This window comes from Monodon monoceros, unplaced genomic scaffold (genome assembly GCF_005190385.1).
Source record: "Monodon monoceros isolate NGI ecotype Baffin Bay Population unplaced genomic scaffold, NGI_Narwhal_1 Super_Scaffold_12, whole genome shotgun sequence".
Taxonomy (NCBI): Eukaryota; Metazoa; Chordata; class Mammalia; order Artiodactyla; family Monodontidae; genus Monodon; species Monodon monoceros.
Genome location: NW_021703768.1, coordinates 125,508,023 through 125,644,416, shown reverse-complemented (window position 1 = coordinate 125,644,416; position 136,394 = coordinate 125,508,023). Strand labels below are relative to the sequence as shown.

The window sequence follows — 136,394 nt, the reverse complement described above, 5'->3', positions numbered from 1 at the left end:
TGGAGAGCTTGTAATGTAGCTTCCTGGGCCCCACTCAGGATTCCCTGTCAGTTGATGAGCGTGCAGTGCTTCAGACACCGCACTTTGAGACACGTTGCCCACAAAATGCCCTATAAATGCAGAAAAGGAGACTTCATCTAGCCCATTAAGCATCTCAAGCTGGCCCCTCTTCTGTGCCCCTTAACCTCTGACCTCTGAACTCACCTGTCCTGCCTCTTTCCAGACCCGGTTCTCTCTTAGGCAACTCAGGGTGCTCCCTGGCTGGGTCTCATTCCCACTTCCCTCTAAACACAGCTAAGGTCATCTTGCCTCACAAGAGGAGTAGGGCCTAATTGTAATGAATATCAGCCCCGTTTATCCTGCTCTTGGGTACCTGTGTACCTCACTCCTCATGACAGCCAAGTGAGGTCGGAACCAAGACCATACCTATTCTATAGAGGAGGAAGCTGAGGCTCAGAGATGGCAAGTGACTTCCCCAGGGTCACTTGTTTTGTAAGTAAAAAAGCCAGAATGGGACCCAGGCAATTGGATTGGGTTCCAGAGTCTGCTTTTGGACTCTTATGGCCTCAGGTCTTGCATAACCAAAAGTGGGGAGGTGAGGGTGCTGGGCAGGCTGGTGCTGGAGGACTGTGTCCATTCTGGGCCCCAGATGTGGCCACAGCATATGCAGAAGAGCTACGTTGCCTGCACATCTGCCGGCTGTGACCCAGGCCTCAGCTCTACCCAGCCCTGCCTCCCACCTTCCCCACTGCAAGTCCCCTGCCTTCCTCTGAGTCCCCTGGCCCCACCACTTCATCCCCGTGACTCTCTGCTGTCTTTTCTGTCCCCGTCTTTCCAAGGTCTTGAGCCCCTAGTACACTGAATTTAGAGACCAGCCCCAGCCCCAGCCCCAGCAGAGGCTGCCTCAGGGCCAGGCTCATCCTGAGGTCTCAGGGCTGTGAGCCGACCCTTCCCTTGGCCAAGCCTGCAGTCAGACACTACAGCTCCCTTCTATCACCCGAGGCTCAACCTCCCAAAGCTCCCCCGGCTCTGGGTCTGCTTGGCCCCTAAGCCTGTTGTCAAACGGCAGACTCAGCTCAGGGCCTCCTGGGGAAACTTCCCAACATTAGCTGCCCTCTCGGCTCAAACGGGGCTCAGAAGCCACATCCTGCATGGAGACCATGTTGTCTGATGGCCTCACAGTACAGATGGGAAACTGCAGCCCAGAGAGGGTAGGGCATCTGCCCAAGGCCACAGGGCCAGGTAGTGAGAGGCAGAGCTGAGGCTGGAGCCTGCGCCCCCAGCCCCCAGCCAGTGTGCCCTTTCCACGGCTGCATCCCAGCCCCGGCCTCCCTGCCTCTCTGCCTGTCTGCTGGAACCTGAGCTGACATCGCTTCTCCAACATCTTTGCTTCTTGAAACCATTATTTGAAAACAGTTTTCCTTGCCAGGAGCCCCAGGCTCTTAGAGCTGAGAAATGAAACCTCATAGACAAGGAATAAGCACTGTCTACAGCGAAGCCAGCAAGACGGGCCCAGACTCAGGTGACGCTCAGGTGGTGGGACAGTGACGCTGTCCCCTTCCGCTGCTCCCACCCCCCCATTTAACCACAGCCACAAGGAGTCCTCAAAGCCAACAGGACCACAGATCCTGCACATCGGTCAGAGCAGGATGGGCGCTTAGAGATCATCCGGTTCAGCCCCTGCACAGATGAGGAAACTGAGGCCCAGAGTGGATTAGCAGGAGAGCAAGGACCAGCCCCTTGACACAGCATCCCTCCGGGGAGGATACCACAGAGCACGCCCCCCCCCCCACCTCCGACCCCGCCATTGACTCGCAGACCCCTGTTTGCCATTGGTTCTTACCTCTCCTGGGGTCTGGTCCAAGTGTGGCTCCTTGTGGCCTGGAGACGTGGGCCAGCCCGTTTTGGGGATGGTTTCTCAACTAACTTGACTGGGCCTTTGGCACCCCTCACTGCCACTGCCACTGCCACAGGGGCACTTTTAAACAGTTGGCACTGGGCCCCCCTCCCCTTAGCCCCTTGCCCGCCGCTCCCTGGCTGCAAAGGCCCCTCTGCCTTTTACCTTATATGAGCTGAAGAGGCGAGCCTGGTGTTGGGGCGAGGCGGGTGCTGAGTCCTCTGAGGGCCCCCATTGGCCCAGGCGCCTGCCACGTGACCGCCTCGCCTTGACCTGCCCCTGGTGCCGACTGTTGCTTTTACCCCCTAAGGAAGGAGTGGTTGACAATTTTCATATTTCTTCTAAATTTGGAGATTTCAGACAATGCTGGGAGGCTTGGCTCCAGCTGCCAGAGGCCCATGTGGAAGTCATTAAGCTGAAGAAGGGGGGCCGGGGGAGAGCGGGAGGCAGGGAGAGGAGGGGGAGGAAGGGGGTAGGGGCCGGAGTTCTGAGGGTTGCCAGTTGTCAGCCTGGGAACATGAGCAAACTCCCTGGGAGCAAGCTGTGTGTGAGAATTTCCTCCCTCTTCCCTGGCCCCTGTGTCCCAGGACGGGAGTGGGAGTTCTGAGATTTTTTTCTGGGAACCCCCAGCGGGGCAGACGCCAGTCCTGGCTCCTGGGGTCCAGAAGGTGGTGGGAATGGCAGGGGATGGGGGACCATGAAGAAGGAAATCCTCTCTCCAGAAAGCGGGGACCCTTGGATGCCAACCCCATCATTGTGCAAAGAAGGCTGGGGCCCCAGAGGGCTTGCGCCTGTCACACAGGGGGCTGCGACGGGGCAGGAGAGGGAATCCGGGGACTCGCCACTGGGGCTCCCTTTCCCCTGGAGTCCTAGTCCTGAGAAACGCCTGTCTCTTGCCCTTTCTCATTATGCTCTGGCCACGTTGGCCTCCTATAGGGTCCTTAGTGTTTTTTCATGCCTCTGGGCCTTTGCAGTTGCAGTCCTCTCCACCAGATGTGCCTTCTACCCAGAGCTTCCCATAGCAGGCTTCTCCTCCTGCTTCTGGTCTCAGCTCAAAAGTCACCTCTGGGGGCTTCCCTGGTGGCGCAGTGGTTGAGAGTCCGCCTGCCGATGCAGGGGACACGGGTTCGTGCCCCGGTCCGGGAAGATCCCACATGCCGCGGAGCGGCTAGGCCCGTGAGCCATGGCCGCTGAGCCTGGGCGTCCAGAGCCTGTGCTCCGCAACGGAAAAGGTCACAACAGTGAGAGGCCCGCGTACCACAAAAAAAATAAAGAAAAGTCACCTCTGGGAGAGGCTTACTTGGCCGCCACATTATTCTCTATTGCTGTCCCCCCTTGTTGCCCTCCAGGACTGTGCCTATATTTTACGTATCTACTGATGTAGTTGCTTGTTGTCTAGCTCATCGTGGAGAGCACAACTCCCCCTGGGGAGGGTATGAGTCCCCAGGCCTCCTGCAGTGCCTGTGAGGGATAGCCGGGAAGATGTCTGTGGACGGCGGCTGTGGGCATAGGAGTGGCCGCTGAGGCTGGAGGAGGGCTCCTCCCAGTGGCCTTGTTGCTCAGAGCTTCCCTTCTGTGGCCAGGCTGGCTGGACCCCAGCTACCTTCATTCACATTCTCATTCACAGTCCCCTGGACCCCTGGTCCACATGGGACTGCTGCCCCGTCCCTCAGGGCAGGATTCCCTCCAGCACACGGCTTCGGACCATCCTGCACGGGGCAGCTCCAGGGGTGTGGGGTGCTGAACCCTACACCGTCCCTGACCTTAAGAGGCTCCCAGTCTGGTAGGAGGAGCTTCACACCGACTTTGTTCCTTCTGAGGAAAGAATTCTCTTGTCGGGAGGCCTGTGTGTTTGTTCCTGCCTTTGCTGTTTCTTAGCTGTGAGGTCTGGGCACAGTTCTTCAACTGCTGCTCTGAGCCTCACTTTACTCCTCTGTGAAATGGGAAACATAGGGCCTGCCTTTTGGTGTTGCCACAAGGGTCAGGTGGGTTGGCCGCTGCAGTCCTAGGGGATGGGTCAACTATGGAGCCAGACTGGGCTCAGTACTGCCTCTACTGCTTCCCACGGGGAGTGGGGATGGGAACTGTGTTTAACATCTGTGAACCTCACTTTCCTCCTCTGTAAAATGGGGCCAGAAAGAGCCCCTACCTCCCAGGATTGCTGTGAAGACGAAGCGAGACCATGCTTACGAAGGGGTTAGCCCTGTGCAGCTCCAGAGTAAGGGCTCAGTAAATGCCAGGTATTTATTTTAAGGGTTATGACACCACACCTGACACACAGCAGGCTTGCCATTCATGTCATCCCCTTCCCTCCTGAACCTAGAAGATGGATACCATTCACAAGCGTACCCCTGGGTTGTAAGATCATGGCAGGGAAGGCTTGTAACCACCGCTCCCTGCTCCTGTTCAGTGTTCTGATTTGACACTCCAAAGCACCACCAGCAGATCCCAGGGTAAAGATAAAGCCAGCCCAACGGAACCATTGAAATTATGGAAAGTCCACTTTGGAGGCTGTGAAACTTGTTATGCTTCTATTACTTGTGCTACTGTAGCATCAGAGATATTACATCAAGACAGAAAAGAAAACAGAAAAGTGACCAGTATAAGTTATGGAAAGGCCCACCATTTCAATGCCCAAGAACTCTGTGCCTGGCCAAGCATGAGTTGGCCACCCCTGTGAGCCAACAGTCTCTGTTATCGTAAGGTCTGTTACCAGAGGCGAGAACAAGGAATTGAAGCAACCTGCAGGCAGATCCTGGGAGAGGAGGTGTCCTGGCACCAAAATATCTCAGAAGGCTAACTAAATGGCAGCCATATATGACTCAGTGTCCATATATCTGTCTCAAACATTTTTGAAGCCATTTCTCTTTCCTCCCATGCCCTCTCCTGGGAGTTACTAGTGCTTTACGTCTATTAACCATTGTCTGAAGTGGCTTTTCTTTTCACACTGTGGCAAGGCAGCCGTGAAATCCCTCTGCTCCCAGAGGAAACAGGTCAGTGAGACTCTGGCTTTGTATGTGTGAATAAGGCATCTTAGGAGGTGAGGGGAGCTTCTTGTTAAGGGCTGGGTATGAGAGTGTGTTTGATGGGTTCTGTGTCCTCAGAGGGTGTGTGCAGTCAGGGGCAAGGGAATCCCTAGCAGGAGGTTGAGGGTCCTGAAGACCAGGAGACTCAGGGGGCCGGGCAGAGCTGCTCCACCTCTACAGGTGATCAATGAAGAGGTTGAGCTGATACAGTTAGAACCTTCAGGAAGGTGGCGTTTAGAGCTATGCAGGAAGGACTTTTTTGAGTCAGTGGATTAACTCAAGGATGAGATGGGCTGATGGGCTGTCTTGGTAAAGTGATGAGTTCTGTGATGCTAGAGGAATGCAAACAGGCTGATGACAACTTGGCAAGTACCTTCCAGCCCTGAGGTCCTATGAGCTTTATCTCACACTTCATGATCTCACCTCCAACCTGTCCCTAACCCCCAGCCCTGACTTCATGCTAATTTGACCCAAAAGGCACAGCTCAGAGGTGATCATTCGGGAGACATGTTTTGAAAAGTGCTGTTAAAAAATCAAGCTCCAGGGCTTCCCTGGTGGCTCAGTGGTTAAGAATCCGCCTGCCAATGCAGGGGACACGGGTTCGAGCCCTGGTCCCAGAAGATCCCACATGCCACGGAGCAACTAAGCACGTGCGCCACAACTACTGAGACTGTGCTCTAGAGCCCGTGAGCCACAACTGCTGAGCCCACGTGCCACAACTACTGAAGCCCGGGCGCCTAGAGCCCGTGCTCCGCAACAAGAGAAGCCACTGCAATGAGAAGCCCGCACACCACGACGAAGAGTAGCCCCCTGTTCGCTGCAACCAGAGAAAGCCCGCGCACAGCAACGAAGACCCAAAGCAGCCAAAAATAAAAATAAATAAAATTTTTAAAGAAGAAGAATTAAAAACAAAATCAAGCTCCATATGTTTTCTTTGATGAGCATAAGACTTTTTTGTTTCATTGACAGAGTTTGATTCTGAGAGGTAAGTAAGAGACAATTAGTGAAGAAGTACTTATAATTGTCATCAAATCAATTTTTCAAAGCTTAATTGTACCCTTGAAAATAGTTAAAATGGGGGCTTCCCTGGTGGCGCAGTGGTTAAGAATCTGCCTGCCAATGCAAGGGGCACGGGTTTGAGCCCTAGCCGTGGAGCAACTATGCCTGTGCGCCACAACTACTGAGCCCGTGTGCCACAGCTACTGAAGCCTGCGTGCCTAGAGCCCGTGCTCCGCAACAAGAGAAGCCACCGCAACGAGAAGCCCGCGCACCGCAATGAAGAGTAACCCCCGCTCACCGCAGCTAGAGAAAGCCCGCGCACAGCAATGAAGACCCAACGCAGCCAAAAATAAAAACAAACAAATTAATTAATTAATTTTAAAATAGCTAAAATGTTCAGTTTTATGTTATGCATATTTTTACCATAACAAAATAAATGATGTGTCTGTGTGTAGGGGTAAGTGTGGATGTAGCAAGGTGCCCTGCTGGAGGTTAAGTTTGTGTTTTGTCTGTCCCTTAGTCCAGTGCACGGACAGATCAGGACAGAAGGTCATTATGAACTGCCTGAAGGGAGTATTTCTGGGAAAGGCAGGGAGAGGGATGTAACAAACCTTTTGTGCTGATCGCCAGGGAAAAGTGGTTGTAGGGGAGGGACAATGGTGTGGCACAGCCCTCAAAAATTCTGTGACTCCCTGGTATACAAATGTTGATAGGAAGTGGGACAGGTTCGCCCTTGTTGAAGGGCCCTGGGCGGTTAGCTTGGAGTCCTTCCCTGGCCTAGGGAGAATACTAGCTTTCACCTCTGTGGCCCCTTTGGGAGTTGTGAACATGACCCACAGTTTGGGATATGACTCACCAAGACCAGCTTCTGCTTGGACGTTCATATCCTTCTATCATGGTCAGCACATTGATATAGCACCAGATGGGACTCAACCCTGACCCCACCCCCAAGACACCTGTAAGGACTAGGGGACCCCTGGGTGCATAAGAGGAAGATGGTAAGAACCTTGGGGAGAGTGGCTACATTGCAGGTCTGACTTCCTGCCTTTACTGGCATATGGGCCTTGAACATTTGAAGTCTGAGGACCAATTGAGCTGCAGTAATCACACCATGAATGGTGCCAACGAACACCCTGTAACATGTGTGAGTGTGCGTGTGGTTGCACATGTGTGTGAAAATGCACTGTTAGCCGTTTGCAAGAATGTGGGAATTTGGGTGATTTGGACTTACTTCATTGTAGTTTTCTGGTTTTGATTTTTTCCTGATTTACATTGAGGTAATGAGCTTAACTAAAGGGGCTGAGTTATAGTCTATACTATAGTTATATATACAGTTATTGTATATAATATTACAGACTTCTATTTTTACTTCTATCTAATTTCTATTTTTTATTTGTGTTAAGGGAATATAATACATTCGTATTATAGTACTTTACAAAATTTATAAAGATTTATTTTAAAAAATAACTTACTTAAAATATGTTTATTTAAATAACCATGGAGATCAAGCCAGCTCCTATTCCATTTTTCCCCAGGGAGGGGGACACTAATCCTGACTGCTATTGCAGGGGGCTCAATTGTTCATAGAACCCAAGAGTTATGTGGTCCTTGTTTCACCTGCTTGCCACAGAGCAAATTGATGCACTGCCCAGATATGAAAGGGTTATGGTAACAGAGTGGGGTTATTGGAGATAATTTCCAAATGGGAGCAACCTGGTTGATGGGATTAGGGAAAATTAATAGCCCCCTCCAGACCTCAGCTTAAGTTGACTTTGCTCCTCCCTCTCTCCCCTTTGCTGCTGAGGTCCCCTCCCTGCTACCCACCCCCACCCCATCCGTGTCTGCCCATCTGATGCTCCTCAGCAGCCCTGAGGACGGCAGGCTGACTCCAGGCCTTCGTAAACCACCCGGCACTGTTAAACAAATCCTATAATTAGAAGCCAGGTTTCCTAAACGAAGTGAAAAATATAACATTACCCTTTGTTTGTTCACTGGATGCTCAACACATGTCCCATGACCCAGAGGAGCTGTGACTTTGGGTTTCCAAGAAGCCTTAATAAGGTAATGTTTATAAAGTTCTTAACTTTACAACTCCGTCGGAGTACAACTCTGTGAAATGAGGACAAGCCATAATTCCGAGAGATCTGCCCCCTCCTCACCCAGTGGTAGAGAATGTTATCTCCTTACGTGATGTGCAGAAAGCCCCAAGATTGGGATTAAAGGAAGTGGGCTCTGGCCCCAGCTCTGACACTGAATTGCTGTGTGACATTGTAGCAGTCCCTTTCCCTCTCTGGACTTGTGTTTCCCCATCTGTAAAAGAGAAGACATGATGAGACTTGCTTGTTCTAAATGTCTCTTCTAACTCTGACATTCTACAGTTTGATTTCTGTGTCTCTCTACCATAGGGTTGTATCTCAAGCCAGGATTCTTCTCCAGATTTGACTTCCCTTCCCTGGACTCCTCAGAAGGACTTGGTAATGTATCTTGAACTGGATAAATTGCTTGGGGTTGGCAAGACACATGGATGTATCCTTTTGTGCCTCAGCTCTGAACGCTTAGGGCCTCTCTCATGAGATAAAATGCGTAAAAATAATGTGAAAATGACTTGCAGAAAAAAAAAGAACTCTTTGAAGGAATTCAAACTGGTCAACATGAGGAACAGTGGAAAGGAGCACTGTTCTGTCTGGAGATGGTAGGCATTATTAAGTTAACATAATACTATATTAACATTATACATAATAACTGAATTTATTGAATTCTTTCTATGAACCAGACTCTGGGCTAAGGGTTTACATTCATCCTTTTAGTTAACCTCACAGCAAATCTGTGAGGTAGGTACTTTGTCATGATCCTCACTTTATAGATAAAAAAACTGACAATGTTTTTAGATGAAAGAATTTGCCTGAAGGAAATAAGTGGTTGGAGCTAAGACGCCAGAACCCATGATTGACTGCTGTAAATCCACTGCCTACATACCTCTGATTCCATTATGGTGCTTGTGGAAGAAAGTATCATGATAAAGCTTCTGTCATTCTGTGTCGTTGAGTGATTCTGATGAGCATAGCGTGCCCAAGCAGCCTACACAGGACTTGTAATATAGGTGAGAAAGACGCCTTTGCTGGCCTAAGCCTCCAAGAGGATTGTTTGTTAATGCAGCACAACTTGGCCCATCCTGACTGATACTACTTGTCATAGGCAAAGGGAGCAGCTTTGTTCTTTGTATTCTCAAAAGGAAATTTGTCATCAGCAGATGGAAGGAGCGGGGAGGTAGACATTTAAAACAAGTAGAGACTAGTAAGAAACTTGGGAGCATCTGATAGGAGTATCACTGAGACGCCAGCAAAATGATCTGTAGGGTCCCACTGAGCCTGTGATTCTAAGAATTGGTCTAAAAAACAAGATTTGTAAGTGATTCTGGAATGACAGAGTCAGAGCTGGCTCTGTGGTTGAGATAAGGAGGTAGAATGCAAAGGAATCCCAATATGGAAGACAAAAAATTATGGACATAGCTATGTGAGTGCTTGATTGAAGAGCCAAGCAGTTCCAGTTTTTTCCAAGAGCACACTGCTGGTGGAGAGGGAGATTGGGGTCACCCCGACCCTTGAACTCTCTCCAGAGCTGACTCAGAAAACATATCCCTTGCGCACTGAGCCCTCTCGCCAGACACATTTCCCTCTAATGTAAGTTTGTCTGTAGAGCACAGCCAGGCCATATCAGAAATGATTTGGTTGGCCTTTGGCTCTGTGTCCACTGCCTAATGACAGGGTGCCCACTTCTAACCACGGCCTACTTCCAATGCTCATTCCCTAACTGGGAAAAAGGTTAGGGTGGGGTTGAGGTCAAGAGTGGTCTCAGAGGCCCAGCCTTTCATCTCAAGCTCTGCCCCCTTTTCCTCACTATATGAATATGGGCAGGTTATTTCCCTTCCCTGGGCCTCAGTTTTGTCTTCTGTGAAAATCTGATATTCACATGGGATTGATGCGGGGAGTAAATAAAGTCACGGATATAAATGTGCTTTGTAAACTGTAGAGTGCTATGAATGTAAGAGGGATATCACTGTAAACACTAGGCAACTACTTGCAGCACCTGCCTGGGGCCTAGGGCTGGACCACCTCTGTCTCCCAGGGCCAGAAACCTTGACACTGTCTTCTGACAGTAGAACAATGATCGAGGCTTCTTTGTTGGGAACCAGACTTTGGAAATGGTCAGATTCCATGCTAGCCACTTCTTCCTCCTTCTCCACAAATATACAATATTTATGAGAACCGACCTTCCAATGGAAATTTGGCAAGATTTCACATTCTGGAGACATTGTACCTTCCTCCACATGCCCCGAGGGCTGAGGTCATGGGATTCCCAGGAAATGAGGGAGTTCCCACGGATACAGGGGGTACAGGGGACTGAGAGGAGAGGGGCCCAGCAAGAGCCCTAAGTCACAGGCTGGTCCTAAAATGTTGGTACTGTTACCTCCACCATCCTCTGTAAGAACATGAGCTCAGAAACTTTTTTTTTTTTAAATTAAAATAAAACTTTTTTTTTTTTAATTAATTTTTTGGCTGCATTGGGTCTTCGTTGCTGCACGTGGGCATTCTCTAGTTGCGGTGAGCGTGGGCTACTCTTGGTTGCGGTGCGCGAGCTTCTTGTTGCGGTGGCTCCTCCTGTTGCGGAGCACGGGCCCTAAGCGCACGGGCTTCAGTAGTTGCGGCGCGTGGGCTCAGTAGTTGCAGCATGCAGGTTCTAGGGCGTGCAGGCTTCAGTAGTTGCGGCTCGCGGGCTGTAGAGCGCAGGCTCAGTAATTGTGGCGCACGGGCTTAGTTGCTCTGTGGCATGTGGGATCTTAGTTCCCCGACCAGGGATTGAACCCATGTCCCCTGCATTGGTAGGTGGCTTTGTAACCACTGGACCACCAGGGAAGTCCCTATATTCGATAAATGAAGGGAATAAACCCTTCTCGAGACCTCCCAAGGCTCTTCATTGCCCCTGCCTTGAAGGCCACAGCTCCTAGAAACTTACAGAGCCTCTCAGACAAGATAGTTAAACCACCACCTGGGGCAGCTTCTCAATATTGTCTCCCAACAGGTTCAGGCCACAGAGACAAGCTTCTGCAGGGAGGCCTGGGTTGAGGTTCACTGTAGCTCTAAGAGCCTGTAAGTTTTTGAGGCTGTTTTCCAGTGGGGGAGGCAGGGTGGGGATGGAGGCCTTGGCTGTGGCCATAAGGGCTCCTTGCTGACATGTGAGGTGATGCATCTTGGAGTCGCTGCCTGTCCCCCAAGTGGTGGGTAGTGAGTAGCCTCAGGGTTTCTCTGTTCTCTCCGCAGGTCCTGCTCTGGTCGCAGTGGGGGCCCAGGCTCCTGAGCCAGGCGCTGAGAAGCACGTGTGAATAAGGCATGTCCGCTGCCTGCAAGAAGCTTCCACCTGGTGACTCTTCAAAAAAAAAACAGTAAAACAAAACATGCACGTGCAAGACCCCAGCCGCAAATTCGCAGTCACGCAGATATACACCAAAACCAGCTCAATAAAAACAGTGCTATCTGAGCCAATAGCTGAAGCCAATATGTAAGTCAGCCTTTGGTAAGTACCATCTGTTATTAGCTGTGTTGGGGGAGCAGGCCTTTGAACCCAAGCTGCAGTGGAAGTGTCCCCCCTCCCCCTGCCTCTCCCTCCCAGGACTCCTCTCCCATAAACAGCCAGGAGACACCACCCCCTTTTCCCCTCATCCTCCACAGCACAAGCTCTTCTTCCTCCGGGGTCTGGGCTCTGGGGGTCTGAAGAGAACATTTCTCATGTTGTACCCTTCTCCTGCTTCCGCTGGAGGACGGGGCTTCCCACCCAAAATAGATGCAGACCCACCCAGCAAGAGAGGGGCTGACAGCTTGTGGGGGAAGATCAGAACTCTGGATCTTGTAAGTTCAGACGTCCTGTAAACTCTGACCAGAGTATAAACATCCCCCAGGACTGAGGGGAGGATGTGTTGGTGGGCAGGGGGCCCGGCGCCTCCATCTGCCCTGGGGACAGGCTGTTTATTCCACATCCCTCACGGGCCCCCTTGGGCTCCTTCCTGTCTAGGTCTGGGCAAGTAGAGGCAGGCAGGACAGCCCCACATGGGGCCTGAGGCCTTGGACATGAGATTCGACCTCTCAGGGCTGGAAGGGAACTTTCAAAGCTCACCAAGCTCAACTCTCTCTTCTTTTTGCATCTCCCTCACAGCTGGTCTTCTGGCCTCTGCTAAAACACCTTGGCTAATGGGGAGCTCAGGGCAGTCCATTCTATTACTGGCACTCTGGCAACTGGAAAGTGTTCGAAAAAAGTTGTTCTAGAATTGTTCAGTGTGAGCTGATTGAGCACAGCTAAGAATAATGTGCACAACGAAATAATAGCAGGGCCATTCACTGAGCCCACACTGTGCCAGGTGCTTTATGTGCATTATCCCATTAAATTCTCCTTCCTCTCGAGGAGGACACATAGGCTCAGAAAAGTTAGGCCACCTGCCCAAGGTGACCCAGCAGTTTTGTGGAGGGGCTGGGGTTCAGTCGCTTTAGTTCAGAGTGTGTGCTTTAAATATTAGCCTATACTGGTTTTTCACAATCCAAAAGCAAAAATAGCACACGTAACACAAAAACACCATACAACAAACACAGTCACACACAAACCAACCACATTACAATAAAAGCAGCCCAAACTGGCCAAATCTTAAGTACCCTTTGTATGCCAGGCAAATCATAATTTTTATGATAAGGCCACTTTAACAACCCTAGGAGGAAACTGAGGCTCATTGAAGTGAGGAAGAATGGATGTGGCCACATTAGAAGGGGCAGAGCATGTGTCCAAGCATCATTTCTGAAGTCTGCAGTCTCCCTCTACACCATATTGCATGATAGGAGGGCACTGTCGCATAACGAAAGAGAAAACTTTTATCATTATTACTATTATGTTCAACATCGAGAGCTTTAAAAAGCGGGATGTGCATCCTCAGAGATGAATGATCTCCCTACACTGGACGTGCCTAGCAAAGATGCTTTAGAAGAGGTTCCTACACAAGATATTCCCCAGCGTCAATCCGCAACCCAGAGACACAAACTTGGTGTTTTCGAGGCTGGATGCTGGGTGGCAGGGAGGCCTCGGACACCCAGCCCCAGAGCACAAGCCCACCCATTGCAGTCCTCCTCAACTCGCATTTCCTTGACTGCTCCCCTGGGGGAGGAGGTATTGGCGCCTGGCCTGGGCAGAGGGTCATGTGGATGTGGCGGACCCTCTGCACATCCCAGTGGCCGCCCATTCACCCAGGCCTTGCCCTTTTTTGAGAACTGGGAGCTCTCTGGCTGGGTCTGTTCCCACCAACAGCGTTCCCATCCAGGGAGCTTAAAATAGTGCCTCTTGGCTGGGGCTCTGGAGTGAGCAGTGAGGGAGGCATTTGTGCAAATATGGGCCTGGGAGAAGGACTCCTACCCCAAGGGGGTGGGGGTGTGGTGGGGTGGGCAGTGCGGCAGGAGAGCCAAGACCTCCAGTGGAGGATGCACCCTCCTGGCCACAGCCCCCCTCCATCTTGCAGTAGAGGCGCCTGCTAGTCTCCTGCCTCCCTGACCTTACTGGGTCCACTTGGGCAAATCTCTACACCGAATCCCGCAGGCCTTCCTGGCCCAGCCGAGGCTCCAGGGTGGGCCCACTGGGAACAGGGACCTCTACGCTCTTCTGCTGGTTCTATCCTTGTCCCCACCTCCTACCTAGGAACACTCCAGAAGCATCCTTTTGAAGGCCCAACTCAAAAGTTATTTTTAATAATCACAGTAACAATTGCAGCTGCCACTAATTGAGGGCTTACTTTTGTCAAGCGCTCTGCTAAGTGCTTTAACATGCATTGTCTTTGGTCCCAACGACCATCCACTGAGAGCCAAGTTACCATTATCTCCTCTGTGCAGAAGAAACTAAGGCTCAGAGAAGTCAAGTAACTTTCCCAAGGTCACACAGCTCTGAATTGGCAGAGGCAGGATTAAAACTCAGGTCTGTCAACCTCTGGAGTCTGAACTCTTACCTCCTGAACTGCACCTCCTCCTCCAGGTCCCCGCTGCTCTGGGCTCCCATGCTCCATCCCAGCATTATCACCCTGTATCACATACATACGGCTGTTTTGATTCAATGCATCAAGTATTTAGTGAATGCCTACTGTGTGCCAGGAACATTGCTGGGTGCCATGCCCACACCCTGGGAGCTCTCAGATCCTCTTGAAGGACTCTAGTTTGGGCTTGGGCTCAGTGACCTCCCTGACATGCAGGATCTGGTTTGAAGATGTCAGGGTGAGGTTGAGGCAAGCACAGATCCTCCTTGATGATCAGCTGCCTCCTTCCTGGACATTCCTGCCTCCTTCCTGGCTGTGATTCTCCTCTCCTTCCCGCACAGCAGGGAACAGCACGTGCAGGAATCAGACAAACTTGCTTTGAATGCTCTGTGACTTTGGGCTCTCTGAGCCTCAGTTTCCCCATCCATAGATTCAGGATAAAATTAGGACCTCACCACAAGGTGGTTGGAAGGATTTAATAAAACAATGCACATGAAGGACTTAGCACAGTGCCTGGTGGTCAGTAAGTAGAATTATACAGCAGCTATTATTGCTAATTGTTTCTTTCTGAAAATGACGGTGTCCAGGTGCCAGATGCATAGGGCCTAGCACGTGGTAGGTGCTCCAAGTGAAGGGAATCACTGACACAGCAGACAGAAGCCCCCAACCCTCCCCACCTCTGCCCCCTCACTCTTGGCTGGTCGTGCTCTTCCTGATCTGATGTGGAAGGTGTCCCGGACACTGGTCCTCATCAACAGTAGGGTTACTTGGGCAGCCGGGGGCAGGCAAAGGACTTTTACTTACCTGGTTCCCTCGTTTTCAGCCCAGGGTCCATTCTAGGGAAAAGGGGTGGCTGGCACGGAAGTTCTGCCAGGGTTTGCCTGCTCCTTGGAGGTGTCTGGCTTTCTGGTGGCGCCACCTGGTGGTGAGTACAGAACTGCTCCTAGCTGGGCGGCAGCTAACGGACCTGGTGGCTCTGAGCACGACCATTCCCTGACACTCACTCTCCAGCCCATCCACCCCTTTCCTCATTCCCCTGTGTTGATCACCTTCTGAGAGAAAAGACCTAAGGACCCCAACTCTTCTGTGGGGCAGAGACCCCTGAAGCCCAAGTTCCCATGCCTCCCTCAGGCCTGGCTCTGACCTGAGGGGTAGGGTCTCTAAGTGGTTGGCCAGGGTTCACCTTCAGGATATCCTTCAGGGCTGATGACCTCTCAGTGGTTTCTATAAACCAAGGCTAGAAGAATGGCCCTCCTTCCTAGCCTGAGATGGCCCAGGAATGGGAAACCCAGTGATGGTCCCTGGGCCCATCCTTGACTCCCCACTGTACCTGCTTGGGTACACACAGATCCCCCTCCACATTGAGGGGGCTCTGGGACTCCCAGAGGGACTGGCCTGGCTCCTAGATTCCCTCTTAAGCAGCCAAGAGGCCTAGCCCAGCCCAGAGCTGTATGTATAAAGTTTGGAGAAAACTAGTAAGAATTAGAAGACTGAATTGTGCTCAAACCAGCCTTACCCCGCCTTGCACCGACATGCTGTGTGAGCTTGGGTAAGTAAGGCCTGTTGCTCCCTGGGCCTTGGTCTCCTTGTGGTAGAATGGCGGTAGGGCAGGGAATGAGCTAGGGGATGGGCGAGGACCCCTATAGCTCCCAGACTGGGGCCTTGTTAAGGTGCAAATTCCTGGGCCCGCCCCATCAGAACTCTGGGCCCAGGACCCTGGAATCTACGTGAAGTTGGAAGCTGAGGCGGCCAAGTCCTGTCTTCGGGAGCCGGAAGCCAGCAGTGTGTGTCGCCAGCAGGTAAGGAGAGTGTGATGCTTTCAGGGGTCCTGAGAAGCAGAGGAACCCCCTAGCAGCCCCAATCCCCATCTTTTAATTTCTCCACCGTTCTGTGGATGCAGGGATGTGTCCCCGCCAGCTGCGTGTCTGTTGGACCCCACCGGCAGCAGCAGCAGAGGGACAGCAAGGAGGCTGCACAGGTTACAGCCAGGTTGCCCCCATCCTTCGCCCCCTCGTGCTGGCTGTTTCACGTGTGAAAAGGACAGTAGTGGTGGGGCTGGGACAGCCTGGGGTGGGGCTGGGGGCCTTGTTACTTGAGGAAGTATTTTCAGAGTCCCCCTCCCTCTGGAGTTTCCAGTGGTAGAATAGAGCCCTGTCTAGTATTTGACCAAATATGGTGGTATCTCTCATGAGCTCGAGCCTCAGCCAGCTTCTCAGTTATGCTGTGGAAACCTGCCCCGGACAGATCAATCTTGTGACATTCAGGAGCGCCTTGCACCCTGCGTTCTTCCCTCGGTGATTCCTGTAAATGGCCAAGAGTGGCCCTGAGTAGGACGGTGCAGTCCTGGATGCCTGTTCACGGTGTCCCTCCCCTGTCCTCTTCACACCCCCTTCCCCCCTCTCCTCCATCCCCCGGATGCCGGGGCGGGGGGGGACTTGCTCGCTCACATTCAGCTGGGCTGCTCACTCAAGGGGAGAGATCCAGACCAGCAGGGCTGGTCCGTTCAGCCCGTGATTCCAGGATGTGTAGACCCTGGGGTCACCTGAGCTCATGAAATTGTGGCCAGAGCCTGTGAAGCCCAGAAGTCTCTCAGCCATGAGGGTGGGCCCGGGGGGTAGAAAGGAGAGTTGGCTGAGCAATGAGAACCGTGCTTTGCTCTGATGCTAACGTTCCCAGTAACAATTATACAATTATTTTATAATGATAACATTCATAATAAACAGCTGTGTTTATTGAGCACATACTACGTGGCACTGTGCCAGTTGTTTAACATGGGTTATTTCCCTTACTCCTTGTGGCAGCCCCAAGAGGTGGCTACTATGACATCCCCATCCTAGAGATGGGGGCACTGAGACTCAGAAAGATTTCAGGGAAAAATGGGCCAGGCCACTGTCGATTCCTGGGTATGACTCCCATTTTACAGAGAAGGAAACTGAGGCTGAGAGAGAATGGAAGTCACAAGCAGCCACACAGGGGCAGGCCCTTGGAGTGGAGACCTTCTCTACACGAGGGGGAGCGTTGCATCTGGAAGGCCAGGACAACCGGCCGTGAAGTCCTCACGAACCCGTGACTTGGCCTGCGTGAGAGCACACAGATTCAGAAACATGTTCATAGCAGGCCAGAATTGTGCAGAAAATATGCCAAGAAAAACAGAATGGGGTGGTGGATAAAGCCCCACATGGGGACCAGATACGAACCCCAGCTCTGTCATCTCTCACTCATTGTATAATCCTAGACAAGTCCTTTCTTCACTCTGGCCCCAGTTTCCCCTCCTGTGAACTTCCAGTGTACTGGGGCCACGGAGCTCACCTGAGGCTGGCGAGGCTGGCTGAGGCTGGAGTGCCTGAGGCTGTTTCCCTGGGAGATGGGGCCTGTGTCCCACTCCTGGCTAGCTCTCTCTGGGAACATTTGATCTCCTGACCAACGGACAGCCTGTCCCTCCTCCACCCTTGCCCCCTTGCCATCCCCCAAACTAACGAAGCCGATTGTCTCAGGCGGCCCTGTGGGTGCTGGCTGGGCGGCCGGCCGCAGGCCACAGGCGGAGGTGCCACCCGCCAGAGCCCCATCAGACACACAGGGCATTGTCCCTCAGTCAACAGCCCCTGGGCACCTCGTCCCAGCTCCTGGCCTGCCCCCACGCCCCTCACCGCCTGCCACTGCGCCAGGCCCAGCCAGCTGGGGGCCCAAGGCTCCCAGGCGATGACGAGCCCACCCACCCACTCCCCCGGCAACCCCCTGACGAGCTATAATTGCTTCGCGCCGTCCTGTTGCTGCTATTCTCCTGGCGGAGGCATCTGGGGTTCCAGGCGGGTGGCAGCTGCAGGCCGATCGCCTGGCTCGCAGGATGGACTGGCCACACAACCTGGTACGTGACGATTCACCACTCCACCCCCATCCCTTTTTAGGGCCTGAATGTTTCGTTACTTTTTCTCTATTGATTAATAGCAACCTCTGTTTGGCTTGGAATCTGCAGAGGTGAGTTCTCCCTCTGTCCTCTCCCCCAGGACACGAAGGAAACAGAGACGGGTCTCAGAGGCTGCAGCCATGGCCAGTAGCTCGGCTCCTGAGCTGCGCTCAGCCCCATGACACTGAAGCCCTTTCAGGCCAAAGGCATCTGGGGAGATCTTGGCCATCTCCGTTATCGGGGTTTTTCCAAAGAGCCTCTGGGTCCTGAGATCCAGGCTGTGTGACCCTGGGCAAGTCCTTCTGTTTCTCTGTTTCCCATCTATAAAGGGAGAGCCAGAGTTTAAGAACGCCATGTGAGAAGCTCCGATGAGAAAACCTATTGTTAGGGAGACATTTTTCTGCTGCAGAATCTAGGACCAAAATGTAAGAATTCAGCCACTTGAATCTGTCATGAATTTTGTGCCAAGAAATGGTTCTGCCGAGAGGGGCTCTGCCGGAACTTGTTTCTAAGGGTCAAGACTGGCTGGGTAGATTGGCACGGGCCGTGTGGGTGGTAGGGTGAGGGATACAGGGTAGGTGGGAGCCTGGCTAAATTCAACGAGGAGATGAAATTCCCCCTAGAGGGTCCTCCCTTCTGACCAGCCCTGGCCCTCACCCAAGTCCTGGCCCTTCTCTCCCGGCTTCCTGAGGAGTCTGTGTTCTGCTGGGCTCCCAGGTCCTCTCCCATGTGAGTGAGAGGCTTTCCTGATGCTCCCAGATGTGGATGGTCGGGTGAGGGTGGACAAGGGGTCAGGCAGGCAGAGGGTCCGGGTGTGGACGAGGGGAGCAAAGCTGTCATGGAGGCCAACAGGGATCCTTGGCCATGACCTGCCCACCTCCCCAGCTGCATCTCCCAGCCGCTTCTTTCAGCCTCCTTTCAGCAAAGCTCTTAACCAACTGAAACCTCGTTTCACACTTTCCTTCCCCCACCCCATACAATTTTTAGGCTCCCTCTGCCCATATCTGCCCCTGTCTTATCCTTCAAACCTCACCAGACACGCCCCCTCCCCAGAAAGTCTTTGCAAGACCACCCCACTGCCACAAGGCTAAGCGGGTGGCCCTGCTCTTCTCTAACCACATGCTGTGTGGTCCCATCCACACACTGCTGCTAGCAAGGCTTAGGTGCACGTTTTCTTGTTCGCCGTCTGTTTTCCTTGCCAGACTGTAAGCGACAGATGGGCAGGGATGGTGACAGGCATTCATTCACTCAGCAAATGTTTACTGAATACCTAAGTGCCCAGTACCGTGCAGACACAGGGGACGAGGCAGTGTGTGGGAATGGATATGATGCTGGCCCTCATGGAGCCTGTGCTAGGTGTGGGCCCAACATATGAAGGAATCACATGTATGCACCGTAAGACTGCAGTCACGCAAGAGGCATCAGGTGTTGAGAGCCCAAGAAGGTCCACAGAGGCCTCCCTAAGGAAGTGGCACTGGAGCCAAGACCTGAAGGGTGAGAGGCAGGACTCTGCAGGGAACAGCCTGTGCAAGTTCCTTGTGCAGAAAGGAGCATGGGGAGAGGAAGGTTTGCGAGAGGGCCCAAGGCTGAAGCACGGGTGTGAGGGGCAGCCAGGAGTGATTTGAGGGAGGAGAACTCAGCAGAGGTCTGGCCTGGGCAAGTGATGTTAATAGGTTTGCATTTCAAACACCCATCCTTGGCCAGGGTGTGGAGAATTGATTGGAAGGAGACAGGGGAGGATGTGGGGTACCAGGTAGGAGGCTGGTTGAGCTGTCCAAGAAGGGGAGACTGGTGGTACAGATAGTGAAGTGGATGGCTGGGGAGATTTTTTTTTTTTTTTTTTTTTTTTGCGGTACGTGGGCCTCTCACTGTTGTGGCCTCTCCCCTTGCGGAGCACAGGCTCCAGACGCGCAGGCTCAGTGGCCATGGCTCACAGGCCCAGCCGCTCCGCGGCATGTGGGATCTTCCCGGACCGGGGCATGAACCCATGTCCCCTGCATCGGCAGGCGGACTCTCATCCACTGCGCCACCAGGGAAGCCCTGGGGAGATTCTTAAGAGGTGCATCAGGACTTAGCGATGAGCGTGGTGCATACGTGCATCTGTACACATGTGGTGGGCTGGTGGGACCAGGCCAGGGCATGACAGGTGAGGGTGGCCCTGCTAGAGGCCTTGCCTCTTCCTTTCCCCTTCCTTGGGCCCCAAATCTTAGCCCAGAGGGAGACCTGGCTCTCCCACCTTTGACCTGTGGCCTTCCTCCTCAGCTATTCCTTCTCACCATCTCCATCTTCCTGGGGCTGGGCCAGCCCAGGAACCCCAAAGGCAAGAGGAAGGGGCAAGGGCGGCCTGGGACCCTGGCCCCTGGGCCTCACCAGGTGCCGCTGGACCTCGTGTCCCAGGCAAAGCCATATGCCCGCATGGAGGAATATGAGAGGAACCTGGGGGAGATGGTGGCCCAGCTGAGGAACAGCTCCGAGCCGGCCAGGAGGAAGTGTGAGGTCAACCTGCAGCTGTGGCTGTCCAACAAGAGGAGCCTGTCGCCCTGGGGCTACAGGTAGGCCAGGCTGGGCAGCAGTGGGTAAGCTGTGTGTTGGGGGCTGGAGGGGATGCCTCGCCCACTCTCCCTGTCATTGTAAGAGCTAAGACCTTGGATTTGGAGGCCTGGGTTTGCATCCTGGCTCTGCCTTTGACTGGCTGTGTGGCTTTGGGCAAGTTGCTTAGCCTCTCTGAGCCTCAGATTCCTCAACTATAAGTGGAGGTGATAATAATATCTACTTCATAGGCTTGTTATTAAATGAGATATCCATGCAGGGCACTGCCGTTGTGTTCTCCAAGTCTCCAGTGAAGGGCCTGCAAGGCCTTCCCCAAATGTCACGTCCTCCAGCTCCGAGTGTCTTGTACACACCTCTAGTTACAGCACTTCCAGGCAGTACTGAGTTGGCTGTGTGCACATCTGTCTCTCACGCTAGACTGGGACCATCCCAGTGCCTGCATCAGAATCATCTAAGGATTCTCATGCCCCATTCAATCAAAATCTCCAGGGATGAGGCCCAGCAAGTGGCATTATCTACATCTCCACATGGTTAGGATGCACAGCTGGGCTTGGGAATCAAGACCTGCTGCCCCTAGGGGACAGGAGCGGTGTCTTAACTTGGTTGTAGCTCCACTTCCCAGCACACCACCTGGGCACACAGAAGGGGCCATGTGTATATGTGGAGAATAAATAATGAAGAAAAGGACTGACCCTGAAGGGTCCTCACTCATGAACCCAGGCCAAAGATTTTTAGCCACACACCTTATGTCCTGAGACTCTAGAAGAGCATGTTCAATAGAGCTTTCTGTGACAGTGTAAAGTCCAATATGGTAGCCACTAGCCTCGTGTGACTACTAAGCCCTTGGAATGTGGCTAGTGTGACTGGGGAGCTAATTTTGATTATTTTAAGCTCAAACAGCCACATGTCGCTAGTGGCTCCCATACCTGGAATGTGGCAACTGGAAGGCTCCATAAAGATCCTCCGAAGCTGGGCTTCTACTTTACTGTGCCCATGACTTTCTTGGGGATCTTAAGAGTATACAGGTTCTGATTCAGGAGGTCTGGGGTAGGGAGAGATTCTGCATTTCTAACAAGCTCCCAGGTGATGCTGATGCTGCAGGTCCGCAAGCCCACTGCCTTTCCTCCAGCACGGCACGGTCTTGCTGTGCAATCAAAACCTGGGTTAGGAAAGGCAGGGGCATCGGGGGTGGGCACTAATTTGTCTTTACCACAACCATCCTTCTGCCCTGTGCTCTCTCTTGCCTTCCCGCAGCATCAACCACGACCCTAGCCGCATTCCTGCAGACCTGCCGGAGGCGCGGTGCCTATGTCTGGGCTGCGTGAACCCCTTCACCATGCAGGAGGACCGCAGCATGGTGAGCGTGCCCGTGTTCAGCCAGGTGCCTGTGCGTCGTCGCCTCTGCCCGCTGCCGCCACGCACCGGGCCCTGCCGCCAGCGCGCAGTCATGGAGACCATCGCCGTGGGCTGTACCTGCATCTTCTGAGACAGTCCTCCCTGCACCCCCGTGCCGAGCAAGGCAATGAAAAGTAAAGGCTGTCTTTTGGAAAGCAAGACTTTGGGTTTGCTCCTTGTGGCTCTGAAGCCAAAACCGGGTGGGAGGTAGATTTCGATCAATGTGAAGGAGGATTTTTCCATCACCCAGTGTTCTCCAGCACTGAGATGGGTTATTACAAAAATATTACATTTCATGTCTACCATTTAGGACAGTTACTTTCTTTAATTTGGGTTTATAAGCCTGTATTTCAGCCACGTTATTGGAGCTTGGTTGGTATAAACCTATCTAGGAATGAACAAGAGTTGATTCTCCCCAGTTAAGTCAAGGGCCATTGCAAAGAGGCCCTTTAGAAGCAGTGAGCTCCCTGTCTCTGGAAGGGTCCAGCTAAGGCTGAGCCTCTCAAGAGTATTGTGGAGCGGATTCCTCCTTTGGGTAGAGTCGATGATGTACATAGTCTCTTTCAACTCAGATTCTCTGCATGTCAGAGTTAGATCCAGAGAAGAGCCTCCAGGTTGCCAAAGAGCAGGGGTTTTTAACCTGGGCCAGCGAGCACCTGAATTTTCATGTGGGTATGTCTTTCTGGGCTGGAGACTCCTGGCTTTGAACAAACACTCAAGAGTTGAGAACATTAATGAAGATCATTCTTTCATCGAGCCTTATCCACAAGGGGATCTGGTTAGATGGTTTGCTCTCTCAGTGGTTCTCAAACTATAGCTAGCACTGGAATCCCCCGAAGGGCTTGTTTAAATACAGATTGCTGGGCCCCACACACAGCGGTTCTGAGTCAGTAGGTTGGAGGCAGGGGCTGAGACTTCGCCTTTCTAACGCAGTGGTTCCCAGGTGATGCTGACGCTGCTGGTATGGGGACCACGCTTTGAGAACTACTGGCTTATACCAAGACCCTTTGCTGATCAAAAAGGCAGCGTGGACTGACTTGCCCTAAAGCCCCTGCTGGCTCCTGACCCCTGGATGCTAATTCCAACCCCCTCTCCCATTAGCCCCTTGCAATTCAATCCTCCCCTGCCCTCCTAGCTCCTGCAGCAAATCCTAAGTCAGCTGTTCTAGGGGCTAAAAATACCTTCCCTCTCCCAAGACAGCTGAGGGGCTCAGGCTGTTTTCTGAGGGTAAGAATAGCTGGTACTTTACAGTTAATTTCAATGAGGGCCAACAGCCAGCACAGGAATACTTTGCTCGGCTGCTCTAACTTCAGTGCCTGAAGCAGCTTTAGTTCTGAATGTTTTCAGGGTCTAATTCATGAAAGGGCAGTGGTTTGGTATGTGCCTGTCTGGGCTGGCAAGTAACTTACCTTTTTTGGTATTGTTCTAGAGTGGATACTGGTTAAAATTACCCCAGAAAGCTTCGGCCTGGTTCCAGACACATGGAAAGTAGACTTCATGTGCCAGCGCCTGCGCATGCCTTCAGCAGCCACTTCTCCTCCCTGGGGGGTTGCTCTTCTCTGAAGCCCCTGCAGCCTGCTCTCCAGGCCTTAAGACTTCAGCTGAACACAAGGGACCATGGCCTCCAAGGCCTTTTTGTGGGGTAAGGGCCTGGGAGCCCCCCGGGTGCCCAGGGCATAGGGATCGGGTGGGGAAGCTCCTCATCTGGGTGGTTCTGGCTGTCCTCCTCCTACCAGAGCATCGGACACACACAGATGCTCAACAAATGCCGGTTAGTTTTATGCGGATCTTGCCTTTTCCTCTTTTCTGGGCTTCGGTTTTCTCATCTGTGAAACGAGCAGGTGGGATTTAGGGATCCCCAGGGTCTTTTCTGGTTTTATTATTCTGTAACTTAGGAGCTTGGCCTAGTGAGCTTGGGCTGGCAGCTGGCCCTTCCCAGTTCCGTGGTTTAAAGGCAGCAGCAGGGAGTTCAGGACCTTTGGAGAGGCAGGTCTACACTACCCCAGAACCTCATTTGCTCTAAGTGGATTTCATGTTTTCCACTGTCTGGTGAGAACCTCCCACTCCGTGAAAACAGAGGCCTCGTTTAACTCCTTCAGTGTTGCATGTGCAACACCTAGCAAGTGCCCGGTGCAAAATAGGGGTGCAGGGCTTGGTGAATGAATGAATGCATACATGCACAGAAGCCTCTAGAGGGAGCCCACGCTCTGCCCTTAGCTTCCCCTGTGGCTCCTTCAGAGGTGGGTCAGGAGCAAGGCATTCCTCTCTCCCTCACTATTCCTCACCCACCTCAAACTCTACCCTCCACAGCCCTCCTCCCCACAAAGTGCTGAAATTTTGCTTGGCTCACCTGCTCTAGGGGTGGAGTCTAGGGGTGAAGCGTTAAAAGTCTACTGCGTTGCACCCGGGACTACTGAGGTGGTGTGGTCTCTTTCCTGTTTTGTTTGGCAGATCATAGAGCTCTCTCTGTCTTTGCAAGTGCTCTGTCTTCTCCCAGAGAGCTGTGGGCCCTTGGGGGCTTCTTTCCTGGCCTGAGAAGGCTAGGGTGGCCCTGGTGCCAAGGCTTCCTGCTGGTTCCCATGCTCCCTTCTGATGCCTTCAGGAATCTCTGGCCTTTCCTTGTAGGCAGAGAGGCGGTGGGATCCAGCTCTCAGGTTTGGGCTTGCAGAAGCAGGCAGCGCAGGCATTTTGGCCTGCTTTTGGTCTGAGCTGTTCAGGCCTGCCTACCCAGATAAAGGAAGTTTCTGAAGGACCAGCCAGCTCCACTGCAGCCAGGCTGAGGATCAAGTGTGTCTGCCCTGGTTTGCCTCTTCTGTGCACACATCCTTAGGGATGCGAGGGATGGGTGTTATTAGGGACAGGTCTGGTACTGGCCTTGGTCCTCTGGCCCAATACCAGCGATCATCGGTTACAGCATGACAGCCCATAGCATCTTTATTTCAAACACAGGCCATGACATACTGTAAGAAGTCGTTACATACTGATTTCATTGGACCTGAGAGGAAGGGGAGGGCACAGCCCCCTCCTGAATCTGGTTGTCAGTGTACCGCTCTCCAACACCCTTTCCACCCCTCTGATCTTAGAGTTTGGGGACCACCTCTGCCCCAGGGGTGAGACTTGACTGTTCTAAGCCAATCAGTTCAATCTTCTCGCCTGTGTCCCAGGTACCGGTACAGTAGCTTAATCCTAAGCCAATCAGCATGTGGCATTCACTTGGCCCCAGGAATTGGTTCAGTAGGGGCCCACTTTGGCCCAGAGCCCAGACTTTGCTTCAGGGGCCATGGGAGAAGACCCTCTGATGGCCATCTCTGACCATGAGAGAAGTGAAGGCCACGCTGGCATTCCACAGTGCTCGATGCCTGCCCTGTGCCTGGAGTTTTATGATAACCAATAAGACCCTTTTATCGCTTAAGCTAGTTTGAATTTGGTTTTCTACTACTGCACCCAAAAGCATTCTTACTGATGTGTCAGCCTCATGTTTCCTGTGACCAATGAGTGCACACTGCTTGCACTTCAAAGGCGCCATCTCTTTTACTACCATCACTTCCGCATAGTAAACACAACTTCAGAGGTGGTTGGGGCCTCTGCCTCCTTGAAGGGTATTTTGCCCCATACGGAATTCAATTAATTTTTAAGGAGACATTCAAGATTTAAGCTCCGTTCTATGAACTCATCCAGAGACTCTGGGCAAATTCTTTCCTCACTTTGGACTTTTTATCTCCATCTCTACCAAAAGAGGGAAGTTGGCTGGATGCCTGCTGGGGCTGTTCCTGCTGGGAATTCACAATGTCAATGTCATTTGGCAGTGTCGTGTCATCCTGGGGATCTGGGCCCTCCCCTGAGCCAGATTTAGCAGGTCTGGGTGCGACTTGGGCATCCAACCTCCGAAGAACTCCATCTCAGCACCTTCTTTTTTCCCCTTCCTCTTCTGGGGTGAGTGCTTGGGGGTGAGGCAGGACTGCCCTCCACCAGCTGGGAACTTGTTTTCTTATAAGACAGATCCACGGTATTACTCCTCAACTCTTGCTTAAGGGACAGAATGGTCCCTTCTTCCAGGTGCCAAGGAAAAGCTTTCCTCTTCCTTTGGCCTGCTATGTTTCCCTTTTCCCACTGGTTACCAGGAAGCACGGAGCTATACTGCCAGCTCTGCTGGAGTAACCGTTTCTTCCTTGTATCCTACCACAGTCATCTCCTCCAGTATGCAGTGTTTTCTAGAGGCTTGGATGGTGTCTATTAAGTTCTTAACTAGGTACCTTGCATCTAGCAAGCCTACAGTAAGTAGGAGCTTTAATCCTGTCTCATGTTTTCTCATCTTCCCTCTATTTGTAACCATCTGGTTACATATGTTTCATTGTAGGTGTTGCCTCAGGTACATGTTGGGAGTAGGCAGGGGAAAACAATAAGGAAATTGGATTCAGAGTTCTCTGCCTTATATTCCCTCCCATAGTTATCACTGTCTCCTAGTTAGAAAACCAAGTCAGAAGCAGCTCAAGATGGATTTTTATTTCTTCTTAGAAAAAATAAATAAATGCATACATTGGCTTGAATGTCCTTCCCCCGCTCTTGCTCTCCCCCTTCAAAAGAAGCAACACTGTGAAAATCCTTAAGACGGAGAGGCAGAACGTTGGCCACCAGGACCCACAATGGACAGAAAAGACGCTCCACACACGAGGGGTCAGAGAAGGGCTCTGTGGGTGAGTGTGGCTTGTAAAACCTTGGCCACTGCGTGGGGTGGGATCCGTCTTGAGCGGGGGCTGGATGTTTCCAGCTCTCCCTGGAGCCCTCACAGTTCAGTCTTTACCTTGTGCATCAAATCCTTCTGGTCAATCTTGTCTAGGTCCTGGTACCAGCGGTTGAAAGCCAGCAGGGCCACGTTCTTGGCAGCCACTGCCGTCACCTCCACGGAGCTGGCCGCCCACTCCAGGGCATTGAGGAGGAAGAGCTGGTCGTGCAGCACGAACCGCGGGAGGGGGCTGCGGGGGCCGTGGACGGGGTGGGCCTGCCACTCGGCTGTCTGCACTGAGTAGTAGGAGCGAAAGAGCGTCTTCAGCTGGGAGCGAAGGAGGGGCTGGGGGGACCGGACTCGCCACACGGCGGCCTCCTGAGGCTGCTTCCGCCGGAAGCTGGCCGAGACGTTGACGGGACACATGTTGTCCAGGGCGCAGAAGAAGCTGGGGAAGTCTGTGGTGAGGATGCTGGCAAAGGGGAAAAGCTTAGGGTCGGGGAAGCCGAAGTAGGAAGAGTTGAGGTAGCCATGGACCAAGGAGATGACGGTGGGCTGGAAGGAGCCCTGGACGACATCGATGGGCGGGTCGAAGCCTTCAAAGGTGATGGTACTGCTGTTGTCCAGGTGCAGGGGGGTGGCGATAACCACTATGTCGTAGTAGTCAGAGCCTGTGCCCACCTCATTCTCGTACTTGACATGGTACAAGGGTTTCCCCTCTAGAAGGAGAGGGAAGAGAGCACAAAAGCCCGCTTCTTTCTCAGCTTCTCCCCACTTAGCTGCCATCTGGGGCCCTGCACTGAGGGGACGAGACCCTCAATGGGTGCAGCTGGGCTTTCCAGCTGCTGGGTCCCAGTCTTTCCGTGCTGGTGTGGCTGCAGGGTGAGCCCTGGACTGGAGTCAGGAAACCCGCTCTTTCTCTGGCTCTGCCTCTGACTAGCTGGGGGAACGTGAGCAAGGCTGTGGTTTAAAGTCCTCAGTGGTCAAATGAATGGGACTAGATTAATGCAAGTCTCTGCTTTCTGGCTCTGACATTTGAATCGGGGCAACAGTGCCCTCTGGTGTCACTCGGCAGTGCTGGGAACCACTCCCCAGCAGGTCATAAACCAGGGCTTTAGGGACAGAGGAGGTGGAAGTGTTCACTGTTTAGGAATGGAGTGGACATGGCCCCTGCTCTGTCTACTCACCTGTTTGCTGCAGGGTCACAGTGGTCACCGTGGCATGGATCACATTGGCCTTGGTGAGCTTCAGCAGACCGGAACAAACCAGCTTGTTGCCTCCCTCCACAGACCACAGGCTGCCTTGGGCCCCGGCTAGCGACATGGCTCCTGGGCAAAGGGGGAGGGAGGGCGGCCAGTGGGTTCTCAGAACCACTGCGCGGTGGGCTGGAGAGTCCAGCACCATCCTACCGGGGCCTCTCTCCCAGGCCAAGACTCCTCCCAACCCTGGGCGAGGAGAGACGACACACACAAATAACTGCAACAAAATTCACCATGTTGTGAAGTAAAAACATTAGGCCCAGTGCAAGAGCCACTATAGAAGACCACAGATTGTATGATTCTGCTTACACAGACTGCCCAGAATGAGCAAATCCATAGCAACACACAGTAGATTCGTGGTTGCCTAGGGCTGGAAGGCTGGGGGATGTTGGGGAACTGATGGCTATAGGTATGGGGTTTCTTTTGGGCAGTGAAAATGTTCTAAAATTGATTGTGGTGATGGAGGCACAACTCTGTGAATATACTGAAAGCCACTGAATCCTACACTTTAAATGGGTGAACTGTGTGGTATGTGAATTATATCTTGAAGGATACATACAGGATACCGGCAGAGTGAGCAAGGTAGTCTCGCTGAGGTGAAACTAGGCAGGACCTGAAGGGTGGGAAGGAGCTAGCAGTGCCAAGAGCCAGAGGAATAGTATCCTGGGCATATGGGAGGTGCTTGTTAACTATAAACCTTTTCATTCATTTATTCAGCAAAAATGGGCTGAGTGCCTATGATGGTCGGCACTATTGTAAGGATACGTCAGTAAACGAAGGAGACAGAGGTTCCCATTGGAAAGCCTGCCTTCTAGTGGGAGGAGATCAAATAAGTCGATCAAGCAGTCTGCTAGAAGATGATACCTGCAGGGCAGGAGGGGTAGGGGCAGCTTCAATGAAAAGGCAACATCTTCACAAAGACATGGGAGAGCGAGAGTTTACCATGATTGTGTCTCAGGGAAGAATGCTCCACGCACAGGGCTGGCCACACAAAAACCTCAAGGTGTGGGTGCGCCTGGGACGTTGGAGACACGGCAGGGAGGCCAGAGTGGCTGGTTTGGGGTGAGGGAGTGGTGAGGTGGTGAGGCCTAGACCATGTAGGGCCCTGCAGGCCACTAGAAGGACTTTGGGTTTTCCTTGAAGGTAAGTGGGAGCCATTACAGTTTTACATGCAGGCCTGTCAGGATCTGTCTTTTGTTTTAAAAGGATCATCTGGCTGATGCATTGAGCTTGGGGGGCCAAGGGGTGGAGGACATGGTAGGAGAGCTGCAGTAATCCTGCTGAGGGATGTTGGTGGCTTAGACCAAGGACGAGGCGGTAGTAGGAAGCTGTCAGATTCTCGGTATACGTGGAAGGTAGAGCAGATGGGATTTCCTGACATATGACATAAAGGATATGAGAGAAAGAAATGATTCAAGGTTTTGGCTGGAGCAATGGAAAGGAGTAATTACCAGCCAAGCTGGGCAGACGCTGGGAGGGGCAGGGGCTCGAGGGGAAAGATCAGAAGCTCAGGTTTGGACGTGCTGAGTCTGAGACGCCCATTAGCCCTTCCAGTGCAGACACAAGGGTGGCAGCTGACACATGAGCCTGCATTTTTGGAGAGAGGTCTGGGCTGGAGGTCATATTTGGGAGTCAGGTGGGTGGAATTTAAAGTCTTGAAACTGGCTGAGCTCACCAAGGGAGGCTAAGTAGTTGAGAGCAGAAGAGGACAAAGGACCGAGCCTGGGCCTTCCATGTTAGGAGGGGGAGAGGAGGACACAGCCAAGCAGGCCACTGAGTGCCCGTGTAGCTCCTCAGCCTTGATTGCCCCTCTCTGCCCCTCCACCACCCCAGCAAAATCCTACAGCATCTTTCAAGGCCCAGAATGGTCATCATGCCTTGGGGAAGACATGCCCTGACGACTCTCGGGCAGATCTGTGGCCTGTGCTGGAGGATGGTGGGTGGTACATGTGCCCACCTGCCCCAGTAATAAGCTGGGAAGATGCGGTGCTCTAACAGATAAATACCCAGGGGCCCAGAGGCCTCAACGGGACAGCTCCTGAAACCGATCCAAACAGGAGTGGTAAAAACACACAGGACCTGAGAGCTGAGCCTCCCTTTCACCGTCTGTGAAGTGGGATGAATACCATCTCCCGACAGCTTGGAGGATAGATGCCAGAATCAGAGGGGGCAGTGTTGGTTAGGCAACTGTACTGAGCCGGGTAAATGTGAGGTTATTACAGGGAGAGCCAGGGAAGGGCAGGTGGGCAGGCCGAGGGCTGGAGGCTCACCGGCAAAGGCGGGCATCGCTGCTGACTGGCCATAGCTGGCCCGCAGGACAGCGGAGACGACATCGTCGATAAAGCGCTGTGTGACGCCCACCTGGAGCAGGGACTCGGCCACGGAGCGCTGGGTCATGTTGACAAAGGCGGATTCCCCCAGCGAGTAGAGCAGTTCCTCCACACCCGAGAAGGCATAACCGTGAGCCTGGTACTTATAGATCCTGGGAGACAAGTGGAGCCAGAGCCCTTGTGCAGAAAGGCCTTTCAGCTGACCACCTGCTGCTGGGTCACTGCACCTGGGGGGGCCCAGCAGGGACCCGCGCCTCCTCTCCATGCAGTGGGTGGGAGAGGAGGCTGGTAATGGTACCTTTGGCCTATTTGCTGGTTGTGGTCGGCCTGTCTCACTTAGAGGGACAGCCCAGAGGGAAGGGCAAATACTCTGGAATCCCACCAGACCTGGCTTCACATCGTGGCTCTGCTGAATGACAAACATGTCACCTCTCAAGCCACTCCCTGCCTGAGGTCACAGCCCTCTTCTCACTCAGCTGGGACTGCCAAGCAGTGGGCTATGCCCGCCCCCACTGACACATCCCCTCTCCAGCAACTTCGGCTCTGCCCGAAGTGGCTTCTAGGACCACATCGGACCCAATGGCAACTGCCTTATGTCAAAGCTGTCCGGCTCGGTCCAGCAGGCCTCCCACTCACCCCCTCGATAATGGCTTGTTCTCCCACAACTCCCCCCATCTCAGGGGCTGGCATTTGCCTGGAACAATCTGCTGATGGACTTTCGGACGGCTGGCCTTTGAAAAAGTTGCCTCTGCTTGGGCTGCTCTGTAAACCTGTTGAGTTTGGTTATGGACATGACACCCAGATGGGGGTGTCCACAAAGCAGTTAGAAACTGATTAGTTAGTGGGTCTGGAACTTAAGGGGAAACTGGGGGCCGACAGGTAGAGGCTGTCTCCCACAAAAAGGAGAACTTGGCCCTGGGGGTTTAGATGAAATTGACAAGGGAGAAAAATATAAGAAAGAGGAAAGAGGAGTGAAGACATGACTTCGGGGACACCCGGAGAATATAAGGAAGAAGTGCCGTGAAAAGCATAGTTACAGGAGTGGGAAGGGCAGAGAAGTGCCAGCAACCAGGAAGGAGGCCTAGAGACCACGACTGAGTGTCTGACGCTGCAGCCTCTGCATCTGGGCCAGGAAACAGGGAGAACCTTCAGGAAGGACTGTGGGGGACAGCTGGGTACCCGCCTGGTGGGTGAGTGGATTACGAGAGGTGGACAGGGTGACAACAGCCCACTTGTCCTCGTTATTTGGAGTTGACGGAGAGGGGTCCAGGACCCAAGGAGGAGACAGGTGGTAAAGAAAGCTGTTTGTTCATGGTGGGACTGGGGGACAGAAGAGTTTGTAAATGGTGGCCCACAGGCTGCCTGTGGCTGACAGATATGTTTCATTTGCCTTATAAGATGAATTGGTTGTGCACACTGAAAAACTGGGAGATTTCACATATAACTGGATTTCCAGCTTCTTCTGAAACACTGGAAGATGGCATTCCCCCATGGCCACCAGTGGCTCGAGCAGAGAGTGGCCGCCCCTTCAGAGGGGGGCCTGGCTCTTTAGGGCCCCTCACTCCCTAGCCTTCCCTTCCACCCAACTGCTTCACTTATTCATACCCCAGGTGGGCCCTTGAAGGTGGCTGAGTTTGCAACCCATGTTTTTATTTACCAGTTTAGCTGAGGGAAAGAGGATGCCAGTGTGACAACGCGAGAGACCAACTACTGCTGCACCAAGCAAGCACCTTGCCGACGCCGGGCGTGCTCGGAGCCTGGGCGGAATTCTCACACCCAGCAAGTACCTTTTCCTTTTGGACAGTGTACAGTCACGTTGGTTCCTTCGGCACCTCTATTCCTCTCTCCTTCTAGAATGCCCTCCCCACGCCCCACCCAGCCCTACCTCATGAACTTCTCCATGACCTCCTCCACCCACATCTGCAGTCTCAGGAAGCTGATGCCGTAGTGCCACCAGAGGCGGAAGAGGTTCAGCAGGTACCAGTCAGTCTCCTCCAGCACAAAGTCCTCCCCGTTGAAGATGGCACTCCTCCCTCCCACTTCGCGCCGGTGCCGCAGCCCTGAGGAGACAAGGAGGAGGCCCTCAGGTCCCCTTCGGAGGACCCCCCCGCCCCAGGGGAACCTAGCGATTCCTGAGGCTTAAATTCAGGGGCCGTCCTGAAGGATGCACATGGATCGGCTCCATTAAAGGGAATATGAACACTATGGTTTGTGCATCTGTGCTGCTTGTTTAAGAACAGTACACAAAACACTGGGGAGATATCTGGCCTGGCTAGTCAACAAAGAAATGAAAATTAAACTAATGTACCATTTTATATTTTTTTCCAACAGGGATCCACTCAGCCACGAGTGAGGGAAATTCAGACGTCATCCTGGACCGTCCAGGGGCTGACAGCCAACAGGGCCTGCTCTGAGATGGCAGCCCTGGGCACCAAGGCCACATGGAAGGAATCACAGCTCCTGGCAACTGCCTGCTCTCTACAACTTACAGAGCACTGGGTCTTCGTATCTCACTTCATCTTCTCACAGCCTCGGGAGAGGCAGAACAGGTGTTAGCAACCCCAGGTAAAGATGTGGAAAGTGAGGCTGAGCGATTATAGGACCTGCCCTAAGTCACGGGTTTTTATTTCTTTCCCTCCTATTCCTGTCCCAAAGCCACCAAGTTCCCCTACCCGGAGGCAACCAGTAAGTATATTCCTGCAGCATCCTTCTAGAGATATTTTGTGCAAACACTTATAAATGTGTACATATCTCTGAGTTATCCCTCCCCTCACCCCCACGTACTATATACACTGGTCTGCACCTTATTGACATATGTATCTTGGAGACTGTTCTATACGTGGGCCTACAGGACTTCCTCACTCTGGCTGCTGAACAGTCGGCTGTGTACTTAAACAATACTTTGTTTAATCTCAGATCCCAGCGGGTGGGCGGGTGGGATATTTTCAACTTTTTGCTATTACAATGCTGTAATGAACAACCTTGTGTGCCTGCCACTCTGAACATCTGCGGGTACACCTACAGGATCACTTCTGAGAAATGGAATTTCTGCATCCAACCATATATGTATTGGGTTTTTTTTTTTTTAACTTAATTAATTAATTTAGTTTTGGCTGAGTTGGGTCTTCGTTGCTGTGCGTGGGCCTTCTCTAGTTGCGGCGCGTGGGCTTTTCTCTAGTTGCAGCGAGTGGAGGCTACTCTTCGTTGCGGTGTGCGGGCTTCTCATTGCGGCGGCTTCTCTTGTGGCAGAGCACGGGCTCTAGGCATGCAGGCTCCACTAGTTGTGGCTCGTGGGCTCTAGAGCGCAGGCTCAGTAGTTGTGGCGCACGGGCTTAGTTGCTCCGCGGCATGTGGGATCTTCCCGGACCAGGGATCGAACCCGTGTCCCCTGCATTGGCAGGTGGATTCTTAACCACTGCGCCACCAGGGAAGTCCCGTATTTGTGGTTTTGATAGATGCTGCTGCGGCTGAATCTCAGTTCTCTCACTTATTAGCTGCAAGAGACTTAGCCGAGGTGTATATGCTTTCTGAGCCTCAGTTTCCTTGGGAGGAGATACAATACCCATCTTGCAGGCTGGTAGGGAGGATTGGAGGTAATGCCTATGTATCACCTAGAAGGATGCCAGGTACTTGGCAAGCATACACCATGTGGAAGCCATTACGATTATGATTATTGAGAAGCAGCAAATTGAAAGGGAAAGAAACTGGCCTGGGGGAGAGGTCAAACCTGAGTTCTAATCCCGGCTCTGCAACTAACTCACTGTGTAACCTCAGGCAAGTTCCTTCCCCTCTCTGGTCTCAGCTGCTCCATCTGTAAAACGAGGAGATTGGGCTATATGACCTTCCGGCCTTGACCATCAGGGTAATCTGGGAAGGGCCCGAGGGCTGCCGCCAGCCCCAGGACGGCACACTCACCCAGCTGCTTGACGAAGCCCTGCATGTGGAGGCTCAGGGAGTGGAAGGAGGCGGCGCCGCTCTCGTAGTGCTGCTTGTTGACCGAGATGGTGGCCAGGCGGCCGCCCACGGTCCCCTTCTCAAACACGTCGATCTGCACCCGGGGGCCGAAGTGCTGTTGGAGGAAATGGGCCACGGCAGAGCCCCCAATTCCGGCTCCAACCACGGCTGTCAGCAGGCCCGGGAGGCAGGCGTGGGGAGAGACAGAGCATGGGCGTGAGACTGCGGGTCACGCCTTCTCAGCCTCCTGGGCCGGTGGTTCCCAGGTATTTGCATCTCATAGGCTTTTAACATCTCAAAAAGGAAATCTGCAGCCTCCTGCCTTCCTGTTAGTTGCAAACTTGGTTCATATACCATCAATAGTCTCATCCAAGTCACTGAGAAAAGCGTTTCATTGGACAGGGCTCTGAGGTGCTGCTAGGAACCACTGACCAAACAGATAGTAATCATTCCATAGCACTGAGAGGACAGTAAAGCAGCTATGAAACTACTGAAATGGATGGCCATGCTGCCCACAATTTTTGCCCACCACATATCTAAGACACAACTTTTGTCTCATCTGACAGTCTTGTAACCTACTCAAAGAGAATGAGATAAAGCTGGTGTGATTTGTCCTTACTAGACCCATGTTGGTCCCTAAGACCACAGGCTCCTGTCAAGAAGGCAAAAATACACGGTTCTTTGTGATCTGGGCTCCACTTATTTATTCCATTCCCTGCTTCACCCTTGCAACACTCCACCTTCTTGTCTGTCTTGACTTCTTTTGCTGTGGAGCATGGGACTTTGCTCTCTCATGTCTGTGCCTTTGCCCTCACTGCTTCCTTTGTCAGAAATGCTCTGTCACCCTTTGCCTCACTGACCTCTGTGGCCCTTATATGTAGTTTTTAGCTGGCTTGCCTGACCCGCCTCAGACAAGTGTCCCTCCTGCATGGTCCCACAGCACTCTCCTTACCCTGGCCTAGTCCATGGCACACTATACTCAAATGATCTGTTAAGGTCTGAGGGCAGGTCCCTATGTCCCCAGATCCTGGCAGGCAGTAGAGCTCACTATTTGTTGCATCTTGAAAGAACAAACTACTTCCTTCTTCTCAGTGTTTACAAAGCCACTTCCAAGAATGCCCTTAACGTTTTAAACCAATGTGCTCCTACCACTTCCATTTTCGACCAAGCCCCAAATTACCCTTTCCCCCCCCAAGAGAAACTGCTATCACAAGGCCTGGAAGCTGCCCAAGGACTACAGGGAAGCAGAAGACCTCACCTCATTGAGAGTCAGCTCATTGAACACCCACAAACTGACACCCACTCTCTGGTCTATGGTAAGATGTGCTGGACATAGGATGAATCAAACAGGGAGAGCTCCTGTCCCCCTGAGCATAGGCGGAGAGAGGGTGGACAGACTCATGCACTATTAGCAATGACAACGTGTGACCAAGTGCAACAGCAGGATTCCAGAGAATCCTGAGGAAGCAGTGAATTCTGCCTGAGGGTGTGGGCCCCAGGCTTCACAGGGAAGCAACGACCCTGGAGGACAATAGGCTTTGCCAGTGAGCAGAAACACATTCTCTGCAGAGAGAACAGCATGGTCACATGTGGAACTATGGGGGAGTTTAAAGGGTCCAATGTGGGCTTCCCTGGTGGCGCCGTGGTTAAGAATCCGCCCGCCAATGCAGGGGACACGGGTTCGAGTCCTGGTCCAGGAAGATCCCACATGCCGCGGAGCACCTAAGCCTGTGCGCCACAACTACTGAGCCTGTGCTCTAGAGCCCATGTGCCACAACTACTGAAGCCCACGAGCCACAACTGCTGAAGCCCGCACGCCTAGAGCCTGTGCTCCACAACGAGAAGCCACAGAAATGAGAAGCCCGCGCACGGCAACGAAGAGTAGCCCCCGCTCGCTGCAACTAGAGAAAGCCCGTGCACAGCAATGAAGACCCAACACAGCCAAAAATAAATAAATAAAATTAAAAGAAAAAGGGTCCAGTGCCACACCGAGGTGTTTAGGATTTGATCATGCAGCAGCCTGAGGGTTAAGCCATCTTAACAGGAAGCTCCTCGTTCCCATTGTGGGTAGAGTCCAAACCACCACGGACAGACAGAGGCTCTTGTCAGAGGGCTGAGGACAATCAGGAAAGCTACAGGACAGCATGGCATTGCCAGGTAGCCTGCCTTGATGATGCCTGAGGTGAGGTGGGTAGGGCTGGCTGGAATGAGGAAGGCAGCAAGTTCTGCGTTGCCAGAAATGGTAGAGCTGTGAGGAGGCCCTGCCCCTTCTTCACTGTTCAGTGAGAAATGTCCTGCTCTGCTGCCCTTTCCCAAGAGATGGGGGAGGCCCTGCATCTCAAGACATTGCCTGCCTAATTCTTCTGGCTCCAAATCCACCTCCTCCATTAGGCCTTCTCTGGCCACTCCAGCTCTCAGGATTCTCTTTCCTCTGAAAACCCTAAATGTTCAGTCCCAAACTGATTTCTGGCACGCTTCAGCCTGTCTTAACCCGTTATGGCCTGAGCTGTGGTTTGGTAATCCAAACCTTAGCACTGCACTGGCCCTATTAAGTCCGTGGTGCTCCCATGGGGCATCCCTCCCTGCCACCTAGAGCGCACAGAGGGCAGCCTAGTGGATTAGGGACTCCTTCTCCTTCACACCAGAAGCCCAGCATCTCTTCCTATGGGAATTTTATATACGAGGGACTTGAAAAACTTTGATTCATGTAGAGTTAAAATGACAAATGTTAAGAGGTAAAAAGTGTAAACAAATATGGAATTCTAGTCAATTGTATACATGATGAAGTATTTAGCAAAATGTCATGATGTCTGCAGTTTATTTTGAAATGCATTAAAATGTAAGATGGATTAATGCACATGTGATAGGTATGTGATAAAGCAAATATAGTAGCATTTTCTTAACGGCAGAATCTAGGTGCTGGGTATACAGGTGATCACTGTACAATTCTTTCAACTTTGGTCTATGTTTGAAAATTTCAAAAGAAAGCAAATAAGTAAGAAGACTGCTGTTGAAAATTCCCCACTTCGTCATTCAGCAAATCTATCCCCAGAGGACTTACCATGGGTTCTGTCTCCCCTAGAACTGCCTCCTACCCTCCATGAGGTTTTGGCTTAGATGCTACTTCTAGGAAGACCTCCCAGAGCCCACAAAGACTGGGGTGAAGTGCCCCTCCTCTGAATTCACAGTGCTTTCTCAGCCTTAGCACTAACTTCTTTGCATTGTGCAGTCTCTTCTCCACACAGAACTGTGGAGCACTGTGCCTGCTACATAGACCACCCTCAATAAACCTGTGTGAATGACGTCAACCAGAGAGGCCAGAATCTCTGTCCTGGGGGCACCTGGCAAAGAGCCCTGGACCTGCCGGTAAGATCGGTGACCAGTCCTGCCCCAAGCCTCTTTTCCGCCCCAGGTAGCCCTGGACACAAGCCCACGCCATCAGCACCTCGCCTACTGCGGTCCCCTTCCTCGCCCAGTCGCAGTGCCTCGGCTCTTCTCCACCCAGCTCCTCTCCCGAGGACCCCTCCCTCGCCCAGCTGCCTTCCCCTTCCCCCATCCAGAGGCTCCCGGCTCACAACCCTTTTCCCTCGCAGCCCTCCCCAGATCAGCACCCCACCCGGTCCTTCCCGCACCGATTTTGCTGGGCCGGGCATCGCCTGTAGCGGCAGCGGCGAGGAGGGCGGCCAGCGAGGCGAAGAGCCGGGCAGCGCGGGCCATGGCGGGCAGAGACTGGGGCAGCACGCCGGGACTCGGGCAGTCGCGGGTTGGCGCTGGGCTCTCCGCCCCAGCCCGGCGCCTCACTGGCTGTTCCGCCTTCCAGCCTCGCTGGTCGCAGCCTCTCATTGGACAATCAGCCTTCCCTCTCCGGCAGGAGGCCCTCATTAGCCGCATCTCTCTGGGGGTAGGCTCTGTCATTGGCAGCTTCTCCGTCCCGCCTCCTGGATGCGGTTTCCTCATTGGCTGGCTCGTCCTGCTCCGGCGCAGGTGTGCGCGCTTCGAGTGCTCGGCTTCAGGACCAGGGCCCAGCTCCGGGGGCATTGACGGCAGGGAAAGAATTGAAGCTTTGACGATCTCGGTTCCAATCCAACCTCTGAGCGTTAGTGGCTCTGTAGCGTGCCTTGTCTGTGTCTCGTTCTGTTTCCCTGCTCTGCCTTTCTAGGTGGTTGTGGCAATCACGTAAGATAGAGGATGTGAAATCACTTGGCAGTGTCTGCAAGTGCTGGAAATTGCTGACCAGTCATGCAGTCGGGATGGCTAGACGCTACTTGTTTCAGCGTATGCTGAAACAAGGCCAGATGCTTTGAAGACTGCTGTTAGTTACTACGTGTATTTGCAGTTCTGACATACAGTTTATGTCTCTGCCTTCTACTTAAAAACAAAAGGTAAGAGTTTCATCCACTCTTCTTTCATAGGGGAGGAAAGGTAGGAAGGAAGGGATACGCTCCCATTTTCACCCTTTCAGAAAACAAGAGCAGCTCACTGTGGCTAGTTTACCACACTATGAAGGACAGATTTCCTCTAGCAGAAAATAAAATTGGGGATGAGTTTCAGGATAAAATAAGGAAAATTCATGTTTATTCAGTCAGATTATGGCTGAGAAGAAATGGAAGGGACTCGGAGAATAGTAAAAGGGCATAGATCTGAGTTTCCAACCAGCTCTGTGAGTCTTAACAGGGCCAATCTAGATTACTAGTAAAGCAGTAGATGAATAAACATGCATTTCTCATATTAAAAAGAAAAACTTTTTGGCAATATTTGTGTTAGAATGGAAAACCTTTTAAGTTCATTTCCAGACTCAAGATATTCCCTTAAATTATCTTTTAAAACAAGCATTCACCATCACTTTGTGCCATGTTCTCTTATGTGCCAACAATATAATTCTTGCAGTATTTTAATTGGGTAAAATCGTATTAACTTTAAAACTCAACTTGACTCTACTTTGCTTTTAATTTTAGGGTCTTCGGTAACTCTAGATTCTAGAGCTGTATTTTCTTCTGTTAGGAAGTTCTTCCAATCCTACAACACATCGATGATGTGTATCAAAGTTGCAGGACAAGTTCAAAAAGGCTGTTTAAGAGGAAAAGCAAGGAGGCATAATTCTGGTGGCCGAGGTGCAAAACTAGTAGTTTGACTGGGAGTGAGGTTGGGTGACTCAATCAGTTATTTATTGCTGCATAACAAACCACCCCAAAACTTAGTGGTTAAAAGTAACAATCATTTATTTAGCCCATAAATCTGCACTTTGGGCAGGGATCAGTGAGATCAGCTCATCTGTGTTCCATGTTATGTCAGGTGGGGCTGCTCCACTGGGGACTGGAGAGTCCACTTTCAAAGTGGCTCACTGAGGTGGCTGGCAGGATGCTGCTGGCTGTCAGTTGAAAGCTCAGCCATGGCCCTCAGTTCCACTCCACAGGCTACTTGAGCTCACTCTTTGGTTTGATGGCTGTATCAAGAGTGAGCATCCAGAGACAGGAAGGTTTGGGTCAGAAACCAGCAGTGTCACTTCCCTATATTCTATTGGTCCAGATTCAAGGAGATTTTGGAGTCGTGTTTTAAAACCTCCAGTGAATTTGAGAATGTGGGCAAAGTCTGAGTGCACAGGAATAAGAATATACTTACAAGCTAGCACTGGGAGTAGGAGGAACAATGGATTATGGAGCCAGGGTATGCAGACAAGACTGGAAGAATGATGAAAATGCGAGGCCAAAACTACAGGAAAGGCTGGTTCCAAAGAGGGGCACTTAGCCAGGAGGCTGGGTATGTGGAAGCCAGTGGAGAAGCAGAGGTAAAGGAAAGGCCAGGCAAAGGTTGGGAAGGGCTTATGGAAGCAGTAAGCCGCATGCCAGTAATCTGGTTGAGAGGATGGTCAGAATTCCTGCAGTTCAAGTGAAAATGATTAAAGCAGGTAAGACAATTAGAACCAAGAAGCGAGCACAAGAAAAGGCAGTGCCAGAGAGGAAGGCAGAAACAGGAGTCCAGATCTAAGAAATACATAGAAATCAGAAGGAAGCAAGTCAGGGAGGCGGAAGAACAGACAAGACTTCAACACCAAGGCAAGGTGTGGAATGCATACACTGCATCCACTTGGCTGGGCTGCTGGTACCTCCACTGAGTGTCAATAAGGTGGGTCAGCAATTAGTGAAGTGACCATGTCAATACACAATATGAATCTGGCAAACAAAGACACTAAACACGTGAAACACAGTTATTTCAATTAAGGTTTTATTAAAGTTGTTTCTGAAGATTATATTTCATCCTTAGCCTTCCTTATCTGATTTTGCTTTAGTGTTTAAGAACCCTTCTTCACTTATTAAATCCTTTGCCATGAAAGAGCACCACAAGCTTACATCCGTATCAAACTGAATAATTCCTTTATGGCAGTGAGGAAAATCCACAAAAGATTCGTAAAATCCAAGTACTAAAGCATCAAGATCCCTCTTCAAATGAGTCAAACCTTCCTTACACATATCATCGGCAAGCCAATGATGTCTTTTTACTTTACCATCAAGATGAAAATAATTAAGGGCACTGAAACAATTTTATTTCTCCAGTCTAAAAATGTAGATTTCCTTGTTATGGCTAAAACAGACAAACACAAAAAACAGAAGCGAAAAGGAAAATAAGTTCACTGTGATTGATTAGCTTACCATTTTTTTTTATAGTCAAGCACCACTTAACCAGTCTTTCCCTTCCGCTAGACTTTAGGCAACTATAAAAACATACGAAAAACAATGTGTATAATAAAAGGCAATAAAAATAAATATTTGAGGGCCTACTGTAATAGGCAATTTGCACCTTTCGCTTAATCCTCCCAATATTTTGAGAATTATAACCATTTTACAAACGTGGAAGCAGGCTCAGAAGAGTGAAGTGACTAGGCTGGGAATTATGTTCAAGTTGATGCCTACTAAGCCTACTATGCTCTATTATGCTGCACTGGCTCATGAAAGCCCTTCAGCATTTTGAGATTCTCACTGTTATAGCTCCATCTTCTAAATTTATACTTTTAAGTCTGCAAAACTACTGAATAGTAGAAGAATCTAAAATTATTCTCAGTCTACTTGCTAAAACAGGAGGTTGCAAGGAATAAAAACTCTTCAAGTAATCAGAACATTCCACACCTAAAATTATGGTTATTCTAATTCACTGGTAATGATAGCTAGTGATCCAAGAACACAAAGGAAATCATAATTGGCTCATTTTCTTGTCGTCACTATTTGTTAATCTCAAAGGAATGAAGGCAAAAAAAGACAAATTCCTATTGTGAAATCTGACTGCTCATTATATTTACAGTATGTACTTAGTGGAATGACAAAAGAGGTTCTGGTTTTAAAATCTCACCAACAGTCTTTTGCTTGCATCTTAGAAGCATGTATTTGTTTTTTTTAAGTGTCTAAATCTGGTGGAGGTGGTAGGACCCATTGGGGGATGCTTTGTTGATACATGCTTGTGTAGTATGCTAGAACTATCTATGATGTCTAAGAGGATAACTTTCACCACCCCACAGAATGGGGTCATAGAGTTCTAGTAGGAATGGATTTATTTTATGGGTAAGTAACTTAAACCTAAACCTGGGCAATCTGGACACCTAACAACATTTAATTCTCTGCTGGGGACATATTTGCATGTTTGTTATAGAACTGTTGAATCTTAAATGACTGAAGTTAATATCTAGTTGTTTCTTACTTAAGTTCTCACTAAAATTTAGTTTACTAGTTTTAGAGATTTTTTTTTTCTTTGAGTCTAGTCCTAAAAGGACTATGTTTTCATACTTCAGAAGAAGCTGAAGGGGTGAGATTAGATCACCATGAAGGCTGCTTCTAACACTAAAATAACCATATGACCTCCTTTCTAATGTCCAATTGATATATATATATATAGATATAGATATATATCTATATATATATATCTCATTCTTTCACTAACTCATTTATTGAATAAATTTTTTATAGAACACTATCTATAAGCAAGACTGAAATAAAAAATATACACATAGGCTCATTAACTCTAGGAGGTCAATACATAAAAGGGGAGCTAGATGTTTACACATGTGACATAAGACAGACACAAAAACTAGGAAATAATGCTTGTCAATGTAAGAGAGGTAGTGAATTGTGAGTACCCCACCCCCCCAAAAAAAACCACCCCAAACCTAGCATAACTAATGAGGAATCATGGGAACCTAACATTTTTTTGTCCTGACCACCTCGCCACGTAATCTAATAAAGGATCATAAGGTAAATCTGACAAAGTGGCAGAGGATTTAAGGGCTGGTGGAAAGAGAAGTTGTGGGTAAATTATCTATATAGACCAATTTAGGTCTTTAGCTGTTGGTGCTGCCTCAATTTCCCTGAAATGATTATATACCTAGGGAGGAGGCTGAAAATAAATTGAAGATAACTCAACAAAGAAAGCACAAGGTTTCTTGGCCATACTTGCTTGAAAGGGACCTGGTATCTTGATTTCTTGCCAGTCTCTGCCTTCCAAGTCTTGCCTGGGCCATTAGCCTTGTAAATGGGATTTGAAAAGGGACAATGAGTGTGAATATGAAGTCTATCTGGCAGGAACTACAAAGACAAAAGATGGCTAAAAGAAAAATAAAATAAAAACGGGAAGTCCTGAAAATCTACGTGCATAAAAATCAACCGAAATGATTTAAATTCATACAACTATAAAGCTTTATCATTTAAGTACCCAAATGTTAAACCAATCCCTACCATCTCCTTTTCCCACAAATACAAGATTCTATATAATTCCTTTTATAGGGACCATTAGTAAGGAACATTTAGTTGAAAATACATAAACATATACTCATTTCCACCTTTAAAAAAATTTTGGATTGAAAGTCATCAGAGTACCAATTTAAAAATAATTTTCTTAAACGTATTTTTTTTTTTTTTGCGATACGTGGGCCCCTCACTGCTGCGGCCTCTCCCGTTGCGGAGCACAGGCTCCGGACGCGCAGGCTCAGCGGCCATGGCTCACGGGCCCAGCCGCTCTGTGGCAATGTGGGATCCTCCCAGACCGGGGCACGAACCCGCGTCCCCTGCATCGGCAGGCGGACTCTCAACCACTGCGCCACCAGGGAAGCCCTTGAACGTATTTTGATAAGGCCACAGGAACACTTGTCACATTGTTCAAATGCCCAATGGCAAGACTTCTGATGAGACCAAACAGGTCACATTAAATCAAAAGAGTATCTTAGAAATAAAGCCAATATGACTAAATCCAAAACAGATCACATGAAGTACCTCATGTACAATACGAACCTAGTTTAATAAATAAAGGAATCACAGGTGACTGCACTCCGGGAGAACATTCATTTCCTCTGGGCCCATTCATAGTCTTCTCTGAGACTCCACTGCCACTTCCACCTGGGCAAGTCTAATGGTGCGGCCATGAAGCTTGTAGCCATCCTGCCTTACTAATGCTACAGTGCCAGGCTGCACCCCAACACCAGCCGGCACATGACAGATGAGTTCATGCTCATGAGGGTCATATTTGTCACCAATGGGTGTCATCTTCTCCAGGCCATGTTTGGCAAACACGCTTTTCAGCTTTGTTTCTAAAAGTGACAAGCCTCGGAAGATCTTCTCCAGAGTGAGCTTCTGGTCTCCAGGCTCTGTTTCTTCAGAAATACACTCTGTAGTCTTCTCCAAAATGTCTGCCACCTCCACCAAATCCTTACAGAAACTCTGAATTCCTACAGAGAAACCAAATACTCTTACTGTTTGTGAGGAAACCACTCTGCTCTTGAGGGTGCAGTTTGGGGAAGGCTCAGAGAGCTGGCTGGTATACTGGGTACCCCAGGAAATGAAAAGATTGCCACAAAGGATTCAGGGGTCATCACCAATGATTACCCCTGAAACCCAACTGACGAGCCAGCATTTCTCTTGGAAGGCATATGACTAGGAAGTATTCTGGGAAATGGGGAAGATGGTTAGAACCCAAGAACTAGGTGAGACTATATACAAAAGGTTCAGAAACCTGTCCTTTAAAAAGTTGACTTACATGCTTCTTGCATCTTTGTTGCTATTCACCTTTAGTACTAAGTTATGAATATTTTGAAAATTCCCGCCTGTCTCATTTGTGGAAAGGCATACATTCTCAACAGAAACAAGACACTAGTATTTCATTGATGGGGGAATAATAAAAGAATAGTAGACAAGACTGTGCTAAGGAGGAGTCAAAGAGTGGTTTATTCTTGAGGATTAGCTAAATAGGAACAGGAAAAAAATATACTCCACAGATGAGGTAAGTCTCTTAATGCCTACTATGAAGTTATATACACTTGCTGAAGACAGGCCACCAAGCTTGTCTAATCTTTTTAGAGTCACATAAACTTTATAAAAGTGAACTCAGTTGTTGAGAAATCTCATTACTCCTAATGCTGCATTCTTCATTCTTCTTACAGAAATGATAAGGAACATCATCATCACAGATACCTATGGTAACACAAATGCCCCGGTAGGAGCTGGTGAGGGGCGAAGGACTTTGTTGATCTAGCTTTGGTCCAGTGACAGGTTTAAGGCCCTGTGTCAAAGCAGGCAGCCAATAAAAGAGATGATGACAGAGGAGAGACTTCCCAGGTATGTACTGCCTGGATGGGAAGGAATGACTGACAGAGAGGCAAAAATTCTATCTTTAACTTCTGGGTAATAGAAATCCATTATAGCTTCTTGAGCAAAACAAGTGGAAGAGGAGTCAAATTGTCTAGTAACATACACAATTTATGTGGGGTGCTGGGGGCATCACAGATGGGTGAGAAGAAAAGAGATATCATAAGAAATGGAAGAGGGCCAACTGAAGTAATCTTGGTATAATATGGCCTGGAGTAGAAGAGGAGGCAATGGAGAGGAAAGAGTGAAAGCAGCAGGCCTTTTCAGAGAACTAGACTTGGTGAGTTCTACAAGATACCTCTCCCATCACTATGAGGGATGGGAGCCATATATATTAATGGCTGTTAATGACATCAGCTGAAAAGGTAGAAGAGATTAGCTAAAGCCTTGAAAAGTATACTGATAAAATTTGGAATTCCATCCAAGAGGAAAGACTGTCTGATAAAGATCAATCAGGGACATCAAAGGCTTTCCCTGGCTATACAAAGGAAGACAAATACTCAAGTTGAATTTGAAAGCTGTAAGCTGCTGCACTGATTTGTACACTGCCATGGTACAAAAAGTCCTGGCTTCTAGTCAGTAAAACTGTATGAATCTGGGTAAACAGAAGCCTAGGTTCTCTTGTCTGTACAGTGAGGGGTTCAGTCTCTGATCCTATTCCTATTACTGTGTTACTTCAATAGATGGTTGGTGTCCGCAACATTTCTTAGAGGGCAAAAAGGGATCTCTGTGACCTGTTTAAGAGAAAATGCGTTACTGAGACAAGACTGTCCCTGGAAGGAGGATAGTCATCATGCTATACTGTATGTTAATTTAATGACAATGAAAGCTTTCTTCTTTTTTTTCTACTTCCATGCTCACTGAGCAGTCTTCATGTTTTGCTTGACACATTTTTCTCTATAAATTAACAAATTAGATTACCAAATTCTTTTGAGTTTATATAATATGTATTTGTTCCTGAGAACCTTATTAATTCTTGAGGAAACTGACATAATAAGCCAGTTCCTAAAGCATCGAAGCTTGACTTGTGGTAAGCCAACTCACCCTGTTCCCCGCAAGCAGGCAGGAAGTCTTCCCCTTATCACAATTGTTCTATTTGCTACAATTCCCTGTGGTTAGAGGTCAGCAGACTTTTTCTCTAAAGGGCCATATAGTACGTATTTTACGTTTTGTGGGACAAGAGGCAAAATCAAGCATCTTATGTAGGTGATTATTTAACAAAAGAGAAAATAAATTTCCACAAATTTTTTCTGATGAAATTCAGAACTGTATTTATGGACTAACAGGTGGCAGGCGTGGCCACTGAGCCCTGTTAGCTGGAAATATGAGACTAAAACTTGGATGAAATATCAGGAACACAATTGGGGGGTCAGTATTTAGCTATTCAGGAATACAATTTGGGGGTTAGAATTTACTCAAAGTCTTGAAACATGATATCTACAGCACTGAACGAAAAGCAGAAGGCTAAGCCAAAGGACTAGGGTTGGACAGGACAGGAATGAAGTGAATCCCCTGTACAAATAACGGATAAAATCCAGAGAACAGGAAGGAGTGTGATATAAGGGAAAGAATAATAGATTAGGGATCAGGAATCAATGGATTCATATCTACACCTGTTGTCAAATAACTTTTTCTAGCTTGCCTATAAGAGGAGACTGGACTAGATAGAACCCAAGGGCCCCTCAAGCACTCCATTCTATGTGTAGTCAAAGTATAATGCTCCATATTAAATTGTGAGTACAGCAAGTAATCACAGATTTGCCCTTTACTCTTGAATCCCTGTTATTCAATTAACATTTTCGTGAACAGATTTGGAACAAGAAGTGGTGCATTTAGGAAAAAATTTCTGAACGACTTTGAAATGGACCAAAAAGATTATTCAATGCCATCAGTGAAAAAATAGATTCAATCTAGCACAGCTTTCAGGGTTATCTGATTCCATGTGGTCTGAACCTTCGAGTTATAACTCAGCAAGCTGTAGAACACTGACAGTAATGCAAATGATTTTTGTCTATAGTTGTGAAAACTGTCTGGTGGAGATACAGTTGATTATTGCACTATGGTTATGGACCAATTTTGCTTATGTGAAGCAAATCTCAGCATTTATGATTGCCTATGTGTCTGCTCTTTGGATTCTCTTCTGAACATCTTAATGATTCACTTGTTCATTAATGAGTTAAACCGAATTGCCTGTATAGGCACTAGAATGTTAACTGTACATGCTTGAAAAATAAAATAACAAATGTCAGGTGAAAATAAAGGCAAATATTACTTTAGCAAATGGTTCACTTGACAACATTCCCAGTAAGCAGAGCAGAAAGCCTAGGGGGATAGAGGAAGGGCAGTGTATAGATTGGTTAAGGACCCAGATGTGTCTTTTGCTAAGTTCAGTGTGCACAACTGCTAGTAAGTGCCCTTAAACTAAAAGGTATTTTCATTATTAATAAGCCTCTCACCAAATATCTTGGCATCTTCTACACATCTCTGGGTTCGCCTTCTTATATTTTCACCATCAGCTATAGCTCTCTGGTATCTCACCTGAGCATCAAAAGCAAAGTCAAAATGATAAGAAAACAAATGCCTATTTGTGGAAAAGAAACTTTTTGCTTACTTTACAAATTTCACCCTTGGTATAGATTTTTATTAAAACAACAACAACAACAACAACAACACGAGTTGTGTAGGAATCTTAGATCAGCTACTCCAAATTCCCAGTCATAGCAGGAATCTCTCTTTATAGCGGCCCTGATAGGCTGTCATTTAGGCTGCCAGTTTGAACACAGAACAACTGTTTTCAAGCTCATTATCTTGAGAAAAAGCTTTCTTTTTCACCTTCAGGCAACATTGCCACTCTTCAACTTTCTTTTGTTGAACTGAACTCTAGGATAGCCAAGAGTAAGTTTTAAAAATATGTCATCAATTTAAGCCAATTATTTAGCCTCTTTAGTCTTTTCTTCTTTCATTTTTATAATCCCTGGTTCCTTTCATTCCTCTCACAAGACACACTTTCCAAACCCCTTACCATTTTTGGGCGGTCCTGCTTTGGAATTACTCTAATTATTTCTCTTTCTCAAAGTCTGTCAGTCTAGTACTGGCACAGTAAGCCAGAGGTAGTCTGATTGGCAGAATACAATGATAAATGACCTCACTCATTCAACAAATATTAATTGAGTGTGTACTACACGCCAGGCACTGTACCTCCTTTGAAGCTACCAAAATATCAGGTATCTAAGTACTGTGACACACCAGGGAACTGAAAAGAGATGAGTATCCGTAGTCAGTAATGTTTTTGAACTAGTACAGATTATTGTGCCTAGTATATCTAGTAAGAGGGGTAAAGAGCTAATTAGAAGAAACAGTTTAAAAACTGACTTAAAAAACTTTACGTGGATATTTAAATCAGAGAAAAGATGTGAATATAGATAATATAAACAGATAATAGAAAATATGATATATGTTACAGAATATATGAACAGATAATATAAAATCTACCCACTGTTAAATCCTGGACTTCCTTCTCCAGTTTAACAGCTTTTAGCTTTAAGGCTCGTTCTGCAAGAGAGGGCCCAAGTTCATCAGGAGGGTCCTCAGAATTGCAGTCTTCACCAGCGGTTCTCTGGGTGGCAGTGCTGAAAGGATGCAGCCATCCCCTAAAGTGGGAGGGAGGTGGTGCATTATGAAGAAATGCCGTCACAAACAGCTGAAGTTATAACCAGGTTCAGAGGCTGGAATGTCTCCCAGATTGACTCTCTCTAGACAAAGTGCTTTCAGTCTCAGTAACAATACAAACACTTATAATGTGCTTGCTAAATGCCAGACAGTTGACAGGGTTTTACTTAAATCATCTTTTCATCTTACAACATGTGAGATAAATACTATCATCATCCCTATTTTATAGATGAGAAAACCGAAGCTCAGAGAGGCTTATGACTTGCTCAAGATTACACAGTTAGTATTGTTGAATCAGGATACTGAGCATCAGGCAGTAGAAATAGCTGGAAGTGGGGACACAAAAGTCAGCAAGAGAAAGCGAAATTATAATACCTAGAACCAGCAGGGCAATATCAGAAGTGAGAATTCAAAACAAAAAGCCGTACAGTTCAGGTTCAATCCCTCATTTTATAGGTGGGGAAAATTAAGCCCAGTAAAGGTACCTTATCGAATTGGAGTGAGGCCTGGAATTCTAAAGCCATCTTGATCACAAGCTCTAAGTAAAAGCAAGGCTTTTATGGAAGAGAACCTACACTAAGAGAAAATGAGTTGGGAGCTCACCTATATGTAAAATCAAGTCAATCAAAAACTTATAAAACATTTACTGTATGTTGTGGACTGTGAACTATATACAGGTGAATAAAACAGATCATATAGACATATAGTTCAGTTCACATAAAAAGTTTAGAGTAGGGGCTAGTTTGCAGATCTTGGATTGCGGCAGTTCTGAGCCCCCTGTTCAAGGAAGTTTCCATTACACCTCTTGGATCATCATAACTTAATATGAAGTAAAACCATCAAGAAATCTGTGAGCGCAAAAGGTCTTTAAAACAAATAGTTTATTTATTTAAAGTGGTATATATTGAAAAGTGGCCACTGAGGTGAAATCTAAGCAAAGGCTTAAAGGGGGTAAAGGAGTTTACTTCAAGAAAGGGAAGAGGGAACCATCAGTATAAGGGTGTGGGCAAGATTACTTTTATCTTCCAGGCCAGTCCTGAATTCAGTTATTATGATCTGATGTCAGATTACACAAGATTACACATTTTTATTTCGAAAATTGGTCACCACAGATCTGGGACACATCACACAGGGTGAAATAGATCCTTCCTCCTAAATTCCTAACAAACTACACTTATCCAATTGAAAGGAGGTCAAGATATCCTCAGGGCCAGTTGAAAGGGCACACGGCCAGGGCCCAAGTCATGAGAAAGAGGGAGTTGTGGCGCATCCATTCAATTGCTACTGTTTCAGAACTGGAGTCGGGGAAATTTTATTAGAAGGGAACATTTTCCTTCTGATCACTTCCCTACACCACAAACTGTCAAAAAGACTAGGAAAGAAAAAAAAAAAGCTTGAAACCCGGAATTCAACCTCTTACCCGAGTGCTGGGTCAGGTGTGTTGAAAAGGTGACAGTTATGCAAACTTTCTGGATTTCACCGTAATTTAATTTACTTTTCAGAGATCCAACCTGACCCATCCCCCTACTCAGCAATTTTTATTCTTTCCGATAAATAAACTGTCAACGGGGAATAGTCCCTAAGAATAAGTAACATTGGTCACTAATTTTAAAGGGCCGATTCTACAGCCCTGACTGGTTTCCGGTCTGGGTTCCACCACTTCACGCGTATTTAAGTTTGGAGACGTTACTCAACTTTTCTAAACCTCAGTTTCCTCAATTAAACGGAAGAATAAAAAGAACTACCCATAGTTCTGCAATTGGCATGATAAATGATCAGTAAAAGTCGCAACTGATGGATAAAAGTAGCAACCGGAACTTCAAACTCCCGAAGGCAGGTGGAAGGGCCGTTTGTAAAGACCAAGTCCAACGGCCTCCTTTTACCGATAGGTAAAGTGAAGCTCAGATACGATCACACAGGGTGTTGGGAGAGAATCCCAAATTACCCGCAGACACCAAAGCTGTCGAGAAGGGGATGGGAAGGGTACTTCCCCAATTCAATCGACGCTCGGGCTGAATAACAGTTCTCACCTCCGAGGGCGTGACCTCGGATCTTTCCACCCTCCTCGGCCCGGCAAGGAGGCAAGGCTGTAGACCTCAGTTTCCCTCTCCGTAAGATGGGGCCGTGAGCGCCCAGTCGTAGCGGCCGAGAGGCTTGGTAGGTCCTCTCGCCCTCCAGCCTAAAATCGCCCCTCCGGATCGCTTCTCCTGCATCGTGCTCACGTCCCGGATCCCCGGCCTGCCTCGCTTACCTGCCATCTGACGCGCCACTCGAGGCCAGGAGGGGCTGCATCCGCCGCCGGACCGCCCACAGGAACCTCACGGCCATGTTCCCCACCTCGGCTGACTGAGGCTGCGCACGCGCACTTGCCCCAAGTGACGAGCACGCTCGCTTCAAAAACCACGCTTCCCGGCAGCCTTCGCGGGAAGGCGTTCTCTCTCAGGGCCCCGGATGGGAACGCTGTTAGTCGGATTGTCCCTGCGCCGTTTCCTACCCGGTCTTCAGACGAAACGCAACCCTTCCGGCTCCCTGCGGATTCGGCGAGTAGGTTGGTTTCCTGTCACAGGGGCGTGGGCTCCGTGCTACGCGCGGAATTCGCGGCGACCAAAGGGAATAACAGCTGTACCCTCAAGGAGCTTACATGAAGTTATGCACAACAAACAATTGCTAACGCCCTATAAAGTCAAAATATGACCGGTGTTTAAAGGTGAGGGGCCTGGTGCTGCGGAAGCCTAGAGTACGATATGGCCGAGTGTGGGGCGTTTTCCCAAAGGAAATAACTTTTGAACTGAAAGCGGAATAATGAGTAGATGAAAAGAAGAGGCAGCTGGTTCAGGTACAGGGAAACAGCATCTGCAAAGTCAAGAGGGGTATTGCGAGTAAGGCACTGAAGTACTTGAGGAAGCGGGGGAGCAACACAAGACGGTGGTTAGGCAGGGCCAGAGCACTTGAGGAATTAAAAAAGTCGAAGCCTGCCTCTCATCTCCCATCACTCTTCCCTGCTTTTTTTTCTCCAGTTCCGCCTTCCCCCCCCCCCGACTTACTGTGTTTTAAAATGTGTATTTTCTCATTTCCCCTCACGTGTCAGTTGCATTAGGGCAGAGATTTTTTTTTGTCTGTTCATGCTTAATGAACAGAGTGGAACAGTGCCCTAATGTAGGTCAAGTTTTTTTTTTTTTTGTCTAATGAACTTGAGTTTTACTCTGATTGCAAGGGGAACATGTTACGATGCCTTTACGTATTTAATGGGTCACTGACTGCTGTGAGGAGATTGGGTCCAAGAGGTGGGGAGACAAGCTGTTGGGACTGGTGCGTGCACAGAAGGGTTGTATTCTGTCCTGGGGTCTTCTCACAGGAGAGACCTTTGTAACCACTTTATCTAAGGTCGCTACTGTTTTAGTTATCTCCAGCACTTCTGCTGGATTTTGTTCGTTTTCTCAACTAGGGTATGAGCTTCATGAGAGTTTCTGTGTTGTTCACAGCAGTGATTTCTGACATCGAGTACAGTAGGTGCACATAGTAGATGTTCCAGCATTTGTTGAATGAATTAATGAAGTTGGATGGTGCCAGTGGAGATAGGAAGAAGTGGATGAATTTTAGAGAGATTTAGTATGGAAAACACAGGTTGTGAGAAAGGACTGGTGATTGGGGTTGAGGGCACTTGGAGGTGCCAGACGAGTCAATGGATAGGCCCTAATGTCAAAAAAAATTTTTTTAAGGGATGGGAAGTGTGCCTTCAACATTCTGAATCTTCACCACAGGATGGCTTACTTGTACGGTAGCTATTTGGGTCATATTTTTTCTCTGCCTGTCCGTGAGTTTCATAAGGACAAAGCTAGCGTCTTCTGCATCCTTATACTCTATCCAGGGCCTAGCTCAAATGTGTTGTAACGAGCAACCTTCTGTTTCCTTTTGGCCCCAGGAAAAGAACAGCATGGTTTAAGGAGGGATTATGATCCTCTTTTACACAGGAGAAAACTAAGGCTCAGAGAGGTTGGTGAACCTGCTCAAAGACCCCCACTGAGGATCCAGTGATACTAGAAATCTGACAGTCCAAACACTTTGCAGTGTTGGGGAGGATGGAACTCCAAGTCCACTTTAGAACCATGACCCTACACTTTGAAAAAACAACCAAACCAGAACTGGCATCCATGTTTTAGCCATTTTGTTAACACTTCTCTTAGCTAAGTTACACCAAATGTGCTGCATCCACTTATTCATCTATTAAGTGTCTGTGTGCTTCTGAATACTGCAGTGCAAGAGGAGGGGGAGACATGAGTGAAATAGAGCCTTGGAACTAAGAGGAGGGGAGTTCTAGGGTCAGACTTCATGTATTCAGGTGCCAGCTCTCCCACTTCCTAATTGTGGGCTTTAGCAAGTTACCTAACCTCTCTGGGCTTCCATTTCCTGAACTATGAAAACTGGGTTAATAGAGCCTATCTCACAGGGTTTTAGTAAAGATTAAAGGGATAATACCTAGAAAAGTAATTAGTTAGCACCAGGATCGCCTACATAAAAGGCAAAAGGAAAGTGTGGAGCCCCTTGTTCGAAATTACTGAGAGAGTAACAGCAGAGCAATAAACCAGGCACAGGGCCCTGCTAGGTGTGGGGTTGACTGCACAGGTTGTATGCCTGTGTAGCCAGTCATGGCTAACAGCGTCTGATGTGCGGTGAGTGCTCAATAAATGTTAATTATTAATTTCCTAGGGTACCCCCTCTCAAAGAGCCAAGATCTATTGGTGGCAAAAGGCACTTAACCTCAAAATAACTGCACAAGAAAGAATGTGACACACACGGCGGACACAGTTGGATTGTTGGGTGCCATTCCAGGACCCACATTTTAAAAAAGAACATTGACAATTCAGATTATGTGAACTCCTTTGTTACTGAAGACACTCAGGTGGCATCTGGATGAAAGCTGTTAGTTATAGATTGGTTGCCTTTTAGCTTTTGGTGGTCGTAATAACCACATGAAAGTCATTTCTTCTTCAGTGGAAAGGACACAGGATTTTGAGTCAGGCGTTTCTTATCTAGCTAATAAGAAGAACCACTATGGCTGAACATTTCCTATTTCTTGGATGCTGTACAAGATGTTTCCTGTGTATTAACTCATTGAATTCCCTCAGTAGTCTTGGGAGGAAAGTATAGTTGTTAACCTGGTTTTCCCCCAGTATTCTTGGGAGAGGAGTACAATTGTTAACATGGTTTTCACAGGTAAGGAAAGCAATCAGAGAGGTCAAAGTCACAGCTGGTAAGTGGCAGAGGCAGGGCTCAAGCAGCCTTGTCTGGATCCAGGCTCATTAGCCCTAAGTCTTAAGTGCTGCCTCTGGCAGCCAGGTGCGTTTGGTCAGGTTATTTTACTTGCTTTGGTCTCTAGCTACCTCAGAGGGTGATAAAGTTTGGGTGAGGCTCAAGTATGTAAAGTCTTAGTTAAGAAAAGTGTGTGTAGCCTCTAGCAAAGTGTCCAGAGGTTATTCTGGGATTTCTCTTCTTTCCCCTTGAGCTAACCTCTAAGCTTATACAGTTAAATGTTTTTATCTTTATTGGAGGGAAAGGTGGTAAAGACCTATAAAGTGCCTACAGTGTTGAGAAAGTAGTGAGTGGCGCAGTTAGGAGACTGCCTGGGACTTGAGGTCCTTGCTCCCCTATAAAACTATCAAGTGTCTGTAAAAAGTTTAGCACCCCTGTGGCAGAAATGAGCCACCATCCTCTTGGTTCTCCATGATAGTTTTACTTGATAGCAGGTATGAAAGGGCAGACTGGTGGGCCTCCAAGTGCAAGGTAAGGTTAAAGACAAGGAGTGTCACCTGGATTTCTAGCCATAGCTCCCAGAGCCTGAGTGCCATGTAAATTAGGTAGGGGACTTGACTGACAGCAAATGACCCCATCCTACAATGCCTGCAACATCCTGTGGACATTAGAAATCCATGCTCTTGTCACTGAGTAGCACTGTGAGCTTAAAGTATGTCAGCTGCTGAACCCCTCTTTGCCAGATCTCTGATTTGTAAACACTCAAATCAGGGATTCTGGATTCTGCATCATGAGGATTGTATAATCATGAGGAATGATTGTAGAATTTACATGATCTCTGTAGTTTTTGTTCACTTCATGCAAGTTAAGGATAACTGTATTGATTTTTCAGCCTATCTTGCCCAGAGGTTGTCAGTAATGCCCAGTATGAATCCATTTGGCACAAGCAAGATCAGATGATCCAGTCCTGTCCCTTTATACTGTACCACCGATGCCTCAGCACTGCCTTCCTTTTTCCTAAGGACTGAGAATGGGATGCTGAGAATGGGATGGAATGGCTTATTCACATGTGCTTTCATTTCTTCTTTAGAAGGGAAGGCAAAGACATTTAACAAAACCTTTACGACTGTGCAGATTTCTGTCTCCCTCCATCCCCATTTCCACCCTCTGTAAAGTTATAAGGATGCCCTCCATTTCCCTCTTCTCTCCTCCTTCTTCCCTCCCCATGTCCCCTATAATCCTGCAGACAATAAAGGCTGGTCTTTTGGGTGCCCCAGAGAGTGTGGGCTACTTCCAGTCTTCTGATGTCTCCTTGTGAAAAAAGCATTTCTGCCTTGGATGGACAAGGTGTTATCTCCTTTGGATGAAATCCTCATCCTCTTTCTAGGTCTTCTTCATTTCCCATTCCTGAAGTACGGAAAGACAGGAAGTATCAGTTTGTTAAATATTCTAGTGTAACCTGCAGGAAAAAAACATACCACTGCACCTAATTATATAAAGATCTCCATGGCCAGATCACAGAGTCATGCATGGGTCCTAGTCCCACTCTCTTTCTTTGGCCTTGGGTAAGTCATTTCTCCATGCTGGGTCTCATCTCTAAGGGGGTTCAAACACTACAGTTTGTCTTTCTCAGACAAGGAAACTGGGGCCCAGAAGAAGTTGGGGAGTGGGGACTGCATCAGTGCTTTTCCACAGCACCTTGGTTGGGGTAGGAGGCTGATGGGAGACAGGCCAAAGCAGCTTGGTAAGGAAGGGTGAGGGCAGGCAACCCACAGGGCTCTGTTCGTTCTCCCAGGGCTGTCTAGGAGTTCACCTGAGATGAATACTGAAGTCAGGGCCAGCAGTGAATGGCTTTTTACCTATAAAAAATCCATGGCATTTCCAGCCAGCCCTGGAGGGGATGGGGTGAACCAGGGCAGAAGATGGTGGTTAGAAAATTCTTGGTGGGAGGATTCTCCATTCCCAACCTGCCCCTCTCACGTCTTCACCACCTTGACTGCAGTTGCTCAGGGCAGTGACCTAGGGGTCGTCCTTGATTTCTTTCTTTTCCTAATCCTCCACATCCTCATCAGCAAGTCCTTCTGCTCTACCTCCAAAGCCAGCTAGTCACTGTCACCTCCACTAAACCTTTCTAATCTCCCATCAAGGTTACTTCTTCTAACTGATTTTTCTTACCCCCTCATCCATTCTCAACATAGTAGTCAGAATGATCTTTTAAAAATGTAATTCATATCTAAAAATTCCTTGGTCAGAATTTGCCAGTGACTTTCCATTATGTTAGAACAAAATCCAAAGTTCTTCCAATGGCCTACAAGGATCAAGGAGAAGCAAACTATGGCTCATGGGCCAAATCTGGCTCACTATATGTTTCTGTATGACCCACCAGCTATGACTTTTCAGATTTTAAATGTTTTTTTTTTTAAAAAAAAGAATAGTTTTTTATGACACCTGAAATTTATATGAAATTCAAATCTCATTGTCCATGAACAAAGTTTTATTGGGACACAGCCATGTTAATCATTCGTTTACATATTGTCTGTGGCTACTTTCCTGCTATGATGGCAGAGGTGACTTGTGAAAGAGACCATGTGTCCACAAAGCTGCAAGTATTTACTGTCTGGCCCTTTCCAGAAAAAGTTTGCTGATGTCTGATCTAGATGATCTGGCCTTCAGCTGGTTACTTCTCTAATCTCATGTCGTAATGCTCAGGTATTTGTTTTTCAGGTCTACACTTTCTTATCTGTAATTCTGAAATCCAGAGAGCTCTGAAACCAAAACATTTTTAAAGTGTTTTGGCACAAACTCATTTAGTGGCAAAACCTGACCTGAACTGATATGAGGCTGTTTGTAACCTATTTATTCAATGTGATGTGAATATTCATGTGTCTTGCTATAGAATTATCAACGTGTTTGCTTACAGAGTACCTCCTGAGAACTTGGGGTTTTTCATCATATATAGTATATGCACCATATTACCTTTCTAAAATCCAAGATAGTACTGTGGACCAGTATCATGGAGTGAGCTATGGACTTGGAAGAGATGGATTTGCATCCCAGCTCTCTCATTGATGCCCTGCATAACCTTGGGCAAGTCCCTTCACTTAGTTTCCTCACCTACAAAATGGGACCTTTCATGTCTCAAAACATATTGTAGGCTCAGAAACCAAAGCTTGTTAGAACTATGTGTTAAGAAAGAATAAGTAGGTTCTGAAGGAGATTTGAAGGTCTTGCCCTCTGAGCAAAGTTCATGAGTTTTACTGCATGGATATATTGGCAGTTCTCTGCCTTTCTCACTAGCTGACTTTTTGGTTCTTGGTGGGGTTCCATAGAAAGGAAGCTTCCAGATCTCTGAATTTTGATTAGCTGATCTATGGCCGTACCTTGGCTTTTTGTAGCACTCTTCCTTGGTTGGAGGTTACGATGGATGGGCTCCTCTTCCGCAGCTCAGAAACACAATTGACAGGGAGAGGTTGCTCTGGGGCATTGTTTTGGGGTTTATTTGCAGTTTCCTGTTGATGACAAGAAATAGTTACACAGGTGAGGTCTAGTGCTCGCTACTTACACCCAGCCTGCCAAGAAGGCACTGTGCAAACATGTCAGCATCAAACAGGGTGAGGGGTAAAAGATACTTGAGGGCCTTGGAATAAAGATAATGACTAAAATTACTAAAATTAAAATTACTGAACCCTCACTATGGACCAGGTTAGCTCATCTAGCCTTTTCAATCCTATAAAGCAGGTACTATTATTATTTTGTCCCATTTTACAGATAAGGAAAATGAGAAGGTCAAGTCACTGCTCAAGGCCATAAGGCTGGTGAGTGAGACAGTTGGGATTCAAATCCCACAGTCCTGTCTCAACCTCTCTCCTGTATTCCTTCACATTTTCTACACTGCCTTTACTCATATTTTCCAGGTGATTGCTTAGTACCTTGCTGGATGTAGTTCCTTGAGTGTGACATACTAATGGCTGAGCCTGTAGGGAATTTAGAGAAGACTCTCTGTCTCCAAAGGCCATCACAAGGATCAAAAGTGGAGAGAAAAGCCCTGTGGAATGTGAACATCAGGGCATGCTGGTGGGAGGAAGCAGCTGGGATGAGGGAACCACTTCTACTCCTCCACCAGCCCTCTGTGACTCTGGGAAGTTGTTTTGTCCCTAGCCCCTAAGCCCTTCTTCTGTAAATGAGGTTGGAAATGCCCCTGGGAGTAGAAGTGTAGGAGTGGAAGAAACTGCTCTGGCTTTAGAGTCATGAGGTGTGGCCTGACCTAGGACAGCAATAGGAATACTGTTCCCAATGACAACTCACACTTATCAGAGCAGTTATTTCATCTCTCTGAGCCTCCATTTCCTTGTGTAAAAGCGGGTATAACATTTATTCATTTGACAAACATTTATTGCACTTCTATTTTTCAGATTCTGAAGGACTAGAGCTATAATGATAAACAAAACAGACATAGTCCAGTTCTTAATAAAAATACAATCTAGTGGGGGGAGACAGAATGTAAGGACATGAATATACTATATATACATGTATATACATATACATATATTCACACACAAATTGTGGTTAAGTGCTGTGAGGCAGAATAACAGATGGGACTGTTAGGTTAGACCAGTGGTTCCCAAATGGGGGCAGTTTTGTCCTCCCAGGGGACATTTGGCAATTTCTGGAGACATTTTTGGTCGTCATAACTGGGCATGGAGCTACTGGCATCAAGTGGGTAGAGGCTAGGGATGCTACTAAATATCCTACAATGCACATGACAGTCCTACAAAAAATTATTGGCAGTAGTGCTGAGGTTGAGACACTGATACAGACTGAGGTCCGTGAAGTTCTCCCTGAGGACATCCCATTCAAGGTGATGGTTGCTGGGAGCATTAGAGATAATGGATTCAAAGCCCTGAGTACAGGGACTGGTACACTGGGGATCCTAGGAGAGGGCGTGTGCCTGGTGGCTAAAGCAAGGCTCTGGAGTCAGACTTCCTGGGTTTGGGATCCTGTCTCCCACTTAACTGAGTGACCTTGAGCACATAATGCAACATCTGAACCTTAGTTTCCTTGTCTGTCATATGAGGTGAATACACATAGTACTACCTCATAGGACTGCTGCGAAGATTGTGTGACATCATACAGGTTAAGATGCTGTACTGGCCTATGGTACAATCGGCCAGTACAGCATCTTAACCTGTACTTGAATAAGAATAACAAACTTGAGCAATACAAGTTTGTTATTCAGTATAGTATATTATTATTATCAATAACCCCAAGGCCACTTCTAAGATCACATTCAGTATAAAAAGTCAAATAGTAGTGCTTCAGTGGAGAGAACACAGGCCAGAAAACTTGCTCCAAGAGTCTCTTTCACAGCTGTGCCACTTATGGCATGTTTCCTCTCCTCTTAGGGCCTCAGCTTTCTCATTTGTAAATAAGCATAACTCCTACCCCTAAAGAATGATCATGGAGATCTGTAGCATATGAGGGTATTGAGGAGCAGCTGCCCCTGGTGCAAAAGGGAGTAGACTCACCCTGCTCTTGTTCTTGCTGTTCACGCAGAGTCCCAGGGCTGGGCCCCCTGCCAGGGACTGCTGCAAGCGCTCCTTCACAGCCACCAGCCGCAGCTCCAGGTCGATCCGACCCTCTTCCTTCGCCCGACACTGAGCTTCCAGGGTGGCCAAGGCCTCTTCCAGAGCTTTTAACTTTGCCCCTGTGTCCAAAGACATCTATGAGAAATAGCTGAGCCTGGTTTGGCCAGAAGCATCAGGGAGTTTGGCAGGGCCTCAGGCCCTAGTCTGCCTTCCCAGAGGGCCTTTCCAGGCCTCGCTCCTTGTTAAGGGATGGACTTTGGACCTGGGGTTCCAGCCCCATGCAGGGGTGTGTGGTTTTTATCTGCCCGATACCCATTTCCCCATTCTCCTCTCATTCCCTGTAGTTTGGCTGGGGCTGACTTCACTCCTAGTTCAGGGGATTGGCACATAACTTAGACCTGGCCCATAATTATATCTCATTTTTTGGTCACAGTGGTTGGTTGAGGAATCAAAGCTGGTTCAATCAAAGTGAATCCCGAGGTGTTTATGGGGGCTATTGGGAAGAGAAGCCTCTCTGCTGGAGTGGCTGCACGGATTCGGTGATGGCTAGAGCTGTGTAGCCTTTATACCACCATGAGGGGCAGAGAATGAAACCAATGTAGGGGAAGGCAGAAGCAAGAATTAGAGAAACATGTTTCCTGGTGACATCATTTAAGTCCCTGGACCTTGCTATATCTGATCACTTAAGTTTCCAATTACATTTTTCTTTTCATTTCTAAGCCAGTTTCACTTTGGTTTCTCTTACTTGTAACCAAGAATCATAAGACAGGCTTTACATTGATCACAAGTTCCTGCTAGGATTTTGCTGCTTATTCAGTTTAAGCCAACAAACCTATATTAGGACCTTCTTTGTGCCAAGAGCTGTTTTGGATCTTATCACGTTTAAAGATTAGTTCCATTGTTTGTCCTGAGGAGGCTGCACTGGAGGGTTTTCTAGTAATGGTTGTTCTTTTCATTCATTTGTTCATTCGTTCATTCATTCATTCAGTAAATAGTTATTGAGTGCTTGCTAGGTACTGGGCACAGTTCTGTGCCCTTGGGATATATCAGTGAACAAAACAGGCAAAGATCTTTGCCCTTATTGAACTTACAATTGTGTGTGTGTGTGTGTGTGTGTGTGTGTGTGTGTGTGTGTGAGAGAGAGAGAGACACAGAGAGAGGGAGGGAGAGAAAACAATATAATAAATATAATAAATAATCTAAGATGTCAAAAACTGATATGCTATAGAAAAAAACTGAGCAGGACAAGTTTGGACAGTCAAGTTGACCTGCTCCAAACCCTATCCTGACTCTTAGAAAGTTCTTTATATTGAAACCAAACTGCCTTATTTTTTTTAAATAATTAAAAAAATTTTTATTTTATCTATTTTTGGCTGCGTTGGGTCTTCATAGCTGCGCACAGACTTTCTCTAGTTGTGACGAGTGGGGGCTACTCTTTATTGTGGTGCGCAGTCTTCTCATTGCGATGACTTCTCTTGTTGTGGAGCATGGGCTCTAGGTGCACAGGCTTCAGTAGTTGTGGCATGCGGGCTCAGTAGTTATGGCGCGCAGGCTCAGTAATCGTGGCACACGGGCTTAGTTGCTCCACGGCATGTGGGATCTTCCCAGACCAGGGCTCAAACCCATGTCCCCTGCATTGGCAGGTGGATTCTTAACCACTGAGCCACCGGGGAAGCCCAGAAACCAAACTGCCTTTATGTGCCTTCTTCCCATTGATTCTGGTTCCTAGCCACACAGAACAAGTCTTTAAGCCAGAACTTCTCAACCTGAGGCTCGTGGACTCCTAGGCAATCTATGACTCTGGGGGCACAGGAGCTCCTGATATTATTTGCAACATTGTGATCTGTGGGGGTTTTCTCTGTTAGGAAGGGGTCCATAGGTTCCATCAGATTCTCATGGGGCTATGCGACCTTGGATGTATTCTTTGTAAGGACAGGACCTCTGTTGCCTCCAGCACGTTCAGAAACCTCAGTCTGAAAGTGTTCTGAACTGCAGCTATAGCGAGAATTCAACAGAAACACAGCAGAAAGTGGGGTGCAGAGGAGCCCAGGGCATGCAGAGCCTGCAGAGGCCACGGTCCTGGATTTCAGAAGAAGATCCTGGTAAAGTGTCACCATCCATTATTCCCAGTATGTGAACCAATGTATCACACATTTGGGTGCTCAGTGCATATCTGTGAATGAATGAGTTAATGTGAGGTTCAGAATATCTCGTCCATGATTCTAAGGCACACTCTGTTTTTCACATTTTAGCATTTCTAAAATCAGAGCTCATTTTACCACTTTAAGTGTACACATTTGTACGCTTTTTCATCTTCTCACTCTAAAAGCAGTTATTAAATCAGTGGCACTTCCATTAGTCAGGAGAGATAATGATGATGAGGAGGAGGAGGGGGAGGAGGAGGGAGGAGGATGGGGAGGGGAGGGAGGAGGAGAAAGGGGAGGAGAAGCCCACCTGTTCCTGGTAAGAAACCAGGTGGCAGATGCCAGGGGAGGTGTCAAGGATGAGACCCCCTTGTGCTCAGGACCACACCCACATAGATACCTGGGCTGTTCCGAATGGCTTCCTTTAGTTCCCTCTTTTCCTGCCGCAGTGTCATCAGCTCTGTCCGGATTGTCTCTTTCTCTTTCTCCAGCTTTTCTTTTTCTACCAGGTACCTCCTGGCATCCTCCTCAGCTCGGTTCTTACCGTACTTATATTGATGGGCACCTGCAGAGATGAGGCAGGAAAAGGCCCTCAATTCTGAGCTCTGGTGAGAGTACTTGGGTGGTGTTAGCTTCTCTCTCAGCCTCAATCTGTCTGTCTATAAAATGGGAATATTTAGGTCTATACCTCTGGATATATTTAGTGTGAAGGAGAGGAAACAAGGAGCCAAAGGGAGGCAGTAGTGCACAGGGATGAGGAGTAAGGGCTTTAGAACCAGACAAATCAAGGTCTGTGTTTTCTTTTGCCCTTTACTGGTTGTGTGACATCAGGCAAAGTGAATGTGGTGTTTTTGTGCCTTCCCCCTAGGCTTTACTTTCCTCACTTGTAAATGTGGGTATCAATCAAATTTACCTCTTGGCATTGTGATAAGGTTTAAAAGAGGTAATTCAGGAAAACTACTTAGTATAGTACCTGGCAAATAGTGCTTAGTAAATGTTAGATAATAATAATAATGTAAAACAAATTTTGTGATGCATACACCCTTCAGTTTTAGAATTTTTTATTTATTTATTTATTTTTTGTGGTACACGGGCCTGTCACCGTTGTGGCCTCTCCCGTTGTGGAGCACAGGCTCCGGACGTGCAGGCTCAGCGGCCGTGGCTCACGGGCCCGGCCGCTCCGCGGCACGCGGGATCCTCCCGGACCGGGGCACGAACCCGTGTCCCCTGCATCGGCAGGCAGACTCCCAACCACTGCGGCACCAGGGAAGCCCTAGAATTTTTTTAAATAAATTTATTTTATTTATTTATTTTTGGCTGCATTGGGTCTTCGTTGCTGTGCGTGGGCTTTATTTGTGGTGAACAGGGGCTACTGTTGTTGCAGTGCTCTGGCTTCTTATCGCGGTAGCTTCTCTTGTTGCAGAGCATGGGCTCTAGGTGTGCCGGCTTCAGTAGTTGTGGCTCGTGGGCTCTAGACCGCAGGCTCAGTAGTTGTGCTGCACGGGCTTAGTTGCTCCGCAGCATGTGGGATCTTCCTGGACCAGGGCTCAAACCATGTCCCCTGCATTGGCAGGCGGATTCTTAATCACTGCGCCACCAGGGAAGTCCCACACTTTGGTTTTAAAAGGGCATTTTTATAGTTAACTCTTGGTACACATAAGATAAAGAGACAGCTACGTGTAACTCATCTACAGAGAACTGAGAACTGTGGCTAAAGTCAGGCATTGCCCATTTTATTACTGAGAAATGGGTGGGGGGAGAGAGGGACCTCATAGTCTACTGTAGGCTCTACACTATGGTGGACAGTAGCTACAAATTATTATGGCAAAAACTTATTGACCATTTACTATATACTATGCTATTTATATGCATTTGTATTTAATCCTCACAAAACTCACTATTATTAGCTCTACTTTATTGTTGGGAAACTGAGGCACAAAGAGGTTAGGTCTCACTGCTAATTATGGAAGAGCCCAGGTTTGAACTCATGTCTTTCTAACTCCAGGGTCCATGCTATACAATACTACCTTAGCTTGGGCAAGGTCATAGTCCAACCTCTCAGTGAAAGTTTTATTTATATTTTTATGCTACAGACAGCCACACATAGTCGTTTGTAGGTGGGGTGTGGAGCGATTCCCATGGTTTGCTGATAATTGGGGGTCTTGTCTTTCCAGCTCTGTAGGGATTGCAGTGGTCACCCATGACCTATGCAAAAATCAGTTCCTGCTACAACTACCCTACAGTTCAAGCCTCATTATAAATAAAGCATGGAGGACAGAGAAGGGGACGCATGGCTCCCCGTACTTCCCAGTTACACAATGGCATCCCAAGGGAGTTGGCTCTCAGACTTTTGGATTTTATAGACTGGTAAAATAAATAGGGATACCAACAAAGGGTTGTCACCATTATGTTGTATCAGATAAGGACCTTAAAACTACCAATATTATTATTCCCACTATTTTCTATTTATTTTCTGTGTTAAAATAATATTTTAGCATCCTGAGTTGGATACAAATGTACAATAAAGTAATTGTTTATACTGAATAGCATTAACTTTATGAAAAACTTTATGCACTGTGCTTATTTTTCTCATTTCATTGCAGATGAGTGAAAACTTCCTTAGGGACCAAACCAGCAAGTAGACTCAGCTTTGGGAGCCATCACCCTGGTCCACCTTGATGTGTCAGCACCACAGAGAGCAGCTTACTTCATACGCAATCCTGTAATGCTTGAGTCACTCAAATGGTGGTAAAGAGGCAAACTAGATTGTTCCTAATAGGTAAGTTTTAAGGAGCTACAATTCTGTGGGTCTTATAGTATTAGTGATAAAACAGAACTGCCCAAGCACCTTCCAGAAAAATCTGGGCCTCCATAATGAAGGAAAAAAGGAATATTTAGTGTCCAAGTTAGTAATGTACATAAATACATAATACATAAATGTTGTAGTATGTATCAGTACTTCATTCCTTTTTATTGGTGAATAATAGTCCAGGTGATGTTAGGGGCAAACCTTCCATTGTGTCTGATGAGAAGTCAGCTATTAATGTTATTGGGATCCTTTGTAAGTGATCAGTTGATTTTCTCTTCTGCTTTCAAGATTTTCTTTTTGTCTTTGGCTTTAGCATCTTGAGCATGATGTGTCTTTCTTGGATCTCTTTGCCTTTATCCTACTGGAACTTCACTGAGCTCCCTGGATATATAAATTAATGATTTCAATAAATTTGGCAACTTTTCAGCCATTATTTCTTTTAATATTTTTTATGCTCCTTTCTCTTTCTTTTCTCCTTCTAATGCTCCCTTTACGCATATGTTAGTGCACTTAATGGTGCCTCATATTTCTTTGAGGCTCTGTTCATTTTTCTTTGTTCTCTTTTCTCTCTGTTATTTGGAATGCATAATCTCTGTCGATCTATCTTCAGGTTTACTGATTCTTTTGCCAGTTCAAATGTACCCTTGAGCCATTTGATAGGACATTGTCATCTTCCTTTCCTTTCCTTTTTTTTAAACTAAAGTTCATTAGATTTACTTAGATTTTACCTAATGTCCTTTTTCTGTTGCAGAGCTACTACATTACATTTAGTCATTGTATTTCCTTAGGCTCCTCTTGGCGGTGACATTTCTCAGATGTTTTTTTCTCTCAGTTTTATTGAAATCATAATTGACATATAGCACTGTGTAAGTTAAAGGTGTACTGCATAATGATTTGACCTACATACATCATAAAATGATTATCACAGTAAGTTTAGTGAACATCCATTATCTTGTATACATGCAAAATTAAAGAAATAGAAAAAAATTTTTTCCTTGTGATAAGAACTCGTAGAATTTACTCTTTTCACTTTCATATATTATGTACAACAGTGTTAATTATATTTGTCATGTTGTGTATTGCATCCCTGGTATTTATCTTGTAACTGGAAGATTGTACCCTTTGACTACCTTCATCCAGTTTCCCTCTCTGTAGCCCCTGCCTCTGGTAACCACAAATCTGATCTCTCTTCCTATAAGTTTGTTTTTGAACTGTATTTGACCTACCATATTATATGTTAGTTCCTGGTATACCTCATAGTGATTTGATATTTCTGTACATTTAAAAATGATTGTCATGGGTTTCCCTGGTGGCGCAGTGGTTGAGACTCTGCCTGCCGATGCAGGGGACACGGGTTCGTGCCCCGGTCTGGGAAGATCCCACATGCCGCAGAGCGGCTGGGCCCATGAGCCATGGCCGCTGAGCCTGCGTGTCCGGAGCCTGTGCTCCGCAACGGGAGAGGCTACGACAGTGAGAGGCCCGCGTACCCCCAAAAAAAAAAAAAAAAAAAAAAAAAAAAAGATCGCCATGATAAGTATAGTTACTATCTGTCACCATACAAAGATATTATATAATTATTGACTGTATTTCCTGCACTCATTTCATACCCATGAGTCATTTATTTTATAGCAGGAAGTTTGTGCCTCTTAATCTCCCTCATCTTTCTCCTCTCCCCATTTTCCTCCCCTTTGACAACCACCTGTTTGTTCTCTGTATCTCTGACTCTGTTTCTGTTATGTTTGTTTGTTTTGTTTTTTATATTCCACATACAAGTGAAATCATATGTATTTGTCTTTCTCTCTCTTATTTCACTTAGCATAATACCCTCTAAGGCCATCCATGTTGTTGCAGATGGCAGATTTCATTCTTTTTAATGGCTGAGTAATATTCCACAGTATATATATATGTCATATCTTTTTATCCATTCATTTTTGTTTGTTTGTTTTTAAATTTTATTGGGGTATATTTGATTTACAATGTTGTATTAGTTTCAGGTGTATGGCAAAGTCATTCAGTTATACATATACATATATTAATTCTTTTTCAGATTCTTTTCTCATATAGATTATCACAGAATATTGAGTAGAGTTCCCTGTGCTGTACAGTAGGTCCTTGTTGGTTATCTGTCTTATATATAATAGTGTGTCTATGTTAATCCCAAGCTCCTGATTCCCCCCCACCTCGCCCACCACATTTTCCCTTTGGTAACCATAAGTTTGCTTTTTGTTATCTGTAAGTCTGTTTCTGTTTTGTAGATAAGTTCATTTGTATCATTTTTAAAAAATTAGATTCCACATATGAGTGATATCATATGATGTTTGTCTTTCTCTGTCTGACTTAATTCACCCAGTATGATAATCTCTAGATCCATCCATGTTGCTGCAAATGGCATTATTTCATTCTTTTTTATGGCCGAGTAATATTCCATTGTGTATATGTACTGCATCTTTTGTATCCATTCCTCTGTCAGTGGACATTTAGGTTGCTTCCATGTCTTGGCTGTTGTAAATAGTGCTGCACTGAACATTGGGGTGCATGTATCTTTTTTTTTTTTTTTTTTTTTTTTGCTGTACACGGGCCTCTCACTGCTATGGCTTCTCCCGTTGCGGAGCACAGGCTCCAGACGCGCAGGCTCAGCAGCCATGGCTCGTGGGCCCAGCCGCTTCGCGGCATGTGGGATCTTCCCAGACTGGGGCATGAACCCGCGTCCCCTGCATCGGCAGGCGGACTCTCAACCACTGCGCCACCAGGGAAGCCCCATGTATCTTTTTGAATTATGGTTTTCTCCAGATATATACCCAGGAGTGGGATTGCTGGATTACATGGTAGTTCTATATGTCATTTTTTAAGGAAACTCCATACTGTTCTTCATAGTGGCTGTACCAATTTACATTCCCCTCAACAGTGTACGAGGGTTCCCTTTTCTCCACACCCTCTCCAGCATTTATTGTTGGTAGACATTTTGATGATGGCCATTCTGACCGGTGTGAGGTGATACCTCATTGTAGTTTTGATTTGCATTTCTCTAATAATTAGCGAGGTTGAGCATAATTTCATGTGCCTCTTGGCCACCTGTATATCTTCTTTGGAGAAATGTCTCTTTAGGTCATTTTGCCCATTTTTTAAAAAACATTTTTATTGGAGTATAATTGATTTACATTGTTGTGTTAGTTGATGCTCTATAACAAAGTGAATCAGCTGTACATATACATATATCCCCATATCTCCTCCCTCTTGTGTCTCCCTCTCACCCTCCCTATCCCACCCTCCCTATCCCACCCCTCTAGGTGGTCACAAAGCACCGAGCTGATCTCCCTGTGCCATGTGGCTGCTTCCCACTAGCTATCTATTTTACATTTGGTAGTGTATATATGTCAATGCCACTCTCTCACTTCATCTCAGCTTACCCTTCTCCCTCCCCATGTCCTCAAGTCCATTCTCTATGTCTGCATCTTTATTCCTGTCCTGCCCCTAGGTTCTTCAGAGGCATTTTTTTTTTTTAGATTCCATATATATATGTGTTAGCATATGGTATTTTTCTCTTTCTGACTTACTTCACTCTGTATGACAGACTCTAGGTCCATCCACCTCACTATAAATAACTCAGTTTTGTTTCTTTTTATGGCTGAGTAATATTCCATTGTGTATATGTGCCACATCTTCTTTATCCATTCATATGTTGATGGACACTTAGGTTGCTTCAGTGTCCTGGCTATTGTAAATAGTGCTGCAATGAACATTGTGGTACATGACTCTTTGTGGGAGTCATGGGGGATTGCTGGATCTTATGGTAATTCCATTTTTAGTTTTTAAAGGACCCTCCATACTGTTCTCCATAGTGGCTGTATCAATTTACATTCCCACCAACAGTGCAAGAGGGTTCCCTTTTCTCCACACCCTCTCCAGCATTTATTGTTTGTAGATTTTTTGATGATGGCCATTCTGGCCACACCAGGTGACTGGTGTGAGGTGATAACTCATTGTAGTTTTGATTTGCATTTCTCTAATGATTAGTGATGTTGAGCATCCTTTCATGTGTTTGTTGGCAATCTGTATATCTTCTCTGGAGAAATGTCTATTTAGGCCTTCTGCCCATTTTTGGATAGGGTTGTTTGTTTTTTTGATATTGAGCCGCATGAGCTGTTTGTAAATTTTGGAGACTAATCCCTTGTTGGTCACATTGTTTGCAAATATTTTCTCCCACTCTGTGGGTTGTCTTTTTGTTTTGTTTATGGTTTCCTTTGCTGTGCAAAAGCTTTTAAGTTTATTTAAGTCCCATTTGTTTATTTTTGTTTTTATTTTCATTACTCTAGGAGGTGGATCCAAAAAGACATTGCTGCGATTTGTGTCATAGAGTGTTCTGCCTATGTTTTCCTCTAAGAGTTTTGTAGTATCTAGTCTTACATTTAGGTCTTTAATCCAATTTGAGTTTAATTTTGTGTGTGTTGTTAAAGAATGTTCTAATTTCATTTTTTTACATGTAGCTGTGCAGTTTTCCCAGCACCATTTATTGAAGAGACCGTCTTTCCTCCATTTTATAGTCTTGCTTCCTTTGTCATAGATTAGTTGGCCATAGATGCGTGGGATTATTTCTGGGCTTTCTACCCTGTTCGATTAATCTATATTTCTGTTTTTCTGCCAGTACCATACCGTTTTGATGACTGTAGCTTTGTAGCATACTCTGAAGTCAGGGAGTGTGAGTCCTCCAGGTCTGTTTTTCTAGCTCGGTTTTGGCTATTCGGGGTCTTTTGTGTTTCCATACTAATTAAAAAATTTTTTTCTAGTTCTGTGAAAAATGCCATTGGTAATTTGATAGGGATTGCATTGAGTCTGTAGATTGCCTTGGGTAATATAGTCATTTTGACATTATTGATTCTTTGAATCCAAGAACATGGTATATCTTTCCAACTGTTTGTGTCATCTTTGAGTTCTTTCATCAGCATCTCATAGTTTTCAGAGTATAGGTCTTTTGTCTCCTTAGGTAGGTTTATTCCTAGTTATTTTATTCTTTTTGATGTGATGGTAAATGGGATCGTTTCCTTAATTTCTCTTTCTGATCTTTCATTGTTAGTGTATAGAAACGCAAGTGATTTCTGTGTATTAATTTTGTATCCTGCAACTTTACCAAATTCACTGATGAGCTCTAGTAGTTTTCTGGTAGTGTCTTTAGGATTCTCTGTGTATAGTATCATGTCATCTGCAAACAGTGACAGCTTTACTTATTCTTTTCCAACTTGGATTCCTTTCATTTCTTTTTCTTCTCTGATTGCTGTGGCTAGGACTTCCAAAACTATGTTGAAGAAAAGTGGCGAGAGTGGACATCCTTGCCTTGTTCCTGATCTTAGAGGGAATGCTTTCAGCTTTTCACCATTGAGGGTGATGTTAGCTCTGGGCTTGTCATATATGGCCTTTATTATGTTGAGGTAAGTTCCCTCTACGCCTACTTTCTGGAGGGTGTTTATCATAAATGGGTGTTGGATTTTTGTCAAAAGCTCTTTCTGCATCTGTTGAGATGATCATATGGTTTTTATTCTTCAGTTTGTTAATGTGGTGTATCACATTGATTGACTTGTGGATATTGAAGAATGCTTGCATGCCTGCGATAAATTCCACTTGATCATGGTGTATGATCCTTTTTTTTAAAAAAATAAATTTATTTATCTTTTTATTTTTGGCTGTGTTGGGTCTTCATTGCTGCACACGGGCCCTCTCCAGTTATGGCGAGCAGGGGCTTGTGGCCTCTCTTGTTGAGGAGCACGGGCTCCAGGTGTGCAGGCTTCATTAGTTGTGGCATGTGGGCTCAGTAGTTGTGGCTCGCGGGTTCTAGAGTGTAGGCTCAGTAGTTGTGGCACATGGGCTTAGTTGCTGCACGGCATGTGGGATCTTCCCAGACCAAGGCTCAAACCCATGTCCCCTGCATTGGCAGGCGGATTCTTAACCACTGCACCACCAGGAAAGTCCAGATCATGGTGTATGATCCTTTTAATCTATTGTTGAATTCGGTTTGCCAGTTTTGTTGAGTATTTTTGCGTCTCGGTTCATCAGTGGTATTAGCCTGTAATTTTCTTTTTTTTGTGGTATCTTTGTGTGGTTTTGGTATCAGGGTGATGGTGGCCTCATAGAATGAGCTTGGGAGTGTTCCTTCCTCTGCAATTTTTGGGAATAGTTTTAGAAGGATAGGTGGTAACTCTTCTCTAAATGTTTGATAGAATTCACCTGTAAAGCCTGGTCCTGGGCTTTTGTTTGTTGTATGTTTTTAAATCACAGGTTCGATTTCAATACTTGTGATTGGTCTGTTCATATTTTCTACTTCTTCCTGGTTCAGTCTTGGAAGGTTATATCTTTCTAAGAATTTGTCCATTTCTTCTAGGTTGTCCATTTTATTGGCATGTAGTTGTTTTTGGTAGTCTTTTATGGTCCTTTGTATTTCTGTTGTGTCAGTTGTAACTTCTTTTTCATTTCTAATTTTATTGATTTGAGTCTTCTCCCTTTTTTTCTTGTTGAGTCTGGCTAAAGCTTTATCGATTTTGTTTATCTTTTTTTTTGGCTGCACCACGCAGCTTGTGGGACCTTAGTTTCCCAATCAGGGATCAAAGTCAGGCCACGGCAGTGAAAGCACTGAGTGCTAACCACTGGACTGCCAGGGAATTCCCAATATTTTTTCTTTGTCTTTAATTTTTGTCAGTTTGATTAATATGTGTCTTAGCATGCTCCTCCTTGAGTTTATCTTGTATGGGAGTCTCTGTGCTTCTTGGACTTAGTGGGTTGTTCCTTTCTCACTTTAGGTAAGTTTTCAGCTATAATCTCTTCAATTATTTCCTCAGGCCCTTTCTCTCTCTCTTCTCTTTCTGGGACCCCTGTAATGTGAATGTTCATGCGTTTAATGTTGTCCCAGAGATCTCTGAGACTGTCCTCATTCCTTTTCATTCTTTTTTCTTTATTTTGTTCCACAGCAGTGATTTCCACCATTCTGTCTCCCAGCTCACTTATTTGTTCTTCTGCCTCAATTATTCTGCTATTGATTCCTTCTACTGTATTTTTCATTCCAGTTATTGTATTGTTTATCTCTGTTTGTTCATTATTTTTTATTTTTATTTTTTTAAATATTTATTTATGTATTTGGTTGCACAGGGTCTTAGTTGTGGCAGGTGGGCTCCTTAGTTGTGGCATGCAGGCTCCTTAGTTGTGGCATGTGAACTCTTAGTTGCTGCATGCATGTGGGATCTAGTTCCCTGACCAGGGATTGAACCCGGGCCCCCTGCATTGGGAGCACGGAGTCTTATCCACTGTGCCACCAGGGAAGTCCCTGTTTGTTCTTTAAATTTCTAGCTCTTTGTTGAACATCTCTTGTATCTTCTCAGTCTGTGCCTCCATTCTTTTTCTGAGATCTTGGATTATCTTTACTATCATTACTTTAAATTCTTTTTCAGATAGGTTGCCTATCTCCACTTCACTTAGTTTTTCTTCTTTTTTTTTTAAATATTTATTATTTATTTATTCATTTATTGGCTGCGTTGGGTCTTAGCGGTGGCACGTGGGATCTTTTGTTGCAGCTCACAGGCTTCTTTCTAGTTGTGGCACACAGGCTTCTCTCTAGTTGTGGTGCACAGGCTCCAGAGTGTGTGGGCTCTGTAGTTGCGACACATGGGCTCTCTTGTTGTGGCATGAGGGCTTAGTTGCCCTGCAGCATGTAGGATCTTAGCTCCCCAACCAGGGATCAAACTGGCATCCCCTGCGTTGCAACATGGATTCTTAACCACTGGACCCCCAGGGAAGTCCCTCTTTTGGGTTTTTATCTTGCTCCTTTGTCTGGAACATATTTCTCTGCCATCTCATTTTTTTCTGACTTTCTGGGTTTGTGGTCTCCTTTCCACTAGCTGCAGGAGCATAGATCCTCTTGCTTCTGGTGTCTGCCTGTGGCCGGTGACCTGGGTCCTGAGGCTTGTACAGGCTTCCTGGTGGGAGGGACTGGTTCCTGCCCACTTGTTGGTGGAGATGGGTCTTGTCCCTCTGGTGGGCATGGCCATGTCAAGGGATGTGTTTAGAGGTGGCTGTGAGCTCAGTATGGCTTTAGGCAGCCTGTGTGCTGATGGGTGTTCCTATCCTGCTGTGTGCTGTGTTCCTATCCTGCTGGTTGTTTGGGCTGAGGCATTCCAGCACTGGAGCCTGTAGGCTGTTAGGTAGGGCCAGGTCTTGATGCTAAAATGGCGACCTCTGGGAGGGCTCAAGCCAAAATATTCTCTGGGTCCTCTGCCACCAGTGTCCTTGCGCCCTCATTGATCTACAGCCGACCCCTGCCTCCCCGGGAGACCCTCCAACACTCGTAGGTAGGTCCAGCCGCAGCTCTTATGGAGTTACTGCTTTGTTCTTTGTCCCAGTGTATGAGAAACCTTGTGTGTGCTCTCCAAGAGTGGAGTCTCTGTTTCCCCCAGTCCTGTGGCACTCCAGCACTCAAGCCCCGCTGGCCTTCAAAGCCAAATGCTCTGGGGATTCCTCCTCCCGATGCCAGACCCTCAGGCTGGGGAGGCAGACGTGGGGCTCACGACTCTCACTCTTGTGGGAGAACCTCTGCGATATAAATATCGTCCAGTTTGTGGGTCGCCCACCTGGTGGGTATGGGATTTGATTATGTCCTGAAAGCGCCACTCCTACCATCTCACTGTGGCTTCTTCTTTGTCTTTGGATGTAAAATATGTTTTTTGATAGGTTCCAGTCTTTTTTGTTGATGGTTGTTCAGCAGTTAGTTGTGATTTTGGTGTTTTTGTGAGAGGAGGTGAGCTCAAGTCCCTCTACTCCGCACTCTTTTCCGGAATCGAGGGGCTGCTTTTAGTTTGTATGGTTGCTGCCTCTTTCCTCAGCATGTGCTGGCAGTTATCACTTTGATATGGTTGGTGTGTGCAGGTACCGTGGCCTTCGCACTCTCCTGGGATAGCGGGGGCAGGTCTCTTACAGGCTGCTGTCCATGCATTCCCAGGACAGTGGGGGCAGGGCTTGGCATCTGCTCATAGGTCTCCTAGGGGCGGCTGTTATCTGTGTGCTCCAGGGACAGTGGGGGCAGCTCTTGGCGCCTGCTTATGGGTCTCCTAGGGGTGGCTGCTATCCATGCATTCCTGGGACAATGGGGGCAGGGCTTCTATCCATTCATTTTTGATGGGCATTTAAGTTCCTTCCATATCTTGGTTGTTGTAAATAATGCTGCAATAAACATAGGAGTGCATATATCTTTTCTAATTGGTGTTTTCATTTTCTTTGGATACATACTCAGAAGTGGAATTGCTGGATCATATGTCAGTTCTATTTTTAATCTTTTGAGGAACCTCCATACTGTTTTCCATAGGGGCTGCACCAATTTGCATTCCCATCAACAGTGCACAAGAGTTCTCTTTTCTGCATATCCTCACCAACACTTATTATTTATTGTCTTTTTGATAATAGCAATTCTGACAGGTGTGAGGTGATATCTCATTGTGATTTTGAGTTGTATTTCCCTGATGATTGGTGATGTTGAGCATCTTTTCATGTGCCTTTTGGCCATCTGTATGACTTCTTTGGAAAAATGTCTATAGTCCTATACCTATTTTTTAATTAGATTGTTTATTTTTTTGATGTTGAATTGTATGAGTTCTTTGTATATTTTGTATATTAATGTGTTATTGGATATACTATTTGCAAATATTTTATCTTATTCAGTCAGTGGCCTTTTTGTTTTGTTGATAGTTTCCTTCACTGTGCAAAAGCTTTTTAGTTTGATGTAGTCCTGTTTGTTTATTTTTGCTTTTGTTTCCCTCACCTAAGGAGACCTATCCAAAAATATTGCTAAGACCAACGTCAAAGAGTGAGTGCTTATGTTTTCATCTAGAAGTTTTATGGTTTTAGGTCTTACATTTAAGTCTTTAATGCATTTTGAGTTTATTTTTGTATATGGTTTGAGAAAGTAGTCCAGTTTGATTCTTTCACATATGATTTTCAAGTTTTCCCAACACTGTTTATTGAAGACACTGTCTTTTCCCCATTGTATTTCCTTCTCTCCTTTGCCATAGATTAATTGCCCATATAAATGTGGGTTCATTTCTAGGCTCTCTGTTCTGTTTCGTTGATCTCTATGTCTGTTTTTGTGCCATTCCCATGCTGTTTTGATTGCTGTAGCTTTATAGTATAGTTTGAAATCAGATAGCATGATATCTCCAGCTTTGTTGTTCTTCCTCAAGATTGTTTTGGTTCTTTGGCATCTTTGTGTTTTCATACAAATTTTAGAATTATTTTTTCTAGTTCTGTGAAAAATGCAATTGGTATTTTAATAGGGATTGCATTGAATCTGTAGATTGTCTTAGGTAATATGGTCATTTTAACAAAATTAATTCTTCTAATCCATGAGCCTGGTATATCTTTTCATCTCTTTGTGTTGTCTTCAGTTTCTTTCAACAGTGTCTTATAGTTTTCTGAGTATAGGTCTTTATCTCCTTAATTAGATTTATTCTGGGAGATCCCTGCTGGTCTAGTGGTTAGGATTCTTGGCTTTCACTGCTGCAGCCTGGGTTCAATCCCTGGCTGGGGAACTGAGATCCCACAAACCACATGGTATGGCCAAAAAAACCCCTCAAAAAACCTATCTAAGTTTAAAAAAAGAGATTTATTCCTAGGTATTTTATTCTTTTTAAATGTGATTGTAAATGGGATTTTTATTCTTAATTTCTCTCTCGGATAGTTCTATGTTCACGTATAGAAGTGCAACAGATTCCTCTATATTAATTTTGTATCTTGCAACTTTACCAAATTCACTGATGTGCTCTAGAAGTTTTTTGGTGGTGTCTTGTTATCTGCAAACAGTGACAGTTTTACTTTGTACTCTCCAATTTCTTCCTTTACTTCTTTTTTTGTTAATAAATTTATTTATTTTTGGCTGCGTTGGGTCTTTGTTGCTGTGCACGGGCTTTCTCTAGTTGCGGCGAGAGGGGACTACTCTTTGTTGTGGTGCGTGGGCTTCTCATTGTGGTGGCTTCTCTTGTTGTGGAGCACAGGCTCTAGGAGCATGGGCTTCAGTAGTTGTAGCACGTGGGCTCAGTAGTTGTGGCTTGCAGGCTCTAGAGCACAGGCTCAGTAGTTGTGGCGCACAGGCTTAGTTGCTCCATGGCATGTGGGATCTTCCTGGACCAGGGCTCAAACCTGTGTCCCCTGCATTGGCAGGCAGATTCTTAACCACTGTGCCACCAGGGAAGCCCCCTTTACTTCTTTAAGCATGGTTTCCGTTAGTTATTTGAACATATTTACAAAGGACGCTTTGAAATCTTTGTTAAATTCCACATGTGGGTTCTCTCATAGACAGTTTCTGTTGCCTGCCTTTTTCCCTCTGTATGGGTCACACTTTCCTGTTTCTTTGCATGTTTCATAATTTTTTTTGAAAATTGGACATTTTATATAATATATTGTAGCATCTCTAGGTATACTGACCCCTACCCCGAACCTGATTGTTTATTTGTTTTGTGACTTAGTTGGCTCTTTTAGTGAAGTACATTTCTCCCTGCAGCATGAAGCCTCTGATGTTGATCCTGAATGGGTACAGCCTTAGGGATCACACCCAGCTGTTAGGCTCCACTAATTTTCAGCTGATTGCTCTATTTTTTAAAAAATATTTATTTATTTATTTAATTTATTTATTTTCCTTTTTTTTTTTTTTTTTTTTTTGCTGCATCAGGTCTTAGTTGCAGCACATGGGGTCTTCGTTGAGGCATGTGGGATCTTTTTGTTACAGTGAGCGGTCTCTTTGTTGTGGTGCTCGGGCTTCTCTCTAGTTGTGGTGTGCGGGTTTTCTCTCTCTAGTTATGGCGTGAGGGTTCCAGAGTGCGTGGGCTCTGTAGTTTGCGGCATGTGGGCTCTCTTGTTGAGGCATGCGAGCTCAATAATTGTGGTGCACGGGCTTAGTTGCCCTGCGGCATGTGGAAACTTAGTTCACCGACCAGGGATCGAACCCGCATCCCCTGCATTGGGAGGAGGATTCTTTACCACTGGACCACCAGGGAAGTCCCTGCTTTATTGTTTTTGACAATGCTCTGTATCATCATTTGCTCCACACTCTGTTTCCACTAAAGTCAGTTCTTTTGAAGGGGAGCTTTGGAGTTTACTGTTTTTATGACCTGCCTTTCACCTTGGGCAAAATCTCTGAGTCACTCTTCTGAATCTAGGGGTGGGAACAGTGGCCTGCTTCTCTTAGAGTGACATCTCTGTTTTGTGAGCAGGGTGCTGGGTAGGGACTGTAACCTCTGGTCTTCTTAGCTTTCCTCTCCTAGTGTGGAACCCCTGCATTATGAGTGAGCTGGGGTGAGGGCAGTCAGGGCCCCCACATCTTTGGCCTGCCCAACCTGCAGTAGAGCCTCTGCTCTATGAGTGGGGTCTGGGTAGAGAAAGGGAGCACCCTACTTCTGGGCTGCACTCACTTGGGATCTAGTGTCTGTAGCACATAGCTAGGAGTGATGAGAAATGCTCGTTACCTGCTCTTATTGGGGAGATACTGCAGCTCTTGACTGGGAGCTAGAGGAGAGAGAGCCTCGTTTTCTTGTCCACATCTGGAGATTTTGTTACACTGAGCTGGGAAAAGGGTAAAGGAGAAGGTGGTGGCTCAGATGCCACAAACTCTCACTGTTTTTACTGAGATTTAGTAAATTTTCTAGAATAAATCTTCATTTGTCATATGCCCTTAGGACAATTTCTAGAGACTTCAGATGATTGATTTAGCCATCTTTTTTTTAAAATTAATTAATTAATTTATTTATGGCAGTGTTGGGTCTTCGTTGCTGCACGAGGGCTTTCTCTAGTTGCGGCGAGCGGGGGCTACTCTTCCTTGCAGTGCGTGGGCTTCATATTTTGGTGGCTTCTCTTGTTGCAGAGCACGGGCTCTAGGCATGCGGGCTTCAGTAGTTGTGGCACGTGGGCTCAGTAGTTGTGGCTCACGGGCTCTAGAGTGCAGGCTCAGTAGCTGTGGTGCACGGGCTTAGTTGCTCCGTGGCATGTGGGATCTTCCCAGACCAGGGCTTGAACCAGTGTTCCCTGCATTGGCAGGCAGATTCTTAACCACTGCATCACCAGGAAAGCCCTGATTTAGCAATCTTTACCAGTTTTCGTTGTTTTCTGGGGAAAGGGTCTGTGGAGCTTCTCATGGCACCATTTTTCTCAGTAATGCCCTCAGTTCCCATGATTTTTGTTTTCTCATATTTGTGGCCTTTTGCAGTCCCTTCCCACACTAGATAGGCTAACCTGTGTAACCATTAGGATATGGCAGAAATTATCACAAAAGCTAGTTCACAAAAACATTGCAGCTTCTACCCTGTACCTCCTTCCTGGGTCACTTGCTCTGGGGGAAGCCAGCTGTCTTGTCATGAGGACAAGCAGCCCAATGGTGGGGTCCTCCTGGCAAGCAACTGAGGCCTCCTTCCAAAAGCCAGCCCAAACTTGCCAGGCATACAAATCAACCATCTTGGGAGCAGATCCTCCAGCGTGTCAAGCCTTCAGATGACTTCAAATGACCAGCTGACGTCTTGACTGTGACCTCACAAGAGACCCCAATCCAGAACTACCTAACTAAGCTGCCCCGGGATTCCTGACCCACAGAACACTGACATAACACACACTTAGGTTTTGAGCTATGAAATTTTGGGTAATTTGTTATGTAGCAGTAGGTAGTTAATACATGATCTTGGGTAAGACCCTTCTCTTATGTTCTTCAGTTCCTTCATCTGAAAAACATTTTTGGACTAGATCCATAGTTTCCAACTGTCTGCAAGGAGCCCTATGATTTCATAGTGATGGGTAACAGGCTACCATGTGGGGCAAAGGGGAGGCCAAGTGGGCCTCCAGACTCCAGGCAAAGCAGCTCCACTTTTCTCTCTCTCTTATAAACTGGGCTTCAATGTAAGATTTAATTTGAAGAAAGAGTCTGTTTTTTGTTATCTTTGCTTTTGGGTTTTTTTTATGTTTTATGATTTCTTCAATCTTACATGCTTATTTCGATTTAGTTTCCCATCTTGAAATGGGCATTTCATAAGGCCCTGTATTTCTAGTGTCTCTGATCATACAGTATAAGGAATGCTACACAACAAACCTCTAATTGTTCAGAGGGGAATCTCTCTGGAGAGGGGAGGGGACTTTTCCAAAGTTACACAGTAATTTAGTGACCAAGTGAGGAATGGAATATAGGTCTCCTGACTCCCAGAAGAGATTATCTACACTAATGAAATGGAGCTATCATAAAGAAAAGTATTTTAAAAAATAAATCTTCAAAAAGCAAAGACTAGAACTTGACTTTGTTCAAGTACGAGAGAAGAAAGTAAAAACAACAAATAAAAGACTCAGGACATGCTGTCCTACAGGAACCTGGCTTGCTCATAAAGATAAATCATACAGGCGTAGAGATTAATGTTGGGAATCAAAGAGAACTTACATAGAGTTGTCTGGCATAGTTAGTCATTATTTATTGTGCAGTGTGGCGATCAGGCAATTCAGCAAGCTCCTATGGGGTGCTAGGCAGAGCTTGGGCTGGGACACAGACGTAAGCCATATATATATGGCTTTATGTAGTGTTAAAAGTTTTCAATAGTTGCTTATATTAAAAAATAAGTAGATTTCTGGTCTCTTTTGAATAATTGGCAAATCTGGGCTGACATTGCTGCATGGGGGCCTTGGCTGGAGCTAAGCAGTAGCTGCCCCTAGAGCTGGGGTCTGAGCACTGCAGTTTCCTTCAGTCTCCCCCAACCCATTCCCTGTTGTTTCCCCTCTGAGGCCACCTGCTAGCTGCCCTTTATCACTCTGCTTGTGCTGTTATTTTTCTTAGAGTATTTTCTTATACCTCTCTTCACTTATTTACCCACGTGACCCCAGCAAGGATCTGATTTTGAGACAACCCCCCGACCCCGCCCCTGTCCCGGACTATTTCCCTCCCTTCTTCCCTTGCACACAGAACTCACTGGAGGCGTGGCGCTTGACTTTGACCTGTGGGTCTGCCCGATGGGACTTCTCACTGCAGGTGGAGGCATGGCGCTTGATCTGGGCTCCAGAGGGACGCTCAGGCTCCTCGTCCTGGGTGAGAGATGGAAGAAGGTAAAGTGTGGATAGGCTCAGAATCCTCAGTGTAGGTGCTTTCTGGTGCGCGCTCAGTGGCTGAGTACTACATGACCTCTGAGATCTTGGCCTTACATTTTTAGATGTGTGCAGCCCTCAACAGTTTATAAACCACTTGCACTAGCAGTGTATTACTTGATCCTCATACCTTCTTGTGGGGGGCAGCAGAAGGCAACCCTAAACTGGAATTTCTGCTGAGAGGAAAATTAGGAAGTCTCAAAAGACCGTGGGTGACCATATTTGATTTATCATAGATATTTTTGTCCTCACATCATTTGGACATATCCTTCAAGTTTTCCAAATTGCTAATATAAAGCCTTAAGTTAAAAAAAAAGTCATAGATGAGATCAGCCAATGGTAGAAGTGACATAACTTAATAGACTGGCTATACGTTTTTGCATGGAGAGTCGTGAGAACACTCAAAATTTTGCCAAAGCTCAGGAAACCATGAGTGGAATATGATAATAATGTCATACAATACTGCTGTTGATAACAACAGTACTATTTACTCCTCCGTATAAGACCTTCCAATGTCCAGGTACTGTGCTAAGTTTTTTCCATAAAGCATTTCATTTAGTTTTTGCAATAGTCCTATCAGGTAGCTTCTATCATATTTATGTGGAGCCAGGAAGTGAGGACCAGATAAATGAAGCCCAAGGTAACTTGGACTCAGCCCTGAGTGCAAGGTTCATGTCCTTAAGCACTAAGCTGTCTTGCTACTAAACTCTGCAGCTGAGAACAGTCTCAAGCTGCATCTACTGGTTCATATGAGTCTGAAGAAAGACCATACAGACAGAAGGATGGCTGGAGAAGTTTCTAGTAGCAAAGGGAGTCCTAGAGGTGAGAGCTCAGAGTGTCATCCAGCACTGTCCAAGGCAGGGGTCCTGGCCCGCAAACACATCTGCTTTCCTTGGCAGCTTGATTCCCTCTCTCTCTCCTCTAGCTGTGAGGCCTGACCCACCAACCACTGTCTGATCAGAATGTCATCATGTCATCCTCTGGCTCTCCCGTGGCAGGAGAAGCCACAGGGCATGCTGCGGAGCAGTATGGGTCAAGTGATGGCTACAGGGGCCTCACTGTAAATTAATAAGCTGGCATCTCCTTGGTTTAGTGAGCAAGACAGGAGAGTGTCCTGGGAGCTGAAGCCTAGACTGTGGTTGCCACCAGGTAAAGGCCTCTGGGGGCAGCCACCCAGTTATCATCCCCCTGAGACACTACTGAATCAGTCAATTCACAGAGCAGTAAACGGGGGTGGACAGTCCAACACCTTGCTCAGACTGGAGCAGTGCTTTATAGATGCAGAGCGCTTTCTTCTTCCTGGTCAGGGGATCTTTCCACTGCACTGCTCAGTCTCCTGTTCCGGAGATTCTTTCCCCTGAGCCATGGTCTGTCGTAAGAAGGTCCCCTCTCCCCCGCCTTCTAGCTGCTGGTTAAATGAAAATGATCTCTCTGAGGCAAAGGAAAAAAGGAGTAGTGAGGGAGAGCTAATAAGTGGCTTTTGCCATGTTCCCCGAAGTTCCAATGGACCGTACCTGCATCTTTTCATAAGGAACATCATCGTAGACTCGGGGCTCAGGCCACTGATCCTGGCAGGATCTTGCATATCTAGAAGATACAAGGGACGATGATGATGATGGTGACAGTGATACTTATGCAGCTTACAGTGCTTTCCTGTCCATTCTCTCATTTGATTCTGGCAGCACCTTTTAATGGAGGTCAGAAAGTTAGTGATAGCAACCATGCCAGGCAGCACTAGGACATTGATGTGTTAAGAGCTTTATAGGCAGGGACCCATGGGATTCTCATAACAACTGAGGAAGCAGGTGATTCATCACCTCCATTTTATAAGCGAGAAAACAGAGGATCCAGGCTGGCAAGCAACCACCCCAAGCTGTTGGTCGTGATAGAGCCGTGACTTGAATATGGTACTTTTAATGCCAAACTCTGCACACCAGCCCTGTGCCTGCCCAGAAGCTCAAGGGTATGGGGACGCTAAGTTTCCATGGCATGAGAGCAGAGCGCAGGCCACTGTACAAAAAAGCTTCTCCTTTCTGGCTCATTCCGTCCACAGTGTCCCCTGACCCTGGGCTACCTCCTTTAAGCAGCTCACTCCTGCCTGCTAGAAGAGGAAGGCACCCACTCTGACTTTCCAAGGAAGCAGCCTTTCTCAGCCCTTCCTCCCTCCCCTCCCATTCCCAAAGCTGGACTCCGCCTCTGAGAGGGAGCTGAGATAGGCAAGGTTGTGGGTGGCTGTGGGCCATGGGGTGCCGGCCCTCACAGGAAGGAGTTGCGCCCTGCACTGACGATGCTGGTTAAGGTCTCCACGTCCACGTAGTCATAATGCAGCGCTTCGGGAGTGACTTTGGAGCCCATCTCCACCAGCAGCAGCCCGAGCCAGCGGCCCATGTCCTCGGAGCAGCTTGCCTGAGGGAGAGGAGGCACAAGCTGGGTTCACTTTGGCACCATCAGAGCCTCTGGCTACCTGCTCACTTCAGCCAAACCCATATTCATATAGTATCTGTTACGTACCCAATACTTAGGGATCCAAGAGGAGCAAGACTAGAACACACATCCAGAAACCCAAGTGGCTCCTACCTTCCCTCTATTCAGGTCTTTGCTCTAAGGCTACCTCCTCAGAGAAGCCCTCCCTGACTACCTCTCTAAGACACATAACCTCACTCACTGTCCTCAGAGCCTTTCTGACCATTTGGATATGAAAACAAAATTCAGGTGTTCTCTGAATTTTTTTTTTAATATTTGCTTTTTATTAAATGAGGAGGCTATTTATCACATAACCCAATCAGATATTTTTCTTGTATTATAAATGCCAATTATATATAGTACTGTATACAGGAAAATCTCCAAGAAGTTGCTGGTCAACTAAACATATACTTATGTTCTTATTTAAAGAGCATCATTATAAAATCAAGTTAGCACACAAATACTGAATTTAAAAAGCACACTTTTTGCCAGAAAGCTCTTTGTTTAACTGAAGAGAAATAAGAGACCCATCTCAAACTATCAAAAGTAAAAGTGACTTACAGAGTCAATATTTCCTGAAATTTAAGAACTGACACAGGCAGTGGGTACTGGGCAAAGAAAACAAGACCAAGAGGCTGGGTCTTAGTTCTAGGAAAAGATGAGAGGCCATTGATCCTCTGTGGAGCTTTGGATGAGGCACATGCCTACCCTGGCCTCAGTTTTCTTATCTGTAATGTGAGGGGGTAGTTGTTTAAGTTTTCCTCCCAGTTAATATTTTAAATTCTAAATAGCTGAAGGATTGACATGTAAAAAGAGAGTCAGCATATTCTGGGTGACCCCCGAGAGGAGGGCTGGTGCTGGTGGGTAGGTATGAAAAATGAATGGGTGAAATGAAATCGCATTGTCATTCAGCCATTTGTTCAACAGATCTTAATTGAGCCCTTAGTATGCGCTGGACATGATGGTGGGTTCTGGAAAAACAAAAGTATGCAGAACAGGTGTGGTCACTGCCTTCACAGAGCTTAGGATTGCAACTCAATATGGAGAAAATCTTCGTAAAAATTTAGTTGCTTGGTGGGAGGAGCAAGCTACTTTGAAGGGCAGTGGTTTATCTGAGGCGAACAGTCACTGGTGGGAAGTAAATTTTAGAGAGGATTCCAGAATCAGATTGGAGTTAGATCAGACTAAATGCCTTTCAGGTTTGGGATTATATTTCTAAGGCAGAATAAACAAACCTTGGGTCTAGGGTTGCCAGATTTAACAAATAAAAATGCAGAATTCTCTGTTAAATTCGAGATTCAGATAAACAGTGAATCATTTTTTAGTATAGGTATGTCCCAAATATGGGATGTACTTCTATTAAAAAGAATTATTTGTTGTTTATCTGAAATTCAAATTTAAGTGGGTGTTCTATAGTTTAACCAGCAACTCTGTTGGTTACTTGGCAACAGTTGGCTTACTTTCCCTCTTCTTTAGTCCCTATAATGTCAGTAGCAAGGTACTGTGGACAAAAGCCAAAGTCCAGGCCAGAGCTCCTGTCACCTCCTACCACCAAGGCCCACCTGAATTTTCTCCTCTCACCTCCAAGATGGCGACCTCCTGCCGGTTGCGCAGGATCCTGAAGGCAAATGGGTGTCTGGGCCCAAAGCTTGGGGCCACCTCACAACCGTGGAGGGTGATAGCATTCACGTGGGTCCGCAGGTCTGTGCGGTCCTTATGGAAATACAAGGTGTTGCACTTTAGGCGGCACCAGCGTTCCTTCCAGCCATGGTTCACCAGCACATTCAGGTAACCTGGGAGGGGAGACCAGTGGTGTGACCTCCTAACAGCCCTGGGGGATACAAGTCAGGGTGCGTGGGTCTACACCCCGGGGACAGAGCACTTGGATAACCCTTGTCCTCTAGCTGGAAAGAAGGCCTTCTCGGTCCCGGATCAGCTCACTCGTGGCCTATGACCTCAGGCATCCTCTTCTGTCTCTGAGTTTCAGTTTGTTATCTATGAAATGGGGACTGATAATCATATTTGTACACGCACAGCCTTTAGACTATACCAAGCTTGATGAAAAGGACAGAACTACCATACAGAGTGAATAAAAGACACAACTCTTCCTCTTGCCTTTCCTCCTAAAATGTCAAAACTCTTACTGAAGACAGAAAATAATGGGTGATGCTGACATCTGGTGGCAGCATGTGGGAACAAAAACATCTAGCCAAGATAAAGAATTATAAAACTTGTAAGGGACAGGCTGATGGCTGACGAGTTTAGAATTCCCTCAACGTTTTAGATTTTAACTTATTTTTTACCATAACATGTCCTGATCCACTTACAAAATATTTCTTTATAGCCATGTGCTTTTATAATATTCTTTCCAGGTTAGCGGAATATTACTGTTTATCTAAAATACATGATTTTCTATTGGATTCCGGTACATGGAAAACTGCATTTAGATAGACAATATGTTTTTTTCCTTCCAAACTCCTTTTAACTCACACTGAATGCATTTCTAATGAAAAGTACTTAAAAATTTTTAAGCAAGAAATATCCTTGTAAGACTGGGCCGTAACTTAAACACCTGGCATATTATGTACTGGGAAGTAAGATACTCTCCTCATAGTAGAGGAAGCTGAGGCCCAGAGGTGGGCAGTGATTGACACTAAGGTCACAGGGAGAATAGAAATAGAGTCAGTTGGCTTTTCCTTCTGTTAGGCGTCAGGGCTTCATGGAGGAGAAGTGATGGGAGGGCATGGATTATTGATGGAGTGGGGGTTAGCCTCCCAGTAGGAGGATTCTGTCCTCTGCCTTGGGAGTGAGGTAGGTTAGGCCTGGAGGGTCTCCTGGCTTGGCTCCAGGAGCCCTCATCAACAGGATCTGAATTCACCTCCCCATGCCCGGTACCCACCACAGCATGGAACCTCTTCCTCGGTAGAGGATGTCTGCAGGTCATCGGCCAGTGCCTTCTTCTTAGAGAAGCTGATGATACGGGTGATCTTGCGGCCCGCAACCCTGCTCATTGAGCCCTTCAGCTCTGACAGGCTGCTCTTCTTCCCTTTGCCTGTTGCCATGGAGGTGGGTTAGGGGAAGGGAGGGAGCCCCAAGTCCCAGATCCACCCGCCCCTAGCCCTTCCCCCCAACCTTTCAGCCTGCACAGAGGGCTTGGCCTACAGCTCCAGGTATGGATAGGCCAGGTCACATCACCTAGGTCTCCAGAGTGGTCAGGACCTGCTCTGCACTGTGTGCTTGTGGCAGGCCTCTCCCAGCTCTAGCATTTTCCCGCCTGAGCCCCCAGAGGCTCCTACCGTGTTCGCGGCCAAGGGTGGAACAGTTGTCGCTCAGGCCCATGCTGTCGGAATCCGAGGTCTGCTTCTCTTGGGACAGCCTCTGGGGAGGGACACAGACAGCCCCCTATCAGAGGGCACACTTAGAAAGTTCTCCTTTGTTGGTTCAGTCTCCCCCTGACCCCGTACATGAGGGTTAGCTAACAAATATTTGTCAGCAACTGTCATGTGCTTGATACCGTACTGGTACGAGGAGGACAACGATGACTTAGGATGGTTGTGTCTTCCAGTTACTCACAGTCTATTTGGGGAGTGAGGAATTCAATATAACGGAGTGAGATTAATGTCCTAGGAGTTTGGACTACATTTGGTAGATGGGGAGCTGAGAAGGTATTTAAGTGGGACACTAATGGAGTTGGTTTTGGAAGCTGCCCCCAGCGGCATCATGGGGGTGGATAAGAGGGGGGCAAGACTGGAAGCAAAAGAGGCACTTAGAGTGTCATCCTGGGCAAGCTGAGACTTGATAGGGGGATGAACCAAGCGACAGTGAGGATGGAGAAAAAGACATGAGTTGGCATTTTCAAAATAGTTATGACAGGACTTGGTGACCAGTAAATGTGAGTGGTGATGAGAAAGGAGTCCATTACAACTCTAGCTTGGGTGAGAGGATGGTGAAGACGCACATACACAGCATGGTAACAACTTCATTGTCAGCCAACATTAATTTTTACTCATTATGCCAACTCTGGACCAGTCATTCATTCATTCCTATTAGGGAGTGGTGCAGAGTAGTCAGATGGATCTTGGAAGAAATGAAGTCTCTACTTAGCTGTGGGAATGTGGGAAAATCCTTTCATCTCCCCAAGGCTTCTCACTTGAATTACAACCCTTTCAGTGGGCTGCTGTGAGGTACCAGGGAACGGGCCCAAGTGAAACTGTGAGGCCAACAGACTGTATCATTTCTAACACCTGTGAGGTATGCGGCCATCTCACTTTAAGAAGCTAAATTATGCCAGCCAGACTCAGGACAAGACTAAAATGACACCCATCTACTTAAAAAGGTGGACTTACAGACCTCTGAAGCCCCTAAACCTTTCCTGCCTAGGATACCCCAGACCAGGCTCAGGGATGCTTTGCTGTAAGCATAGTACTAGAAAGCAGGGGGAGATAAGAGAGGCCATGTACTCCCCCCAATTTCCAAAGGCTGGAAAACTGGCAACTGTCAGAAATTGGTTAGAACTGTCAAGTATAAAGAATCACCCCTGTAAATTGTGAGACAGAAGTTATGGTTCTATTCTGTGATGGTGTACAGATTGTAAGTTTTTCATCAAGATAGAAAGCAAATACAAAGAAACACTGTGAGCACTTTGGAATTGACTTGATGATGACACCTCAATCACAGGAGTCCATGGAGAGACAGAGCCACCTATACCACGTCCTCACTCCCACTCTTCTCCAACAATACCACGCTAAACATTTTAGCTACCCTCCCCCTGTACACTCAGCCACAGGAGGGCCCATCTCTACAGGCTTGCCTCTTCCTCCCCTCTACCCACCCTCTGAAATGCACCACCGCCTGCAGCTGCAGGTGTGTGTACACACACACTCTCTCTTTCACACTCACACACACACTCTTTCACACACACACACTCTTTCACACTCATACACACACACGCACATCCTCAACACTGCTTTCCTTCAGCCTCCACTAATGGCAAAGGCCGAGTGAGCCCTCCACCATTCCTCTCCTAATGACTCTGCTGACCCCACCTTTGCTTCTGCTGCTCCCTTCCCTTGCAGCCCCTGTCCCTTGGTCCACCTCTGCCCCAGTGGGGCAGAGTCTTGCCCATTCTTTAAGGCTCAACATAGGTGCCCAACCTCCCTAACGCCTCTTGCCCCTCCAGCCAGCATGAGCCCTTTTCCCCTCACTACGGCTTTCCAGGACAGTCGAATAGAGTTGACACGTTCCCCTTCTCTCCGAACCCATCCACACTGGCCTCTTTCCGTCCATGCTTCTTCCTGCTCCAGGGTCTGTTCTCCCTGCTTGGAATGCCTTTTCCCTCCCCCTCCTCACTAATTTTTCACCCTTCTCTGAATTGTGCTCCCTCAGGAAAGCCTTTCTTGACCCTGAGACAAGATCAGCCCCTGTCATGTGCTCCCAGGGTACCTGGTACTTTTCCTCCCTGGCGCTTACACAGCTTGGCATTTCTAAGTCTATGTGATTGGATTCATGTCTGAACCCCTTGCTGGGAGGGCAGGGGGTGTGTCTGTTACTGTTAGGACTGCACCCAGTGCCTAGCACAGTACCCAATGCACGGCAGATGCTAACTACTCGTCCAGTGGAGCTCAGGAAGCTCCCCTTGAGAGGCAGGCTGGCAGTGTGTAAATCAGTTAGCTCTGTTCCTTATTAACTATATGTGACTTTGGGCAAACCTCTCTGTGCCTTGGCTTCCTCTTCTGAAAATGTAGTTTATCAGAGTTGCTGTAGAAATTAAATTAGGTAATGCACGTAAAGCATTTAGGACAGTCCTGGCCGCACAGTCATATTTTCTATAATGCTAGCCTTTATTATGTCATGTGAGACCCATGTATGGGAGTCTTTTTTTTTTGCGGTACGCGGGCCTCTCACTGTTGTGGCCTCTCCCGTTTCAGAGCACAGGCTCCGGATGCGCAGGCTCAGCAGCCATGGCTCACGGGCCCAACGCTCCATGGCATGTGGGATCTTCCCGGACCGGGGCACGAACCCGTGTCCCCTGCATCGGCAGGCGGACTCTCAACCACTGTGCCACCAGGGAAGCCCTGTATGGGAGTCTTAACTGTCCCCTTAGGATTTGGGGTGGAGTCCCTTGATCACCCACAGCACCTGGTGAAGCATAGGCATTAGCATATGTTTGCCATTGGCCTGACAGACTATGAAACAACCGTTTCACTTATGTGCCAGTGGGGCACACTCCTTCTCTGACTAATTTCAATTTAGTTTGCATGGCTCAGTTCCAACGTGACCTCTTCCTGTCCTGGCAGGGTAGTCACTCCCTCTTCAGGCTTGTACTGCACCTTGGACACAGGCATTCATTCATTCATGAATTCAGTAGACATTTATTGAATGCCTACTGTCAATGCCTGGCTTTACCACCAGCCTGCGAGTCCCCTGGGGCAGAGCCCGTGCGGAATCCCCACTGCCTGGCCCAGAGGGAACCTTGAGAAGACAGAGGTACCTTGTCCAGGTCCACCTTGCACAGGAGGACTGGGGATCTGGGCACATCTGCCCCCTCAGCACCCCCAACGGACTTGCTGACCTCTCGGATGACCTGTGGAGAGGACACACATCTGTGAGCAGGTGGGCAGGGACTCTGTGGAGGCAAAAGCAAGAATGGGGTCTGTTGGTCAGGACCATCAGGCAGAGCAGCTGGGATCACTGGGTGGAAGAGGTGGGTTGATGTGGCCTCCTGCCCCATTTGTGGGGCACGTCAGGATCTGAACAGGCTTTCTCCTTTGTCTCCCTTGAATTGGGCCCAGAGGCTTGGCTTTTAGACCTGGTGCCATTACTAATTAGTTGCGTGGCCTTGGGAAAGCCATTTCCCCTCTCTGGGCCTTAGTTTCCCCATCTGTAACATGGGGATATTAGTGGTCCTCTGCTTATTACGTCCTTGGGTGTGTGAGGACCAGTGAGATGATGGGTGTGAAGGGCCATGTGAACCAGGATGCCCTGCACAGGCATGAGGACTCGCTTCTGTGACATGTTGGAACTTTACAACAACCTGCAGGGCAGCCAGGGTTATTCTCTCCATTTCAAAGATGTGGAAACTGAGACTCCAAGGCATTCACCTGAGGCCATGCAGCACAAGCATCCAGACCATGAAACGATAACGGACCACTTGCTGCTCATCTGTCAGGTGGCTTGGCGTGGATTATCCCATTGTATCCCCACAGCAGCCTTGTGGGGCAGGGCCACCTTGATCCCCAAATTACAGATTAGGATGATGAGGCTCTGAGAGGCGAAGCCATGGCTGCCTGCCCTATCCTCTGGGCTAACTGGCGTGCCAAGGCAGGCCTCTTAACTCTAGGTCTAGGGCTTCTTCTTCTGACCCAACCAGCCCCTTGAGGACAGAGCACTCTCCCCCACCCCCACCCCAGCATGCAGGTTCTCTCTCTTCCTTCCCCTCCTGAGACAAAGGCAGTAATGAGAAACAGTAAACATCCCAGTGGGAGAGCTGGTTATCACAGGAAGGAAGGGAGGATGGGGAGGGAGGGAAGGAGGGGTTTGGTTTCTTTGTTCCAGCAGGAAGATCAGAGGAGGGGAGAGCTGCTGTAAGGGCCTGGGGGTGAGGGCTTCACCATCACTGCAGAGTAGTCACTGGCAGTTACTCAGGACTTACTGCCTGGCAGGCCCTATATGAAGTACTCTCTAGAATCCTTACAAGAACCATTTTATAGAGGAAGAAACTGAGGCACAGGGAAGCAAAGTCCTTTGCAGAAGATCACACAGCCAGTAAATGCCACTTAGGTCTGGGACTTGAACTCAAGTCTGTGTGGCACCCAAGTCCTCCCTTGTCATCAGTATGCCACCCTGCCTGTCACCTTTGGAGTAGGTTTCCTTATTTGCTTCTAATCCTTGCCCGAACCACTTGGTGGTTGACCTTGGGTGAGTCACAGAAGCTCTTTGTGCCTCAGTTTCCTCATCTGTAAAATGGGAACAATATTAGTCCCACTGTGAATAGTAAATGAAGTCATGTGTATGAAGCTCTTAGCACAATGCATGGCACAAAGTAAGTGCTCAGTACATGGTAACTCAAATTGTTGTGTAGCTGCAAGATGCAGAGGCTGGGTCATAGGTGGATGTGATAAGTATGCACGTTTCACCTAAGGTAAGAAAGAATTTCTCCTTTATTAAAAGAAGAAAAAGGATTAGCTTGTCTAATGATAAAATCAACTTCCTTTGTAGGTATTAAGCTCCTCATTCCTGGAGATGTACGTTGCAGGTAGGATAGACCCACAGTAGGCGTGTTAGAAAGGGGATTCAAATAACTAGAAGGAACACAGGTCTCCAGCCTGAGGTCTGTCTCCTGGAGATGTCCGAAGCCCATTTCCACATAAAGCCCTAGCTTTATGTGAAGGGCACTGACCCCCTCTCCCCTGAGCAAGGCCTGTTCTTCCAGTGACAGGGGCCCACTCCATTGAGGGCTGGGTCCGGGGAAGAGAGGAAGGAAGGAGGGAGTGGGGGTAGGTGAAGGCACAGCCCCCCTGTACCTTCAGCCACTCCTCGGCCTGCTCCCGGCTCTGCAGTGCCAGCACCAGGACTTCGGTAGCCCCCTGGGAGAAGCGCAGCTCGTGCCTCTTGTGCCGGCTGTCCTTGGGCACGTAGATGACGTTGCAGACATCCAGCGCTAGCCTCAGATGTGGCTGCCGGTCCTTGGAGCTTTTGTAACACTGAACAGGAATAGAAGGGGTTAGGGCCTCCTGGAGCGGAGAGTAGAGGGAGGAGACAGGGAAACTCAACCTACCCCACAGAGACCTCCCCACCCAGTGCAGCTGTGGGCACTGCATGAAGACAGGGGCTGTTCACCACAGAGAGGAGAAGCCTGGGAGGGGCATCTTTGGGCAATCTCCAGATCTCAAGGGCCACTGAGTGGTCCCAGGGGTCACAACTACCTATTTAGGAAGAGGCAGATTTTAGCACAATACTAGGAAGACCGTTTTAGTCTAAAGAACCAGAGAAGAAACAGGCTGTCTTGGGAGGAAGCCAGCTCCCTGCTACTAATGGGCTACATGACAGAAATGTGGGGGAGAGAATTCTAGCAGAGATGGAGGGTTGGGCTTGGGAAGTCAATAGTTTATCAATAATGATTCTCACTTCCCAATTCTTATTATCAGGCTAACATTACCTTGATACCAGCACCTGACAATGACATTACAAAAAAGGAAATCATAGGCTAATCTCTCTCGTAACATAGTTGTAAAAACTAAAACAAAATATTAGCATATAGAATCCAGACACACATAAAAATGTATTGCATAGAGACCAAGTGGGGTTTATTCTAGGAGTGCAAGAGTGGGTTATCATTCAAAAACTAACTGTATAATTCATCATATTAACAGAAAAAAGGAGAAAAATCATATATCCTAATAGAAGCAGAAAAAATATTTGATAAAATTCTGCACCCGGGCTTCCCTGGTGGCGCAGTGGTTGAGAGCCGCCTGCCGATGCAGGGGACACGGGTTCATGCCCCGGTCCGGGAAGATCCCACATGCTGCGGAGCAGCTAGGCCCGTGAGTCATGGTCGCTGAGCCTGCGCATCCGGAGCCTGTGCTCCGCAACGGGAGAGGCCACAACAGTGAGAAGCCCACACACCGAAAAAAAAAAAAAAAAAAATTCTGCACCCATTTGTAACATAAACTCTTAGCAGACTCTTAGAGGAGAACTTGCTTAATGTGATAATAAGGAACACCTACAAAAAACCCATGGCAAACATCAGCTTTGATGGTGAATTATTGAACTTTCCTTCGAGATCTGGATTGAGACAAGAATGCCTGCTCTCACCACTTCTATTTACATTGTACTGGAGGTCCTAGGCAGTACACTAAGTCAAGAAAAAGATAGAAGGCATAAGGGTGGAAAGAAGTAAGTCATGATTCTTGGCCTGGTTCTGGCCTGGGATGAGCTTTTCACTGCTGCAGCGTGAGAAAAGGTCATGTTTCAAATGTATGTATGTTAGGTAAGACTTGCCAATAGGTAAACAACCTATCTCATTTTTTTTTTTTCCTGAAATTATGTCCATCCTTATACTTTGGAAGTAAAGGTACATTTCTTTTATGAAATGCTAGTGATGAGAGATGGTGAATTAAAAAAAAAGTTTAAAAAAGCAAGTTATATAATAACAAGTATTACATGGGCTCAGTTTTAGAAAAGACAGATGTATGGAAATGAGGGTGGAAGTTTATACATCAAAATCTAACTGTGGTTAGCTGTTGGTCAACAGGGTTAGGTGGGTTCTTTTTAAAAAATCATTTTTCATTTTATTTTCTTCTGGCTTTATAAATAAATACATTTACTTGCATAATGAAAAATGATAAACATTGTTTTAAAGTGATAAAAAATTCATGTCTGGCAAAACAAAACTTGATAAAGTCTTTATCAGGTCTTCAGGTTTTGTTTTGTTTTTTAATTCTTCTCGGGTGGGAGAGCCCTGATCTCAGAAGCACCGGGCTTTGAGCCTCTGTGCACAAAGCAAACCTAGAGGAACCGAGGCAGACATGCCTGAATGCACACAGATACACAGACACACGCGCAGGCACATGCAAGTCCACGTGAGGCCGAGAGGCACTCGTCTGTGGCCACTCACCAGGAGCTGGTCCTCCTTGATGACGGTCAGCTGCTTGGCCCACTGCCCGAAGCGCTTTTTCCGCAGCAGGAAGGCACATATCCTGCAGTCCCTCACCAGGTGCATGGAGGCCTCCTCTGAAGGCCAGTGGTGTGTGGGCTGCGGCCCTTTCCCTTCCTCCTCCTCCTCATCATAGGACTCATAGGAGCTGCTCATGGCGTCAGAGTCATTGTCTGCAGGAGCCACGGGAAAGGACCCGTCCCTGTGCCGTCACCGGGTGGGGGGGGGCACCTTCTTACCCCTCTGCAGGCGTCCCTGCTCTGGGGCCCCGGGGCTGTGAAGGGGTAGGTGTGAGGTGTGATGTTGGTAATGACTAAGCCCCTGCATGGGCACTGTGTCTTACAGATTTACTACTTGCTTTGTGATCTCAGTGACTTCATCTCTCAGAGCTTCAGTTTCCTCATCAATAATAATGAATAATACCTACCTCACTGGGCTATTGTGAACAGCAACAAATACAGAGTGTTTAGCCAAGTGTCTGGCACTCAGTGAGGGCTCAGTAAACATCAGCTTTTGTCTTTACCCATCATCTTTGCATCCAGTCTCAGGTCATTTTCATGGCACCCAGCAAGTCCCCATTTTATACAGAGGAATCTGGAGGCTCAGAGAGAATAAATCACTCACCTAAGGTCAGTCACCAAGAGTCAGGGCAAGGGCTTGGTCTGGGGCTCCTGACTCCCATGCCAGCAGTCTTCCCACTGATTCCCAGGGTCTCTGAGAACAAGGGCTTTGAGGCCTCCGTGGCGACCCCAGGGAGGTGACGGGGTGGTAGGCACGGGCATGCCAAGGTCAGGTCAAGGCCTGCTCTTCGTGAGGACGGAATTGGACTGAACATCCACCTGGTACTTACAAGAGTTCTTCAGCTCCCCATTCATCCTGGTCGCGGGGTAGCTGCTGTCTGCATCCTCGTAGTAGCTGTCCACAATCGAGTGGGCTGGGCTGCAGTCGTCTGTGGGGTTGGCAGAAAGAGCAGTACTTGGAGAAATGCAGGCACACTCCAGGCGCCAGGGCTGGGGAAGATCGTGGACACCATGCCCTCCTCAGGGAAGAGGGAGGGAAGAGGGAGTAGAGCTTCTTGTCATCACTCCCCGGCCAGGGTGTGGGGCCTCGTCTCAGCATCTCATCTGCTCTAGCTCCACACCTGCCCCCTGTGCTCCTGTCACCAAGAACTGCCTTGCTGGGCCCTGTCACACTTCCAGGCTTATGTTCATGCTATTCTCTGTGCCCTCTTAGCAACTGCTAGAGCATTCCTCACCCTCTAAAACCCAGCTCGAAGATCTTTCCTTTGACCTTCCCAGGCAGAGAGTGGTCAGCCCCTCTCCTCTGACCCCAGAGCATTGGTGTGTGTGGGTGTGTGCTCAGTCACAGTTCTGGTCCCTGCACTGCAGGGAGTGGTGTCCCAGCACCTGGGCCCAGACCCCCTTTCTATTCTGCCTTTGTCTCATCTTCTTCCACTTCAGGCCCTCCGCTCACTTCTTAATACATCCACCCCCTCCTCTCCTTCTAAATTTCTGTGACTACAGAGGAGGAACTGGGCTAGAGGGGATAATAATAACACATAAAATGATGAATACATACAACAACACAACAGCTGCCGATGCTGAACTTTCACTTTCCCATTCATGGGAATCAGTGCAGTATAGGAGTGAGGTTATCCCAAATGGTATTCTGTATCACAATTACCGGGGGTCTTTTTATTTATTTATTTTTCTTTTCCATTATAGTTTATTACAAGATATTGATTATAGTTCCCTATGCTATACAGTAGGGCCTTGCTGGTTGTCTATTTTGTATATAGTAGCTTGTATCTGTTAATCCCAAACTCCTAATTTATCCCCCCCCCCACCTTTCCCCTTTGGTAACCATAGGTTTGTTTTCTGTGTCTGAGTCTGTATCTGTTTTGTAAATAAGTTCATTTGTATCATATTTTAGATTCCACATATAAGTGAAATCATATGGTATTTGTCTTTCTCTGACTTCACTTAGTATGATAATCTCTAGGTCCATCCACGTTGCTGCAAATGGCATTATTTCATTCTTTTTATGGCTAATATTTCATTGTGTGTATATATACAGATCTATCTATCTATCTGTCTATCTCTCTATCTCACATCTTCATTACCCATTCATCCGTTGATGGACGTTTAGGTTGCTTCCATGTCTTGGCTATTGTAAATAGTACTGCTATGAACATTGGGGGTACGTGTTATCTTTTCGCATCAGAGTTTTCTCCAGATATATGCCCAAGAGTGGGATTGCTAGATCATGTGGTAAGTCTATTTTTAGTTTTTTGAGGAACCTCCATATTTTTTCCATAGTGGCTGCACCAATTTACATTCACTGGGGGTCTTTTTAAAATGCAGATCCCTGGACTGTATCCCCAGAGATTCGGATTCACTGATGTGGGCTGAGCTGAGGAATCTGCACTAAGGAAAAAAACTATTTAATAGCATAGTTCTAAACATATGTAAAAAGAGAAAATATATGGAACTCCAAGGAATCAGACTTTTTAAAAACAAGATTATTTTCATACAGATGGTCTCTGGAGCATACTTTGAAGCTCAGTGGATTAAGGGCATGTGCTTTGGGGTTAATCAGATCTGAGTTCAAATCTATCTCCATCATTTACTGAGTGACCTTGGAAAGAAAACAGTTTCTCTGCGTTTCAGATTCTTTACCTATAAATCGACATGAACAGTTCTGACCTTGGATTGGTGATATGATGCATATGAACTCTCAGGACAATGCCTGGCACACAGAACATCCTAGGCAAATACTAGATATCATTATATTTATCATCTCTTTTGATTCCCACAATGCAGGGAGGTGGGTATCAGACCCACTTCACAGATGAAGAAACTGAGGCCACACATTTTGCTAGTGATAGAGCCTGGATCCGAACTGAGGTTGCCAGCTCGGGGGACAGGTGCACATCCTCTCCTCCAGGAAGCCTTCCTCCTTTCAGACCAACTTGCTCTCACACCACCTGTTCCTCAGACCGCTGCTCTGGGCTCTCAGCCCATGCTGTCCATCTGTTTCTTGAGGACGGCAGCACTCAAATTCCCAGTGACTGGGACACCCAATTGTATCTCCCAAGTGAGGCTCAGAGCTTGCTTTTCCCAGGAGGCATTCTGAGGTCTCAGATGCTAGTGACATCCCTGTGAGGTGGCCTGGGGGTGCTCAGGCCAGAGGTGGGGGTGGGGAAGGAGGAGGTGCGAGGGGGAAGAGGGAGGGAGCACCAGGGTCATAGCACTTGGACACCTGGTAGGCTGGACCCTGTGCAAGAGGAAGGATATTTCCTGTCGGGCTTGGTGCCCTCTCCCTGGATAAGGTCCCTGGCCTTTCCTGAGGCACTCCCTACCCTCCTGCCCCAGGATCCCTGCTGCTCCAGGAGGCAGCTTCTCTGCCCCATCTGAGCTCTCTGGGGACTGGGAGGAGCCTTGCTCAGCTGAGGGGCTGGTCCTGGGATTCAGGGCCCAGCAGCACTTCATCCCCTCCTTCTTCCCCGTCCTCAAGTGGATAAAATAAAGTCACCTGCTTCACATAAACAGCTGCTGGCAGTGACATAGACCCAAGACTATCAAGGCTGAAGGAGGGGCATTGATCACCTGGTCCAACCCCACCATTTCAGTAGTTTTGTTCGAACTAGTTTATTAATCATAAAAATAATATACCATAATAGCCTAAAGGTGGAAACACCCAAATGTCCATCAGCTGACAGATGATAAACAAAATGTGGTATATCCATACTATGGAATATTATTTGTCCATAAAAAGGAAGTACTGATACATGCAATGACATGGATGAACCTTGAAAACACTATGCTAAATAAAATAATCCAGACATAAAAGGCCACATATTGTGTGATTCTATTTAAATGAAATATTCAGATTAGGCAAATCCATAGAGACAGAAAACAGATTGGCTGAGAGAGGAACAGAAAGTGACTGCTTATTGGGTATGGGGTTTCCTTCTGGAGTGATGAAAATGTTTGGGAACTAGATAGTGGTGATGGCTGCACAGCACTGTGAATGCACTAAATGCCACTGACTGGACACTCTAAAATGGTTGGAGTGGTCAATTTTATGTTATGTGTATTTACCACAACATGGTGAAAAGCACAATCAGTACAGAAGAGTATGAAGGGGAAAATACGTTCCCTTTCACCCAGATTTCTATTCATTTCCTATAGGAAAATACTGTTAAGAGTTTCTTGCATATCCTAGAAAAACTGTTAAATGCATGTGCGTGTGAGTACCCTATTTAAAAACAAATGTGATCTTGTTATATGCAGTATTCTCTTTGATTTTTTTCCAATATATATCTTGGGATTCATTTCTGATCAGCACAGACAGACCTATCTTATGTATTTTTTGGTGGTTGGAGAATATTCCACTGTGCTGCTGAATGATAGGAATAACAACACACAAACATCTTCTAGGTTCAACTACACATGCTGCGTCATCCAAAAACCATAATAGAGTTTCTTGTATGTAATGTTAAGTCCCTATACTCAAGCCAGTAGCACTCGTCTGTGGACTTCTGTCCTAGTGCATTTATATGTGTATCTAGCCCCTCTTTCTTATTTTAAGGGTAGGGGAATAGAGGCCCAGAGAGGGGAAGGGGGTTGTCCAAGGTCACATAGAACTGGGACTAGAACCCAAGCCCCTAACCCCCAGGCCATGCCTACCGGCCCACCCAGGCTGTCACTGGAGAAGCCAGGTGCTCTGGTAGCTCCTCCTCAGTAGGTGGGGCATGGCTGAATGGTGCCAGGCTTGGAGCTGCAGCCCCAGCAGGACACACAGGAGCTTCAGGAGATGAGCCTTCTCCTCCGCACGCCCCAGCCCTCAGTGACAAGAACTTACTGTGGGAGCTGATATACTCGGGGGACTTGCCAGGCCCCAGGGGAAGGGCCTCCTCATAGTATTCCTCAGGTGGAGGCCTTTTGGGGAGCGGTGGAGGCAAGTCGGCTGCCTGAAGGAGGACAAAGGAGGTGTGTGAAACCCAGAAGGCCAGGAGAGCAGAGGGGAGCAGGCAGAGTGACAGGGAAGAGGCTGGGGGACAGGGAGCTCCTAGAAGGCAGGATGCAGTCTCTGAATATGAAAGGACGTAATGAGTGGTCAACAATTGGTACCATTTATGGTGATGATGATAGTGAATTATGCAGTTGACAGACAATGTTTGATGTGATTTGGGCCCCTTGTCCTAATTCCATGGCACCAAAGGGTAGGAACCCTAGATATGATCCAGACCTTCATTTTTGTAGCTGGAAAACTCAGGCTCAGAAACAGGAAGTGTTTTGCCACACAGCAGAAGGGAGGAGGGCAGAGGCCACCCATCTTGTGACCCAGAGCTTTCCCCATTACTCTTACTGTGGTACTGAAATCGGAGGTTGGGGTGGGGACGTCCTTTGGGCCTGAAGGGGCAGGTCAGTTTACCGCATTATCCCTGCTTGGCACAGGCACAGTGAGCATGTCATGAGTCATTGAAATGTTCTCACAGTGCTTTTTCTGCCCTTGACCACCACACTGAAGAGAGAGACCCCCGGGAGGGTCCCCAGCATTAGCAGGGAGAGCTTCCCTTACCTCCTGCAGAGGAACAGAGGGCCTGAGAGTGTAAGAACTCACGTGTCTCAGAGGTGGGCTCTTGGCTGGCTCAGGGGTGGCTTCTTTGCAGGACTCCCTGTCGTCCTCTGTCATGTCTCGAAGGTCGCTCAGGTCACAGTCTATGAAGGGTCAGGCCATTGGGACAGAGAAAGTGGAGGATGAACATGGCAGAGTGAGAAGAGGGCTAGATTTGGGGTCAGGAAGCTCCACCACCTCCTCCATTAGTGACCCTGGTCAAGCGACTTCATCCCTCTTATCTGTAAAGTGATCACAATGATCCCTGCCTTGTCTAGCTCCCAGTGTTATCGAGAGGATCGAATGGGATAATACTGTTTGGTACAGTGCTTTGGAAACTTTCAAGGGTTATGTAATGAAAGCATAGTGTTTTCCCAAAGTCTGTCAGTCTGTAAGTCCTCTCATCTGACCCATAGCTTTCTCCCTGTGTTGAACAGTGCTGTCTTCCCTCAGGATAGATCCGGGATCACACACACCCTGCACGCAGCACTGCTCAGCTGCTCCCACACCCTTGGCGCCTCTGCTAGTCCTCACAGCTCCATTTACTGCTGAGCTGTGGGACCACTCAACTCACAGACCAGGTAGCTACTAAGATGGATGTCAGCAGCAGACGAGACGACGCTCTATGTGCCAGCCTTCTTTGGACTGCGCATTCATCCCTACCTTTCCTCAAATCTCTGGGATGATTTCCCATAACTGTACGGATTTGTCTAGATTTTCAGACCTGGCAGGGCCCAGAAAGGCAAAGGGACTTTCCCAAAGTGACTCAGTGTTGTAATGTTAGAGCCAGGCCCAGATGCAGGTATTTTCCCGCCCAATCCGGGGACCGTTCCAGAGACTGGGGCAGTGGACACGCACGTGGGGGAAAGGATGGCTTCCAGCGGAGGTCAGGAGAGGGCTGCTTACCAAATTCTTCAAAGAGGGACTCCACAAAGCTGGGCCCGGAATGGAGGTCCGCTGTGTTCACATACAGGTAGGAGACTTCTTTGGCTGTGAGGAAGGAGGAGAGCAGGCCCTCAGTGAGGAGGGGGGGGGGCCGGGACCGCTGCTGATGCTGAGGATGGCCAGCTCACCCTGCCCACTTGGACTTCTGTCCCACACAGGACACAGCACTCAGGTTGCGAAGCATGTGCATAGCCTAAATCATTTCCCTGCTTTCAAACTTTGTTTCCCTTTTTACATTGTTATTGAGGATCTCCTTCTCCAAGTGAAAGGATGCCCAGAGCCCAGTATAGAGAACAGAGTAGAGGGGCTGCTTTGGGGACAGTTGGCAAACTGCTGCCCCTTTCATCCTCCAACAGTCCTGTGAGGGCGGCCGACGACATCGACCCCTTTTGTCGCTGGGAAGTGAGGCTCAGTGTCACCCAGTGGTGACTTCCCCCCATGTCACTCAGACCCCTTCAACCCTGCGGGACACGGTGCAGCTCATGAGAGTTTCCTGAGCTCTTGATGCACACATATCATTTCCTGGGCTCACCTGAGGTTGGGGAAAAGGCTGGAGCAGACGAGGGGGCTTTGCTGCTGAGCACACAGCGAGGCAGAGAGGCTGCAGGGAATAGAGGGAGAGGCGTGAGTAGAGGTGGGGGCAGGTACGCAGCTTATAAAAGCGAGGGCGTGTGTGAGTGTGCATCTGAGTGTAGGAGTGTGTGACGTGTATGTGATGAGTATGTGAGTGTGTTGCATGTGAGAGAGTGTGTGGGGTGTGTTGTGTGTGATGTGTGTTTGTTACTATGTGAGGTCTACGTGAGAGCATGTTTTGTGTGTGTGCGTGTGGCAGTAGTGTGTACACGAGTGTGTGTGGCATGTGTGTTGTGTGAGTTTGTAGAGGGCTGGGGATGGAGGAGGACAAAGAGCACAGTCAGGGCTGTGTTGGAGAAGGGCTGGAGTGGATGGGGACGCTGGCTAAACCATGAAGAGAGGTGAATGCCATGCTGTGCAGTTTAGGCTTCCTCCTGCCAGCAGGCCATGGGGAGTTACTGAGGGCTCTGGAGGAGCTCTCTGCGGAGTGCTGATGGCTGACCTGGGAGGGGCTGCAGGCTCTGCAGGATGGAGGCCACAGCCATCTTCTTCTCCAGGGTGGTGTCGCTGAGGTACTCATGGTCCAGGAGGCTGAGCAGCCCTGTGAGCTCGGGGAGCAGCTGCTCCAGCACTGAGGAGGAAGGCCCATGGAGCATGGTCATGGCTCTATGTCCAGGATCTGGGCCCGCCCCCACCCTCCGGGACCCAGGGAAGCAGGGGCCAGAGGACGGGGCCCAGGGCAACAGGGAGACCTCAGAGGCCCTCACACAGCTGTCCCAACGCTGGCCACCAGCCTCCCTGGGGAGAGCTCTGCTCAGTTAACTGTGACGTTTTTCCGGCCTCCCCACTCTGCCTCAGACCTCATTCTGGGCTTGGCCTGAGGACCGAACTTCCCAGGTAGCCTGAGCGGAGGCACTTAGCCCTCTCTTTGTCCCAGCCTGCCCTCTGCTTTGCAGGCCTAGGGGTCCTTCCTCACTGCAGCTCAAGGGTCAGTGCAGGTCCCAGGCAGGAGCCCTGGCTGTCCAGGACACAAGGCAGGAAGGAAGCCTTCCTGTCCCATCAGTCCATACCCTTCAATCTCTGGAACCTTCTGTTTCCGGTGGCTTGACAGGAGCCAAACTAAACATTAACCCTTCCCACCCCTGGCCAAAAACTCTTGTTGCTCTTCTTTTTTCCATGCTACACCAGTGTTTCTCAAACTTAAGTGTATATAGGAATTAACAGGGGACCTTGTCAAAATGCAGATTCTGACTCAGGAGGTCTGGTGTGGGGCCTGAGATTCTGCATTGCTGACAAGCTCCCAGCTAAAACTGATGATGCTGGTCTGAGACCACACAGAGCTGCAAAATCTTAGAGCACAGAGTCCTTTAAAACGACTGGAGCATGCCGAGACCATGATGTCATCAATGTCTCCCTGTCCCAAAGCAGTATCTTGGGACTTGGTTTGCCTTAGAGCTGAAGACCAACTTCTTTACAGTAGTAGTATTGTCCTCCTTTGCAACTTGCCAATCACTTGTGCCTAATAATATGAGCTGACGTGTGTTGAATAAGTATTGCGAGCTGTGCTAAGTCCTTTCATACTTATTGTCTTATTTAAATCTCATAGTGTACATTTTATTATCTCCATTATATGGAGGATACAGCTACGGCTCAGAGAGTTTAAACAACTTCTCCAGCGCCACACAGCCAGCAAAGCTTCAACTGAATCTGGTTCCCTCACTCTATACTTTAAACCATGGCACTAGATCGCTTTGCAGTATTTTATAGGATCCTATCAAGTTTTGAGATTGGTCCGATGATCATGCCCATTTTTTAGGTGAAGAAACCGAGGTTCAGAGAAGATAAGTAACTTGCTTGGAGTTACACAGACAAGCGGAAGAGCCAAGATTTAAGCCCCAGTCTCTTGACTCTCAACTCCACGTGCTTCTCCCCACCAGGGCCCCCCTGAGGAAATGGTGAGACTCTGACTTGCAGCTACAGGTCTGGATGTGTAAGAGGGGCTGTAACATGGTGCATAAGAGAATCAGTCCTGGAGCCAGATTCCCTGGGTTCACGTTCAGGCTCCATTATTCATCAGCTGTGGACCTTTGGCAAGTTACTTAACCTATGACTCAGTTTCCCTCTCTGTAAGGGGATGAAATAACAGCACCGCCTCATAGGGTTGCTGTGAGGATTAATATTGCCATGTGTGGAAACTGCCTTGCTCCGAACATAGTAAATCTTACCGCAAGTCAGCTATGATTACTGTCATTATAGTATCTGCCATGCTGGTCTGTGCTGTGAGATGTGAATATCTGTCTCCCTCAGGAAGAGGGAGAGGCCGTGAGGCTCTGGCAAGTGTGAACAGTACTATGAATCTCAGCTTTCTTAGCATCTAGTATGGGGCCTGCTCAGAGTGGGTGCTCTGTGTATGTTAGATGAGAGAGGGAATGGAGAGATGACTACACTAGGACTTCTTTAAAAAATAGAAATTTTATGTACAGAGAGTGGTACTTGTTGGAAAAATGTGATGTCATAATCTCTCTGTGCCATTTCCAACATCACCTCAAATTTGTTGGAAATGAGCTCAAGGCTGATACTGACAGCTACCACCTCGTGGGCTCTCTCTACCTCTGGGCCCTGAGGTAGGGGCTTTCCACACCATGTTTCATCTCATCCCCCCTACACGCCTGTGAATAGGTCCTACTGGGACACCTGTTTTCTAGGAGATGACTTTGAGGCTGAGGGAAGCCGTGGGACAGTTGCACAGCTTGAAAGAGGAGGAGCCAGGCTGATCTTAAGTTTGCGTGATTCCTGGAGCTGCTGTGTTGTACACCTCCAGGCCTCACTCCAGAGCCCACGTGAGGGGCCTCGAGGCCCTGCTCCCTCCAGGGCCGGAGCTCCTGTGGTGCCACTGGGCGAGGGTTCTGGAGGGACAGAGCTCTCTCTTTGAAGTAGGAAATCATTTAAAATCATTTCAGCCAAGTTTTATCTGTTTTGGAGGAAATCTTTTCAAATGGAAACACAAACCTCTCTGGCACCAACAGACACACCAAAAGTCAGTTAACTGTATTCCAAAATATGTCCTGATTCACTCTAATTATGTGCCAGTCTGGCCACTTGGGGGAATTAGAAAATGAGTAAGATATTGTTCCAGTGGCATTCTCTCTCTCTCTCTCTCTCTCTCTCTCTCTCTCTCTCTCTCGTGGCCTGCAGCCATGGTTCATGTTTGAAAATCCATGACGCTGCCGTGCTATCATTTACGAGTGTCAAGGCTATAGGATGCAGTGGCCATTTATCTCTCTAACCAGTGGCTCTGAAACTTTCTGGCCTCAGAATTCCTTTACACTTTTAACAATTATTGAAGACCCCCAAAGAGCTTTTGTTTTGTGGGGGTTATATCTATCAGTATTGAGTTTATTAACACTTAAAACTGAGAAAAACTTAAAACACAAAAGTATATAGTCACACATTCCATTAACCTTCAGAGCTACCACATCATCACACATCATATAACCTTTGGAAAACTCTACTGTGTACCCGTAAGTCAATGAGAGTGAAGAGGGCATATAAGGTCTTAGTACCATATAAAAGTAGATTTGACCTTGGGGACCCCCCAAAGCATCCCTATCCCCAGCCACACCTTTCTGAGAATTGCTGTCCTTCAATAAATGACCTCAGATTGCTAAGCTTTTTGTATTCCTTACATCAGTCAGTCTGTCTGTCTGTCTTTCCCTCCCTCCCTGCTGCCCTTCCTTTATTTCTTTTTTTTGGCTGTGAGGTTCCAAGGATTTCTTGCTGCTCTCAGCAAGTGCCTTGTGGGCAACATTCTGGCTTCTAAAAGCTCTCCTGCTTCTAAAGTAAGAACAATTAGTTTCTGATTGAGTTCTCTGCATTTAAAAACATGAGTCTTAGTACCCAAGCTTTGTAACACCTTTGTTTGTTGTTGTTTTTCCTGGTCCTTGGTGGGATTCCTGACATGGGCCCTTGACTTCTAAGTGTTTTTCATTTAACCGAGTTGTGATCACAAAAGTCCAAACAGAGCAAAGGAGGGAGCTGAGTAATCTGGGAGAAGCACATGGGGAGTCAGGAGCTGCCTGGTCCTAGTGGCACTGGTTTCTGCAGCCTGGGAACTGGCAGGCAGCAGGTGGCGGCAGGAGAGTTACATAGCGATTCTAAAGTACAGTTGGCAGAGGGAGTGTGAGCCCTGGGAGAAGGCTCAGCTTGTAGCATTAATGGACAAGAATCCTTCCTTGAGCTGAGCAGTTACCATTGTGCTGGGCAGTTAATGCACATTATCTCATTTAATCTTCACAAACCACACAAGTCTCTCTATCTATGTTCTAAGCGGGAGGAAACGGAGGCTTAGAGAAGTGAGGTCACCCAGCCAGTAAGCTGTAAGGCCAGGCTCTCTGACTTCAAAGCTTGCACCCCTGTGCCTGAATCCTCCACCAGAGGACTTGGGCTCAGAGAAGGGGAGGCCAGGTGGAACAGGGAGGAGGCGGGTGGTCCCTCAGAGCCTACCTGCTGAGCTGGGTCATGACTTCACTGGGGCTCCTGACCTGGAGGTTCTCTCACTGGATGGATTAGAGACCCTTATTGTGGGGCTGAAATCCTGCTCAGTGGGCCTTTCTCCACTGGGCCCATTGAATTTTAGAGCCCTAAGTGTGTAGATCTCAGAGAAGAAAAACAAGTGACTCAAAGCTTATACCCGACTTACCAGCGGAATGTCATCCCAGGGAGAAACTTATACATCATGGTTAAAAGAAAGCTTCCAGCCAGTGCTCCACTCTTTAAAGACAATACAGAACGCTCCAGCTAGCTTTCAGGTGTGGTGAATACAGATGTGCCTCTGATGGCTTCTTCGTCTTTAACACCAGAGAATTCAAACCACAGGGATTTAAACCATCAAAGAATTTAATTTGGAGAGAAATCATATGCACATAATGATGTAATGCTTATGACAAATGGTCATACCCTCTCCCGGGGGTTTGCTGGAAGTGCAGATTCCTGGGCCTCCTATCTGAGAGTCTGATTCAGTAGGCCCTGTACTGGGACCCAGGAATCTGCATTTTAATGAGTCCTCCAGGTGATTCCAAGGTTCAACCTCTGAAAAATACTCCACCAGAAAACATACTAGAGGGCATGTCTGTGAACATAAAGAATGTGGGAAGACCTCCCTCATTCCTTAAAAAATTATCATTAGCTATCCCCTTCTGAAATAACTGAGAGTCAAGGTGGGAATAAGAGCCCCTACAGAAGATTGCAACTAGCTGGAACGTGGAGTCTTGCTTAGAAGAGCACAGTGATTAGGGCTTTGGGGTGAGACCTCTGTGAATTGGAATTCTTGTGCTGCCATTTCCGAGCTATACAAAGATGGGCACATTAGAGAAGTCTGAGCCATGGTTTTCTCATCTGTAAAGTGAGAATAGGATCCCAATCTCCTAGGCTGGGAGAACTAGGTAAGGTCATGCTTGTAAAGCACTCTGTTTGGTGCTGTGCCTGGAGCCAGCACTCATCAACGAGGCCATATTATTGTTGTTGCTGCTTCCTAATATTCCCCAGAACTATGCAAACTCCGGAGTATTGACCAGATAGTATTTAGCGACAGATTTGCTATAGTTGTTGTAACGGACTTTACGAGGGCACGTCTTAATCTGTGTTTCAATCATAGTAGATGCCCAACAAGCATCTATTCGTTGAACACAGTATCTTGATGACCTAGTCCAACCCTCTAATTTTAAAGATGTGGAAAGTGAGGGTTCAAGAGGTTATTTGACTTAGCGACGGTCACGCAACTAATTGAAAATGAGTATCTAGTGTTAAATTTACCCTAGACTTGATGCTTAGATAAGTCACAGAAGAGTGGCTGAGAGCACAGGCTGTGCACAATCTGGGTCCCCCTCCCAGCTCTGCCATTTTCCGCTGTGGGGAAATATCTTAACTTTCCTTAGCGTCCAGTTCTTCACCTGTAAACAGTGGGGGTAAAACAGTAGCTGCTGCGCACGGTCACTGGAGAGATGAAATAAAAAGATACATATGGTGCTCAGCGCACTCAACGGTGTTCCCTCCATTTGTATGTAATCCCCCAGCAGATTCAGGTGTGGTGCTAGGCACAAGGGAGGGGGGTTCCTGGGGCAAGAGGACATTGTGGGACTCTATAAGCCCCACCACGTGGACTGTTCACAGCCCTGGGCCTGACACTGAGCACAGGTGGTTATGGTGGTTGGAGGTGGTAGGGCACTCTTCCTCAGAGTGCTCCCCTCCCAGGGGCCCCCTCCATGCCACGTGGAGGGACAGCACCTTCCAGTTGGAGGGGCAATAATGCAACCCAGAATCCTGTCCCTGCCATCCCCAGTCAGGAAAAATCTCCTTCACCAATTCCTACCCCACCCCCCTCCCACCTTTGCTCCTGGTCCAGGTCATCTCTGCTCTCTGTGGGCAGATAAGGGCATCAGGACAGGGCTGCCTGTTATGACTAGATTTTATTTAGAACCATGAATACATTTCACGGATCTTGTTTAGTTTAGTTGAGCCTTAGGGAGGTACAGTGAATTCCAGTGAGGAAAAACCAGGAAGAAATGGTCTAATCACTGTTTATAAGTCTTCACTCTTTTACCAAGTGGGATAGACAGGCACAGAAACCCAAGAGGGGTGATAGTTGTTCTCTGGGATGCAAAAAAGTTTGCCAAATAAAATTAGAAACCTACTTAAAAATATATCTAAGATTAGTCCACTCTTTGAGTATTGTTCCCGGTAAATACCCAGCTTAAGACTAAGATCAGTTTTCTCTCTGCTCCTCCACCCTCCCCACCTAAGTGAAATCAACATGAGGTGGTAGAGAGCTGAAATTTAAGACACAGACAAAAAGCACTGCCACTTGTTCTCAGGATCGCATCCCTGGTGCCGCCTAAGTGAAACCTTTAAGCAAAAGGCCTTCATCACAGCCAGTATGGGTTCTAGTGCAGGGAAGGTCAGATTTATTTAGAGATCTCAAAGGTAATAAGTCTAATTTCCATGACAAAAGTCAAGTGAATAATTCATCTTCAGCAAACCACAAGAATAATAAACCCTGTTTGGGCTCCTACCAAGCTAGCCTGTGGGCACTTTGACTTGTGATCTCATTCCTGGGCACCTTTTAGTCTCTGGAATTCACAAAAATTCTTGGAAACAGCTTGCAAGTTACAATTTTTTTTTTTTTTTTTTTTTTTTTTTGCGGTACACGGGCCTCTCACTGCTGTGGCCTCTCCCATTGCGGAGCACAGGCTCGAGACGCGCAGGCTCAGCGGCCATGGCTCACGGGCCCAGCCGCTCTGCGGCATGTGGGATCTTCCAGGACCGGGGCACGAACCCGTGTCCCGTGCATTGGCAGGCGGACTCTCAACCACTGCACCACCAGGGAAGCCCGCAAGTTACAATTTCATTAAATGCAAAGCAGTAGGAGGAAACCAATTTCTCTTTTCCCCATTTCACTACTTGACAAGCCTCTTTAGGACAAAGATAACTCATCCTTCTTTGTTATCAAAGTCAGAGAAAATGCAACCAGCATGATTTAAAAATGGAAATAGGAAGAGTTGTCAGAATATGGTTTTATGAAGGATATGCAATTTTTCTTTTGGTTCACTCAAATTTCCTTTCTCATTTCCCAACCGCAAAATAACCCAGTTTCCATCTCATAAGGGCTCCTTACCTGGAGAAAGAGCCAGTGCATTACTTAAAAAATTTTTGATAATGATTTTAGAGATGACTTTTAGTATATTGTTTAAACAAGCTAGCACATTAATGAGGTATGACCTATTATAGCACTGGGGCGGTAACTCACCTTGGAAAGGAAAGCAGTGTGTAGTCTCAATAGTTGGGTAGGAGGAAGGAAGGAAAAAGGAGCCTTTTCTGTGGCTTCCAACCCTGCAGGCCCTTCCAGACAGACCTCCCTCCAGGCTGCTTTATGCTATGTTCCTCAGCCTCTTAACCCCAGGTCTTTGCATATGCTGTTCCCTCTTCCTGTCAGAATTCCCTTCTGCTAACCAGTAATGGCCCCCTTCAGTCCTCTACTCACTCGTGACTTCCTCATGGAAACCTTCCGTGTCCTCTTGACCACATACATTCCCTCTATTTTATGCTGACATAGCATCACTCTCCCTGTGGTACTTATCATGGTGAAATGTTATACTTTTCACTGGTCCTCCAGATCCCTGGATGCAAAACCCATGGATGCAGGACCCATGGGACTGACTGTGAGGGACTTGAGCATCCGAGGATTTTGGTAGCTGCGAGGGTCCTGGAACCAGTTCCCTGCAGATACCAAAGGATGGCTGTATTTAAGTATGTATTTCTCTGATTAATGTCAGTTTCTGCCACTTGAGCCTTAACTCCTTGAGGGTAGGAATAGTGCCAACGTTTTCTGGTGGCTGACACAGAATAAGTGCTTAAGTATTTGTGGAATGAGTGAATTCTTGAAGCAAAGTTTTCCTAAGACTTGATAAAGTCTAACAGCTAGTTAATGTGATTTTAAAACCATGTCTGTCCTCATAGTGACTCAGGATAGTAAGAAGATGCTCGAAAAAAACCAAAAAAAAAAAAACACAGGTAACAAAAAGCCCCAGGGCACGAAAGGGAGCAGAAGCCCAATTTCTCACGTGGCTAAGCTCCTCAAAGCCTATTTGGTTGAACTTGTATCCCTTGTGTGAATATGGCTGCCAGTTGGTTTACTGATGGGTATTTTGTAATTGGTGGATTTTAACCCTAACAAATAAATGATAATAATTAACATTAATATATGAACTACTTGAGTTCAAGTCTTGTTCCCCATTTTCTAGGTGTGCACCTTTGGGACACGTATATAACCACCCGATGCACATCGTTGGTGACCTACGAGCATATCTACCTCAGCAGTGGGAATGGGCCCTAGTACATGAGAATGTGCCTTAAACAGTGTCTGGCACATAGTAAGTACTGAATAAATATTAGGTATTTGCATTACTCTTCCTTTACTATTATATGTCATACCTTGCTTTAAGAGATTTACATGTGTTATTTACATAATTTAATTATTAATGAAATCCATAATTCTTACAGGTGTGGGAACTGAGGAATGCAGAATGGGAAGACTACTGAGGCTACTTAGAGATGCCTCTCCCAGTGCTCCTTCAGGATGCTGCTTCCATCTATGTTAAGCCCTGGGTTAACTCTGCAGAGAGGCCCCCAGTCACACAGGTGAGGCTGGTGGAATTGCCCCTTCACTTCGTGGGTACAGAAATCTCTCCTTCCCCTGCCCACAGTCTCTTCCAAGTTACTGCAGATCTACCCATCTGGGGCCATGGAGATGTTTCACTTCCTTCCTCTGAATTTACAAGCACTTCTCTGAGTCCAAATGAAGGCCAAACAGTGGGCAGGACGTTGGAGGGGACCTCACTGGTTGGACTAGCATTGTTGATCACTAAAACAAACACTTCCTGTTGTCCCAGAGCATACAGGGAAGACCATGGTTCATGTGGGCTGGAAAAGAATGAAAAAGGAGCAGCAAAGAAACCCAGCTGCAAAGCCACTGCCTTGTGCTGACTGCTTTCCAGGAGTTAAATATAGCTGCTGTGTGAGGGAGGCAGAGGGGGTGGCGAGGTCACCTTGAAAGGCTTTTGTGTGTGTTAATTACAGCTTATGCAGGAAACTGAATATCCTTCATGCTGAAGAAAATAGTACAGTTTGACTCCCTGGGAGAGAAACCCAGAATCCTGAGGGAAGTGGTAAAGAAGAGTGGAAGATTTGGGATATGGTAGGAGAGTATCTGGTTTGGGTTCTGACTCCTCCTACTTGCTAGTGTGGAATCTGGGGTAAGTCAGCCCCTCTGAGCATCATTTTCCTCTTCTGTTAAGAAGGGATTTAGAATCCCCACGTGCAGGTTTGTGGGAGGGGAAACGGGGAATGGTGGGGTAAGAGTTTGTAAACGGTAGGGATTTTTACTGCGGATGGACGCGTTCCTCTGTAGCACAATTCTCTGATGTACTCGTTTCAGGAAGACAGGGAGGCAAGAGGTCAGGGAGGTTGCAGGTCAGTGGGGAAGCAGGTTGTGGGGATGTTTTGGGGTGACTCACTTCCTGGGAGTCAGGCCAGGGTGACAGGCTCAGGGAAACACCCTGCATCTTAATGGCCTTTTGAGCAGCAGCTCTGCCCAGGTCTTGTCATCCACCAGGACACCTCTCGTTCTGGACACCTTGTTTCTCAGCCCTGGGCGGCCAGGGAAGCGGTAGCTCCCTCTCATCAAGACATTTCCAGACAGGAGGGGGTGGGGCAAGCCACTGACTTCCGAGGAAATAACTTTTGGCTGTGGGACTGGGCTCTCCCAGAATTGTTCCTTTGTGTGCAGATTCCTCCCTGTTGAGCTCACAAAGGAAATGGTTCCAGGAGGAAGTGGAAAACTGTGACACACATGCTCAGGCCTCACACACAAGATGGCAGCTGTTTCCCTTTGCGGCAGTCCCTATCATCTCCTTCACTAAAAGGAGTGGCCTGGGATACCCAACGATAAAGGCAGGTCGTGTTTTTGAGCTCTTAAGTGATGTTCCAGATGTTATGCTAAGCATTTTGCATGGACTGCCTCATCTAATGCTCATAATGGCCCTGTGAGGTAGTTGCTGTTCTTCACCCTCTGTTTTACACATGAACCAAATGAGGCTCAGAGAGGCACAGTTGTTTGTCTAAAGGCACATGGCAAGCAGAACCAAGATTCAAACCTAGACCTAAGTCTAAGGCCTAAACGTCCAGTTGTTGCATCATAATTCCTTCTTGCCGCCGCCTTCTAACAGAGGTTCCCTACCTCCAAAGCTTGATGGAACCAGCAGTGAGTCCCTCACAACCATTCCCCACTGGTGCCCATTCATAGGATGGGTGCCTGGTCTGAAGCCTAGATGGGGCTGGGCTTTCTGCTTCTGAGAAGTTTGAGTTTGAGGACCCATCTCACCAATAGTCTGGGACAGACACTGAAGATGTCTGGCTAGGGGTTTGCGAATAGTGCACATAATAATAAAGATATCCAAGGATGGCAGTGAACATTTATTGAACACTTCTTACAATCTGGGCTCTGGGCCTAACACTTTTATTTCTTTTTATAAATTAGGACTTCATGTGGACAAAACTTGGGTTAATCCTAATCCTTGCTTCATGAGACACTCTTCATTGGTCCATGCATGCTCCACTTTTATTTAGTTATTTATTTATGTAATCAGTTATTTTTGCTAATGTAGTAAGTACCCACAAATCTACCATGCAAAGCAAAAGCCTGAATCCAGATGTTATCATACATCTAACTATGATCCCATGCTTCTGCTTCCCTCTCCAACCTAACTGCCATCCTGAATGCTGTATTCAACACATCCTTGCTTTCCCTTGTAGATTGCAACTAGATATACCCATACAAAATTTTAGTTGCTTTAAACTTTATTAAAAGGGCATAATCCTATAGGTAATCTTTTGTGACTTTTTTCGTTACCATGATACTGCTAAGGTTTATCCATAGCATTGCCTGTCACTGTGTTCATTCATTGTGCTGTATGATATTCCACTGCGGGAAGATTCTCCATGACTAACACTCTGTGCCTATTACGTCATTTAATCTCTGCAACAACCCCATGTGGTAGGAGCTCTTCTTATCACAGTTTTACTGACAAGAAACTCTGAGCCCTAGAGAGTCTAAAGAACTTGCTGGAGGTCATAGGTGCCAGGTTTGCATCTTTCTGGCCCCCACTGTATGCTGTGTTTTGGAGTAGAGGAGAAAGCACAGGAACTAGAGCCAAAAGCCCTGGGCTCAAGGTCCAGCTCCACACTTACTGGCAGTGTGGCCTTGGGCAAGTTGCCTCATGCCTCTGAGCCTCAATTTCCTCAACATTGAAGTGAGGTGATGGTAAATGCCCTATCTACCTCTCAGGCCTGTTGTGAGACTCAAATCTTACAATGTCTGTGAAAAGTGACAGCACTCTGTAAACTGAAGTTTTGTAAATCGGTACATTGTGATTAATGATCTATGTGCCATCTGCTCCCCTCCACACCAGTCAAACAAAAATAACCTGTGTAGGATTCAAGAGATGAGACTGAACAGCATCCCTATTCAGAAAGGCAAGGATTAGGTTGACAGTCAGCCCACAGAAGTCTTAGTGTGATTAAAGAATCAGAAAATCGTCAGTAGAGGCCTCAGGCTGCACTAATGGGAACGGAGTATGTATTTATCTTTGTTCTGTTCAATGGAGTTTAAAAAAATATTACTTTTTTTTTTTTTACTATTTCTTACCTATTTTCAATATCTGAGGCCCTACCCCATTACTCTTTGCTTGTGGTGTTTCCTCTGCATGGCTTGTTCTCCAACCACTGTCCCCTATTAGCTGTGTGACCCTGGGCAAATTACTTCACTTCTCTTTGTCACCTCATCTGAATAATGGGGATAATAACAATACCTACACCTTACGGGGCTGCCATGAAGATCCAGTGAGGTGTTATATGCACTGTTTAGAACAGTTCCTGACACATACAGAATTGACTATTGTTATTATTTAAAATCTCCCCTACTCCCCCGAGAGTGCCCACTTATGTTTTGACAATTGGTTTAGAGGCCACTTCCTCCAGGAGGCCCGTCCTGCCTTCCTGCACAGGTAAGGTCACCCTGTTATAGCCTCCAGAGCAGACAATTTGTTCATCTTCCTCCATTAAAGTGCGAACAGTGAGAGTAGAGATGATGCCTGATTTAATATCTGCCACCGCTGCCCAGTGCCCAGTACCGTAATGGGCACACAGCAGGTGCACTGCAGAGGGATTAACTAACAGCCTGAATTCAGAGGAACAACCACAGATGAAGGAGGGGGCTGTTAATCCTGTCTATGACAACCATCTCCAAGAGCAGAAGGGCTCATGGGGATGGGGGAAGAGGGAAGGTGGGGCAGACTTGTTCTCTGGGGCTCTGGAGGGCGGTCCTGGAACAGTGGTGGCCGCTTAAGACCATATTATTAGGTTCTCTGTATATAGGAACTCTCCAGAAGTCTGAACTAAGAAGAGAGCCAGGTGGGCTGAGCCCAGGTAGACGGTGCCTTGGCAGGAAAGTGGGGGTGTGTTAGTCGGTGGGTAACTGTGACACTGGGTGACTGGGGTGAGAAACATGCAGAATCACGCCTGGGATTTGTCCTCCCTAGCCCAGCGACCCGAGGCAGGTGACGTCAGTTTTCTCATCTGTGAAGCAGAGGTAAGGAGAGCAGTCATGTCAGAAGGTTGTGGTGAGCAGAAAGGGAGATAATGTATGAAAAGTGTTAAGCTCTGTGCCAAGCACATATGAAACCTTTTGCAAAGGTTGGTTATTACTATTAATGTTGTTGCTGTTGCTAGTAATCACAGGGGAGTCAAGCATTACCCAGAGGTTAGTCTAGACATTCTAGATGGGAGGCTAAGTGTTAGGCTCAGAATGGCCACCTTGACTGCTGCCCAGGTGGAAGGTCCACCCTCTTCCCTCTCTTCCTTCCTTTGCCTTGCCTGCAAAAGCCTTCCAGTGGTAACCTTGGGTTATGTTCTGGGCCAGGTCCCTGTGAATGCAGCCCACAGAGAGCCCAGCCACCCTGGGCAGGCTTTGGGAGATGCCTAGGGTGATTCCTGCCTCTAGGGCTGGGGGTGGGATCAAGAAAATGATGGTTGAAGGTCCTGGGAAAGAACGTCTTGAGTCTTAACTCCAGACAGATGTCTCCTTTGCTCTCCCATTAGATCAACAATTCTATACACTTAACTCTATTTGAAAATGGACAGAGTGTGAAGTTTTATGTTTCCCTGTTCTTAACTTAAACTTGAAGGTGAGTTAATCTTACACAATTTGCTGCTCACCTGCAGTATTTGCTGTAGTTCCTAACTGGTCTCCTCTTCAATCTCTCCCTTTCTACTCTGATGTGAGCTTTCTTTGCCCCCAAATGGCAACACAGCATAACCCCCTCCTGCTTGTACCTTGTCAATAGCTCCCCAGGGCCCAGACACCAGTTTCCTTTGTGACTCAGATGATGAAAGATCTTCACATGCTCCCTGTACTCGCTGTGGTTTATCATCATTCCCTCTGTAATTCCATCCCTTCCCAGGATGGGCAGGCAAGAAGTGAAAGGGAAAGCATCAGAGAGAGAACTTGGAATCCATTCTGATTTTTTAAGAAAGGCGATCATTTGTAGACCTGTAGTTTAAGCATTAACTTTTTTTTTTTTAATTGTATGCTTCCTGCATGCTGAGTGCTTTTCTTGCACAAATCCAATTATCCCCCATAGTAGACAGGAGATTGTTATCTCCATTTTTAGTTGAAGAAACTGAGACTTGGGATTAAGTGGAAGAAGTAGAGCTGGGATTCAAACCCTGGCAACCTGACCCTGCAGCCAGTGCACTCAGCTCCCACATTATGCTGCCTCTATTATTAGTTACCAATCACACTCTCAGTTATGGACCTGGATGATAAGGCCCTACTTGAGGCTCCATTTTACCTCTACCTGCTTCTCTGGGCTGTAAGCATGCTGACCCTGAGCATGGCTTCTGTGCCTCTCTTCTTTCTACTCTGCCATTTTCTCCACCTGGAATGCCGTTCCCCCAGTGTTTCTGAGGTTCCTGGCTAGAAAGTGTCCCTTGAGTCTTCTGGGCCTTTATTTATTCTGTTTGATGGACACTGGCCAGATATGACCTCATGTCACAGGAATTGGTGACAGAGTCTTAGTTTCTCTGCCTCACTAGGAGATTTGGAGGTGCAGGGACCCTACGCTTCCCCTCTGTTACTCCTTAGAGCTACAGCTGATTGCTGGCTGGAGGTGAGGAAATGCGATTGGTCCCTCCAGCTTCCCAGCACACTCCTAGATCATTTTTCTTCTTGGTTCAAGTAAAGCTAAAATAAAATCCCCCTTGGTTTCATATCAGCTGGATCTGCTCTTTGCAGACCCTTCAACAAGAATGGGCAGGAAGAATAAATATTTATTCTACAAATGAATAAATCTGATTCCATCTTCAAAAGAAAGCCTAGTATAAATTATCATAATTTCTCCGTTCTAAGATTTCACTGATTTAAAGATATCTTATCTGCTAAATAATAGCTTTTTGAAAAAAAAAATCAGAAAAATGAACAAATTAATATATCAAATTTAAGATACGTTCTGATTTAAAAAATATGTCTTGGTATCAATGAAATATTTTTAAAAATATGGTCCAATTCAATTTTGATTTTTTTCTTTTGATTCTGGTGGTCTCAGAAAGAAGGCTCCAAGCCTTGACTAAATCACTGTGAAGCATGGGCAGGTAGGTGTCAGCCATGTCCCAGCCCTGAACCCCTGGGGGTTGCTGGGTCAACAAGGGCATGACAGACCAATCATATACCAATGGCAGCCCTGAGGCCCCCAAGGCCAGTAGACAGGTTTTCTCCCCAGCAGATCTATGTCCATGCTCTGCTGATACCTCCTGACCATGTTAGTGGTTCTGGGGAAAGCTGACTAGGGGTCCATCATGTGATCTTAGGCAAGACACCGCCGCTTGAGCCTCAGTTTTCCCAGTTGTAAAGTGAGAGGCATAAGATTAGATAGGCGGTTTTCAAATGTTCTTCAGATGGAGCTTTGGGATCTTGGAGGCTTCTTTAGGGGCTGCCTTGGGAGTAGGAAGATGGAATGGACTGTACTCAGTATTTTCATTCCCACTTCCCCCAGAGCAAGTCTTTGCTTAAGATTTTGTTTGCAAAAAGTAGTTTGAAAAACACTGGTAAATGGCATTCTGGGGTCTTTCCAACATCAGTCTTGAATATATACTCTTGTATGATCTAGGGGCAGTGCTTCATTTCTCAGCCTGGACACACCCTCAGAATCCTTCTCACCACAGTGCTCCAGGCAGACACTCCCAGACTCACTGCAGTTTAATCCAGGGGTTGGCAAGCTTTTTGTGTGAAGGACCAGATAGTAGCTACTTTAGGCTTTTCAGGCCACATGTGGGCGGGGCCTCTGTTGCAAATACTCAATAGCAAGAAAGCAGCCATAGACAATACATAATGAATGCCCATGGCTGTGTGCCAATAAAACTTTATTTAAAAAAAGACGTGGTGGACTGGATTTGGTCTACCAGCTGAGGTGTGCTGATACCTGGGCTATAATAAATACTTCAGCCTGACAGGTGAAGAAACTGAAGCCCAAGGAGGGGATTCAAGGAACGGGATTTGGTTGGACCCCCCGTCCCCCGGACAGCGAGCATGCTTCCACCACTCCACACTGCTCACTTAGCCATGACCCTTACCCTGATTTGGATTGTGGGCATCTGAGATTACATGGTTGAGGGAATGGTGCCTGGAAAAGACACGTGCCCCACTTCTCCCTGTCAGGATATCAGTTTTCTCCTAGGTTCTTAGAGGGCTATAAAAAGCCTCTGAGCTTGCCTCCTGTGGGACGTGCTGTCAGTAAATTCCCCAGAGCTGGAATGACTGCAATGTGGTGCCACATTCTGCCCCCTCTGCAGCCTGACAGCTGTGCAGGGAGAAGAATCAGGCCTGGCAGGCTCTGCCTCTCCACTCCCACTTGGGGTGTGGCTGGGATTCCCCAAGTGGAATTTTAAATGGAGGACAAACCCTGCCTGGGCCCTCCTGGGGCAGGCTCTTTGCCAGTTCCAGGAGGATGAGTGTTTCTTGAATTCTAAACACCAAAACTCCAAGGGCCACAGTGGGAAGAGTGTAAAGGGTAAGAAAAAAATCTCACACCGGCTGCCTGGCCATACCATTCATTGATGGAGGGTGTCTATCCTGGAATTGTTTAGATCCCCTTTCCCTCCCATGCTTCCCACCTTGAAATCTTTACCTAGTAAGTCCTTGTGGCTTATCTGGCAAGTCCTTCACATAATGGGAATGCCCCTCTCCACTGGAGAAGCAGTGGAGAGCAATGGTAAAGAATTTATGTTTGGAGGTGGGCAGGGCTGGGTGAATAAATCGACCTTTCTAAGCCTCAGTTTCTTCATCTGTAAAATGGGGATATTTTTAAAAATACATATACAACACATTTTAAAGTAGGTGCTGAAAATAAATTACAGTAAATAAACTTAAAATGCATCAGATGGCAAAGTCATGATGAACATTCCCATCGAATTCTGTTGGGAGGTGGTGGTGGTGAGACTGCAGGGCTCAGGGAAGATAAATATCACAAATGTATCCAAAACTTCAAATTACCTATGCATTCACACACTGACATGGGCCACAAACATGCCTTCACAAGAACTGTACTTATTAGTCTACCACAGAACAAGATTTTGCCATAAACTACAAAATTTTTAATACCAAGTTGTATTTATATCTTTATAATTGATATACATGCCCTAGCCGTGATTTTAGAAAATAAAAGCTGTACTCTGTACAGACACTGTCCACTCACAACTGCTGGCAACATTTTTGGATGGCATTTCTCCCCCAGTAAAATTAATGGCATATTTTATGTACATGAAAGTCAAACTGCATCAACTTCATGATTGTTGAGAGAATTAAATGGCTCAATGTCCATATGTAAACTGCCTGACTCATGGTGAGCGCTCAGTTGGCTATTATTAAACATCTTCTATGTGCTAGACACTGGAACTGAGATATAGAGACAGTCTCAGAGCACAGGTTCATATACACACAGAGGAGGCATTTAAGTTAGTACAATACAGTCTTCTAAAAGCTGAGACTGAGGAGGGCGGTGCTAACCCAAAGTCAGTGGGAAGGTCGAGGGAGGATGTGGCAGGTAGTTTTCATGGAGGTGATGCTGAGTGGTCTCTTTCAGGGAGAGGGAATAGCAGAGTCATCTTTTTGAACCTCAGGTTTTACATCTGTCCAATGGGGAGAATGTCTCAGCTGACCCCTTCACAAGGCTTTTGCCAGAGTTAAGAAAAGAAGAGAAACTCAAGGCTGAAAGGGTTCCAGAGAAAGGATTTTAGTGGTCAATTCTCTGTTTGAATATCCCTGCTATTACACAGGTTCCTTCTGGCCCAGAGTGACCCCCCTGTGGACGACTGCCGAGCGAGAGCATGCATGATTACCAGAGGTTGCCCAAGCTCCAAAGGAAGAACTCCATGATCAACACCCCTGACACTACGTGGAAATGGACACGACTGATGAATGTGAAAAGGTTTCTAGAACTTAAAAGCTTTATAAGAATGTATGTACTTATATTGCAGAAGTGAGTGGCTGAGCCAGCGCTAGGACGTGGGATTTCTGCTTCTGTGTCCAGATCCATTCCCCAGCTGGCCCTGTGTGCTGGCACATTTATTGGAGGTTTTTCTTCTCAGGCTAGAGTTCACAGACCCTGGGAGTCCATGGCAGAGGGCAGGGTGGGGTTAGGGAAGAAACCCCGAGAAAAATACAGTGTGTCTCTGGAAGTCCACTGCGCAAAGATTTTTTGGGGGTGTTTGTTCAGTTATGTTATGGACGATAATAGAAATTTGTTTGACTTTAGATCAAATGAGACATTTCAAGCTTTTGGAAGACACTTTGGGTAACAGACCCAAACCCTAGAGTTTCACTTGGTTGAAAAGTGTGAAAGGCAGTGCTAGAGCAAGTAATGGAATCAAGCAAGGTGTTTGAGCAAGGTCAAGGGTTATGATAAACCAGTGCACTAGAACAGTGAGCATATCAGACTCACCTGAAGCTTTGCAAGAAGTACACATTCCCAAACCTCACTCCAGACCCACTGATCAGACCTCTGAGGGTATAGTTTCAGTAGGCTCCCTAGGAGATGATTCTGGGCGCAGATGGATTCGAGAACCACTGCTTTAGACAGTATAGAGTGGTCCTTAAGGGAGGTTGGACATGCAAGAGTAGAAACAGGAAGCTCCTGTAGGAGATGACAGGATATAGGAGAAGAAGCCATCCAGAATACGTTTTTCAGTAACAGTCCACAGAATTAGGGGTGTGATTGCAAAAAGGATGAAAGCAAAGGAAACGATGAATAATGACGAAGTCTGTGTTTCTGTCCCCAAAATAGGAATCATTGAAATGGAAAATCCTGGAGCTGAAAGTGGCCGTATCCAGCTCTACTCTGTGAATTTTGTATTTTTTCTTTTATTTATTTATCATCTCAACAGACATGTTTTGCGAATATACTACATGCAAATTACTACATTGGGTGCTAGGAAAAGAACTGTGAACAAGGTAAGAAGGACCCTGCCCTCACAGAGCTCACATTAACAGCTAATTCATTCCCATAATTAATCATAACTGCAAAGATGGTAACCAATGAGACGTACAGAGTGCTAGGGTTACCTGTAATGGGGGATGTAGCTTGGGAGACAGGGAAATATTGTCTTGAGGAAGTAATGTTTGAGCAGATCACTAAGGATGAGCAGGAAGGAGTTAACCTGGTGAAGGTACAAAGGCCAGTGTGAGGAGAGCCCATAGTAAGAGATGGGCAGGGGCCCAAAGTGAGTTGGTGACAGGCAGGGTGGGTCCTTGAGGGCCACCACCAGGACTGTAGTCTATATCTTAAGAACAATGAGAAACCGTTAAAGAGGTTAAGTACAATCAGATCTACAGCTTTAAGTAACTGTCTTTAATCGCATCCTCTTCTTCCCAAATTCTATCCACAAGCATAGATAATTCGTAAGTCCCATTAAAAGCTATGATATGTTGCACATTTGAATAAAAGATGAATGCTTCAGGACTTCCCTGGTGGCGTAGTGGTTGAGAGTCCGCCTGCCGATGCAGGGGACACGGGTTCGTGCCCCGGTCCGGGAAGATCCCACATGCTGCGGAGCAGCTGGGCCCGTGAGCCATGGCCGCTGAGCCTGCGCGTCCGGAGCCTGTGCTCCGCAACGAGAGAGGCCACAACAGTGAGAGGCCCGCGTACCGCAAAAAAAAAAAAGATGAATGCTTCAGGTTGAAGTATATACTCCTACAAGTCCTGTTCTCTATAGTTTGCAAAAGGGTCATGCCTATGGAAACCTCTTGAATTGAGTGACAGTTGTTTTAACTTATATATTACTGTGATCCCTATTACTGTGATAGGAGCCACTCTGGGGCTCCCTGATCTGTGGCCGCTCAGCCTCTGCTTCATTATGTTCTTGGGCACCTTCTACTCTGTCATTGAATAGCTCTTTTCGTTTGTATGCTTCTCCCAGATTGTGCCCCAGTTGGTCTGTGTTTAACCTCTTGTATAGCTTTCTGGAGAGTCTTTCTTTTACCTCTTCTACAGGACAGCTAGTTTGAGAACTGATCTCATGTACCCCCTTCAAATTTAGTCTTATTCACAAACAGCCCCATTTCCTTCAATAGCTCCTCACGTGATTGTGTTGTTAACAGGAAAAGAGAAACAGGAAGGGTGATCTGATTTGGTGGTGAATAAGATGAGTTCAAAATTGGGTCACTTGGAGGTTGAGTTGACTTCCAAATGGAAACTTCCACAGGCAGGAGCCAGTGCAGGAGAGTGGAGCTCAACTCATGGCTGAAAATGGACATTAAGAGTAGACGTCATAATGGGGCTTGGTTGTCTACAGGTGTGAGTTTAGAGAGAGGGCTGAGGTGGTGGGGAGAGAGGGGCAAGAGCCATCAAAGAAGAAAAAGTGAGCTAGAGAAAAGATGGGAAATAACAGTTAGTAAGCACTTATCATGGGCCAGGTGCTGGGTGCTGGGCAAATATTACCACATTGCAGTCTCCCAATTTTGGGTGTCATTATTCCTGCTTTTCAGACTAGCAGAATAAGACTTAGTTGGGTCACTTGCCTTAGGGCAAGAGAAGCCCAGAGGCTATGAGCACCTATAACAGTGGGATTGGAGGTGGGAGAAGGAGAGGCAGAAAAGCCTTCTGGCAGAGGGATGGAGCAGTGGTTAACCTAGGTTTATCGGATTGCAAACTCCATGCTTTCTCCATCTTTGCAAATAGGAGAATCCATTTAGAAAAGAGTAGAAGGTCAGAGCTACAGAGAAGCCCAGAAGATGGGACTGGGAAGGGTGAAAAATTAGACAAAATGGAAGCCGTTTGTGACCCTTAGATGTGGGCTTTCAGCAGAAGGTGTGACCAGAAGTGAGACTGCAGGGAGGGAAAGAAGTGTGTGGGAAGAAACAGGAAGCTGCCGTTGGTGTGTATGGTAGTGGGGTTTTATTTTTCTGTTCAGTTGCAAGGTTTTTGCAGAATGGTAAGAAGGGTATGAGAAGCTAATGGTATCCAAAAACAGGGTTGTTTTTCCGAACCAAAGATCAGAATGAAATAATGATAGGCTCTTGGCAGAGAGTGGAGAGGGAAGAACTTACTCGGCAGGGTACTCACCCATGTGAGAAGTGGGGCTTGAAACTGATAGTTGAGGGAGAGGCAGAATAAACCCTGTGTGGGACAAGGCAGTGGAAGTGATGTCTAGTGCCAGCAGAAGCCTCTTCAGGGAAGAGAGTAAGGTTAGATCCTATACATACAACCATTGCAGAGTGTGGCTAAAATCCAAGTAATTATATTTGATAAATGTAACATCTGTCATCTACTGAATGTTTCCTAAGTGCTACCTTACGTGCATTACCTTTTCCCATGACACTCCAAATGAAATGAAACTGACATTCAGAGAAATTAAGTAATTTATCCAATTCATACAAGATCATACAGCTAGGAAGTCGTGGTCAAAGCCTAAATTTGTCCATTCTCTGAATGACTCAGCTCTACTGAGTCTCCAGGCTGACAAAGATGACCTTATGGAACATGTTTGGAGGGAAAACATGAATATGGGTGCATGTTCCTTTTGGAAGAACAGTAATTGATAGGAGTAGAGAATGAACTCAGATGTCACGGAAGAGGTATGGGAATTCACAGCCTTGGGGACAGATGTTGGGCAATGAGTCATGGATGGGAGCTCATCATAGGAATGGCTATGGGCTACTTGGCCAATGGAAGCCACAGATAGGGAAGATGTGGCTTTCCTAGTATAGATTTCAAAGCTGGTCCAACAAAGGCAAGACACGAGTAGGTTCTTCTAGCATCTCTTAAATAATAAAAATATCACTTAATGAAAAGCAGAGCTTCAGATTATGTCTTGAGTTGCCCAGGAGACAATATGATCTCCCAGAGAATATAATTCAGCAGAAGAAACTCCCATCTTGGGTTGAATGCAACTAGTTGAAAAGAACTAGTTATAAAGTAGAAAGGAAAGGAAATTTGGGGAAATTGTTTCATATGAGCTAGGCATATCAGATACAACCTTGGACATTAAGAAGGTGTATTAAAAATTAGAGAAAATTTAGACCAAAGGCTTTAAAGCAAAGAACTCGAGAAGACTAGAAAGTTCACAAAAGCAAAATTGTGAAGACACAACCATAGTCAGCAGGCAGGAATAAATAAGAGAAAATAGACACATTGGCCTTATATATTAATATTTTGTCAGTCACTCAGAAACTCTCATCAAATGGTTCAGTTATTGCACGTCAGAGATGGATTTCCGAGAGACAAGCACCATGAAGGAGCTCCATGGATACAGAAATTATGACATGGTCCCTGTCTTTGAGTTGTATACAAAGTTGTCTAGCCCAGTTCTTAAAACGGAGTAGGGACTCAAAAAGTGTCCTCAGAGTCAGACCAGCTTGGGGCCAATAGAATTTTATTATGTTGAATCTGATTAACGAAAGACTGTAATTATTACAATAGCCAGCATTTATCGATGGTTCTCATATGCTAGGCATTATTTGAAGTATTTTCCGTATACTTAATTTTTATAACAACCCCAAGAAGTAGGCATCATCAGTATCCATATTTTATCCTCATTAGAGGATAAAGAGTTAAGTTACTGGTCCTGTAGAAGGTGGTGGCCATAATCATTAGTCTGTAGTGCAGGTGGTATCTTCACCAACGGCTGATTCTCTTTGAATGATATTCATGAATTGGGAAGTCCTGCTGGAAGGAATTTCATTATAATGTAAGTGGTTTCTGTGTCTGTTACTATATGAATCCTGCTTTACTCATGGGAAGACACATATCCTGTTAGACTAGAAATCCTACTTCCCAGGTTTGTTTTCGTTCTCAAGTCAGTTGACTTTGATGATGAGCTTCTATGCTGTAATTGCTGCTGAAGATCTGAACAGTATAGTTGTGGCGTAATGGAGGTGCCTGGACCTGCAGCAGGAAGATTTGGCATCCAAGCCCTACTCTAGGGCTTGGGCAGGTCACCTGCCACTACAGAGGCAGCCAGCAGCAAGCTTAAGATCAGGACTTTGGTTCAAACCCAGCTCTGTCTCTCACATGGCAAGTGACTGTATAAGTTAATGTCAGTGATCTAATCCTGCTGTTACGGACTGAATTGTGTCCCCCACCCCCCACCCCAATCCATACATTGAAGCCCTAACCCCCAGTGTGACTGCATTTGGAGATACGGCCTTTAAGGAGGTAATTAAGGTTAAATGAGGTCATAAAGGTGGGCCCTAATCTAACAGGACTGATGCCCTTCCAAGAAGAGGAAGAGACACCAGAGATCTCTCTTTTTCTCTCTCTCTGTGCACAGGGAAGAGGCCATATGAGGACACAGTGAGAAGGCAGCGATATACAAGCCTGGAAGAGAGGCTTCACCAGAAATCAACCCAGATGGCACCTTGATCTTGGACTTCTAGCTTCCTGAACTGTAAGGATATAATTTGTTGTTTGAGCCACCCAGTCTGTGGTATTTTGTTATGGCAGCCCTAGCTGACTAATACACTGCCAAGCCTGCTTTCCTGTGAGGTAGGGATTAATGATAGTACCTAGTCATAGCCTCATCCCATAGCTTTTTCCAAGAGAAGCCATGTAAAAAGCTGAGCATGTTGCCTGGCTCATGATAAGACCTTGATGATTTCAGTTGTTACTGTTATTAATAGTGAAGTGTGGTTTCCTTCCCTGGGCATGACAGTCTCACTCCCCACGTGGTCGGTATGGGGCTGAAATGAGACCTGTGCTTCTTAAAATTTCCCTGGCAAAAGAAGAGAGTGCTCACACCCTCCTGGGGATATGGGCACAAGAAGGAATTTCCACTGGAATGATTTGTGAAGTCTCTCACATTTTATCTTAAAAACCCACACAGATTTTGCATTCTAGTTCATATATAGTTTTAATTTGTACAGTGTTTGCAGTAGTTTCTCAGGGTTGACAGCTGAGGATCTAGACACATGACCTGGTCCTGTGTGCCTCATCCACTTCACTCGCATTTGCGCAGGCCTTTGCAAGTCACAAAGAATTGTTCTGATGTGAGGATTTTGTGGTATGTATTTTTAAAAATCAGCATTACAATTAATCAACTTGGGATACACTATAAAGTGTATTTCATATTACTAATGAACTACCTGAACCACTGTTATTGAGCTCCTACTGTGTGCCAGGCATTGGTGTCAGCAGGGTGACCACTCAGATCCACTCCCAACCTTCCGGAAGCTTACATTCTGGCAGGGTAGGCCTACACTAAACACACAGTCGGATAACTAACTCTTAGAGTAATGGCACATCGTGACAAGGGCTATGAAGGAGAAGGAAAGTAGGCTAGGAAAGCCCGTAGCAGGGGAGAAGGTCAGAGCCCTAGAGCATTCTGAGTACTAATAGATTCCCGGGAAGTCTGGCTTCCTAGGAAGAGTGGTCTGGAAGCAGCCTTCTCGAGTGAGGCATCAGTTATTAAGCATTTTAAACGGAGTGAATTATTATCACTCGTGGTCCATCAAAGCTCTGGGTGGTCTGTTTTCCTCAGCTCCAGGTAGGCTAGTTATGGGGATTTTGTACTGGGGACAGGGTGGTATTTGGCAACTTTTGGGGTGTGATGGGGTGAAGGGCAGTGCTCTTTGCTTTAAATGTACAATGTGGGAAATGGGGATGGGGGACTGAGGGATATTAGAGGTGCCTCTTCTCTCTTTTCTTTTTCCTCCCTGGCGAGTGCATCTGCTCTTTGCAGACTTGTCCAGGAGTCAGTTAACAGGTGAGAACTGCTTTACAAATCACAGCCTCGGTCTCCAAAGAGCCAAACGGAAGCCCCCTCCATTTTTTGCCTGCGCTTCCAGCTCCTAATAGAGGGTGGATGCAGCATTTTGTGTGTTGGAGATGGTGTGGGTGGGGAAGTTGTCCCCAGCACCTTGACCTGGAAGTCTGGGGTCCCCTGTAGCCCTCTGAACTCTGGCTTTACCCGTAAGAGGGGTGCAGAGAGGTTACCCCGACACCTGCTCTTCTTCTCATCCCTGCCCCCACTGCCCTTCCTAATTGCTTCCACACCCCTGGCCACTCCTTTTTTTCCCCTTGGAGGCCTTAGCACAGCAAACAGGCAGATGGAGGAAGGGTGTAAGATTATTGTAGGGAAGGGGAGGAATTTTCCATTAATAATAGTAACAAGAATAATAATGCTTCTCATGTTGGCACAGCACTCGCCAGTTTACCAAGTGCATTCACACCTGTGATCTCCTTGGATTCCAGAGGTGGGAAGTTATGACACTGGTGTTCTGGTGGTCAGCCTTTGACACTGCCCCCATGTTCAAGCAGGCCACCTTTTTCACAGACATGAGCCCATTGAGGTGTCTAGGCCTTTACTTAAGCACAGGCCCCAATGAATGCCCCCCATAAATGCCCTCTCTTTGCTCCTGTCAATTGCAGTTTCAACAAGCCCCCACCATGTCTGTGAAACTTTATCAAATACTCTCGTCTCCTGAAAAAGAGTCCAAGCAAAAAAGGGTCTCAGAGACCATGTGGTCTAACCTCGTCACTAGCCCAGAGAGAAGAAGGGTAGGTTAAGGTCACGCAGCTTGTCAGGAACAGAGCCAGGGCTCGGACACCCATGTGCCACCCACACACACTCCTGCAGCTCCTCCTCCCGATACCCTGGGTAGCTGCACACTTCGTCTCCTGGGGCTTCTCAGCGTTCGAACAGTAGGGGCTTCGCATGTCCGGTGGTTTTCAAGAGTGTGACTCGTTAGCCCTATTTTACTTTCGGTGGGGGTTGGGGGGAGGTGGGATAGGGTCAGAGGAGCTCGCCGTCCTCAGGAATCCTGTAGGGCATTCTTTTATGAAGTTAAGACTCCAAGTGTATGAAAACGTTGGTTTCACAAACAGGAGGAGACTCAGCTCCGGGACGAGTCCCTAACACACGAGTCCCTGACAGACCCCTAGCTGCCCTGGCCCAGGAGGCACCTGTACCCACAGCGCCCGGCTTTCGACCCCCCCTACCCGCTCCACGCGCCCACGCGCCCACGCGCCCACGCTTCTCACCCCGGCCCCACCGCCCGTCTCTCCCTTGTCCTCTCTGGCCTCTAGATCGTTCGGTTCTCCCCTCCCCACCAAGCAACAAGTGTGGGCACCACTTTTCTTCTTACCGCGGCCTCGGTCCATGGCGCCAGCGATCGATCGCGCGGAGCAGGGCGCGGTGCCTCCGGCAGGGCCGGCGGCTGCGGGCGTGCGGCGCTCTCCAGTCCCGCCCGCTGGAGCGCCCTCCGCGCGTCCCCTCCCCCGACAGGATGCTCGCCCAGCGCCTCCGCCCGCCCTCGCCTGCCCCTGCACGCTGCTCCTGGAATAGACCCGGAGCCCGCCTCGCCCCCTGGGCCGCGGTGTCCCTTGTCCTGCACACGCTCCGCGCCACGCCCTGCCTTTCACAAGTCCTCATGCCCCTCCGTGAGGGGCTAGAGGACCCACATCCCAGTTCACACGCTTTCTTTCGTACCCGCGCCCGTGCTTCCCACCCCCGTCCAGACCAAGGCGTTGTTCAGCTCTGCTTGCATTACGCTAGTGACGAGGGGCTTACTACTGCACTTCCCAGCCCGGTCCATTTTCAGATTGTACAGACTGTTAGAACCTGTTTTTCAACAGTGGAATCAAACTCTGTTTGCCTGCCGCTGCCACCCATTTCCTGGCTTTTGGTTTATCTTCTCCATTAAACAGGTCTTTCCTGGGCACCTTCTAGTGCGAGACAGTGGACCAAACTCTATGCTGGTACCGTGTCAATAATGGTGTAAAAGAGGAGTGAAGTAATAAAGATCTTTAAAAAATAAAACCACCTAGGAAAAGGAGAGAAAGAGAGGATTGCTTAAAGGTGGGCAGTGGCTTGGGACACATCCAACTTTCGAGGTTCCCTGTGCACTAAAACGTGAAGAATGCCAACACGGAGTGATAAAAATTGTGGAAATGAACACTTTTTTTTAGCATACAAATGCAGTGCAATGTTAAGTGTGCTCTTCCCAAAATAATTACAGGATGTAGAAAAAATATTGCTATGGCCAGTGTGGTCAGGAATGGGATTTAGGTTTAAAGTTGTATGAAGAATGTCAACATCTTTCATCCTATTAGTGTGTCTCTGTGAAAGTAGGTCCAAACCGTTTATAGACAATATGAAATGTCTAAATTTAAGACCCTTCATAAAGTGAAGTCCAGGCCTAGTTCTCCTTCTAGACACTCCTCCTCCCCAAGATAGGCCAGGTCACAGTTTGAAGTTTTGGCTAGGCCACTCCTTTACTTAGAACATTCTGGCATTGGGACCATCTTCTGCAAAGGCACAAGGGAGGACTTGGGAAAAAGCATCCTGTGTTTTCCTGGCCTGGGACTATTTCCTCCATTGCTTTGATGGGCAAGTTGAAATTAGCCCTGGCTTCGCCAGATTGCATCAGTAGTTTGTTTAGTATATCTGTGTATGAGCACAGAGGAAATATGGTGTAGAGAAAAAACAGCGGGATTGGAGTCTGAACACTTGTGTGTGATCTCTTGCTCTTCTAATTACTAAGTGTACAACTTTAAGCCTTTGAGGTTTGCTTGCTCATCTGTGCTGTGGGAAACCTCATACTGACCTCATAAGGCTGTTAGGAGGGCAGATGAAATGATGGTACAAACCCACTTTGTAATCCTTAAATAGCTGTGAGCCGTTATTGTTTGCCAATTCCTCTTTGTTCCTGCCCACTTTTCCAATTTGAAAAGGTCAGTTTAAATTCTAAAGCAGACAACCAACGATTTACAAGTGGGTTAACTTCTAAAAGTTCACTGTTTGAATTCTGAAACGCTTGGAAACAAGGCTATAAATTGTAGTCAAGTTTCCAGGCTAGCCCATTTATACTTTAAAAAGCATAATATTTCACTTGAAGTAAATTTTAAAAATATGTAAAACGTAACTGTTGCAAGAACAGATGGAGGCTTAGAACTTTTAGAAACTTTAAGAAACTTTCAGACTCTGGATGTTTAGAAGAGAATTGGAACAGAAAAATCAAAAAAGCTAAAGGGAATTTATATGCACCTATGGAAGAATTTTTGGAGTGGAATTAACTGAGCTGTGGTCTCAGTTAATTGTAAATGTAAAATGTAAAATGTAAATGTAAAATGTAAATGTAAAAATGGGAGAACACAGTCTGTGCACAGTTTTCCTAAGGATTAACAAAAAGAAGTCACTCTGAAGGTGTAGTGGTTCTGGTTTAATAATTACCCATAATGCCCACTAGGTGGCACTGTTGACTAAATTGACTACAGCTTGGTTGCTGTTAGGAAACTGGGTGAGGTGGATGAGGAGGCTGTGGGTTTGGGACAAGGAATAACTATACATTTTTTTCTGTACTTTTCCTTTACTTAGGCCTATAGTCACCATAAAAACTATCCCCACTTTTCATCAGTCCACTTAGGAACGTCTGTTGCATTCTGTGCCAATTTCTATTGGGAGAACTAATGCTAAGTAGAAATGATCTCCATCCTTAAGGAACCTACAATCTAGTAGAGGAGATAAATATGTACAAAATAATTTAATTAAAAATTATTATGTGAAAAGTGCCAGAGGAGAGATAAAGTGTTCTTGGAATTCATTCAGACAAAGCAAGAATATCTTACTGATCATGGAGACAGTAATGGATGACAGACACTTAGGTGAGCCTGCAATGAGAAGATAACATTACAGGCAGCGAAAACAGTGAGAGCAAAGACATAGAGATAGAAAACTGCAGGATGTGTCTGTAAAGAAGTTTGGTCTGGCTAGATTGTAGGGTATCAGGTGGGAAGTGCTGGAATGAGAATGGGGATGGAAGTTGTGGATGCCAATGCCTGGTTTCTCCTCCCTTTTCCACTTCCCTGTATGAATGCAATTCTCTGGAAAGGATTTTTAGGATCTGCCTCATATCTTCCCTTTTCTTATTGTTGTACTAAGTTTTCTAGGTTTGCCTGGTACTTGTCTAAAGAAGTCTGTGCGGAGAGCTCCAGCTCTGTAAAAAGATATCAAATTTGGTCCCAGTGAACAATTCCAGGAAAAAAGCTTTCAGCTCCCACATGCTCCTAGTCTTGTGAAAACAAATGATACTCCCTAGTCTCATTCTTAGCTTATCAGGTGCAACTGGGAAGCCCTGGGAAAGAAAAATTTGGAGACTAAATGTTCTTTGTCCTAGTGAGAGAAGCATACTTTAGCCTTCTAACCTGTCACTTTGCCTCCAGGTCTGCTTCCATCGTGGCTGCTACAGTGACCGTTCCATGGTTCCAATCAGATCCCCCTTAAAAATACTTGATGGCTCTCCTTTGCCCTCAATGTAGAGTTCAGATTCCTTACTATAGTATTTGGGGTGCCTTCCTCACTAAGCTCCAACCCACCATTCCTCAGAGCAGACAAGCAGTGATCTCAGGAGACCCTGGGAAGAGTAAGAAAAACCATCGATTGGGGACTCAGATCTGGGTTCTTGAACTGACTCTGTTACTGTGTCACTCTCAGTTCTTCCATTGGGTCATCAATGTATAATTTCCTACTTAGGCCTCTCCTTACCTCTTCATGGCCCCCCAGATTGCAAGTACTATGAGGGTGGGTGCTGTGTCTTACTTGTTGCGAGGTCTCTAGGGCCTAGCACAGTGCCCGGAACCTAGTAAGTGGTAGCAAGTATTGTGGGGTGAGTCAGTGAATAAATGCTCAAGGACTCAACGAGGTTTCTATTAATGCAGGTATTTTTGGGGTGGTCTCCTTTATCCTCTGGGATTGTTTATTTGCTTATCTATTTGCAGAGGAAAATGAGATTGCAATGATGTGTTCTGGGAGCAATGCCTCTGTGTTTCCCAGCCCCACTGCCTGCCACTGCGGACATGCAGCCCAACCCATGGGGCTTCTTCTTGGCTCAGGGCCCTGCTCCCAAACTCCTTTGTGCAGGGTGAGCCCCAGAGCCCCTTGCTCGAGTGTCTGCCCAATGCTGGTCGCTGGATGAAAACCTCTCTTTTTCCACTCAGCACAATGTCCCCATTATAGCCCCTATCCAGGGAAATGACACATGCCTGCTGGTCCACCCTGGGCCCCGGAAAGCAGATAGAGATCTGAGTGGCGGCTGCTGGGAGAAGGAGAGTTTCATGGCTGGATGAAAACCTCTCCTTTTGTTGTACCTTCAGGTTTCGGTTCCAAGGCACCTGGCTCCTACCTGCACCCAGGCCACAGGTTCACCTTCAACTGTCACAGAGCCCGGAGCACTGTTGTGTCTGGAGGAAAAGAAGCTTTTATTCTTGTGCCCCAATGCTGCACATCCCTTCCCCTCAGGTCCTTCCTCAAGAAAAGAGCACTCTTGGCCCCTTAAGTGAGGCTCACAGGCCGAAGTGCCCACAGGACCAGTCAGGGGAGGTCTGTGTGTGAGCTGACCACCTGGCAAAGCAGAGCACTCTTGTTCCAGCTGAAAGGCCAGGAGCCAGCAACTCAGGGAAGTGTGGCCAGGGGGAACATGGGCCTGGAGTGGCCAGATCTTAAGACTTTTCAGAAGAACCCGGGAGTCCAGATTTCAGCTTTTGATTTTAAAATGTTGGTAACTAAGTTCAACTGGTTTAAAACATTGCAAGGGTCAACTAAAATACCCCTGTGGGCTTAAGCTGGCATACAGCCTATGCCTTTGGAACCCTGAGAAAAACTGTGGGTCCGTGAAGACTTCTAGAGAGTCTGTCCAGCTGGGTGCCTCTACCTGGGGGCCAAGGTGATACCCAACCCTTAACACTGCAGCAGGGACTAACTCTCTTTTGTCTTTTTTTTTTTTTTCACGGTACGCGGGCCTCTCACTGTTGTGGCCTCTCCTGTTGCGGAGCACAGGCTCCAGACACGCAGGCCCAGCGGCCATGGCTCATGGGCCCAGCCGCTCCGCGGCATGTGGGATCTTCCCGGACCGGGGCACGAACCCGTGTCCCTTGCATCGGCAGGCAGACTCCCAACCACTGTGCCACCAGGGAAGCCCCCAAGGGACTAACTCTCTTTTGAAAGGCTGTGCTGCATGCTCCCTGTTCATCTCTAGGCTGCAGGCTGATGCCAGGGTGCAGAGTCCAAAGCGAATTTCTTAAACCTGGAACTAGAAAAACTTTAGAGCTGAGAGGAGCCTGAGAGATAAGCCAGTCTGATTGCTTCGTTTGTCCGATGAGGAAACTGAGGCCAAGAGAGGGGAAGAAAGCTTGCCTGAAATCACACAAGATCTTAGAGACAGAACCAGGAGTGGTGCCCAGGGCGCTAGACTTGATGTCAGGTTCTGCCACATACAGCTGTGAAACCTTGAATGAATTACTTATCAAAGGCTCAGCCATGAATGAATTACTTATCAAGGGCTCAATTTCCTCATCTGTAAAATGAGGATGAAAGTCGTACCCAGAGGATTAAGTGAGATCTGTAAAGTGCTTAGTGTAAAAATGCAAGTTATTGTAATCAAGTGGGTTTCCTCTGGAGACATTGTCAGATGCTTATGGAAATACTAAGGAACACTGAAATCTCAGCCACACATCCAGGCTGCCCCCTGCAGGGAGTTTTGTGTAAACCAGACCATTGGAAATGTGATAGATTCTGCCAGCTTCCTCCTTCCCTGTAGGAACATCTGATACCCTTAGATACGAGGACTATGGAGCTTCTAGCTCCTGTTACCCACAGAGTCTGAGAAGGGGAGGCATTTTGTAGGTATATTTTAAAAAGTTAAATAGTGCTGTTATTTTGTCAGAAGGACAAATTGACAGTTTCTCCTGATCCAGGTGGGCAAGACCCTGTGTGCTAGGCAGTCCCATTTCTTTTGTATGACAATGAATTCTTTATCTACAAGAGAGCTTTGGGAGCAAAAAAGGCTTTTGGTCCAGGCCCTACAAGCACTTTCCATGACTGACCGAGGCACATTTGACCCCTTCACATGTGCTCACTAGGCTTCCCTAGTGAGTCCCATGGCCCGTCGGTCGCTTTGGTGGGGGCAGATGCCTGCACTACTAAAACTGGGATCGCGTGATCTCCCTCACACAGAGAGCAAAGGTGACAATATTAATTCACCCTGGGGGCCACTGTGTTTGTCACAGCTCCGTTAGTGGCAAGTGACATAATCACAACTCAAACCAGCTAAAACCAAAAAGGCAGTTTATTAGCTCAGAAGGTAACTGGGGATTTGAAGGGTGAAGTTGGATTTAAGATAAGCTTAGATCCAGGAACACAAACAGAGTGGTTGTTACTTTCTTTCCATCTCCTGACTCCACCCTCCTCTGTTTAGTCTTCAGGTGGTGTCTCAATCTGTAGCAAAGAAGGCCACAAGGCTCCAGGCCTGCACACCTTTACTGGTGGAAATTAAGGTGAGAAAGGCTTGCCTCTCATCCTGTAGTTCCAGCACCGGCCCAGAGGGGGCACTGATTGGGTGAAGCACCTGATCTAAGAATGGGGGAGATGCTGAGCAAACACACCTCCCCTGCAGCCAGGTGCTGTGCCTGAAGCACATCATTCAGTCCTTACCAGCTAATGAAATAAGTGCTGTTATTCCTGTTTTGCAAGTCTAATTTCATGTGGTGTATTAGTTTGCTAGGGTTGTTGTAACAAAATACCACAGACTGGACTTCCCTGGTGGTGCAGTGGTTAAGAATCTGCCTGCCAATGCAGGGGGCATGGGTTCGATTCCTGGTCCGGGAAGATCCCACATGCCACGGAGCATCTACACCCGTGCACCACAACTACTGAGCCTGCTCTCTAGAGCCTGTGTGCCACAACTGCTGAGCCTGCGCTCTAGAGCTCGCAAGCCACAACTACTGAAGCCCGCGCGCCTAGAGCCCGTGCTCTGCAACAAGAGAAGCCACTGCAATGAGAAGCCTGTGCACCACAATGAAGGGTAGCCCCCACTCGCCACAACTAGAGAAAGCCTGCACACAGCAATGAAGACCCAATGCAGCCAAAAATAAAACAAAAACCCCCCAAAACATATTAGTACCACAGACTGGGTGGTTTAAACAATGGAAATTTATTTTCTCCTGGTTCTAGAGACTGGAAGTCCACAAGCCAGGTGTTAGCAGAGTTGGTTTCCCCTGTAGCTTCTGTCTTTGGCTTGCAGATGGTAGCCTTCCTGCTGCCTCATCACCTGGTCTTTCCTCTGTGCACCTACATCCCTGGCGTCTCTCCCTGTGTCCTACTCTCCTCTTCTTATAAGGATATCAGTCAAATTGGAATAGGGCTCATCCTCACAGCCTCATTTTAACTTATCACCTCTTTAAAGGCCCTGTCTCAAATACAGCCACATTCTGAGGAAATGGGGGTTAGGGCTTCAACAGATGAATTTGGCGGGGGGACACAGTTTAGCCCATAACCCTCTCTAGTAAATGGTGAGGCTGAGATTTTTACTCAGAGAGGCTGAGTCTAGCCATGGTGCTGCCATGTTTCTGCCACAGCTCAGGGTAGTGCCCACATAGGCAAAGTGTTTACAACCCAGACCAGCAGTGGGAGGGATGGTATCCAATGAAAACCTTAGCAAACAGGAAGTCCCTGGTGGAATATGAGAGTTTTGGCTCCCTGGGGTGGCTGGGGCTAACCAGATCCTGCCTGATTGTCAAAGTACTTGTGTTTTCTTTTCCCTGAAGCATCTTCAGTTTGTTTTCCTTTAACTTCCTGAAGACCAGTCCTCATGAAGAAAGTGAGGGAATACTCATCCTTACTTCCCTCCCACTTCTGTCAGAGGGAACAATATTTCCCAAAGTGTGGAATTCAGACTAGTGCTGAATATGTAAGGTAAGTGTAGATGTGACTCAGGCCAACATACTTGAAGAGTTATGAATTTATTTGAATTTGCATTAACAGCATAAAATTGGTCCTTATTTGATATTGATAAACAGAAGAGTTAGGAACAAGTCACTTGAAAGAAAAATATCACATAAATATCATTAAGTAAATAAATAATCTGATGAAACTTGTGGAGGTGGTGTTTGAGTGACTGAAATTTGGGAAACACTAGGATAGTTTACCCCCGAGGAGGAAACCCTTTTGGTTATGGGCATAGATGCCCATCTTACTTTTTTGACCTGATTTATCTATACTCTTGGCCCTTATTTGCCCTGAGGACTAGCCATGGGGGCGACTGCAGGCCTTTGGTGTCTCTGCCCATGCCCCTGTGCCAATCACATTGGAGGCCAGGTGAAGAGGCAAGTGGACGCTTGGGTGATAGTGAGACGCCAGCCCTTGTCGTCATGGCTTCTGGGTTTTATTTATTTAGAGTCTTGCTCTAGGGCTTCTGAATAGCTTGGCAGTGGCCCACAGCTCTGTATGTAAAAGCAGGTATTTATCACTGTGAGATCAAGAGTTTTGGCAACTTGAAGTCTGATGTGGAATGAAGTATTTAAAATTTAATTACACATGGGGCATTAACAGAATTGGCATAACTCTGCAAACTCAATTCGTAATCTCTGAATTCTCGCCGTGCTTTGTTACCCTTAAATTCCAAGCCCTTCTACTCCACATTTGGCTCTGTTCAGCGGCCAGCTGCAGCTGCTGACGCCATCCACAGCCAGACCCCCTGCTTCCACACCACGTGCCTGGTGCGGACGAGCAGCTCTGGATACAGGAGAACTGGCTGCTTGTCCTCATCTGCTCAAGTGCTCAGTGGGCCTGTTCTGTGGCTGCAAAATGCAACCATTGTATTGGCTTTAAGCTCTAACCTTCTGTGATTCCTGTGGCCCCCCAGGTAGTGTTCTGCTTTATTAACATAAGGTTGTGCTCCAGTGTCCAGAGAGGTCATGTGCACAGGTAAAGGGGTCCCTTCTAGAACTTCAGAAAGTCAGACACAAAATGTTGTTATGTCTGTCCAAAAAAAGAAAGATGGTTTATAGCAGCAATTCTCAAACTTCACTGTGTGTGTGAATCACCTGAGAGCCTTATTAAAATATGGGTTCGGGTCTTCCCTGGTGGCGCAGTGGTTGAGAGTCCGCCTGCCGATGCAGGGGACACGGGTTCGTGGCCCGGTCTGGGAACATCCCACATGCCGCGGAGCTGCTGGGCCCGTGAGCCATGGCCGCTGAGCCTGCGCGTCCGGAGCCTGTGCTCCACAACGGCAGAGGCCACAACAGTGAGAGGCCCGCGTACCGCAAAAAAAAAAAAAAAAAAAAAAAAAGCATTCGGATTGAGTAGGTTGAGAGGGGGCCTGAGATTCTACATTCCTCACAAGCTCCCTGGTGACTCCAGTGCTGCTGGTTGGGGACCACACTTTGAGTGGCTAGACTTAGAGCAATTCTCCCTGCTTCTGGTAGGTTAACAACCATAGTGCAAGCCACACAGTCTCCACGAAGCCTGCATTAATGAGAGGTGTCCTCCCATTCCCTCTGCATGTTCTGGTCTCTGCCTGCCTTCCCACCTCTTGTGATGTCACTCTCCCCTTCCTTTGCTTTGCCCCAATGTATTTTAGTTCCTCAGGTACATCAAGCTTTTACTCATCTCAGTGCCTTTGCATACGCTGTTCTCTGTGCCCAGAATGCTCCCATCCCCACTTTTCCCTTGGTACTTTGTTGTCATCCTTCAGTACGGGCATGAAGTGAGTTTCTTTCTGCTCCTCTTTTTTGGTGCCCTATTTGTGTCTCTGTGGCAGTTAACTTTGTGAGCCATCTCTTTTTCTGTTTACTTATTTACAATCTGTTTCCTCTTTTAGACCAGAGCTACATGAGAGCTCACACCTGCCTTGCACACACAGTTGTATCCTCCGTGCTCCTGCTTCACAGCAGATGCTCAATAAGTAAATATTTGCTGGGCCTGTGTGTAGCCAGGGAGCAAGGGAACATTCTTGAGTCTACTTTTGCAAATTTGAGCCACCTGTTTCAAGGGGCTGTGGTGGGGATGATACTTAGAAGAATCATAGAATGAAAGGTCAGAAAAGGAGCTCCCTTTAAGCCACATCTCATCATCAGAGATGTCAAAATGTGAAAAAAGTATATATCTTAGAATGGATGAAATAAAGTAAGTGTAATGTTTCTTAAACAGTTATGTCAAAATTTGCAACATTAAATTAAACAAAGAACTTCATAGGACTTTTGGCAATGTGCTTGTGATTCTCTGAGGGGAGAGACAGTGGCTGTGGCCGAGACTCTGATTCACTTACCCAGTGGCCATTCCCTGTCTGCCCCATTTCTCTTCTTTGCCAATGGGGCACCTGCCTCCAACTATCGAGGCTGAAAATGCCAATTACTCAATTTCCCATCTGTTTTTGTAGCAAGGGCATGAGCCTCTTCCGCAGTTCTGCCAGCAGAACCTGCAGAGAAGCCTACTGAGGACTTCTGGGAAGGTTTTTCTGCTTAAAAGAGACACTCAAAGGGAAATTTCTTTCCTGTTTTTTGATGTGATTGTGTGAGGACATGATGCCTAGAGCCACAGCAGGCTCTTGTAAACCTGAGGAGTCACACCTGAGAATGGTGGAGTGGAGCAATGCAAAGAACCTGGGCAAGGATGGAATAAAGAGGTGCCAAGAATCCGGGCTCCCGACAGCATCACTGAGCTGCTGAATCACTGAGCTGCTGAATCGACTAGCCCTGCACCTTGGACCTCTCTCTGGTTGTGGAAGATGATACGTGTTCTCCTCGTTTAAGCCACTTTTTTTTTTTTTTTGCGTTACACGGGCCTCTCACTGGCGTGGCCTCTCCCGTTGCGGAGCACAGGCTCCGGACGCGCAGGCTCAGCGGCCATGGCTCACGGGCCCAGAAGCTCCGCGGCATGTGGGATCTTCCCGGACCGGGGCACGAACCCGTTTCCCCTGC

The 136,394-nt window shown here is 47.2% G+C and overlaps 5 protein-coding genes and 1 long non-coding RNA gene across 15 annotated transcripts in view; 2 read left to right on the top strand and 4 right to left on the bottom strand.

Moving 5' to 3' along the window:
* LOC114892149 overlaps window positions 1–14,001 on the bottom strand; it is a 32,727-nt gene extending 18,726 nt beyond the window's left edge. The window contains 1 exon segment of the mRNA XM_029216829.1: window positions 13,952–14,001. Coding sequence (XP_029072662.1) covers window positions 13,952–14,001 — 50 coding nt within the window.
* A 3,755-nt stretch (window positions 14,002–17,756) lies between these two features.
* IL17B (interleukin 17B) lies at window positions 17,757–22,041 on the top strand. 2 transcript variants are annotated; one of them, XM_029217795.1, is made up of 3 exons: window positions 17,757–17,840; window positions 20,142–20,431; window positions 21,684–22,041. In XM_029217795.1, exons 1-3 carry the CDS (start codon window positions 17,820–17,822, stop codon window positions 21,913–21,915), a joined length of 543 nt encoding a protein of 180 aa, XP_029073628.1. In that variant the 5' UTR covers window positions 17,757–17,819; the 3' UTR covers window positions 21,916–22,041. The 2 variants fall into 2 exon arrangements, with proteins under 2 accessions (XP_029073628.1, XP_029073627.1); XM_029217794.1 differs by lacking the exon at window positions 17,757–17,840 and having other exon boundaries at window positions 18,128–20,431; window positions 21,684–21,975.
* A 4,093-nt stretch (window positions 22,042–26,134) lies between these two features.
* On the bottom strand, window positions 26,135–37,888 carry PCYOX1L (prenylcysteine oxidase 1 like). 2 transcript variants are annotated; one of them, XM_029218702.1, is made up of 6 exons: window positions 37,723–37,888; window positions 34,052–34,258; window positions 32,022–32,196; window positions 30,077–30,288; window positions 27,735–27,875; window positions 26,311–27,266 (listed from the first exon to the last, which is right to left on the bottom strand). In XM_029218702.1, the coding sequence occupies exons 1-6, from the start codon at window positions 37,805–37,807 to the stop codon at window positions 26,608–26,610; spliced, it is 1,479 nt and encodes a 492-aa protein (XP_029074535.1). In that variant the 5' UTR covers window positions 37,808–37,888; the 3' UTR covers window positions 26,311–26,607. The 2 variants fall into 2 exon arrangements, with proteins under 2 accessions (XP_029074536.1, XP_029074535.1); XM_029218703.1 differs by lacking the exon at window positions 34,052–34,258 and having other exon boundaries at window positions 26,135–27,266; window positions 37,723–37,854.
* A 2,408-nt stretch (window positions 37,889–40,296) lies between these two features.
* Window positions 40,297–50,740, bottom strand: GRPEL2 (GrpE like 2, mitochondrial). Of its 2 annotated transcripts, XR_003792858.1 has the most exons (5): window positions 50,630–50,740; window positions 48,206–48,359; window positions 47,166–47,247; window positions 43,360–43,793; window positions 40,297–42,597 (listed from the first exon to the last, which is right to left on the bottom strand). XR_003792858.1 is itself a non-coding variant. In XM_029218999.1 (4 exons), the coding sequence occupies exons 1-4, from the start codon at window positions 50,704–50,706 to the stop codon at window positions 43,429–43,431; spliced, it is 678 nt and encodes a 225-aa protein (XP_029074832.1). In that variant the 5' UTR covers window positions 50,707–50,740; the 3' UTR covers window positions 42,977–43,428. The 2 variants fall into 2 exon arrangements, 1 of the variants encoding a protein (XP_029074832.1); XM_029218999.1 differs by lacking the exon at window positions 40,297–42,597 and having other exon boundaries at window positions 42,977–43,793.
* A 170-nt stretch (window positions 50,741–50,910) lies between these two features.
* LOC114892569 lies at window positions 50,911–123,389 on the top strand. Its single transcript, XR_003792755.1, has 7 exons — window positions 50,911–51,085; window positions 63,961–64,136; window positions 108,345–108,473; window positions 108,604–108,741; window positions 117,487–117,638; window positions 118,494–118,660; window positions 122,977–123,389. It is a non-coding gene; the product is annotated as an uncharacterized LOC114892569 (long non-coding RNA).
* Window positions 53,180–126,595, bottom strand: AFAP1L1 (actin filament associated protein 1 like 1). 7 transcript variants are annotated; one of them, XM_029217663.1, is made up of 20 exons: window positions 125,789–126,595; window positions 100,052–100,180; window positions 99,509–99,577; window positions 98,938–99,021; window positions 98,038–98,135; window positions 97,276–97,384; window positions 93,260–93,358; window positions 92,371–92,582; window positions 90,278–90,457; window positions 88,246–88,338; window positions 85,052–85,157; window positions 84,655–84,807; window positions 83,337–83,548; window positions 81,553–81,698; window positions 80,807–80,879; window positions 79,121–79,232; window positions 61,758–61,922; window positions 59,154–59,332; window positions 57,009–57,137; window positions 53,180–55,035 (listed from the first exon to the last, which is right to left on the bottom strand). In XM_029217663.1, exons 1-20 carry the CDS (start codon window positions 125,802–125,804, stop codon window positions 55,012–55,014), a joined length of 2,388 nt encoding a protein of 795 aa, XP_029073496.1. In that variant the 5' UTR covers window positions 125,805–126,595; the 3' UTR covers window positions 53,180–55,011. The 7 variants fall into 7 exon arrangements, with proteins under 7 accessions (XP_029073496.1, XP_029073499.1, XP_029073495.1 ...); XM_029217666.1 differs by lacking the exon at window positions 99,509–99,577; XM_029217662.1 differs by lacking the exon at window positions 125,789–126,595 and having other exon boundaries at window positions 100,052–100,243.
* Window positions 126,596–136,394: the final 9,799 nt, after the last annotated feature.

Excerpts from the sequence above, each read along its gene's own strand:
- IL17B (XM_029217794.1), top strand. The coding sequence starts at position 20,019 with ATGACAGGTGAGGGTGGCCCTGCTAGAGGCCTTGCCTCTTCCTTTCCC. Across the intron at positions 20,432-21,683 it reads CTGTCGCCCTGGGGCTACAG|CATCAACCACGACCCTAGCC; the intron begins GTAGGCCAGGCT and ends GCCTTCCCGCAG.
- PCYOX1L (XM_029218702.1), bottom strand. The coding sequence starts at position 37,807 with ATGGCCCGCGCTGCCCGGCTCTTCGCCTCGCTGGCCGCCCTCCTCGCC. Across the intron at positions 27,876-30,076 it reads AGCGATGCCCGCCTTTGCCG|GAGCCATGTCGCTAGCCGGG; the intron begins GTGAGCCTCCAG and ends CCCTTTGCCCAG. Across the intron at positions 27,267-27,734 it reads TGTGACCCTGCAGCAAACAG|AGGGGAAACCCTTGTACCAT; the intron begins GTGAGTAGACAG and ends CTCTCCTTCTAG.
- GRPEL2 (XM_029218999.1), bottom strand. The coding sequence starts at position 50,706 with ATGGCCGTGAGGTTCCTGTGGGCGGTCCGGCGGCGGATGCAGCCCCTC. Across the intron at positions 48,360-50,629 it reads AGTGGCGCGTCAGATGGCAG|GGGATGGCTGCATCCTTTCA; the intron begins GTAAGCGAGGCA and ends CTCCCACTTTAG. Across the intron at positions 43,794-47,165 it reads AGAAGATGCCAAGATATTTG|GAATTCAGAGTTTCTGTAAG; the intron begins GTGAGAGGCTTA and ends GTTTCTCTGTAG.
- AFAP1L1 (XM_029217662.1), bottom strand. The coding sequence starts at position 100,211 with ATGACCATGCTCCATGGGCCTTCCTCCTCAGTGCTGGAGCAGCTGCTC. Across the intron at positions 99,578-100,051 it reads GAGCCTGCAGCCCCTCCCAG|CCTCTCTGCCTCGCTGTGTG; the intron begins GTCAGCCATCAG and ends TATTCCCTGCAG. Across the intron at positions 85,158-88,245 it reads GCAAGGTGGACCTGGACAAG|GGGGCTGTCTGTGTCCCTCC; the intron begins GTACCTCTGTCT and ends GCCCTCTGATAG.